This window comes from Trachypithecus francoisi, unplaced genomic scaffold (assembly GCF_009764315.1).
Source record: "Trachypithecus francoisi isolate TF-2019V2 unplaced genomic scaffold, Tfra_2.0 Lachesis_group20, whole genome shotgun sequence".
Taxonomy (NCBI): Eukaryota; Metazoa; Chordata; class Mammalia; order Primates; family Cercopithecidae; genus Trachypithecus; species Trachypithecus francoisi.
Genome location: NW_022681466.1, coordinates 59,594,367 through 59,729,625, shown reverse-complemented (window position 1 = coordinate 59,729,625; position 135,259 = coordinate 59,594,367). Strand labels below are relative to the sequence as shown.

At 42.8% G+C, this 135,259-nt stretch overlaps 1 protein-coding gene across 2 annotated transcripts; it reads left to right on the top strand.

Moving 5' to 3' along the window:
- Positions 1-27,069: 27,069 nt before the first annotated feature.
- On the top strand, positions 27,070-128,098 carry MYOCD (myocardin). Of its 2 annotated transcripts, XM_033184514.1 has the most exons (14): positions 27,070-27,418; positions 66,321-66,386; positions 77,103-77,158; positions 79,220-79,295; positions 83,151-83,312; positions 96,593-96,768; positions 99,668-99,793; positions 104,690-104,958; positions 106,103-106,256; positions 112,868-113,797; positions 116,863-117,006; positions 118,523-118,649; positions 121,405-121,462; positions 123,847-123,919. In XM_033184514.1, exons 1-12 carry the CDS (start codon positions 27,364-27,366, stop codon positions 118,586-118,588), a joined length of 2,280 nt encoding a protein of 759 aa, XP_033040405.1. In that variant the 5' UTR covers positions 27,070-27,363; the 3' UTR covers positions 118,589-118,649; positions 121,405-121,462; positions 123,847-123,919. The 2 variants fall into 2 exon arrangements, with proteins under 2 accessions (XP_033040405.1, XP_033040404.1); XM_033184513.1 differs by lacking the exon at positions 118,523-118,649 and having other exon boundaries at positions 123,847-128,098.
- The last annotated feature ends 7,161 nt before the right edge of the window (positions 128,099-135,259 follow it).

Genomic DNA, 135,259 nt, shown 5'->3' with positions numbered 1-135,259 from the left:
TCTCCAAGTGTACACAGCATGTAATGGTAGAGCTGTTAGAACCTGCTTTACTGTAAGGAACCATTCATATGCCTTGTAACTGCTTTAGGACAGAAGCTGTATCTCATTCATCTGTGCATCCTTAGTGTCTAGCAGACAACAGGGCTTTGATAAGCAGTTGCTGGAGGTATTAATCTCTTATGTATTGTGCTACCATGCATGTATTTGAGTAAGTCCAGTGTTATAAGTCATCTTTTTATCTCACAGAGCATATTACCTCAGAAAATCTCTATGATCACAAACCAAGCCAAGTATAAGTTAGTGAGACAAATATTTATTTACCATATTAAAGACATTCTTTCCATACAAATGTTCTTACATAATCACAACTTTATCAACCATTGAAAAATCAGTTGTAAGCCTGGTCTCAAACATAATCAAGAGGTCTGCCTGAATTATAATTCTTCATGAAAAATTGAAGTTGCTTCATCCAGTGGCCTTTTTTGCAGAGTGAGATGCATTTGACATATTTAGGTGGGAACCTGATAAGGAGTTGAATCAACTGGGGATGTTTTTGGAATTAAAGATGCCAATTTCAGAATTTCATCTGTGAACAGCCCTCAGTCTATGATGTCATAGTTTTCTAAGATGGTATATTTTGGACAAAGGCAGTTCTTTGTGGCCAAAAAAGTTATTTTGTTCCTTTATTTTTTTTTGAGACAGAGTCTCGCTCTGTCTCCCAGGCTGGAGTGCAGTGGCATGATCTCAGCTCACTGCAAGCTCCGCCTCCCAGGTTCCCGCCATTCTCCCGCCTCAGCCTCGGAGTAGCTGGGACTACAGGCGCCCGCCACCGCGCCCTGCTAGTTTTTTGTATTTTTAGTAGAGATGGGGTTTCACCGTATTAGTCAGGAGGGTCTCGATCTCCTGACCTCGTGATCCGCCCGCCTCGGCCTCCCAAAGTGCTGGGATTACAGGCTTGAGCCACCGCGCCCGGCTTGTTCCTTATATGAATTTAACTCTGTCTGTCCGTCATCTTTGAGCCCTTCACCCTTGACTTGCATTTGCACCTATGTGTGATTCTTCACACTGCTCCATTCTCTCACCTGCCTCACTCTCTATGAACACAAGACTCTGGGAGCAAGTGAGGGAAGACGACAGGGAGAAAGGGATCAGCAGTTTTGCAGCATGAAACAGCTGACCTGGCCCTTGAGCATGGGATCTTTTTTTTTTTTTTTTAGACAGAGTCTCCCTCAGTCGCCTAGGCTGGAGTACAGTGGCGCGATCTCGGCTCACTGCAAGCTCTGCCTCCCGGGTTCACACCATTCTCCTGCTTCAGCTTCCCGAGTAGCTGGGACTACAGGTGCCCGCCACTACACCCGGCTAATTTTTTTGTATTTTTAATAGAGACGGGGTTTCACCGTGTTCGCCAGGATGGTCTCGATCTCCTGACCTTGTGATCTGCCCGTCTAGGCTTCCCAAAGTGCTGGGATTACAGGCGTGAGCCCCCGCGCCCGGCTGAGCATGGGATCTTTAACCCCATCACTAACCATGTAAGTTGATAAATAGGATGTAGTTTCATTTCCTGATTCTATGCCATTCTGTAAAGAATTAGAAAAGTCCCTGATTGACATTCTAGTGGGAAAAGGGGGAGGGTGGAAAATGAGAAGATACCAAATCATCAGAATCATTAGAGGGGTATATTAGTTTGCTAGGTTGCCATAATAAAGTATCGCAGACTGGGTGACAAAAAACAAATTTGTTTTCTCATGGTTCTGGAGGCTTCAAATGCAAAATCGAGGCATCACAGGATTGGTATCTCCTGAGGCCTCTCTCCTTGGCTTGCAGATGGTCACCTTTTCACTGTGTCCTCACATGGTCTTTCCTCTGTGTATGTGCAACCCTGGTGACTCTGTATGTCCAAATTCCCTCTTCTTATAAGGACACCAGTCAGGTTGGAGTAGGGACTTAATACAATGACCTTAACAGTTTCATTTAACTTCATTACCTCTTTAAACGCCCTGTCTCCAAATACAGTCATATTCTGATGTACCAGGGGTTAAGATTTCAACATATGAATTTGGAGAGGGGGCACAATGCAGCCCAGAACAGGAAGGAAGCATCAAAAATACCAAAATCAAGCTTCAACTTCAGCACAAATTTTTCTCAAGACATATTTAGACATTGGACACAGGAAAATGGAAAGCTAAGTATGTTTTCTATGAGCAGTCATATGCTGGTAAATGTTTAACAAACATCAGTCAGTGGCGGAGGGGGGAGCCATGATTTGTAGTGTTTGCCAATTTCAGTGGTGTAAATACTCCCACCACCATCTATTTTCAGTTAGCAATGTGGTGTCACTGAACACAGACTTGAGAACACAGATTCACAGAGACTGAAGTAGTTGAATCTCACAAACCAGTGGGAGCTGGCTCCAGCATACCTGCTGATAATTAAAATGCGGAGTGATGTCATGGTGCCCTGGCCTGGCTCCCCCTTCCCACAGATGCCTCTAGTGTAAAGTCTCCACCTATTCTCTACAAGATACTGGATCTCTAATCTGGCAAACTAAAGATCTGTAAATCTAAACATTTCCCATTTCCCTTCATTTGGACCTGAAATATTTGAGTACCAATACTCAAAATCCTTGACAGAGACCATCTCATCTCTGAATACCGGACAAATCATCTGTTCAAATGATCATGAAGCAAAGCAGCAGGATGTGAAAATATCCATCAACCCTCAAAAAGGGAACTGATCTGATAAATCAAAGAAAATTACCCCATTTTAATAATAGTTATTAAAATAATCATGGGTAACTTTATTTCTAATACATATTTTCAAAACTCATCAGGAAGAGTTTACATTTATAAAAATGGTCCCATAGGCCGGGCGCGGTGGCTCAAGCCTGTAATCCCAGCACTTTGGGAGGCCGAGACGGGCGGATCACGAGGTCAGGAGATCGAGACCATCCTGGCTAACACTGTGAAACCCCGTCTCTACTAAAAAAATACAAAAAATTAGCCGGGCGAGATGGCGGGCGCCTGTAGTCCCAGCTACTCGGGAGGCTGAGGCGAGAGAATGGCGTAAACCCGGGAGGCGGAGCTTTCAGTGAGCTGAGATCCGGCCACTGCACTCCAGCCTGGGTGACAGAGCGAGACTCCGTCTCAAAAAAAAAAAAAAAAAAAAAAATGGTCCCATAAAGAAAGCAATCTGACATCAGAAAGTATTTATTAGCAATTTAAAAATGACAGATACCTTTTAAAATGCAGTATATAGCAAATGGATTCTGTCTAAAGCGGAATAATGTAATTACAGTGCAAGTTCAAAAAGTTTCCCTATAACTTGGCATATGAGATAAACACAATCAAGTATTAAGAAGACGAGGAACCCAAGGAGAATGATCCAGAAGATCTAGTAGTTATGTGTAACAAGAATTCCTGAACAATCAAGAGTATTCAAAAGATTAACAGTCAAAGAAATAGAAGAAAATTATTCCTGAACTAATAAACATATGAATCTTCAGTGTAAAGGATTCACCGAGTATTACACAATGAATGAACTGAAACACACATCCAGACATCTTTTGTTTCCCCCTTTTTTTTTTAAATTCAAGTTTTAGGGAGAAAAGGAAATCCCACAAGCATGCAAATATGTTTAATATTTACCCACAAAAGAAAAAAGTCAATTCCACATCAAACTTCTTCTTCACAATACAAACACCGGAAGTCAACTCTACAAATTTTAGGTAAGGAAAAACCATGGCAGAGGGAGATGCTCTCAGACATGCAGAGACTTTCAATCTTCACCAGTACATTAGTCCCTGCAAAATAGACCAGAGAAGGTGCCTGCCCCAAAATAAACAGGTAAGCAAAATCTAAAATGATAATGCAAGGTTGAAGAAGGCAAAGTGTAAATAAGAACAGTAATATTTAGACTAGAGTAAAGCTTCATGGTTTTTGTTAAAATGCTTTTGAAACGAAATGCAAATGTAAGGATAATTCTTGCCAAAAATACTCTATAATGGAAAAATAAATTTTTCAAGCCTAATTATTTTCATCTGGATTTAATATTTTTGGTCATTTCAACACACTTAAGAGACATCATTAACCAATTCCTTCAAAATTTCACTCATCTCTCACCTCTGTTCCCCATTCTTATTTCTAACACCCCAGTACAGTCCCTCATTACATTTCAGCTAAATTACAAAGATAATTTCCTGACTTCTCTCCCAGTCTCCAGTTTTACACACTTCAATCCACCCTGCACAGATTAATCTTCTTAGAACACTATTTTTAGTATGTCATTTGCTGGCTCAAAATGTATATACAAGATGAAATTCAAACTTGCCAGCTTGTTATTCAAAGCCCTCTTAGATCTGTCATGATCCTACCTTTATTTACAGGCTTATGCTGTACTACTTCTCAAAATGAACTCTCCATTCCAATACTGTCTACCTTTCCAATAGCCCTGAAACATTTTTTTTTTTTTTTAGAGACTGAGTGTCACTCTGTCACCAGGCTGGAGTGCAGTGGCACAATCTCAGGTCACTGCAACCCCTGCCTCCCAGGTTCCAGCGATTCTCCTGCCTCAGCCTCCCAAGTAGCTGGGATTACAGGCACGCGCCACCACACCCAGCTAATTTTTGTATTTTTCATAGAGACAGGGTTTCACCATGTTGGCCAGGATGGTCTCAATCTCTTGACCTTGGCCTCCCAAAGTGCTGGGAATACAGGCGTGAGACATATTTTAACCATTTCTCCCTCTGTATCTTTCTGTGTACACATTTGAAGCCTCATTTCACCTCCTTCCACTTCTACCTTCCCTGCTTCAACCTCCAGTTTCAACAAGTCATTCCTCTACTCTCTTTAAATGTGGTCTAGCCCAGTCCACAAAGAAATTTTCCCCTTCAGAATATCCAAGGAATTAGGTGTTATATTCTAATACCTAATCAATAAATCCTACCTTGTATCATTATTTGCCATATATCATCAAATTTAACACTACTGATTGTGAGATAACCCATTACTTTATGTAAGACTAAAAAAGAAAAAAACAAAAAAACCTTTGCAAAGTACAGTGTGACATTCCATTGGTTTTAAGAGGCTTTAGTTTTTTAGCGATAGTAAAAGATGAAAGTATGTGCATCTTCAGTTCCATAAGACACAGTAGGTTTTACATCATTCCTCTGTTCACTCACTAAATATCTCTTTGTTGCCTACCGTGTGCTCAGCACTGTTCACATTGTATTAGCAAACAATGCTGACAAGGCCTCTGCACTCAAGCTCATATTCTGCTGAAGAAAATGACTTTTACCAGCCCCTTCCCATGGATTATAAGATCTTCAGAGACAAAGTACAAATAACGTACTTTATCACCCATAGAATGCAACATTTCTCTGTTTTGCACATAGTAAACACCCTAAAGATTTAGCGAAACAATGAATAAGAAAAAGGGGCACAGGAGATATATATATATACACACACACACACACACACACTCTATTCTAAACTCAGGCACAGGAGAAAACACAATTTGTTAAAAGTAGTTAGACTGTAGGCCTTTCAATATGAATGCCTTTACACTACTTCATAAAATAGGAAGGAAGAAAAAGTTTCCACACGAGTGGGTTGAAGCAATCCTGTTACATAGATGTGACTGTGGGAGGCCTCACAGTCTCTGAGTGAATCGAATGAATCGAGAGAATTATAATTAGTGCATTATTCACACTGATTTATGAAATTACTTTCTTCTCAGTGAATTAAAATAGCAAACCAACAGGTCCTTGTCACTGGCTGTCTTAAGATTTCTGGTTTTTTACTGTCGATGAGCCTAGAGTCCATGATGTCTAGAAATTAGCCTTTTTCTTGGGAATTCAATCAGTGGGGTGGTTAGTGGACACACAGAAGTGAGCTGCCTAGGTAGGAGTGGGTGCAGACTGTCACCCCGCAGTCACATCTCAATGCAGTTTTGTCTCCCCTTCAACATTATTCAGAATTTGGGGCTTCTTAAGGTTGCAGGATGTATCCCTTGAAAACAGCGAGGGGGTCGGCCGGGCGCGGTGGCTCAAGCCTGTAATCCCAGCACTTTGGGAGGCCGAGGCGGGCGGATCACGAGGTCAGGAGATCGAGACTATCCTGGCTAATACGGTGAAACCCGTCTCTACTAAAAAAAAATACAAAAAAGTAGCCGGGCGAGGTGGCGGGCGCCTGTAGTCCCAGCTACTCGGGAGGCTGAGGTGGGAGAATGGCGTGAACCCGGGAGGCGGAGCTTGCAGTGAGCTGAGATCTGGCCACTGCACTCCAGCCTGGGCGGCAGAGCGAGACTCCGTCTCAAAAAAAAAAAAAAAAAAAGAAAACAGCGAGGGCACATTGTGAGTCTTGATTAGCTGGGGTTCCTCATTCTGGAAGTTCATCCTCTTTGAGCACACTCCTTGGAGAACTGGGTGAAAGGAGAATCTCTTAGGCTGCTGTTGGTGCTCATTCCTTAAAGGGCTAATATCCAGAATCTACAAAGAACTTAAACAAATTTATGAGAAAAAAATCAAACAACCCCATCAAAAAGTGGGCGAAGGACATGAACAGACACTTCTCAAAAGAAGACATTTATGCAGCCAACAGACACGTGAGAAAATGCTCATCACCACTGGCCATCAGAGAAATGCAAATCAAAACCACAATGAGATACCATCTCACACCAGTTAGAATGGCGATCATTAAAAAGTCAGGAAACAACAGGTGCTGGAGAGGATGTGGAGAAATAGAAACACTTTTACACTGTTGGTGAGACTGTAAACTAGTTCAACCATTGTGGAAGACAGTGTGGCGATTCCTCAAGGATCTAGAACTAGAAATACCATTTGACCCAGCCATCCCATTACTGGGTGTATACCCAAAGGATTATAAATCATGCTGCTATAAAGACACATGCACACGTATGTTTATTGTGGCACTATTCACAATAGCAAAGACTTGGAACAAACCCAAATGTCCGTCAGTGATAGACTGGATTAAGAAAATGTGGCACATATACACCATGGAATACTATGTAGCCATAAAAAAGGATGAGTTCATGTCCTTTGTAGCGACATGGATAAAGCGGGAAACCATCATTTTGAGCAAACTAGTACAAGGATAGAAAATCAAACAACACATGTTCTCACTCATAGGTGGGAATCGAACAATGAGAACACTTGGACACAGAGTGGGGAAAATCACACACTGGGGCCTGTCCTGGGGTTGGAGGAAGGGGGAGGGATAGCATTAGGAGATATACCTAATGTAAATGACGAGGTAATGGGTGCAGCACACCAACATGGCACATATATACATATGTAACAAACCTGCACATTGTGCACATGTACCCTAGAACTTAAAGTATAATAATAAAGAAAAGGAAGAAAGAGATTTGCAATGTGCTAGACTCAGTGTTAAATACAGAGTACATACAAAGAGAAGCAAACTCTTCAATACTCTCTTAAATTAGGACTTTTATGCTTTTTTTTTTTTTTTTTTGAGGCGGAGTCTCGCTCTGTCGCCCGGACTGGAGTGCAGTGGCCGGATCTCAGCTCACTGCAAGCTCTGCCTCCTGGGTTTACGCCATTCTCCTGCCTCAGCCTCCCTAGTAGCTGGGACTACAGGCGCCCGCCACCTCGCCCGGCTAGTTTTTGTATTTTTAGTAGAGACGGGGTTTCACTGTGTTAGCCAGGATGGTCTCGATCTCCTGACCTCGTGATCCGCCCGTCTCGGCCTCCCAAAGTGCTGGGATTACAGGCTTGAGCCACCGCGCCCGGCCGACTTTTATGCTTTTAATTGTTCTATCTGGTTTTTGGTTTTGATAGTCACAATCATCCAGTGTAATAGCTAGGGGATGTCTTTGTGTGTGTGTGTGTGTGTGTATAAATATTTTTATTTTGTCATTTGTTAAAGTTCACCAGAATTTACAGATTATTTCTATGTTATACATCTTTTTAATGGACTTTTAATTCCATGCAATAAGGAAATAAATATTGCACTTGCCTCATGTCTTCCCACAATTTAAAATGAGTCTTGTGATGTGAGCCCGAAGTGTTAAAACCATCTTCCTCATAGTGCCTTGTGGACTGATTTGTAGATTGCTGGATGTGGCTAAATCGAAAACCGCCCTAATGGGTCAGGGACTGTGTTAACTATGTTACAATGTCTTTACCGTTAATCCTCACCAGAGTCAACTCTAGAGGCTGGGAAGTCCAAGATCAAGGTGCCAGCAGATTCAGGGTCTGGTGAGGGCTTGTTCCTCATAGATGGCACGTTATATGTATCCTCACACGGAGAAAGGGTAGGGTACATCTTACTAGTCTCATTTAACAGATGATAAAAGTGAGGCCCGAAGAGATGAGGCGAATTACCAGAATTCAAATAGCAAAACAGATCTCTCAAACTCAGGCCTCTTAACTGCAAATCCAACACTCTTTGGCAGACAACGCATGTGAAGAGACAGGGATATGGTGAGCTGGAGGGAATTTTAAAGTGAATCCACAGAAATCATGCATATTATTCCAGAAACATCATTCATACCTTTCATCCCAAACACAAAAATGAAAGAATCATTTCAAAGAGTACCAAAAGAATGGGGTATCAAAAGGATCAAACATAAATGATATGTACAGATTTCTGTGCAAACCCAATTAGCCAGAGAAAGTGACAGGAAAATTTTAAATGTTCCCAAAGTGTGCTATTTAATCCTCTGCCCTGGTCTATGGCTTGATCCGCACCAAAGAGCTCCAGATGGAATGGATAGAGAGTCTGGGGTCGGCGTGGTGTTGTATTATGACTGCAAGTTGGCATCTTGCCAGGCTGGGCCTTCACTCTGTCCTCCTGCATGACCTTAGCCCACTTTGGCTTGCTGAATTATTTAAATGTTGTACATTACTAGTTAATAGACACAACATATTGAAAGTTTTACAATCAAATATTTATGCGGCTAGAAAACATTTTACGTTATCTTTAAACAGCCATGTCATCTATTTATTTTCATTCTCTGATCTTTCTGTTTTGTATCAGAATCAGAGAATTTAGCCTATTTACCCAGAAGTAAATATTATGATGAAAACACAGGGCGGCTCAAAAGTAGACTTAGTAAAATGCAGAAGTATTTTTTGCCAGTATCAATTGCACAACAGCCCCTGCATGTAATAAATTAAGAAATTTCTATGGGATGCCTGAAGTATGGTGGTTAAATACTTCATGGCTAGACACTGTCTCTGCCTGCCTGATCCCCTGATGGCAGGATGTACCTAGATACATCTAGCATCTAGCAATTCTTTCTGGCCATTCATTCTTTTCTACAATAGAGAGAAACTCTCCTCGGACAGTGAGGCAGTATTTGCAGGTGACTCCAATCGGGGAAATATATTTAATACTGAATCTTGGGTCGAAAGTAAGAGTTGACAAGCCTATGGTCTGAAGTGTCCTGTTGGTAGTTAATGGTCACTAAGTTTTCAGCTTGGTCTCCTCCTTTCTTGCCAGATATTTCTAACTTCTGAGTGCTTCCCCCTAATTCTGTCCTGTATGGTTGCTTTACTAGATTTCAAGAGCTGGTCCCATGCACTTATCTCTTCCCCAGAGAGAGTATCTCCTCTTATCACTGAGTATCTCCAACCAGTATCTCCTCTTATCACTGAGTTAGAGAGAAAGACCCTCATTCTTCCCTTTTTTTTTTTTTTTTTTTTTGTTTTGAGACGAAGTCTCACTCTGTCGCCCAGGCTGGTTGCAGTGGTGCAATCTCGGCTCACTGCAACCTCCGCCTCCTGGGTTCAAGTGATTCTCCTGCCTCAGCTGCCCGAGTAGCTAGGACTACAGGTGCCCACCATACCTGGCTAATTTTTTGTATTTTTAGTAGAGACAGGGTTTCACTGTGTTGGCCAGGATTGTCTTGATCTCCTGACCTCACGATCTGCCCGCTTCGGCCTCCCAAAGTGCTGGGATTACAGGCGTGAGCCACCGCAACAGCCCCTCCTTCTTCTTTTACATACCACTTCCAAAGAACATTCACATAAGGAAGGGATCAGAAGTTCAGAGGGCCAGAAAGCACCACCCTCCGACGGGCCTTGGTCCCCAGCCTCTGACCTGAGGTGCTGAAGACCTAATTTCTGCCCCTTACCCTTCACCTGGTTCTTCTGGGCTGTTTCTTGGGCATTCTTGCTTCACCCAATTTCCTAACCTTTAACTCGACTCCCAGTCAGTCTTACATCTGTTTCACCCTAAGGGTGAAGGCTGATAACCTTCTGCCCCTGGGGTTTTCTTCCTTACCAGAAGCTTCCTTAGACAGGTGGAAGGTGGTGTATGGATTTAGGGCAAGTAACACCTGTGTCAGAATGGATGCTTCTGTCAGTAGCCTCAGGCAACCTCCTAACCTCCCTGAACATCAGCTTTTTCCCGTACTATAGAAGAATGAAGCGCGAATAGTAGGATTGATATAAGGAATAAATGTAGTTTATGTGTAAAGAACCTCATACTATGTTTGGTCCAGAGTGAAGACTCATCAGCCAAGTAGTGGTAACTATTACTCCTACTATTTGTGGTACAAATGCCCTGATTTCCTTAAAGCTTCCCCCAGGCTTGATTTCCTCAATTTCTTCCTGATACTGACATGGTTTCTCTAAGTCATTACCTAAACGTTAACTCTTAATCAGTGATTCATAACTACAAGATGATGTGGAAGATAGATGGGTGAAAGAAAATAAAAGAAAGTGAGAAAGAATGAGAAAAGATTGGCGGAAAATGCAGGTTAGAAAATCCATGCTTTAGAATAAAGTATTCATATATATATATATATATATATTTTATTTTTTTTTTTTTTTTTTTTTTTTTTTGAGACAGAGTTTTGGTCTTTTTGCCCAGGCTGGAGTGCACTGGTGCTACCTCCGCCTCCCTGGTTCATGCAATTTTCCTGCGTCAGCCTCCTGAGTAGGTGAGATTACAGGCATGCGCCACCACGCCCGGCTAATTTTGTATTTTTAGTAGAGACAGGGTTTCACCATGTTGGTCAGGCTGGTCTCGAACTTCTGACCTCAGATGATCCACCTGCCACAGCCTTCCAAAGTGCTGGGATTACAGGCATGAGCCACCGCACCCAGCCAAGTATTTATAATTTTAAGAATACAAATTCAGTAAAGCACAAATTTTTACTGAATATAAACTCAGAAAGTAAAGAATAAAGGTCCCTTTCTACAAGAGAAATGAGACATAAATGAGATAGGAACCCAAAAACAGGGAAGAGCTCCTGGGTCACAGAAACCCTGGTTCGAGTCCCCGTGTGAGTACCTGAGCAAATGGGTCCAGGGTCCATTTGCACGGGCCTCAGCTTCCTTATCTCTGAAATGAGACAATATAACCAGATTAATTGGACAAACGCTTAGCAACTACTCACTGATCGCCTACTCTGGACAAGTTCTAGTCACTGAGGTTTCCAAGGAGCACAAGAGAATTAAGCTTCCTGCCCATATTCCAGTAGTAGAGACAGAAAAAGGTAGATAACTAAATGGAATAATTTGAATAATCAGGAACTTATAGAAAATGAATTGGATTGTAATTATTTGGGAGGAGTGGACTGCTTAAGATAGGAAGGTCAGAAAACTCGTTTCTTGAGGCTTCTGTGAATGGAGTCCAGGCATGCAAAGATCTGGCAGCTGGACGTTCCAGGCAGCGTGGACTGCAAATGGCCATGGGGTGTGTGCAGAAGGAGAGGGGGCTAGTGTGGCCAGAGACCAGCAAAGAAGGAGAGCCTGGAGTGAGGTTAGCAGGGCAGGCAGGTGCCAGGCTTGCGGGGATTCTAAGTCAGCAAGGAACAGAGGGCATGTAAAAATCGGGCAAATGGAGGTGATTCTGACGAAAAGGGATATTCACAAAGTTGCGGGTGGGATAGGAAAACCACCAAACATAGTAGGTAGGACAGCAGACCCCTGACCACTCTTAGCACCGAACAAATAGACAGTGGTCACTGGGACCACAGGGAGGGAGTCAAATAGAGAGAAATTCTTGGCTGGAGTGCTGGCAGGGACCCTGGGAAATAAATGCCCTGACCTCACCCTTTGTCTCCCTCCAATGGGAGGTCGAGTTCAGTAGAACTCCCCATTAGCTGAACACACCCAGAAGCCAAAGGGCAAAGGAGTCTACTAATGCAGGTCCTATTGACCAGCTTCCCTGGGGACCCCCCAGGGTGAAGGGTGGGACCAGAGGAGAAGGAGGAAGATGCAGAGGAGCAAAGCGAAGCTATCAGGAGATACAGCAGCTGTGATAAGGTGTTCGCTTTATGCTAATGGCACTGGGAAGGCTGCAGGAGAGTTTTAAGTAAGGGAATACTTGGAAACGATTTATGTTAAAAGATCTTTCTGGCTGCTGTGTGGAGCCAGACTTAGAGAGGCTAGATCAGAAGTTGGGAGAATATTTAGGAGGTGATTACACCATCTACGTAAGAAATGCATGCTAATATGCTTCAGCATGATGGCTGAACATAAAGAGAAAGAAATGGATTTATAACACACATTGGTATAAAAATTAAAAAAAAAAAAAAACCCAAGTTCTACCATGGCCGTGAGCTAAAGTGAAGCTTTCGTGCAGCCCTAATGGAAAATAAGAACATATGTGCACCGTGCCTGCTGCAAACCCTGGAACTTCTGGCCAATACCAACTCATGTTGCTTTTACGGTGCAAAGAGCATTGAGATAAATTTATCAGCTCTATGCCATTTTTATTTATAATAAGGAGAAAGCAAATAAAAGAATTTTCCAAGCCCGGCATGTAGAAAAATGATTTGTTCAGTTGACCCGACAAATAACAAATAGTAAAGTCTTCCAGTTTTATTGTTGGCATTATCATAAAGAACAGGCTGTGCTTATTATCTGGTTCAAGGGGGTTCTGTCTGTGTGATGTTGAAGTGAGTTATAATCTTTAATAAACAAATAACATCGATTTTTTTTTGAATTTCACAGTCATGGATGTTTGTGGAATTGTCTTTTCTCTCTCTCTCTCTGGTGATGCTTTTGTCAGACATCAGAAATGCTTTTGCTGTGTCCTCAGACATGGGGTGTCATTTCCAACTATAGAGTCGTGATGTTTCTAAATTTCATCAATGCTTCTTCAAGGACCAGGCTATACCAATGATGGCAGCTTAATGGCTCCTGTCCCAATCCCAAGACATTAATTCACTCCTGGGAAGTTCCAATGTCCCATGATAAACCTGTGTAGACTATTAAAGTTATATTCTTAGGTGAGGTAAGCCTAGCATAGAACGAGGTCACAGAGCAAAGGGAACCGTGGAAAGGTGGTTTAGTTACTCTGCACATAAAAGATGTAATAAATATTGTTTAGAGAACTGATCGGTTTTTGCAAAATTTACGTATAAGGATCAAAACTCCTAGTATTTCTAAAAACAAAGAACAAATATGTGAGTACTTCAGACACATCTGAGGTCAAATGTCAGCGCCTGTGCTCACCAAATTGCTTCACCTCTGTAAGCAGGGCTACCCCAGAAGATGCAAGCGCTTTTCATATATATATATATGTGTGTGTGTGTGTGTGTATATATATAGTGTGTGTGTGTGTATATATGTATAAATGTATATAGCAGGGATCCCATCTGCATAAATAATTTGAGTCACAGAAAATCAGCATGTCAGCTCCATTCTTGAGGCCCAATCTTGTGCCAATTCCACAGAAGAAATAATGCACAAGCCAAAGGAAGTTATCAGCTCACTAGGCTACCCTCCCGAAACCAAGTGTGATCATGGGGACCCAGGACAGTTCATGAGGCTCAAGTTTCAGAGCTCGTTCAGGCATCTGGTTGATCCCACCACAGGACAGAGGGTTGGAGAGTACCCTGAGGGAAAGCAGCAGGAACTAGGGAGAGGGTCCTACCCTATGTGACATGGGGTCAGAACACCTAGCTGAGATGCTGCCTCTCGCCTCCACAGTTCCCAGGTACCACAGGAAGACGTAAAAGATTTCAAGAGAGGCACTCCAAAGTACAGGAGGATCCCTGAGATGTGGCAGCTGGGATGGAGGCCCTACTTGCATTGATCTAAGGATGGTACTCTCTCTGAACCTCAGTTTCCCTATCCGTAGGATGGGAATAAAAATTGTAACTACTTGCTAAGGTCATTAAGTATTAAGTGAGATAATACCACCATTCAGATTCCTAGCACATAGTAAGCATTCACTCAATATTGGCTAATGTTGTACTCATGTGTATATATAAATACATACACGTAAATAAGGGTGTTGTAGCCCAATTTCAGAAAACGGATGTGTTCATCAGCATTTAACATTGGACTCTATTCCCCAGCAGGTGTGGTGACATGCCTGTCTTCAAAAACCACTGGGGAGCAAGCTCAAATACAGCCAAAGGAAAGAAAGAGAGGACACAAAAATCTTTAGAACGATTAGCTTTAGTTTCACAGAGTTCTGCCCAAGCAGATATTCGTCTGCAGGGTTTATTTTTTTTTCTTTTCAAATAGGGCAAAAAGAACACTTCCAAAATGAAATGCCTCAAAACTGAATATAATTGTTTCCATTGTTATAATTAACTTAAGCGTGAAGCATTCCTCATTTATATTTTGAGTGAAGCCTTCAGAAAACTCAGTAGTCAGCCGGGCGCGGTGGCTCAAGCCTGTAATCCCAGCACTTTGGGAGGCCGAGACGGGCGGATCACGAGGTCAGGAGTTCGAGACCATCCTGGCTAACACGGTGAAACCCCGTCTCTACTAAAAAATACAAAAAAAGGCTAGCTGGGCGAGGTGGCGGGCGCCTGTAGTCCCAGCTACTCGGGAGGCTGAGGCAGGAGAATGGCGTAAACCTGGGAGGCGGAGCTTGCCGTGAGCTGAGATCCGGCCACTGCACTCCAGCCTGGGTGACAGAGTGAGACTCCGTCTCAAAAAATAAATAAATAAATAAAAGAAAAAGAAAACTCAGTAGTCCACCAACCCAGGCCGGCATCTCAGGGGGTCTGACAGCAGCATCCCTGGAGATGGCCCCACCCCCCTCGCAGGGGCACCACGGCAGCCACGAGGCACTGATTTCATGCAATGCCAGCCTGGTCTGATGGAACTGGATGCCGTTTAAATGATATTGAACTTTCCCCTGGTTTGTAATTGGTCTGGCTGTTTTACCGCAAAAAAAATAGTTATTTCCCAAAGGATCACCATTACAGAGTCTGAATATGTGGCATTTGTAGAGGACTTTAGAATAGATGAGGTGTTTCTTTTTTCTTTAGTTTTGCTTGTAAATGGATTGGTTGATGTCTAGGGATTCTAGCATTATCATCATCATTGCCTTCACCACCACCATCATCACCATCATCGTCAACATCATCATCATGGCTATCATTTGTAGGAAACCTATCATGTAGCAGGCTCTGTCCTGAGTGTTTTCTTTGTATCTGTTTACCCACTGAATTCTCTCCATAACCTATGAGCTAGATATCCTTGCTAACAGATGAAGAAACTAAGGCACAAAGAACAGAGAGGTTAAGTTAGTTGCCCAAGGTCACACAGGTAACAAAAGGTGGAGTTACAGAATTGCATTCTGGTGCCAGGCTCCAGAACCCGTATCCTTTGCCTTCACTAGCCTCTGTGCTGCTATAGCCAAAGATGAAGACATACAAAGCTACCAATGACTAGGTGTTTCATTAATCTTCTCTCCAAACCGAAACCATCTACAGCCACATAAATTTTATCGGATCTTCTAGGATTCTTATTTGGTCATGTTTAACAAATTTTCTGTCAAACACACTGGAGGATATCCTAGACGCGTGTCTTGAAAGCCGTAGACACAGATACTGTTCTTTAGTTTTAAATGATAATGTAACAAAATCCTGGTTTTATTAATGGAATGGGTCAGTACCAAGGTCAGTTCGTAATAAAGAATTTTCCAGAAAAAAAAAAAAAAGAAAAAAAGAAATTGGCAACGTACTGTAAGAAAAGACTGCATGAGCCAGGAAGCAACTTAGAGATGTTTAAATCTTCCCTGACACGAATGCTGGCCACCCAGGGGAATAAAAAAAAACACCTGTCCCAGCCAGGCAGAGATTCAGGCAGGGTATGTAGATACCCAGAGAGGGAAACCTGAGCAGGCTTCTCGACAGTCATCTGTCACATTAGAGGCCCCATGTGTCCATGAGTCACACAGAAGCCTTGCGACCAAGACCTGGTCTTAGGTCTGTCTCCAACTAGAGAGGCCACTGTTGGTGAATCAGTGACTCTTTGTCCTGTGTCCATTTTTTCAATGGTACAAAAGTTTCTTAAATCTCTCAAAGGATTGTGATGAAAAATCACAAAGGAAAATACACACAAACGGGCTTTAAAAAGTTAAAATTACATATGACATTGGAGAAAAGAAGCATAAAAACAGTGCAATTGTGAAACAGGAAGGTCCTTGTCAAGACAGGCGTATGACAGCTAAGGGCTGTGAACTGCTGCTGGGATATTGGGCAGGTTAAAGTCTGAGGACCGCTTGAGTCAGCTTCTATAAAACTGCATATCTGCTCAAATCTTAGGCGCAAAAAGGAATTTTGCTCCAAAACCCTTCAGTGGATCTGAATGTCCCTTGGCCATTTGCTGGATTGAATGATTAAGTTTTCTTTGAGTGAACACCGGGTTCCTGAGACCGGCTTCCTGAGAGGATCGCTGGTGGACAAGCCTCCCACTGTGAATTTTCTTTACTGTTATTATAGCTGGTTTTAATAGCATCTGGAATTTTTCCTTTTCAGACATTCTCACTTGGAATGTACTAATTTTCATAGTCAGATGTTGGTTTTAGCTAATTTGTTGTAACTCTTTGAATGGGCCATGCTATTACCAGAGAGAGAAAAATATCTTTCCCAGTGTCCCCTAACATGAAAAGCCCCACTTCCTGACTCATAGCCCTGGAGATGTTGGGGGAGGTGAAGAGACTTAGAAAGCTCTTGAGAAGGGCTGGGCACAGTGGCTTATGCCTGTAATCCCAGCACTTTGGGAGGCCGAGATGAGTGGATCATGAGGTCAGGAGTTCAAGACCAACCTGGCCAAGATGGTGAAACCCCGTGTCTACTAAAAATACAAAAATTAGCCAGACGTGGTGGCGGGCACCTGTAATCCCAGCTACTCGGGAGGCTGAGGCAGAGAATTGCCTGAACCCAGGAGGCAGAGGCTGCAGTGAGCTGAGATCATGCCACTGCACTCCAGCCTGGGTGACAGAGCAAGACTCCATCTACAAAAAAAAAAAAAAAAAGACATGCCTTAGGGATGGGGGGAGGGATAGCATTAGGAGATATACCTAATGTAAATGACGAGTTAATTGGTATAGCACACCAACATGGCACATGTATACATAGGTAACAAACCTGCACGTTGTGCACATGTACCATTGAACTTAAAGTATAATTAAAAAGAAAAAAAAAAAGCTCTTCAGGGATTTCTATCCACTAAATAGTACTGCCGGCCTTCCTCCGCCCCCTCCTCACTCCCGTTACCTATATGGTGGTGCTTCACCGTTCCTTAGCCGTAATAGGCATCCTGAGTTAATGAGATGAGGCATGCATGATTTGTAAGGTCACCTGAAGCAGCTCAGGGATTTATGGGCCTCCATTCTGTTTTCTGCAAAGCGGGGGAGATAGGAAGCAAACTGAGAGAAGGGGGGAGTTAGGAAACAGAATGCAACCAGTTGCAAAAAAGAAAGAAAGAAAAGAGGCCGGGCGCGGTGGCTCAAGCCTATAATCCCAGCACTTTGGGAGGCCGAGACGGGCGGATCACGAAGTCAGGAGATCGAGACCATCCTGGCGAACACAGTGAAACCCCGTCTCTACTAAAAAATACAAAAAACTAGCCGGGCGAGGTGGCGGGCGCCTGTAGTCCCAGCTACTCGGGAGGCCGAGGCAGGAGAATGGCGTAAACCCAGGAGGCGGAGCTTGCAGTGAGCTGAAATCCGGCCACTGCACTCCAGCCTGGGCGACAGAGCGAGACTCCGTCTCAAAAAAAAAAAAAAAGAAAGAAAGAAAGAAAAGAAAAACATTTAGAAGAGAAAGCAAACTCCCAGATCACACTTTACGAACCAGAAGAGGTTTAAGTGTATAGTGTAGGCCCTGAATAGAGTGAATCAGAACAAAACAGTTGCTACACCCAAGCATCACACAACAAACCCCTGTTGGGCAGCTGCTTTTTGAAAGCCTCAATATATCATGCCTTGGTAGAATCAAAGGATACAGGACCAGCCAAAGCTCTCAAGAAGTATGTAATCTATTCACAGAAGAAAAGACAAAAGACAATAAACACTATTCTGTATATAATAATTCAAATACAAATTATGTCAAAGGGCAGTTTATTATGGAAAGAATAATAGAAAATTAGCAAAATAGTAATAAAAGGAAAAATAGATACTGGATTATAAACATAAATGAAAACTATATTCCTATGCTCCAGGAGCCTTCAAACTAGTGGAGGAATTTTTATGCTAAAAAAATAAGATGTCCCAGGCACGTGGCTCATGACTACAATCCCAACACTTTGGGAAGCCAAGGCACTCAGATTGCTTGAGCCCAGGAGTTTGAGACCAGCTTGGGCAACATGGCAAAATCCCTTCTCTACAAAAAATACAAAAATTAGCAGAGTATGGGGATGAGGTGGGAGGATCCCTTGAGCCTAGGAGGCGGAAGCTATAGTGAGCCAAGATCACAGCATTGCACTCCAACCTAGGCAACAGAGTAAGACCCTGTCTCAAATAAAATAAAATAATAAAATAAAATAAAAAGTAAAGTTAAAAATAAAAATAATTGATGATACTTTGAAAATGCAATAACAGGCCGGGCACGGTGGCTCACACCTGTAATCCCAGCACTTTGGGAGGCCAAGGTAGGTGGAGTTCAGGAGCTCACTTGAGTTCAGGAGTTCGAGACCAGCCTGGCCAACATGGTGAAAGCCCATCTCTACTAAAAATTTAAAAAAAATTAGCCGGCATGCTGGCAGGTGCCTGTAATCCCAGCTACTCAGGAGGCTAAGGCAAGAGAATCGCTTGAACCTGGGAGATGTGGTCATTACTCACATTGACACTGTTTAAATGAGCCGAGATCGTACCACTGCACTGCAGCCTGGGTGACAAGAGCAAAACTTCATAGAACGAAGGAAAGAAAGAAGGGAGGGAGGGAGGGAGGGAGGAAGGAAGGAAGGAAGGAAGGAAGGAAGGAAGGAAGAAACGAATTAACGAACGAACAAGGTTGGGAAGAAAGGGGAGGAAATAAAGTAGGATAAATTGACAAGGGCCATAGTATGTGGAGCTTTCTATGTCACACTTAGGAGCATGGACATAATTATTTGGCACAAGAGAGCCAAAAAGGAGTTTAGGAAGGAAGCAACATGATCCGCCTTATGACTTAGGATTATCCCTTTGGTGACAATGTGGAAGATGGACTGAAGCAGGGAAAGCCTAAGAGGAAGAAGACCACTCAAGAGACACATGTAATAAACCACGAGAAAAAATCAACAAGAGCTTGAAATAAGGAAGAGGCATTAGCGATAAATAAAGGAGGTACATTCCGTAGATATTTTGGGAGGAGAATGGATATGGCATGGTGATCGATTGAGGATAGAGAGAATGCAGAAACACAGATTGTGGCCATTGTCCCCAAACTAGTAATTATGTGGACAGTTTTTCTGATTCATTGGAATGAGCTGGAAAATTCAAGAAGTAAAGTGTGGGAAAAGGATTAGGTCTGAAGGGAAGCTTGATGAGAGGAAGTAGTTAAACTTGGTTTTGCACCTGTTATTGTCAAAGAGCTTTTGCGAAATCAAGTGGAGAAAGCATTTGGATATATGAGTCTAGAGCAAAAGAGAAGAATTTCAGAAAGATATACAGCTTCGGAAGGAGTTCTAGGAGGAAGAAAAGAAGCAGCAATGATCAATTTCAAGAGAACCTGGAAAAACAAAGATGGATAAGTGTCTACTGGAAGACTGGGTGATCATTACTCACATTGACACTGTTAAAATAGAGGGGAAAGAAAACAAGTAAAGTTGAAGAATTTGCACCCTGAAAATTGCATCTACCCAGTAATGAATGATAACTATGAGTTCATCTCCATGCAACACACTTCTCCATTGTCCCTATTCTCTATGGCAAACAAGTCACAGCAGCGAGACAGTCCTCTCAGATATAACTTGGACCCCAAGGACACTATCATTACATGGGTCCAGTGCAAACAAGCTTGGGCAATATCTCTGTGTCATATAACCTAAAGGCAAGAACGGAGCTGGAATCACGAATGGTTTGCGTTTACACACTGCCAGAACGCTCATCGTTTCTATTCTACACTCCTCTTCACCCCTCTTAAAGTGAGAGTAGCAAGGAACCAGGAAGACGAAGAAGAGGCCACACAGGGGTGCATGACTTTCAGCATGGTGACGCTGCTACCTAGTAAATGCGGCCCAACCCGGCGGCTCCAAATCGGGATGAGCAAATTGTATTCCCTTTTCTTGGGCAGGAACTAGGATGGAAAAGTGCAAAGAGAGAGAGGAAGGGTGAAAAGCATTGCTGGCTCTCAGGCAGACTCAGAAGGGGCTATGACCGATCCTGCAACTGAGACTACTTTCTTTATGTTGTTTAAATCTTTGTTTAAATTAGGCAAAAATCCTTTTACATTCACTTTTATGAAAGAAAGCAGGTTATGTTAATACTGTGGCTGACACGAGTTCCATCTGTGCTTTCATGACATTAACTCATAGAATAATGACACCGGATTTCTAGTTTGTTGAGAGTTTGTGGATGACCCCTACCACGATATTCTTAGACCCTAGAGGTTCTGGACCCTATCTGCTTTATCTTTATATTCCTTAGAGTGCTAGAACACAGTCTGTGCTTAATAAATATTTCTGGAATGGAAAGAAATTGAGAGGCTGAGGTTGCATTTCTTAAATAGGTAATTCTTCAAGTAGGTAACTTGATGGTACATACTTCATCCTTGCCACTGCAGTCAAGTTCTTGGAAAGCAGAGGATAAATTTCAGAACAGAGTTCACCAAGAAGGTTCATAGGGGTCTGACTCAGTGTGCAGACCTGCCCTATTGGCTCCAGAGCTGGACTCACCCTTCCTCCCCACCCCCCGCTCCACACACACACACACATACAGACACACACACTCTTGCATGGGCCTAGTGGGTGCTGGGAGTAACTGGGGGTTTTAGAGAGTTCAAGGTGGAAAGGAGAGAAGGCAGGATGCAATTAGAAAGCATCTCTACATTACCATTTCTGGTCAAATTGACTAAAGAATCTTAGAAATAAAAAAATACTAAATCTTCCATGCTACTGTTAGGCTGTGATTTCATTTCTCATTCTGTGTAAAAAGTCAACCTTGCACTTAAAATCATATTTATAATTTTGCATTCATTTTTAAAAGAACCCTCAAATTTTATGAGACTCAGATCATACAATTTGGATCTGCTCCTGGCTGACCTATAGTGTTTTAATACATTTTTTAAAATTACAGATAGTTCTTTTTTTTTTTTTTTAGAGACAGAGTCTGGCTTTGTCATCCAGGCTGGAGCGCAGTGGCGTGATCTCGGCTCACTGCAACATTTACCTCCCAGGTTCAAGCAATTCTCCTGCCTCAGCCTCCCAAGTGATTTTTGTATTTTTAGTAGAGACGGGGTTTCACCATATTGGTCAGGCTGGTCTCGAACTCCTGACCTTGTGATCCACCCGCCTCAGCCTCCCAAAGTGCTGGGATTACAAGCATTAGCCACTGCACCCGGCCTAGTTGTTCATATTTTTAAAAGCCAATACCTTTAACATTACAACCTGGATTTCCAGTGTCTTTGAACAGTAAAGGAGTACAGCAATGGGGGCCTGTGTTCCTTCCCTCATGGCTACAGTCACCTAGAGCTAGATCATGGCTGCCCTCCTTGGATGAGCCATCTGCTGTCCAGTTGGTTTCAGGAAATCCCCTTCTGCCTACATTTTCTCTTACCTCTGGGTCACTCAACTCATTTGAGTTTGCAAACCTGTCTCTCTATGCATGCCTGCCAGGCACTTGCCACAGTGACTTGCTGACAACCCTAAATGCATTTCCTTTTTCTTTTTTTGAGACAAGGTCTCACTCTGTCACCCAGGCTGGAGTGCAGTGACACAATCATGGCTCACTGCAGCCTCAACTTCGTGGGCTCAGGTGATGAGGTGATTCTCCCACCTCAGCTTCCCATGTAGCTGGGACTACAGGCATGTGCCACCAAGCCTGACGTGTGTGTGTGTGTGTGTGTGTGTGTGTGTGTGCTTAGTAGAGATAGGGTTTCATCTTGTTTCCCAGGCTGCTCTCAAACTCCTGGGCTCAAGTGATCCACCTGCCTTGATCTCCCAAAGTGCTGGGATTACAGGTGGGAGCCACCATGCATCTTAAATCAACTAATGAAAGATGAAGAAATGCTTCCCTGAAGTTACTTATTCACCGATGTGTGAGAGAAAAAAAGAGAAAACAGCCAAGAGGTGATACTGGAGAGAGGTCCTGAAGAACTGTTCATGAGATCCATTCACACAATAATGACCTTGGTGGGGGAAGGGGATTTGCTAAGAGAGGACCACAGGGAGAATTCGAGGTCCTGAGGTTAACATAGGTGAGCTGTCCCTCGCTCACCACACTGTCCCCTGTCTGTGACCCAGCCGCTGACCTCATGGTGCTCCTAGGAAAGGAGATGTGTAAGGGGTCAAGATTTAAGCTAGTGACTCTGCACTGTACTTTGGACTCACACCAATGGATATAATCACTTCCATTGTGGCTGAAGGCTAAGGACCACAGCTGCAGAAGGCAGAATTGAAAGGTGACCTCTCAATGAACTATCCCCTTGGATAATCTTCTCCTCTTCAATATGGGAGAGACCAGTGACTGTGATGGAGGCACTGTTATGATTAGTTACATTATTTAGCAAAGATGAAGAGGTTTTTCAGACATAATTAAAGTTCCTAATTACTATGACTTGGAATTAAAAGAAAGATTATTCTGGGTGAGCCTGACCTAATCAGGTGAACCCTTTAAAAGAGGACATTCTCAGCCAGGTGTGGTGGCTAACACGTGTAATCCCAACACTCTGGGAGGCCAAAGAGGGCAGATCACCTGAGGTCGGGAGTTCGAGACCAGCCTGACCAACATGGAGAAACCCCTTCTCTACTAAAAATGCAAAAATTAACCAGGGGTGGTGGCGCATGCCTGTAATCTCAGCTACTCAGGAGGCTGAGGCAGGAGAATCGCTTGAACTAGGGTAGCAGAGGTTGCGGTGAGCCAAGATTGCACCATTACACTCCAGCCTGGGCAACAAGAGTGAAACTCTGGCTCAGAAAAGAAAAAAAAAAAAAAAAGACAGTCTCCTGCTGGCCTTGGAAAAAAAGCCAGCCATTGTGAGTTCTAACACTGAAAAGACCTGAATTCTATCAACAACCAGTAAGCTTGGAAGGGGACACGGAGCTTCTCATGGGACCACCACCCCAGCCAGCGCCTTGAGTGCAGCATTGTTAGACCCTAAGCAGAGGTCCCAGATAATCCATGCCTGGACTCCGGACCATGAAAACTGTGAGACAGTAAATATGTACATTGTTTTAAGCTGCTGAATGTCTAGCAACTTATTACACCGGTAACTAACAGCAAAGTAGAGAAAGATAAAATGAAGGGGAAGGAGACAGAATTGCTTGGAATCTTCATGAGTGATTGGAGGTGGTTGGGGCAAGGGAAGTAAAAAGAAGGGTCCAAAACACACCAGGTCCGGGCACGGTGCCTTATACCTGTAATCCCAGTGCTTTGGGAGGCCAAGGCAGGCGGATCACCTGAGCTCAGGAGTTCAAGACCAGCTTGGTTGGTCCTGATGGAGTGAAGCCCCATCTCTACTAAATATACAAAATTACCTGGGCTCAGTGGCACACATCTATAATCCCAGCTACTCAGGAGGCTGAGGCAGGGAGAATCTCTTGAACCCGGGAGGCGGAGGTTGCAGTGAGCCCAGATCACGCCACTGTACTCCAGCCTGGGTAACAGAGCAAGACTCTGTCTCAAAATAATAAAAAATAAAATAAAACCCACCAAGAAGAATTGTTCTGGGCACCCCACATGTAAATTGTTTCATTTAAACATCCCAACTCTTCCCGGAAGTAAGTATTTCTAACTCCATTTTACAGATAAGACATTGAGCATCCCGGAGAACCCCAATACTTCCCTCCGAAGTACAAGGTTATCCTGATTCAAAGATCTTTCTCACACTGGAGGCTCATGTCTTGCCTCTGTGTCACACCACGGGCTTACTCCAGGCCCCGGGAAAGAAGGCCGTGGAGTAGCCTGGCAAGAGAAACACACTCCAAGATGGTGACATTGCAGGACAGAGCCTGCCGGCACGCCGCTGCTGCATTAGCCCTGCTGCTTCTGAGCATAGCAGCCTAGGAGTTTTGTTTTCCTTGGGAACATCTTCTCCAAATTCCATCCCTCTCCATTTTTTTTTTTTTTTAAACCAAAAGTGCTTGGCTAGAGAGGAGAAATGATGAACTTCTATATGAGCATATTTATAACCATAGATATTCCAAGCCATAGGGGGTATAAATTTCAGGACATATGTCAGTAACTCCACACTGTGGTGGGAAAATTGAGGGGGTCTGTGGTTACTGGTATTTCCCAAACTTACTGAAAAAAAGAAACTATGCTTCCCTACACACACACATGCACGTGCACCCACACACACTCCACACATACACACACACTCCCAGGCCTGCAGAGAGAAAAAAACAACCTACTCCTGGCCAACTCATCTAGGTCATGCAGACCCTACATTCAATGCTGGCTTCAGCTAATTTCACCCCAACTTGCACTGAAAAAAATAATTCTCTGCCAAGTTGCCATGTATCTCTTCTCAGCCCCAGAGCCTTCGGGATAAAAATCTGTTTGGCGTTTTCTTTTTTCTTTTTTTAATGTTGCTCAAAATAGTTTTCCCTGCTCAGATAATTTTGCAATATTCCTTATCCCACCAATCTCTTCCCTGCAGAGTACCTCCCTGCCACACACATCTCAAAGCCGGTCGGAGCCCTTCCAGACTCCTGTGTGCACCCGTTCCCAAACCTCCCTCCACTTTTCTTCTTCTCATTGAAGACCAGGGGGCTGGGGGTTGACTAAAGACCAGGAGAGGTAGAAGAGAAAGAAAGAGCTCAGGCGGAATCATGCCCTCTCCCCCCATGTTCATGTCCTAATCCCAGGAATCTGTGAATAGGTTACATTATACGGCAAAGGGAATCCAGGCAGTAGATGACATTAGGGAGGATAATAAACTGACTTTATGATAGGGTTTATTTTTGCAGTAAGGTAAATGTAGAAGAGGGAAGCAGAAGGTGGGGAAGGGAGCGTTAAAGCGATAAGATGCACTAAGAACTTGATCCATGATTACTGGCTTCAAAAATGGAGGAAGGGGCCACAAGCCAAGAACTGGGGCAGCCTCTAAAAGCTGGAAAAAGTGAGAAAATTGATTTTCCCCTAGAGCCTCCAGAAACGGACACAGCCCTGCCGACACCTTGATTTTGACCCACTGAGACCCACTTTGGACTTCTGACCTCCATAACGGCAAGATAATAAATGTGTGTTGTTTTAAGCCACTAAATTCGTGGTAATTTGTTATAGCAGGAATGGGAAAATGACGTTACATAACCGCTGAGATGCTCCCGCACCCCAAATCAGCCTAGAGTCAGGCGCCCAGGCCAGGACTACATCCCCAAAGAGAACATGGACGGATTGTTCTTCCTCCTCTCTGACACATCAGCAAGAACGTGTCTATCCCTGAAGACCTTATTTACAAAAGCGACCCACTCAGATCCAGAGAGTAAGCTCAAGGGTTAACCCCTCTAATGTGTTTTCAGCAACAGGGCATGGGGCAGAGGCCGGAACTCGGGACATTAGAGGTTGTCCCCATGAGCTATTGTCACCTCGGGTCTCCATCTGTCACCGACTGATTTTTTTAAGGACTCAGAGACATAGGCAGGCTTGTGTGTAATAGATGACACCCGGGGCCCACGTGCATATGAAGGTGCAAATAAACCCCAATTATATACGTATATAGAGTGGGTTTTATGTTCTGAGCCACCAACTATTAAACCAGCTTCTTGAGAGATGGGTCTTGGTTTTATTTCATTGATCCGTGTGCCTATAACACCTCGGCCAGATGCACAAATAACTCTGGGTCGTTACGGAATGGATTTTCCCCTAAGGACAGACTCTTTCGTAGGCAGAGTTTTTGAGCCGTCCCCAAGCTAAGCCTAACCCGAGGTCTGACTTGCCCCCTGCTCCAGAGCCCCTCCCTGTTTAGAGCCCGGTAAGTTTTTCGCTCCGACTCAGGTATCTTTTCCCATTCCCTCGGGGTTGTGAGGTGTGAGCGCTGTGTCGCAGCTGGATCTCCAGATGCACCGAGTCACATTTGTCTCCCAAAAAAGCATATCCTAGAAAAATGAAAGTCTTTCCATTTTCCCCGTGGAAATGCATCTCAGTCCCGTATTGGAGCTGCGAGATACAGAATCGTCTCTGCCAGTACCCTGAGCCCCCTGCAACCCAGGAGAATGCGTGGGCTCCGGTCCGTCGGAAGCTTTTCTTCTCAGCGGTCCAGCTTATTTCCAAATTGCCAGGCGCGAGCCGTCCCGCGGGCGCGCACGCCCTTTCGCGCAGCCTTTGAAGCCGGCTGGCGGGAGATCCCGGCCGCTTCCCTTTCGCAGGCAGAAGCCCGGCCGGGAAAGCCCCGGCTGCGCACGCCCATCCCCAGGCCCTCGGAGCTCCCAGCGGCCGCCGCAGCCCCGCGCACCACCTGCAAGCCCCGCGGCGTCGCAGCCCTTCCGTCTTTTCTCTGGGCATCGCTCCTTAGCTCGCGCCCTTCTCCCAGATTCCCGACCCCCGGCCTTGCTCCCGCCCTGTGCGCCTCGGCGGCTGCTGGGCCCGCTGCAAAGAGTTAAGAGCCGGCTCCCGAGACGGCTCCGGCGGCTCCAGGTCCCCAGGCCCCGCTCGCCGCTCCTGATTGGCTGAGCGCCTGTCAGTAGTAAAGAGTATCAGATGGCAAAGTTGGGACCTTCATAAAGGCGTGGTGGCGATTCTCCGCAATCGCCGGCAGCCTATGACATCAGCCAGGAACGCCTGGGATGCCGCTGCTCCTGGCCAACCTCCGAGGAGGAGGAGGGTCCCGCCGGCTAAGAGTTAATTAGCCCCGCACTGCGAGGGGGGAGGCGCCAGTTTTCTGGGGACACTGGCTGCCACTGTACTCCTACCCAGGGGAGCTCACGGAGAGTTGGATGAATTCTGGGTTGTTAGCTGCGGTCAGCTGGGCTCCCGGGAGCCTGTTGCTGGTGGAGAACAGGGGGCGCCTGGCCAAGGGACCAGCGGCTTGCTGAGACTCAACATGACACTCCTGGGGTCTGAGCATTCCTTGCTGATTAGGAGCAAGTTCAGATCAGGTAGGGCGAAGGCATTTAGCATTCCTTCTTAAACTTTCCTCTTCTGCAATTCTCAACTCTAGAACTGCTTTCCAATAAATGTTTCAAAGCCTGCCAGGTCTCCCGCAACTTTGTTCCCCAAAAGCACATTGTGGAAGCGAAGAATTTTATTTGACTTTGGGGGCCTTTCGTGTCTTCCGTTGTAAGTGCTTTGGGTGGTTGAGTGTGGTTGTTCATCTGTGAAAAGGCCAATCCTTTTATTTTATTTTATCTTATTTTCTCTGCATCTATGACTAGAAATTTTGAAGGGGTACATTTGGAGGGAGCAACTTTGGAAATGAACAAATAAGGGATTTCAAGTTTGGAAGTTGCGTAGTATCAGTTATAGTCGCTGAGAAGATGAACCTGATGTTGTGTTAGGTACAGGGATCACTTAAAATGTAGCTAATCCAAACAAATGTATTTCCCAAAAAAAGTCACTTGGGGGAAGTAAAAATAGCAAATTTGGAGCACACCAAGTATTTAAAATGACATCACTGTAGAAAAAAAAAAAGAAAGCCCAGTGCCACAAATATTTTTTCCCAAACCATCTGATATTTATAAATAGAGAATTTCCCCCAAAATTTCTGTGTTAGTGGCACATGGAGAAACTTCTCAAAGGACGCTGAGTGGAGGTGAGTGGAAGGGAGAGACGGGAGCTCTGACCGCTTCTCCAAAAGAGCTTGTACACGCGCCCATGGAAGGTGTCTGTGTGGGTCTCCGTGTTTGGACAAAGCAACACTTGACTTCTGAAGTTATTTTTCAGTAGCTCTGTGTATAATGTTGATTTTAGAAAACTGGTTAACAACACATTCAATACTGTAGGACTTCTACTTAGATTGATTACTTTTATGAGAACTCCGATGTGAGCATTAGACATAACAGGTGTCAGAAAGAAGCTGGCATCGTTTGCTAAGCTAAGTTTTCCTTAGCCCTTCTACATGGGGCGAACTCAATTATTTCACTTGGGATGGATGGTTCAAAAAGGAAAAATGTAGATGCTGGGAGGTAAGGTTCATCTCTGACTTTCTTAGATGCCCTCGGATTTTAGATGCCTGTGGGGTCAGCTGGAGATTTTCTTAGGATCTTCACTGTTGACGCAAGTTGAAATTTCAAGAGCTTAGGCGGTCAGGAGCCTCACTGTCCCTGAAGCTCTGGGATGAGTCTGCCAGCCACCGGGGTCGGCAGTGGATTCAGTCCTTCCTTTCCTTTTCATGGTGAGGTGAGGCAGTTGATTTGTTAATTAGCTAGAGACCTCACCACGGCTTTGTATTTGGTCAAAACCGTAAGGCAACACTGCCACCTTTCTGAAGAAGAGAGGATGTAGATTTGTTTTGTATGAAGCTGCATTCATATCAAATGCTTCCTGGCCAGTTTAAATGTGGAGGGTCTGGTGGTGCTGGTTTGTCTCTAACAGGATTTGGTGATATACTGGATAGTAGACTTGCAAAATGCTCATCAATCCCTCCTTCAGCTAAAGGGCAGTGGAGAGGGAAGACAATTTTTGCAGTGCTCCCAACTTCCATCTCAGTGGATTTGTGGAGTCCTGGTGTCTCCTAAGTAGACCCCGAAGACCCTGATCCTGGAGCTTCAGAGAATTGCAGCCTCACTTTTTTTTAAAGTTGTGCAGGCCTTTGTGTCATAAGGAAAGGTAGCTTCAGGAAAACATGATATCAAAGCGGAAGCGGGCATCCTTAATCCTCCCGTGGTTGATAAACAGGGAATCTGGAATCTGAGATGCAAGCATTGATAGTCTCTTGACAGACAGGAGAAAAAAAAAAAAAAACAAGTGGAATGTAAAACTTAGAAAATGTCATGTTTGAATGGTGGTTATTCTTTCCGGAGGTAATTACTCCTACTGCTGTGCCAGCACTGAGGTGGAGGCAGGCTAACGAGAAGGTCTTTCCTTAAGACAACGCCTTTTATTTTGTCACCAGCAATGAAAAAGGGCCTTGACTCTATTTTGATTTCTCTCTCTCTTTTGCTGTTTTCCCTTCTCCTTCATCATCTTCTTCTCCTCCTCCTCTTTCAAAAACAATTCAAACTGTAAACTCATAAAACCGTTTCTATCTCACTGTGAATATTTGCTCTGATAGTAGATCGTGGTATTATGTATTCCGTTAGACATATTTCAAAAAAATAAATGCAACAGAATTGTTCTGTGATTACAGCAAGAGACTCGCTGTGACAGGGTTTGTTTATAAGTGAGGAGATAACTGCTTTTACTCTCAAATCATCATCCATGTCAACCGTGGCCGACCAACTTTCTATAAGCTGTATTTGAGTGACCCCGTGATTAAGGACGAAATTATGCTACAGCAGCAGTAAGCTCTGAAAGTTTACATGTATGAACATGTTTAGTGACATAAACTCATTCGAGAAGCCAAAGGGTGTCCTGGTTGAGTGGGTGGGTCTCGGGGGCCAGACTAGCTGGGTTTTTAATAGTCGTCTCTACTTATTAGCCACATGATCCTGAACGTTAGGTAAATTACATAATTCTCTGTGACTCAACTTGCCTCCCCTGAATAATGAGGATGACTATAGGGTCATTGTGAGAATTAAATGTGAAGTAGAGAACTTCAAAAATGCCCAGCCCTCAGAAGGCTCCCACAAAACATTTTTCTATTATTAATATTGAAGTGCAGTTGGACCCCCAGTTGGTCACTTTCTCTGAGTCTCAGTTATTTAATCGGTAAATGCTGAGGTTAGATTACGCGATGCCTTAGACCCCTTGGGTAACATTTTATCGTTCTCTGAAAACATGTAAAAATTGGCTGGGAACAAGTATAACTGTGACTGCGCTGTGTGGCAATTGTGCATGAAGGAGAGGCAGTTTACATGAATGGAGTCATTTGTGCTGATTTTAAACTAACTGCATTTTTCCAGTTTTTAATCTTCTCATGTTGTTTATTCAATATCTAATCAGTGTCACTATCAGCAGTTCTCCTCCATATCAATCTTCGTGTCCTACAAAACACACAGGGAGGTACGTATGTGTGCCACACACAGACACACACAGCCCTCAGACACAAAGGATTGAAAGTGGAGAGAGAGGTCTGTGAATGGACGTTGCTTCTAAAGAATCGTTGCATTTCTTTTGCTTCTCTCTCCCTCTCTTTCCCACTTCCCCATCTTAAACCGCCCAAACAGAGGCAAAGTCTGGCAACTGCCATGACCTTGACCCCACTCCCACAAATATAAACTTGTTCAGTTTAGCAAATAAAAATACAGAATGCCCAGTTCAGTGTGAATTTCCAAGCAATAATGATTAATTTTTACTATATAGCAGTACTTGGGACATACTTTTCTCTGAAATCCAAATTTCACTGGGCCCTCTGTATTCTTTTTGGCAACCCTACCTACAGTCTGAGTGGTCTTTGATAAACACTTTCTGCTACCCCATCCAATATCCTATCAAGCTCTTGAGATTCTCTGGATTCCCAGGACTCCTCAAAATGCGAAACTTGTGTTTTAGGCATGAAAGGAGAAAACTCCAGGTGGGGAGGGGGTACCACGAGAAGGAACCCTAGGTCCTCCGGAGTACAGCCAGCTTATGGGTGAGGAAGAACGTGGGAGCTTCACCTCTCTCTGGTGGTCTGGGAAGGAGGAAGATAAGCTCAGCAAGCAGGCCAGTGCTCAGGCAGCAGAGTATCCAGGGGTTGTAACTGTAGTTAAAAGAAGGCAAGGAACATGCAAAGCAGGCACTCAGGAGGCTGTGGCTGAACTCAGGTAGTGCGACCCACTCCACTATGTTCTTCTACTCCAACAGACCCAGGATCAGGCCTCCGGTGCCTGTGTTGGTAGCTCATCCTTTCAGAGAGGGCAAGGGACATCTTAGCAGGACCCTGCAGTCATCTCTCTCTGTCATTTCTCTGTTCTCCATCCTTCAGACAACCTAAAATGATGACAGATTCCTACTTTAAGCTAAATCCTCAATACCTCTGGCACTGAATTTTCTCTCTCAGGACTTGAGGTTAGCCTAAGAGGTCGGCCCCCGAGATTTTTAGCATTATGGACACTATTGAAGACATTTTCACCATGAACTTGAGAGAAGCCCAGACTATCTACCTTCATCAGCAATTAGTTTTCTCGTTTAGAACAAATAATTTAACCTACAAGAGTGCCTTTCCCATGATCTGTAATATTTCTGTACGTATATATAATTTAATTCACCTTTTTAGATCTCATTTTTACCTTCTACAAAATGGAGGGTTTTGACTGGTTCATATTTCAAGTTGCTTTTAGCCGTAAGACTCAAGACTTTTCCAAGGGAATGGCCCTAAATATTTTTGTAAATGCTTGATCAAAGCATTACGTATGAGAATACAATTTAATGCACCTTTAAAAATGAACATATTTTAATTTCTACATGGAATTTAAAAGTTAAAGGAACATTTGGGGTCTGGCTCAAGCCACCTGCTTGAGACCACTCCTGTCTCCTCAAGTCCAGCTGTATTCAATTCACTCACAGCCCTCATGCCCTTCCCTCACCATCTTAATCACTATAGCAAGAACCACAACCCCCCACCTTCACTGCCCTAGTTTTATTCATAGCTCTTATCACCATTGGACAGACTAAACTGTTTACTTGCTTATGTTCTTATTATTTTAATAATAAGGCAGAAATTATTGTCCATAACGGCAGAAATTATTACTTGTTTGTGTTTGTTTTTTATTTTTTATTCTCTAGCACCTAACACTGCTGGGCACAGAGAAGGTACCCACTAAATATACGTTGAATAAATATCTTTTATTCTTCCTCCAAAGTCTATTCAAAAACATTAAAAGCAAACAATATAGGTTTACTGTTAGGCGTGTGTTTGTGTGTACTGAAACTAGAACAAAAAGGAGAGGAGTGAATATAAATACAACAGTCAAAAGTCATAGCACAGTGGAAGATGCCAAATGAGGAGGTAGGGGTGTAGCCCAAAGGTAAGAACCAGGTTATCCCTATTGTTCTTAGGTTAGTCAGTAGTTGTGTCCCTGTGTTGTTAAGCAAATTAATTAAACAAAGGCTCAAAGACGATGGTGTGACAGTGTGTCATGAACCAAGGATTGTGATTAGTTCAATTCTGTGTACTCAAGGTACTTTTTTAAAAAACATATAAATTATTTAAGACCAGGAAGAGTGGCATTTGTCTTTTATCTGCTACAGCATACGACAGAAACAGTTAGCAAGATTGTGTCAAGTTGACTTGAACCAGATTGAATGTGCTCTACTCTAATTGGATTAAATTGAAGAATAACAGAAGTGCAGGGCAGAAGCAAAATGCTCCACCCAGGGTTAGAATTTTACATGCTTCAAAAAAGCCAAACCTGAATAGGAGATGTTGGAACAGACTGTTTTTCGTTTCCTTTATTTTCATCTAATTAGCAAGGCTTCCAGAGCATCTAACGAATGGTGAACGGGTATCCCACATCTCTGTCCAGATCAAGGGGGAGGAGCTAGCAGGTGCATTTCACAGGTCTCTGCTTTCCTGGTTCCATTCCTTCTATCCTGTGGGCCGAGTCACAGTGGGAGCTCATCTGGGACTCTGTGATCTTGGGAACATGTTTATATTCCCAGAGCTCTCTGGGCCTCTGTTTCCATATTGGTAAGATGACTCATGGTCTTCATGTCCTCATACCTCTATGAGGGAAAGATCTTTGTAGAATTATTAAGAGTTTCTTTCTGAAAAGAAAGAAATTAGTGAACCTTTATTCACTATGTGGAAATGGATTACTACTGGATCTGGTGGCATGTGAGTTGCATGAGAGTTCTCACTTGTGTGTGGAGTAGTTAAAAGTTTTCGATAAACACAAATAAGATTAATAACAACAACCACCATTAGCCCAATAACAGTTTTGCAGCCTTATGATTTTAGCACTTTGAATTTCTATTTTATTAGGCAGATAATGCTGATATGTTTCAGAATAACTAGTAAGTCAAGCTTTACTTAATGAGTTTTGGATCATTATTCTTAGATAAAACAGAAAGAGGTGTCCAATTTTTGTTAAAATAAAATGTATCATTTATCCCCAGAAATTTAGAATAAATAAAACTGTTTTGTGACTTTTATTTTTCCAGAGCATAGCAAAAGGTTCTCTGGAACTAATGAAGGGAGAATAATGTCTTTCTTTTCTCCTGCTGGTGAGGGAAGATCTGTTCTTTCGTTTCACTGGTGGAGTACTTCTCTTATGAGTACAATTCCTCTGACTGATTGATGTTTGCTGTGTTCAGCTACCTTAGATCACTAGAGAAGAAGTTGAATTCAAAGTGAATTAAGCCACTGTAATATTGTAAAATGTATGTATTGGGTTCTCCTAGCTCTCACTTAGTTTGTGCAGCAATGATTAATGGATACACAGACCCTCAAATACTTAGTATATCTCTTTATCAGCAATCCTTCTGACACCTCAGTTTGAACTACTGCATTGAGTATCCTCAACCTGTATCTCCTTCCCCTTGGCCTCTTAAGTGGTACAAAAGCATCAATCAATCAGTTCATTCTCATAAAATATGGTCAAGTAACCCCAGGCAATATCCCCATTTCACAGATGATGTGAAATGACTGGAAAAATACCCCATAAACTATTCTGCCTTTTGTATTTCTGGAAACACCCTCTTTAGGAAGCCAATCTTGTTTCCTCCTGCCTGGTTGGGCTGGTTTTTCAGTCCTAGGTAAAGTTCCACAAGGAACTTTTTGTTATTTATTTGAGACTTATTGCTCTGTCTGGAGCTTCTAAAAAATGATTCCGAAAAAGTTAAATCCAGAAAATGCTGTTCAACATTCATTGAATGATAGTTCAGTTGTTCTCCTCAATACATTTATTTTTATCATTTGTGTTCTCTTTCCATCCTTGTCCAGGTACATAAAGATTTTTACAACATGATAATCAGAGTATACACATAAGTTTATACTCAGCCTTTTTATCAGTTAGTGTAATAGCATAAATATTTTTCAAGCGGCTACATAGCAGCATAATTTTTGCTTTAAAGACTGTATAATATTCCCCCAAGTGAGTATATAGTAATTTACTATACTATATAGTATAGTAATATAAACCTTCTCCACTTGTATTGGAAAATTAAGCCAGTTATAATCTTTATATTATAAATAACATGACTATGAAAATCTGTATGCATAACACTACTGTGAAATCCTTCATCTAAAGAAAGAAAATATTTTCCTTCCTTTGGATTGTTTTGGAGGCTACTCATTATTTAGAGTAAATGCCTAAGTGTGGGAATAATGGATCTGAATATTTATAAGCTGTAATGATGGCTAGTGTTTTTGGAGCACTTACAATGTAACAAACTTGACTTTAGGCCTATTTCTATTTGGCGATGAATGCTTGTCCCTACTGTACAACTAACTCAGAGTAACCTTGGGTACTTACCCACTGTTGGCTGGTATCTGATGAGCCTTTCGTACCTTTCTAGTAGAGATTGAAAAGGAAAATGAGTAACAGTTGCCTAATGGCTTTGGAAACTTCCATGTGGTCTGCTATTTAGGGACCACCTGTTACCAAATATGACTCACGCCTCATCAAAAGGGAAGAGAAGAGGACTAGGAGTTACTGAACCTATTATCTGTGGACGTGTTTATCATCTCATTTAATCCTTACAAAAATGTGATTATTCCTATCTTAGAGATGAAGAAGCTGAGGCTCAAAGATGTTAGACAACCTGGAGGCCAGGTATAAACATGTTTGTTCCACTGTCCCATGAAGATTATCTTTATTATAACCTACAGCTCCTTTCTTTCTTTCCCCGCCCCACCCCATAACCATACACACGTACTCGACCCAGTAGATTTCATATGCCTCTTTCTGGGCTACAACTCCAGGCATATACCCAATTACTGCTATCGTCCTTGATTTCCTAAATAGTGATTTATCAAGCTAGTTGTTTCTAGTACTTAACCTATAAATTACACATGCCATTCCTACAAAGTCCCAGGGGTTTTAATAAAACTTGACTTTTTAAACCTCAGTTTATTTGAGAAAAAAAAATAAGAAATTTTTGAAAGGCAACAGCAAGAAGAGATTTGCTCTAAGACATCAAACATAGTTATAAAAGAAATATCTAACAGTTAATACCAGAAGTAAAACAATTATTATCAGTGGATCAGAATTATGTGTATGATACATTTATGGATATATGCATAAATTTAACCTCTGATAACAGTGACTGTTCAAATCTACAACAAAGTATGTAATGGATTTGTTGAGAAAATTGACTATTTCTTTGGAAATAAATACTTTGAGATATTTTATAATATACCTTAAAATAAACTCCGTATAGGATTAAAAAGCTAAGGAAACCTGTAAAATATTTGAAGAAAAGAGAGGAGAATAATCTTATCATCTCAGAGCAGGACAAGCCTTCCCAAACTTGTGGCCACGGCCAGGTTAGAAATAAAAATGGACATATTTGGTCACTTAAACATTTTAAAACTCCACAGTAAAATATCAAAATAAATTTTAAGTCAAACTGTAAATTGAAAAAAAATACTTGAAAATATACATGAGACAAAGTTATTGAAAGGACTTACATGAACAATAAGATTTAAAGCAAACAACTTAAGGCAACGACAATTCAAGGGGAAAAATAATCAGTCAGCACATGAAATATACTCAACTCACTAGCATTCAAGAAAATGCAAAGTGAAAGATCAAGATACTATTTTTTTTTTTTTTTTTTTTTTGAGATGGAGTCTCACTCTATTGCCCAGGTTGGAGTGCAGTGGTGCGATCTGGGCTCACTGCAAGCTCTGCTTCCCAGGTTCACACCATTCTCCTGCCTCAACCTCCCAAGTAGCTGGGACTACCGGCGCCCGCCACCATGCCCGGCTAATTTTTTGTGTTTTTAGTAGAGACAGAGTCACCGTGTTAGCCAGATGGTCTCGATCTCCTGACCTCATGATCTGCTGGCCTCAGCCTCCCAAAGTGCTGGGATTACAGGCATCAGTCACCGCGCCTGGACTACTATTTTTTAGAAACTTCAAATTAACAAAATTTTAAAATGTTTATAATATTGAGCATTGAATAAGCATGAAGACATAGATACACCTATCATGTTGGTGAGCGATCTATACTGTAAAGTCTTAACAGATACAATTTTATTACAGTTTATAATGCCTAACCCAAAAAAGACGGAAACAGCATAAACATCATCTGTAAGGGAATGATTCATTAAATTACAATATATTCACAGCATAGAATACAATAAAACACAATGCAAAGCAAAAATAAATGATAAAATTCTTTATGAACTGATGTGAAAAGATCTCCAAAACATATACTTAATTTTTTAAAATTCAGTTTATCAAACAATCTGGCAACATATTTTCGTTTATGTTTTTTAAAAAGTATTGGCTGGGCGTGATGGCTCACACCTGTAATCCCAACACTTTGGGAGGCCAAGGCAGGCGGATCACGAGGTCAGGGGATTGAGACCATCCTGGCTAACACGGTGAAACCCCGTCTCTACTAAAAATACAAAAAATTAGCCCGGCATTGGTGGTGCCAGCCTGTAGTCCCAGCTACTCGGAAGGCTGAGGCAGGAGAATTACTTGAACCCAGGAGGTGGAGGTTGCAGTGAGCCGAGATCACACCACTGCACTCCAGCCTGGGTGACAGAGCAAGTCGCCGTCTCAAAAAAATAAATAAATAAATAGTATTTATATATAAGTACACAGAAAAGAAAAGTTTCAAAGATATAAGTAGAACTGTTGATTATGGTATCCACAGATACAGACAGCAAGACCTTATCTTTCCTTTGCCATTTGCATCTTTTAAAATAAAACGGTATTTGTGTCTACGTAATTTTTAAATATGCCTAAAACATAAGAAGAACTTGACATCCTAATAGCGGTGGGGGGAAAAAAGCATATCTGTAAGTCTTTAATAAAGTAGGCAAAGATTTAAGTGAAGATTTAGAGGATGTGAACACTAAATAATATTTGATTACATATTTTAATCCTCTTACTTGATATAGAATACAATTTTAGACTTAGCACCCACCCCCTGCACATACACACATGCACACACAGAAAGAAGACCATAAGACAGTAAAAAAAGAAATTTCTTTTAAAAGTTAAAAAACTTTAATCCCAACAAGTTGCGAATTAAAATATACCAAAGGTGCTAAAGCACACTCATGGAAAAAAAGCCTGGAAGGACCCGTTCCCAAAATGATTAGCTCTGGGTGGTGAGATTAGGAGTAATTTTTAAATTTTCTTATGTTCTTTCTTATATTCTTGATTATGATTATCCAGTATCTCCTATACCGAGTATTATTTGTTTTTTAAGATATGGAGTGATGGGGAGTGGGTTAAGGATACCACATTTGCGTAGCAGCTCAATCAGGAGTTGGCTGAGTCCCTGAGAGGTTTAAGTTGTTCTCAAATTCTCATTAATCCTGGATCATGCTCACAACTCAAACGGCAACAAACTACAACAAATTAAACTTGCTTCTCAACTAAGGGACTGAAAACCCACAACTCTGCTATTAATTTTTGTTGGAAAATCTTAACGTATATATGTCGTATAGGTATGCCATCTGGCTGACTTGGTTTCAAATCCTGGCCTCCATCCTTATTGGTCGTATGATATGAACTCGAGTGCATGCCTTCAAGCTCTCAACCTTCTACTTTTCTATGTGTAAATGTGGAAACAAGAATGCCTCCTTCATTGGAAATTTTGGAGGTTTTAGTGGAAAAGTATATAAAAAGTGCTTAACATAGTGCAGGGATGTGCTGATGTACTCGATAAATGGTAGCTATTTTATCCACACATGAATATTAATTATATTTTAATTCACACTATGCAGCCCTAAAAAAGAACGCGATCATGTTCTTTGCAGGGACATGAATGGAGCTGGAGGCCATTATCTTTAGCAAACTAATGCGAGAACAGAAAACCAGATACCACATGTTCTCACTTACAAGTGGGAGCTCAGTCATGAGAACACACGGACCCACAGGCGGGAAGGATACATACTGGAGCCTGTTGGAGGGTGGAGGGTGGGAGGAGGGAGAGGATTAATGGGTACTAGGCTTAATACCTCGGTGATGAAATAATCTGTACAATGAACCCCCATGACACACGTTTACCTATGTAACAAACCTGCACATCCTGCACATGTGCCCCTAAACTTAAAAGTTAAAAAAAGTATATATTATATCAATGTTTATATCAATATGCTATGATATGTTAATTTACAATGTTTTAAAATGATTTGTTATAATAAGATATCATATTGATTCTAAATCAACAATGACCAGCCTCTCATGAATTTCTCTTAAGATTCGCTGCCCAGTTATTATCATTTCTCTTTCTTTTTTCTTTTTTTTTTTTTTGAGATGGAGTCTCACTCTGTCCCCAGGCTGGAGTGCAGTGGCACTATCTCGGCTCACTGCAACCTCTGCCTCCCAGGTTCCAGCGATTCTCCTGCCTCAGCCTCCCGAGTAGCTGGGACTACAGGCGCGCACCACCATGTCCGGCTAATTTTTGTATTTTTAGTAGAGATGGGGTTTCACCGTGTTGGCCAGGATGGTCTCGATCTCCTGACCTCATGATTTGCCTGCCTCAGCCTCCCAAAGTGCTGATATTATAGGCGTGTGCCACCGTGCCCAGCCTATCATTTCTTTTTACCCCAGATTGTGCTTGAGAGTTATGAAGGTAATTTTTGTCGTTATATAACTTATATTGTATTTTGCAAAGTGTTTTATATATCTATCATCACTTATTTTTTTCCTTGCAAAAAAAAACTGAAAAGGCATAATAATTATACTTATTCTCCCGTGAGGTGTGGTTTTTATTCTGGATCTGGTCCTTTCATGCCTCTGAAGATAGTGCCAAGCCTTGTCTGGGTCTCAGCAAGATCACTACATGCTATGAGGACCAGCAAAGGCTCATGGCTGAGCCCAGATCCTCTTCTCTGATAATTGAGAATGCTGTTCTGTCTAAATATAAAACCAAAGAGAGAGAGCTGGAGAGAGCTCTAGAGAACAAAGTTTTGAGGATAGACAGCTGGGGGCAGGCTTCCAAATTATAGCACCTCATATTTCTTTGATGTATTCAACTCTCTCCCCCACCAAAAAAGATCATATTCATTAATATTTTTATTTATTGTTATTATTATTATTATTATTATTATTATTTGAGACTGAGTCTCACTCTGTCACCCAGGCTGGAGTGCATTGGCGCGATCTCGGCGCACTGCAAGCTCTGCCCCCCGAATTCATGCCATTCTCCTGCCTCAGCCTCCCGAGTAGCTGGGACTACAGGCACGCGTCGCCATGCCTAGCTAATGTTTGGTTTGTTGTTGTTGTTGTTGTTGTTTGAGATGGAGTCTCTCTCTGTTGCCCAGACTGGAGTGCAGTGGCGCCATCTCGGCTCACTGCAAGCTCCGCCTCCCGGGTTCCCGCCATTCTCCTGCCTCAGCCTCCCAAGTAGCTGGGACTACAGGTACCCACCACCACGCCCCGCTAATTTTTTGTATTTTTTTAGTAGAGACGGGGTTTCACCGTGTTAGCCAGGATGGTCTCGATCTCCTGACCTCGTGATATTTTTCTACCAATTCTGTAAGATTACAAGTTTGATTGTACACATGAGGTTACTGAGTTTCCAGAGACATTAAGAAATTGGCCCAAGGTCACCCGGTAGATTCAGACCTAGAACTCTCATCTCAGGGCTTACAAAATCAAATTTACCACATGGTCCCCCAGAGAAATAGGCAGCCCAGGGGAATGTGGTCTTTTCAGATAGGCAGATGCCTGGCATTTAACCCATTTCCTCTCTCAACCTAACAGTCCGTCTGCTTAAAGCTTTTTATTTTTTATTTTTTTTAAACATGGTAGCCATCTGCACTGGCTTCAAGATTGAAAGAATGAGATGAGAAGGAGAGATGGAAAATTCAGCAAGTGTAACTCAGGGTTGGCTGGGAGAGGAGGACAGAATGAGGCATAGGGGATAGCGAAGGAATCCTTGGCTTAGTAGAAATGCAGCCTTCACAAAGGATTGTGTTCTTAACACATAGATTAGAACCTGGCAGTAGAGAACGTCCCAGAGACAGAAAGTATTCTCAAGCATCATGTTTTGCTGTTTCAAAACCTTGTGTCTAACAGTAGAGCCAGGATTATTTTCTAACATTTAAAGAATGGTTAATAGACCTATATTTAGATATATGTATAAGCATATGTTTGTATATGATATATAACATATATATAATATGAGAGAGTTAAAGATTTATCTTGGAGGATGCTCTTTGCAATGATATATATGCTACAGTAAAACTGAGGGAAAACTGGAGATGCTTAACAAAAAGAAAATATTTAAATACATCAAAAATGGGATTTACCATGCGCATTAAATATGGTGTTTTCAAAGGATCATGAGATGCAAAACTGTTTACAATGCAAGAAGGAGGTTTCAGAGTTGCATGTGATACAATCCCAATTCTTGAGAACTTGTAGGGTAGGTGCCTTTTTATATCCATGTTCAGGCATATGAATCAGAAGAAAAAGGGCAAAGTATTAGCAGGCGCTGCTTATCGCTGCAGACTTGAATTCCTATTAATTTTGCCTTTCATCCTGAAACTTTTATACATTTTTCAAATTTTCTATAATGAACATGCACTTGTTTTATAGTCAGAAAAGGTAATATATGCTTTAAACGCTATAATAGAATAGTATATATCACAAGCTTAACTTAGGCTCTCAAAAGAACTTAAACCTATATTCAAGAACCACAGCCCCACGGAATGAAGACTCTTCTTTTAATTTTAGAAGAACTGCTTTGCCTCATAAAATACACCCTTTCTTCCAAACTCTAATTCCCCTAACTCTTATTCAGCTACTTAGTGGATACCCACCGTTAACCTCATTCATCTTCATAAGGTAATTTACTAGGGCTAAAGGGCTCTTAATTTGACCACTATAATTACCCTAGTGGTGAGTATAATGATATCCCTCTTACAGGGATGGGAAACTAAGGTACAGAAAGGGGAATGACCTGCCCAAATTTACACATACAGTACGGTGAAGCAGCACTTGAACTCAGATCTCCTGGCACTAAATCTTGTGGCCTCTCTCGATGAACAAGCGAACACAGGAAGGCGTAAATCTGAGTCCCTTTGTCTCAGGCATCTCTGCAGCAATAGCTTTCAAGGAACGCGGGTCAAATGGCAGGTCCTTTTCCCGGAGGCCCCTCCCACCGGCCCCGGGCTTGTGTGCACGCTGTCTGCTTAATTCGCTCATGGCTGTGTGCCACAGAATACATAAACAAGTGGGGAAAGCCTCAGAGAGGAATCTTGGTGCCCAAATGGAGCAATTTGTCTTCTGCAATTATTGTTTGAAATTGTTTATGTCAGTTGCCGAGTTTCTGTTCTGTACCTCAGGGACCTGTTTGTGATGGAAGGAAAATTTCCCTGCCGCGGAACAGCCATGCTAGTTGGACACTTGCAGTGACAGTGTTGTCAGCTGCTTCCCAGTCCTCCCTGACTTCGAGAGGGGTTTGATAAGGTTCCCTACACCCCAATAGAGCACCCCAGGAACTCTCTGATGCTCACATGCCTGCTGCATGGGTTAATTTAATCCTTACAACAATCCTGTAAGGAGGGACCGTTGTTACAGTCCTCCATCCATAGAAGAAGAAACCAAGCCCCCAGCACTGAAGGAACTGCCACAAAATCCCATGCCTTGTAAATGGAAAAGCTGGGGCTTGGTCTCACGCACCTTTGGTTTGTAAGTCCATGCTTGTGACTGCTACCCTGTACTGCTTCTCACAAGCACCCGAACCAGTCAGAGCTGGCTTGAGCCATCTGACTTTGCCATCCCATCCTCCTGGTGGGCATGTGAACTGTGAATTCTGCCCTCTAACTGACATCGTAAGTCCCAAGGCATTTCCACTTGAGGTTTTTGTTCCCTATTCCTTTAGTGTCTTGAGTTATTTTAACATGAAAGCCTCAAGCTCACAAACCTGGCAGCTTTGTGAGTGAGAGAGAATTCCTTTTGAGGCATGAATTAGTCTTCTTCAAATGTTTTGACAAGCTGAGAGTGTGGTGCTTAGGGAGAGAATAGCTTCGCAGTGTTCGTGTGAACAGACACCTTTCTAAAACAACTTGAGCCCAAGCATGAGGCTCAGTCATTGAAATCACAAATCACTGCATGGTAATTCTGAGACCAAGCGTTTTGGCTTTCAGTATTCTCTTGGTTTTGACTCGCCAAATGCCCAGCACTAGATGCTGGCCTGAATTCACGTCTCTTAATCTCCCTAAAGGAAGCAGAGCCAGGACATCCCTTAGGATGAAGAAAGAACAGTGTGTGCCTGGTCTCAGCACCCCCTGCTTGAGTGCTCTCCTGTAAGGGTCACTGAGGCCAGCCCAGCACCCGCAAGAGCACACCTTGTTCCTTGAGACCATCAAGGGCTACCTCAGTGACCTGATCATCATTTTCACCTCCTCCTCTCTGAGTACTCCCTGCAGTAGATGAGCAGACAGTCAGGCCTATGTTATTCTTGGTCAGTGAATACAACAAACAACAGCACGCAGGGCAACATTTGGCTAAGGAACAGTTACCATCGGTACCTGGAATCAGAAGGCAAGGAGCAGAGTGTGCTCAGGCATTAGCACTCCACACAAAAATAATCCCTGGCTCTCAGCCTTGTTTGGGAAATGTGGCCAGAATTGGGGCAAGACCGATGCGGATAACCGGGTCTTTCATTTCACCTTCTCCCAGCATTCTGTCAACCACCCTCTTCTTTTTACCGGGAAATTCGATGCTTCTGTATGCCAAGGAGGAACATGTCAGACCCACAGGTGACACGGGCCACTGGTGGGGAAGAGTGGCTTTGTCCTAGAGTCAGATAACGCCAGGCAAAGAAAAGAATTTGGTGGTGAACCACACATAGGAAGAGAAGAGGAGAGTTGTATCTATGATATGTGCCACACAGTATCAGCTTCCAGTTCTGGAGGAGACCAGAAGCCTCCGATGGTGGTCCTGCTTGTTACTTTCCAGGAAGTCATCCATTCACCAGCCAACAGCTTTCCCAAAGACCTATGCCTGGTAGTGTCCTTGAACACAATAATGTCAAGGTCAAAGATTACATATGAAGATGCGTCCAACTAAACCTGGGGTAGGATTCAACAGAAAAGGGAAGGTAAAAGACTAAATTATAAACAGGTACCACTGCCCTTTTCATGGAGAGAGTTTTCAGCAGGCTCATGCTCTGTTGTATCCAGGGTTTGTGATCTTGACCTGGCATCTTATGGAGAGGATGCAACATAAATAGCCATTCAGGGTGCTCTTCACCACCTGCTTAACCGAGATCCTAAGTATGATAACTGCCATGTGCATTCTGTCAGAAGTGTACATTCTGCTCACTTTTACAAACACCTGCATCCATATACCCAGAAGTCTTTGATTGGTAGAACAGGATTTATTTATTTTTTATTTTTTTTGAGACGGAGTCTCGCTCTGTCGCCCAGGCTGGAGTGCAGTGGCCGGATCTCAGCTCACTGCAAGCTCCGCCTCCCGGGTTCACACCATTCTCTTGCCTCAGCCTCCTGAATAGCTGGGACTACAGGCGCCCACCACCTTGCCCGGCTAGTTTTTTTGTATTTGTTAGTAGAGACAGGGTTTCACCGTGTTAGCCAGTATGGTCTCGATCTCCTGACCTCGTGATCCGCCCGTCTCGGCCTCCCAAAGTGCTGGGATTACAGGCTTGAGCCCCCGCGCCCGGCCTGTAGAACAGGATTTAGAAGTAGATCTCAAAGCTTTACCTGGTTGTGCTGACAGCTTTCTGCCACCACAGGATGCCCCTCTTCAACAATTATCATATGGAACCTCTTTGTTTGCAAATAATAGAGAATCAAACACTAGAAACCCTGAACAAGCTTAAGCAAAAAGGAACACTTATTATAAACAAACCAGGATGTCTCATCAAACTGAACGACAGAAATGTGTTTGCGACTTGGGTGGAAATAAGCTGCAATTGGGGATTTGAACACTTTCAGGCCACTTTCTTGGCTATCTTCCGTCTTCTCCTGCAATATAGGCTGGTTTTGTTCCTCAATTCACATGGGTGAAAATGGCCGCCTCCGACTGCTATTGAATTTTCTCTTTCAGTCCCATTTCCAAAATTCCTAGGGAGAAGCTCTGTCTGGCTGGGGGGATGCCCATCCTCAGAACAAAAACTGGGACTAGGAAGACAGACAAAAACTGTGTGGATGGCAGAGGAGAAAAGCATTTCCTATTAAACCCAATGGAAAACCATTTCAGACGAGAATAAAAGAGAGGCACTGGCTTCCCCTCCTTTCTTTCTTTTGTCACTACCACCAACAACTTTACTGTCGGTACCTGTCTCTCCTTGTCTTCCTGTGTCACTTTCTCTCTCTCTCTCCCTCTCTCACTCCCCCACCCCGCCCTGCTCCTTCTCTCTCTCTCTCTCTCTCTCTGTCTCTCTCTCTCATTCTTTCTCTCTTTCTTATCAGGCCTGTCAAGTCTTTCGGGAATGAAAATTACTCACACATACACAGACACACACACGTACACACACAAGCTGTTGTTAGGTAGAACTGGAAGGAGGCAAATTAAATGCTATGGGCCTGACAACTCCATTTATTTATTTGTTTAAGTTTCCTGAGAGAAAAGGCCAGAAAAGCCTTCCCTAATTCCCAAACTACGCGAAGCTCCTGGTGTGACACTCCCCAAATTGTAATTATTTAATATCTTTCTACCTCCCTAGGCTGTAATCTCTCCATAGGCAAAACTTGTGACAGTTTTATTCACAGCTGGATCCCTCATGTCTAAGACAGTGTTTGGACATAGAGTACGTGATCAGTAAATATTGAATGCATGAAATGAATGAATGGAGAAATGAATGATGTTAGCATGTTCACTTACTGGCAAATTCGCAGATGAAGACATTACTTCAGAGGCTCCTGGCAGCCCTACCAATTTGGCTACCAATAATCATAGTAACAGTGCTTTTGTTTTTTTCAAAAGTCTGATCAAAGAGTGTGTCATATAAGTAAGTTTAATTCGCATCTCTCTCTTTCTCTCATCCTCTATCTCCATTTTTCATTAATTTATTATTAAGACACAGCAATTCTTTTTTCTCACTTGTTTCTCAAATTTGCCCTCTGTTTTATTCCTAAGTGGACTTTCTTGCCTTATCCATGGATCATAATGAGAGTCTCTAAACCAATCCTGTCTCTTCCCATCATCCTTACATCAGATGAGTCCTCTTAAAATGTCAACCTTACTGAATTACTCTGCTGGTCAAAAAAAAAAAATGCCAGTGTAGCCCTCTTTCTACAGGATAAAGTACGAAGTAGCATCCATGGCTCTCTGTTTCTGAATTCTTAACTCCTGTTACAGTGTTATCTCTTAGCACTCCCGAATAGAAACATGTTCCCTGAATCAGGCAATGTCCAGAGGAACACTACATATTTTATGGAGCCCTGTGCAAAATGACAGTGCAGGATCCCTTGTTCGAAAATGATTAAGAATTTCACAATGGTGACTGGGCATGGTGGCTCACGCCTGTAATCCCAGCACTTTGGGAGGCCAAGATGGGTGGATCACGAGGTCAGGAATTCAAGACTAGCCTGGCCAACATAGTGAAACCCCGTCTCTACTAAAACATACAAAAATTATCCGGGCATGGTGGCAGGTGCCTGTAGTCCCAGCTACTCAGGAGGCTGAGGCAGGAGAATCGCTTGAACTGGGGAGGTGGAGGTTGCAGTGAGCCTAGATGGCGCCACTGCACTCCAGCTGGGGAAACAGTGTGAGAATTAGTCTCAAAAAAAAAAAAAAAAAAAAAGAATTTCACAATGGTGATAGCACCTCATCAAACCAAGCACAGGGTCTTTCTAAAAATATGACTCAGTCACAGCACAAGTTATATGCTTATGAAGCCAGCCCTGGGTAGGAAGTGCCATGTTTATTTCAGATTTAAGATTTTATTCATTTTGGGCCAGGCATAGTGGCTCATGCCTGTAATTCTGGCACTTTGGGAGGCCAAGTCAGGTGGATAACTTGAGGTCAGGAGTTCGAGACTAGCCTGGCCAACATGGTGAAACCCCATCTGTACTAAAAATAGACAAAATATCAGCCAGACATGGTGGCACATGTCTGTAATCCCAGCTACTTGGGAGGCCAAGGCACAAGAAATGCTTAAACCCAAGAGGCAGAGGTTGGCAGTGAGCCAAGATCACACTACTGCACTACAGTCTGGGTGACAGGGTAAGACCCCGTCTCAACAACAAAAAAAGCAGGGGGTCTGGGCGCGGTGGCTGATGCCTGTAATCCCAGCAATCTGGGAGGCTGAGGTCGGTGGATCACTTGAGGTCAGGAGTTCAAGACCAGCCTGGGCAACAGGGTGAAACCCCGTCTGTACTAAAAGTACAAAAGATTAGCCAGGTGTGGTGGTGCATGCCTGTAATACTAGCTACTCGGGAGGCTGAGGCAGGAGAATCACTTGAACCCAGGAGGCGGAGGTTGCGGTGAGCCAAGATCATGCCACTGCACTCCATCCTGGGAGACAGATTGAGACTGGCTTAAAAAAAAAAAAAAAGAAGTTTTATTTATTTTATTTTGCTGGTCAAGAATACTCTTTTTGCATCTTACCCATAAATTTCTCACTTGAAAAGTTAAAGGTTCAGTTCTTCTGCCCTTGGTAGCTTTCTACATATATGGATTATTTAAGAACATGTTGCCTAACACTTGGTTTAGTTAACTCAAGCGTGTGCATCTTTTTCTTCATCAGAGTATTTATGACTTAAATTGCTTCGTATAATTCCTGGTGCTTAGAGGTACCTCAACAGATAGAAAGGAATTGTTCAATACTATTTGAGAACTTGAATTGGAAGATACACACAAGAATGCATGAGCACCAGGCTGGCCTGGTAAATCCCAAAGGCTTCTGGAGTCACCATAGAAGTAATAGCTGTTCTAGTTGACATTTCCCTCTAAAGCATCACTTTGAGACCCTGCATTTCACCCTTAACCTCTTAGACCCGGTGGTGAGATACGCTTTACAATCTTGCAGGCTTTTCCTGTCCTTTGAACATAACACTAAGAACATATTGTAATCTCATGGGAAAAACTTGAAATTAAGAGGAATCTCAGAACCCTGAATTTGGAGACTTACAAAAACAGACCTTGGTCAAAAATGAAGCCAAATGTCATGAAATGTTAGCCCTCCAAGGAGCCTTTGACATCATCAACTCATCTCTCTTGCTTTACAGAGGAGGAAACTGAAGCTGCAGAGGTGTCTCGTCCAAAGTCATAAGGCTATTTAGTGGGAGGAACACGGGCTCTTCTCCCAAGTTCTTGTGTGACTTGCAAGACAGCCTGCCGATATATCAGGGCAGACAGAACTTTGGGTCAATTTCTAGTCCACGCTTGTAGGTATTTCACCTCTGTGCAAGGCAGAAATTGAATGTAGGCCCAGTTTTCTTTTTAAGACACTTTAATTTTTCACAAAATTCTGGAATTTGGCATCTAACTGTACAACGCTCAAATTATAAAGAAGGTTTCCATTTAGACACAGGGCTTATCGTATCTGCAGAACATGGACACAGTCTAGAGGCATGGGAGTACAAGCAGCATCATGGGTCTGATGAAATGATAGCTTTTGTAGGTGCCAAGGGCACTGGTTGCTAGGCAGGGTACAGAAGAGTCTAACAGTAGGCAAGAGTCCACTGTAAGAAAAGGTGCTGCAGAAGTGGCAAAAGCCCACCACCATCTGCTGATGGAAAAGAAAGGTTTCCCTCTCTGCTGTTGCCAAGGGAGCTGGCTCTCTCCTGGATTTGAGAGCTTTCCAGTACTCTGGAGCCTTCAGTATCCTGCAAGCAAGCTTCGAAGGACCCAGATGGGTTGGGAGAAACAGCCATGTTGGTGTAATGGCACTGTAATCTACACCCGCTCTTTGCTCCTGAATAAAATCGTTCATCTATTCCTAAGTAATATCTCATAGGAGGTTTGAGATTTTTAGAACCAAATCGTAAAAATAACATACCGAAGTTGGAAGGCGTTTAGGGGACCATGCAAACCCATGATTTTAAAACTCTGCTTCATAGAGTTTTAACATTTTGTGAGAGGTTTTGCTTTTGTTGTTCACCTCCATGCTATTTTTTTTTTCTTTCCATGTAAGATTTTTAGTTAAAAAACACTACACTTTCAGTAATACGTTTTTAAAAATGTGAAGCCATCTAATTCTAACCAAGTCCTTCCCTTCATGAGTAAAGAGTCTGGAGCCCAGAGAGATGAATTTCTTGCATTATTATTACTTTGATGTGTTGCTAGAAAAAGACATGTGGGTCTACTCAGTAAATTCTGGGGGGTTATTTTCACCTTCCCACATAGTCAAGGCAAAGCCATTCCTAAAGGGGCTAGAATTCGTGGAATATTTAGAAGAAATAGAGGAAGATGACTTTGTGGGTGAGAGATGCATGGCTGGAACAGTGAGTCCTCATCTTTTAATTTTTTTATTGGTCACGCTTTTGAAATACATTTTTTCTTTCCCCAAAGGATAACTTATTAAGTATACAATAAACAGAAACCATTTTATCATTTCGTTAAAAGTTTAAATATAAATTAACGTATGTTCAAAAAAATATCTGGTCAAATCATGTATTCTGGTGTTCTTTTAGAAAACACAACCATTCTTTGGGGCTGAAGAGGTTGCGGCAAGTAGGGGGCACAAGTAGGTCAAGCAACACTAGGGGGAATTTACTTAAGATAAATGGAGTAGTTGGGTAGGCAAAAACCAAATAGTCAGTGGAGAGGAGGTAGAAAGAAAATCAATCACATTTGAATAATATGATGGTGTTAAGGAAGCAGTGTATCCATGGCAACATGGGAGAAGAAATGGGTAAGGATGATGCTCTTAGCAAGGATGATTTATTTGGGTGGATGAAACAGAAGATTAACACACAGATTCCAGTAACTTCTCTGTGATTCTTTGGATAATAAAACTTCATGGGCCCATATTGTATACTGAATGGAAAATGGACAAGAACTAACAATTCCCAAAGAGTTGAGATGCACTAAGATCCCTGGTGTTATTGGTTTGGGACAACAGTGTTGCTGAAAGCATTGGAAAGTCTCCTACACCCAATGGAGAAAAGGCAGCTGTTCTCCACCTCGAATGTCAACAGGAGGCTTCTGGGTTTCAGTTGACCCCCCAGCTTTGTCAGTACAACCTGAACTGAAGCATGGATGGGCAATTACCCTGCTTATTAGAGCAGAACAGATCACTTATAGGAATGATCCTGGGCCCCGCTTTGCTGCTTCCAAATTATCTAAACAGTTGAGCAGATAGCCAGATTAATTCTGAAACTCTTACAGCAAATCATTTATGTAAAAAATGTTTAGTTTCTTCCTTCCTTTCCTTCCTTCCATCTTCTTCCTTCCTTCCATCTTCTTCCTTCCTTCTTTCCTTCCATCTTCTTCTTTACTTCCTTCCACCTCCTTCCTTCCTTTCATCTCCTTCCTTCCTTCCATCTCCTTCCTTCCTCCCATCTCCTTCCTTCCTCCCATCTCCTTCCTTCCATCTCCTTCCTTCCTTCCATCTCCTTCCTTCCTTCCATCTCCTTCCTTCCATCTCCTTCCTTCCTTCCTTCCCTCGTCCCTTCCTTATTTTCTTCCATCTCCTTCCTTTCTTTCTCTCCTTCCTTCCCTGCCTCCCCCCTCCCTCTTTCTTTCTTTTTTTCCTTCTTTCCTTCCTTCCTTCCTTCCTTCCTTCCTTCCTTCAAGATCATTTCCGTCTTGGGTCCTGGGTGGCAGCCCACGATGTGGGCAAAAGTATTGCCTTACAAATCAGAGTTCTGCTAGGACACTTGGCCTATTTCTTGTTTCCCTTCTGGAGCAAGGCCTAGTGTATCCCTGGTTTAACACATCTTTCATTTTCTATTAAATACATGTGAGTTAATTAGTTGTCAGTGGAATAGATATTCACACCCATGTACGCACACACATGCATACCTTGTTCTTAAAATTACAAAATAAACTTGGTTTTCCTATTCCCATTTTTTAAAATTTCTTCTTCTTTCTACCCTTTCCCTTATCCTTGCTTAGTCTTTTGTCTGCTCCTTTCTTCGCTAAAATCCTCAGTACATTTAGAATTGACTCACACTCAGATTTAATCAGATGAAACTTTTCCTACCTGCTGCATATAAACACAGGAATACATAGCACTACTATCATAATCACATATATTACTTCTATTACTGGTGTAGATATAATTTTTGGTCTCTTGAAATCTTATAACTTCTTGGAAGTAATCCTGAAGCCTTGATTTTGGAACTTAGACTCCCACACCCTATAAAGTATATATTTTGTCAGATATAAACCTAGTCTGACACCAAACAAAACAAAATATTTAGGTCAGGATATAAAGAAAAAGTAGAGACAGATTTGATGTTATATAAGCATATATTATATGACAAACAATATATCTAAAATCCATTGGATATAGAAATGAATGATATTAGAACAACTAATTAACAATGTGAGGCCAGGCACCGTGGGTCACACCTGTAATCCCAGCACTTTGGGAGTTCGAGGCAGGAGGATCACTTGAGGTCAGGAGGTCAAGACCAGCCTGGCCAACATGGTGAAACCCCATCTCTACTAAAATACAAAAATTAGCTGGGCATGGTGGCAGGCAACAGTAATCCCAGCTACTCAGGAGGCTGAGGCAGGAGAATCGCTTGAACCCAGGAGGCAAATGTTGCAGTGGGCCGAGATCACACCACTGCACTCCAGCCTGAGTGAGACTCAGTCTCAAAAAAAATTTTGAAAAAATAATTAGAGCCTTTTGTAACACTATACACTAAAATTAATTCCAGATGCACTGAAAAGTTAAATGAAAATGTAAAAACCAAAATATAAATATATAAGAACATTTCAGTGATACCTAATCTGGAGATGGAGAAGGTCTAAGTACACATCAAAGATAGAACTCATAAAAGAATATTCTAAGGGATTGCATATAGAGATGTTAAATGCCAAAAATCATCACAAGATTGAAAGGCAAACTAAAAAAAACCAGTGGAAATTTACAACATCGATGACTGACTATGTTTAATGTACTTCAGATATAAATAGATATCCCAAGTCTATAAGGAAAAAAAAATCCCAGTGGAAAATCTGTCAAAGAATGTTATCAGACCAGACAGTTTGCAAAAGAAAAGATACTAATAGTAGAAAAATCTAAGAAAACATGTTTGACTCATTAAAAAGTATGATGAGATACCATTGTTACTTATCAGATTAGCAAAGCTTTTTTTCTTCTTCTTCAGTAGCATCAACCACTGTTAACAAGGTTGTAGTGAAGTTAAGGCACTCCCATAGTCCCGATAAGAGTACAAAATGACTCATCTTTACTGAAGGAAAGAAAATTAAGTTTACAGTCAAAAGGGATTAACTGAATATTGAAGCATAATGAAATACTATGTGGCCATAAAAAATGAGAGTTCATGTATACATAACACACAAAAAGTAAGAATATATTGAATAAAATGGAAAAGCAAGGCACAAAATAGTATAAAAACATGGTCTCATTTTTGCATGTAGCGTATTTGCTTATTTCTATTTCTCAAACATACTTTTTTCTCAGAATTTCCTGGAATGTTTGTGAAAATGTATTCCCAGTCTACCCCAGATGTACTAGGCAATAGTCTCCAGGAAGGGGACTAGGGGAATTTGTGTTTATCAAGTCTCCCCAGGTCGTTCTTATATCAGGTAAATTGGGGAAATCCTGATCAAATCTAATGTAAACTCTTTATTCAATTCATATTGAGACTGAGCTCCAGCAAGGCTCTGGGAGCTGTCAAAAGCAATAGCTATTTAGCTGCGGAATGGGATCTAGAATCACATGTGTCCAATCCCAGATGAACAATCCCTTTTTAAAGCCCCAAGCATATCCACTAATATTCTTAAATTTAACTCCCAACAACTTCCTAATCCCTTTGTAGACAGGTGGCAGGATTCTTAGCTCTATTGTTGCACATTCGGTAATGACCTTTCTTTGTTGATAGCAAATGGAAAGTTTTCCATTTTCACCGTTCCCTAGCAATGTGACATTTTCAAACAGTAGCTCAAAACTCTTTAAATAGAAAAGATCCATTTCTACTCTATCGTGACTCAGTAACAGCCACAGGATTCTTCTCAAACTTTCCTAAAAATGTCATCTTTGGGCTGGACTCAAGAGGAACATTTCAGCCAAGGAGACACATTTTCCACTCTGTCAAGAATGAGCGAGCATGGGGTTGGAACATAAAGTGTTTTGCAATCCTCAGAAAAGCAATACTTCTCACCAAAACCATGGCAACGACTCCACGTGATGCCATCAGAGTCTGGGATCGTTCAGGAGCCTCATTCTAATTGAAGACTTGGTCGGGGCCATCACCTGTGTTGGTCAGAACAGTCACCCAGCTGCCTGTTGGCTTCAGAAAGAAAACGGTACCCTACCTGACTGTTGTCATGGAGACACTATGGGCAGTGATTCTGAGCTGAGCATCCCTTATGTTGAGTTACTTAGGGGGCAGGTAGCATGAAACGTCCCTCATGTTCTAATGGCTTCTGATTCTTCATTTAAAAAGATAGGCCCTTCACCCTCGCACCAAATGGAAGAAATATGTTAAAACACAAGGTATAACATGACTAAAGTTACTGTTTTCTCATCCAAATATTAATAGTTCCATTTGGAACTTACACTCGTGAGATAAAAGTTTAGAGTCCAAAATCATGGTTGGAAATTTGCCTGCCTAAGTTTATAACTTTCTGGCCTTGGATGAGCTTTTATATCTTAGGAGCTATGACCGGGAATAATAATACACACTCCTCAAGAATTATTGGGATATTTCAATAGATGATTTATGTAAAACACTTCTTTCCCTAAGACTGGCACTTTCCAATTCTGTTAGTAATGAGTCCCTTTCAACTTTCTTACTAGGAATTATCAACACGAGAGAGACAGGGAAAAGGAATAAAAGAAAGGAATAGGAAAGAGCTGATCTGTAGTGAATTAATGACTCAATTTCTTCTATTCACCTCATTTTCTGCCTTTTCCATCTCACTCGATGTGATGTGTTACTCCTGTGCGGTCAGTTTTCCCTTCATGTACATGGCATAACTTCTTCTAAGGGACCATCACTCCTGGGCACAGCCAATGTTTAAGGCAGTAATGACTTTTTAAAAGGCATACGCTTGCATTCCCATCGCTCCCTTTTCTTCTTTAGATTTGGTATCCAGAAAATAGGTGGGCTTTCTTGTGAAGCAGCCACTATCAGTACAAAGCATAAAGGTCTTTGATAACCTTGCAGAATTTAGAAAGTGGTAAACTCATGAATGCTGTCCCAATAATCCTGAAATTGTTAACTATTATTTGTTGTTAATATTGAGATTACAGGCCGGGCGCGGTGGCTCAAGCCTGTAATCCCAGCACTTTGGGAGGCCGAGACGGGCGATCACGAGGTCAGGAGATCAAGACCATCCTGGCTAACATGGTGAAACCCCGTCTCTACTAAAAATACAAAAACTAGCCGGCGAGGTGGCGGGCGCCTGTAGTCCCAGCTACTCGGGAGGCTGAGGCAGGAGAATGGCGTGAACCCGGAGGCGGAGCTTGCAGTGAGCCGAGATTGCGCCACTGCACTCCAGTCTGGGCGACAGAGCGAGACTCTGCCTCAAAAAAAAAAAAAAAAAAAAATATTGAGATTACAGCTATATACAGATGCTATCTATACAGAAGGCTAGAGCTCTTGGACACTGAGGATTATGAAGCTCGGCAGACTCAAAGTTAAATCTATGTTTTCCGTTCCCAATGTCCTTGCCCCATCCTGTTGCCTCTCTTTGGCATCAAGAAAGGCCTGCCTACCACCAGCAGGCATGTGGCAAAGGTGACTGTCTAAGTTATAAGCAAAATGTCACCATGTCCTTCAATCCTATTTCCCTCCTCTTCAACCTGAAACTCTAAGGAGACCTGTGCAGCTGCACCTGGTTCTCCCTCTTCTGAGTGCCTCTGCTTTCTCTCCCAGGCACAGGTGAGTGAACTCTGCCAAGCTTCCTAACCCTCAGTGTCCAAGAGCCCTGGCCCACCTATCTGTACATAGCAATAATCTCAATATTAACAACAAATAATAGTTAACAACTTCACAGGATTATTGGGAAGGCATTAGTGAGTTTATCACTTTCTAAACTCTACACTCTCTGGTTGCAGTCCCCATGTTGTGCAGGATAGTTTAGCTCCCATTCTTGAGCTGGAACCCAGTCCCAGCCCCGAGCTGCAAGCGTGGAATCTAGTCCTGGTTCTCCAGTATACTCGACCAACAAGTTTCTATGCATTTTTAAATAATTATTAAACAGTGGGCTGCTTCTCTGACTCAATAGGCTTCACACCTATTCTATGATTATAGAATATTAAGGAAACAAATTTTCCCTTCTTTGGTAAGGTACGTGCTTAGGGTGGTGGTAGAACTTGCTGCTTGTTCCTGAAGTTCATTTTGGAGAAAAATCACAGGGTGGAGCTGTCATGGAACATTTATGTTTTTTAAAAAAATAAAAATAAAAAATAGGCCAGGCGCAGTGGCTCATACCTGTAATCCCAGCACTTTGGGAGGCCGAGGTGGGCGGATCACCTGAGGTCAGGAGTTCCAGACCAGTCTGGCCAACATGGTGAAACCCTGTCTCTACTAAAAATACAAAAATTAGCTGGGCATGATGGTGGGCGCCTGTAATCCCAGCTACTCAGGAGGCTGAGGCAGAAGATTCGCTTGAACCTGGGAGGAAGAGGTGGCAGTGAGCCAAGATTGCGCCACTGCACTCCAGCCTGGGAGTCGCAGAGAGACTCTGTCTCAAAAATAAATAAATAAATAAATAAAATAAGGTGCTCCCTACCTACCAGACATGAAAATATATATCATTATATATCATTAGTCTAGAATAAAATAAATGGTGTAGCACTGGAACAAGAATATTCAAATGCGGAGATCAGAATCCAAAGCCAGACCTCTGAGTAAAGAGGCGACTTAAACACAAACATATGACTCCCAATTCTGATGACAATGGCCGAAAGAATGCAAGAATAGAAAAAATACTGCTTTGATTCTGGAAGCCTAGAAAGACTGACACCCAAATGTCAGAATCATAAGAGAGATTTCTGCTGTTGATAAAACATATTGGGATGACGTAGAGAAGACACCAAGAACTCACTTCCCGCGACCTTCCAAAGATAAGAATGAGGTCCCTAAAAAGATGAATGAAGAGAAACCTCTGGGAATACCTGTCACTTAGAGGTGGGTAGAACTGGGAGTGGAAAGAAGGCATGGGCCAAAAAGTCACCTTCTGTTCAAACAGTATTTTTAGCTCTGATGGATCAATGGAGGTTTGCCAAGAGCTCTGGGACACAAATGGGTGCAGCAAGCTGAAAGCAGGGAAGGGAAGGGAGGCTCTGCTCAGCAAAGCACAAAAAGGCATCCAGGAAGGGGCCAAGCAAAAGCTGCAGGTGGCTGTGCTCAGATAGCAAAGCAACTTCACCAAGCATAAGGCCACTGGAGCAAGGTTTCTCTCTGAAGTGTCAGGACTGTCCTATCTGCAGTGGGAAGCAGCAGAGAGGGATGGGTTCGAGCTCAACCTCTCGTATCAAAGCTCAGCCGAACCTGGAGAAGAAGACACCCCAGGAACGAATTCCACTGCTACGATCATCCGGGACTTGGCTCTCTGCCCGCTCCCTTTAGAGTTAGACCCTGACCAGGCAGCCAGGCCTCCAGCTTCAGAGGAGAGAAAGATTCCAGTAGCTTCCATGTGATTGGAGCAACAAGGCTAAGGGAAATGGGCAACCTGGTCATACTTTGTGGGAAGATCAGAACAACCTTTTAGGAGAGCTATTGTCATACGTACCAAACGCCTTGAAATTTGACATTTCCTGTGACCAAGTCATTCTACTTCTAGGAGTGTTTCTTAATGTCATATCAAAGACGTGGCCAAAAATCCACTGGAAAGAATGTCCACTGTGATTTTTAATGTTAAAACTTTAAAAAATCTAAACATTCAGTAATAGCCAATGGTTTCAATGACTTATGGAATAACCAAAAAAAAAAAAAAAAAAAAAAGGAAAAAGAAAAAGAAAGGAAAGAAATACTCTACAGCTACTAAAATAGCATCATTTGATGGGTATTAAATGGCATATGAATGTATCTTTGATATATTACTAATAAAAATCAGCTAATGAAGGAACCCTTATAATGTGATCCCACACAAACATATAGGATAAAGGACCTCAACTTCATGAATGAAATATTAGCAAGAAGTATCCCTAGTTTAGAGATTATCTTAGTCTGTTCAGACTGCCATAACAAAATGCCATAAACTGGGTAATTTATAAGCCACAATAATTTATTTCTCACCGTTCCAGAGGCTGGAAAGTTAAAGGTACCGGCAGGTTTGGTGTCTGATGAGGGCCCCTTTCCTAGTTCATAGAAGTCCCTCTCTCACTGCCTCCTCCCATAGTGGAAGGGGCCAGACAGCTCTCTGCGGCCTCCTTTACAAGGGCACCAATCCCAAAGATGAGGACTCTGCCCGCATGACCTAGTGACCTCTCAAACTTCTTAACACCATCATCTTGAGGATTAAGATTGCAACGTGTAACTTTTGGAGAGACACAAACATTAAGACCAGAGCAGATAAGTATGTTTTCTCCTAGAAGCTTTTCTATATTTTGCAATGTTTCTGCATTAAGCGCATATTGTTTTTGCTTCTTATCCCTTTATCCCTTTGTGCTACATTCTAAGAGGACAGTTTAGCTCAATCTTCTAGTTCACAAATTCATTTTTAGTTGAGTTTATTGTGATGAATGAATTTTTACTTTGCGATTAGTGTTAATAGGAAAGATACTATTTTTTGAATTTTAATTTTTTAAATTGTAGTACAATACACATAAAATGCACCCTATTAACCATTTTAACTGTACAATTCAGTGGCATTAAGTACACTCACACTGTTGTATAATCATCACTAAGATCTTGCAAAGCTGAAATTCTGGTTCCATTAAACTATAACTCCCCATTCTGTCTTCTCCCAGTCCCTGGAATCCCCCTTCTACTTTCTGTCTCTATGAGATTGACTACTCTAGGTACCTTATATAAGTGGATTTATACAGTGTTTCTACTTTTGTAATTGGCTTATCTCACTCAGCATAATGTCTTCAAGTTTCATCCATGTCGTAGCATGTCAGAATTTCCTTCCTTTTAAGGCTGAATAATATTCCTTTTTTTTTTTTTTATGACAGAGTCTCGCCCTGTCACCAGGCTGGAGTGCAGTGGTGCAATCTCGGCTCACTGCACTGCAACCTCCACCTCCCGGATTCAAGCGATTCTCCTGCCTCAGCCTCCAGAGTAGCTGAGACTACAGGTGCATGCCACCATGCCCAGCTAATTTTTGTAATTTTTTTTTAGTAGAGACGGGGTTTCACCATTTTGGCCAGGATACTCTCGATCTCTTGACCTCACAATCTGCCCGCCTCAGCCTCCCAAAGTGCTGGGATTACAAGTGTGAGCCACCGCACCCAGCCCCATTTTCTAAATATACTACATTGTGTTTATCCTTCGTTCATTGATGGATACTTACGTCACTTCCCCTTTTGGCTATTAAGAATAATGCTGCTATGAGGGTAGACGTACAAGTATCTCTTCATGTCTCTGCCTTCAATTCTTTTGAGTATATACCCACAGGTGGAATTGACGGATCATACAGTAATACTGTGTTTAATATTTTGAGGAGCTGCCATACTCTTTTCCACAGTAGTTGCCCATTTTGTATTCCCATCAACAGCACACAAGGGTTTTTATCTCTCCATATCCATGTCAACACTTGTTTTCTGTTTTACGGATGGTAGCCATTCCTATGGGTGTGAAGTGATTAATGTATTATTTTTCTGTTGATGAATTCTCTTGCCTGTTTCTGAGAAAGGCCTGTTCCCTTTGTTCATATTGTTCCCTTAAGGGCATGTTCTTTCCTTTGGTTAAGTTTGGAGTCTGTGTTAGCCAGGATGGTCTCGATCTCCTGACCTCGTGATCTGCCTGCCTTGGCCTCCCAAAGTGCTGGGATTACAGGCGTGAGCCACCGCGTCCGGCCTAGGTATACATTTTTAAAACTGTCATTTCTGTTATTTATAGGAATCAGGTGTTTGCTGAGTTTGCCGTCTTGAAACAGAAAATATTTGGTATTTTTGCTACTAAAAAAATAGAATAGGAAGTATAAATTACTACAAATTAGCACCTAGAACCAGATTGTGGCTTACGTTAGAATTTAAGTAAATGAAGAAGTTGACATTATACATCAGTAAGCAAAAGAAATTTTTTAATAAGTGGCAGTTATATATAGTTTCCCAACTATTTGGAATAAATTAGAGTTACAGCCTAGCCTCAAACCATATACCAAATTCCATATGCAGAGATATCATAATCAAAGGCAAAGAACGTGCACACATAGGTTAGCCTCAGGAGGGGCAGGATGAACTGGAAAAGAGAGTTTGTGTGGGGAATAATGGGTACATAGGAAAAGACCTCAAAGGCTAGAATAAGGAGTCACCACAAGATGCTATACCAAGTAATCTTATAAAAAAGGAGTTTGGGGAAATTGATCTGATAATGCTGTGTAATGTGTATTGCGAGGAGAGCCCACTAATAAAAATAAGAAAAGAAAGATGTGAGATGGTTTAATCCAGATCTGAACTGACGATTCTTCACTTTTGTTAAGTCTCAGAGACTTCCGCAAATCAGATAAAAGTCATAAGCCAGTCCATAGAAATATGCATTTACACACATGCAAGCAACATTTTTGCATACAGAGTCAGAGATTTAACAGGGTCCCTGAAGACCAAGTTCTTGAGGTGGGAGGGAGAGGAATTTATTTTGTATTCGGGGAAAATGGAGTTTATCTCCCCAGCTAGCATGTCACGGTCGTGAGGATAGTCACTGTCCTGTTCACCACTGTATGCCAACAGCAAGCAATGCTTTCACTTAGCAGGCAGTCTACTATGTAATGAATGATTGAATGAATGTAATGAATTCATGCCTTCAATCTTTAGAACTGAAAAATCCACACACAATTAAACAAAAAAAAAAGAATTATGCGAATGGGTGATGTCAAGTAGTCCAGTTATTTCTCCATATCGAAGCAAAGAAATTTTGTCTCCTACCAGACCCTCTTTAGTGTCATTGTTATGGAATTTTTCTCTCTGTTTTCTTATCTTCCCCTCTCCTCTGATAATTTTTTTTTTTTTTTTTTTTTGAGACAGGGTCTTGCTTGTTACCCAGGCTGGAGTGCAGTGGCTCAATCTTGGCTCACTGCAACCTCCGCCTCCCAGGTTCAAGCGATTCTCATGCCTCAGCCTCCCGAGTGGCTGGGATTACAGATGTGCGCCACCATGCCCAGCTAAGTTTTGTATTTTTAGAAGATATGGGATTTTGCCATGTTAGCCAGGCTGTTCTCAAGCTCTGACCTCAGGTGATCCCCCCTGGCCTCTCCAAGTGCTGGGATTACAGGCATGAGCCACCATGCCTACCCTCCTTTGATAATATCTCTCTCTTCCTTTAGAAATTCTGTTAAAAGGTTTTGTGGCCACTTGCTTAAAGATGATGCCCGAAATCAGTGTTCCAGCCCTGACCTCTCAGCCTTTCTCCAGCCCTACATCTTAATTGTTTATCAGGCACCTTGTTTCTTATTGACCAGGACACCAAAAATTCAGATTGTCTAAAACTAAGCTCATCATTTTTTCAGAGTTCTCTGTCAACTTGATTATAGCATAACTCTAACACATGTTTTCAGAACCCTAGTCTTTAAGCTTTAAACTAAAGGAGCTTAAATTTGGAAGCCGTGGCTTTCTTTGGGAATCTAATGTGTGCTATGGACCCATACCCAAGCAAAAAAATGCATATATGCAGATATAGTCGCATTAAGTAGCTGTATTTCTTGCAACATATCCAAAGATCCCAGACTAACAACCCCTTGAAAGATAGTAGTATGTATTTGTTTGTTTGTTTCTTTTTTTTTTTTTTTTTTTTGAGATGGAGTCTTGCTCTTGTCACCCGGGCTGGAGTGCAATGGCACAATCTCGGCTCACTGCAACCACTGCCTCCCAGGTTCAAGCAATTCCCCTGCCGCAGCCTCCCGACTAGCTGGGACTACAGGCACACGCCACCACACCCCGCTAATTTTTTGTATTTTTAGTAGAGATGGGATTTCACCATGTTGGCCAGGCTGGTCTTGGACTCCTGACCTCGTGATCCACCCACCTCGGCCTCCCAAAGTGCTGGGATTACAAACGTGAGCCACTGCAACCAGCCAGTAAGCATATAATTCTGTCCTCCTTCACGTCACCAAAATCTTCTAATTCTTTTTGTTCAAAGTGTTTTTAATGTTTTCCCCTTTTGTTTCCATTTCCACTGCCTTTGTCCAGTTCAATCTAAGTCAGAATGACTTCATAGCTAGAGAACTGAAAGAGTCTTCTAATTGGCTAACTCTAACGATGGGAGATCTTTATAAACTTTTGTCTTCATTTGATTAAGATCTATGATATTGAAAGACAATTGAGAATTCTTATTTATAATGGTTATAATGTATAAAATGTGTTGTTTAATGGAAAACTTGGAAAACAACTTGTTCCTATCACATTTGGATAAAAATTCACCAGTAAAACTGCCTGGGCCTGAATATTTTTGTATGTGTGTGGGGGGGGGAGGGGTTATAATAATCAATAATGATTTAATAAACATATTGCTATTCAGACTTTCTGGGGTTTTTTTGGTATCAATTTTGGCAAGTTTTAGTTTTCAATAAATGTATCCACTTTAAGTGTTTAATTTATTAGCACATATTTGTTAATGATATTTTCTCATCTTTAATGTCTAGAATATATGGTTATAACACATTTTTTAGTCCTGTTATTGATAGATTTTATTCTCTACTTTTATAATCAGGTACTTCGGGAGGCTGAGGCAGGCGGATCACTTGAGGTTAGGAGTTCTAGACCAAACTCACCAACATGGCAAAACCCGTCTTTACTAAAAATACAAAAATTAGCCTGGCATGGTGGCACACGCTTGTAATCCCAGCTACTCAGGAGGCGGAGGCAGGAGAATTGCTTGAAACTGGGAGACAAAGGTTGCAGTGAGCCAAGATCGTGCCACTACACTCCAGCCTGGGTGACAGAGTAAGACTCTGTCTCAAAATAAATAAATAAAATAAAATAAAGTCAGTCTAGTTAGGAGTTTTCCAGTTTTGTTGATCTTTGCAAATAACTAGCTTTTGGCATTGTTAATTTTCTCTACTACTTGTCTGTTTTCTATTATAAAGATTTCTGCTTTAATCTTTATTATTTCTTATTTCTACTTACTATGAGCATACTTCTTTTTTATCTTCTTATGGTAGAATCTTAGGTCATTGATTTCAAACCTTTCTCTTTTTCTAATATAAGTATTTAAAACTCTAAGTTTCCCTCTAATCACTGCTTTAGCTGTATCTCGTAAGTTGTAATATGGGTTATGGGAAATTGTGACATGAAATAGTTATAATATGTTGTACATTTTTTATTATTCAGTTTAAAATATTTTTTATTGGCCGGGCGCGGTGGCTCAAGCCTGTAATCCCAGCACTTTGGGAGGCCGAGACGGGCGGATCACGAGGTCAGGAGATCGAGACCCTCCTGGCTAACACGGTGAAACCCCATCTCTACTAAAAAAAATACAAAAAAAAATTAGCCGGGCGAGATGGTGGGCGCCTGTAGTCCCAGCTACTTGGGAGGCTGAGGCGAGAGAATGGCGTAAACCCGGGAGGCGGAGCTTGCAGTGAGCTGAGATCCGGCCACTGCACTCCAGCCTGGGCGACAGAGCGAGACTCCGTCTCAAAAAAAAAATATATATATATATATTTTTTTATTACTCTTGTGATTCTGTTTTGACTATGAATTATCTAGAAATGTATTGCCAAATATTTTTGTTAATAGCATATTGCTTTTGAGTAATAATTCCAGTGTGGTCAGAAAATGTATTCTACATGATATCAATTATTTCAAATTTATTAAAACATATTCTATGGCCTAGTATACATTGGTAAATGTACCATGTACACTTGAAAAGAATGTTTATTCTGCAGTTGTTGGCTGTAGTGCTAAACAAGTATTAATTATATCAAAATGTTTGATATTATCGCTCAAATCCTCTATGTCATTAGTATTTTTTAAAATCTAATTATGTCAGATGTTGAGAGAGGAGTCTTAAAATCTCCTACAGCCATTTTGAAATTGTCTATCTAGTCCTTTAATTCTGTCCATTTTTTTCATGTATTTTGAGGTTCTGTTCTTAAATGCATATCCATTTATAATTGCTATGTCTTCCTGATGAATTCTCCCTCTTATAATTATAAAATTTCCATTATTTATCTCTAACAATACTCTGTGACTTGATGTCTATTTTATGTGACATTAATATAGTTATTCCAGCTTTCTTATGCTTGCTGTCTGTATGGTATATCTTTTTTCCATCTACTTACTTTCAACCGATCTGACAGTTTATATATAAAGTGTGTCTCCTGCAGACAACATATAATTGAATATGGCTTTTATAAATTCTTTCTGATAAACTCCGTTTTATTTGAGCATTTCAACTATTAAAATTTGACGTAATTATTGACATGGTTGGATTTGGATCTACCATTATATTACTTGTTTTTTGTTTGTCCCTATGCTTTCTGTTCCTATATTCCCCCTCTCTTTCCTTCTTTGGATTACTTGATACTTTTAGTATTCCATTTCAATTTATAGGGTGGTTTTAGTTATATCCTTTGTGTTCTTATTATTGGTTACAGTATAATCATTAATTACGACTGTCTACCTATAATTAGTATTATACCACTGCATGTAAACTATAGAAATTTGGCAGTCATAAGAAGTCCTGGGCCGGGCGCGGTGGCTCAAGCCTGTAATCCTAGCACTTTGGGAGGCCGAGACGGGTGGATCACGAGGTCAGGAGATCGAGACCATCCTGGCTAACACGGTGAAACCCCGTCTCTACTAAAAAATACAAAAAAACTAGCCGGGCGAGGTGGCGGGCGCCTGTAGTCCCAGCTACCCCGGAGCCTGAGGCAGGAGAATAGCGTGAATCCGGGAGGCGGAGCTTGCAGTGAGCTGAGATCCGGCCACTGCACTCCAGCCTGGGCGACAGAGCGAGACTCCGTCTCAAAAAAAAAAAAAAAAGAAGTCCTTTACGTTATCACTGTAATCTGTATTACATCTATGTTCCTTAAGAGCATCGCAAGACAAAGTTATAGTTTTTCCTTATAAAGTTATATATGTTTAATTAAGAAGAAATATAAATATCTTTAATATTTATTAATACAGTTACCATTTCTGACATTCTTTATTCATTCCTGAATATCTGTGTTATCTTCTGGTATCATTACCCTTGAGCCTGAAGAATTTACTTAAGCATTTCTTGTAAGAAATCATATTATTTTTTCTTTACCTGAAAATGTCTTTATTTCGCCTTCATTCCTAGAGGACATTTTCTATTCTGAGTTCGTAGACTGGGGGATGCGGTGTTTGTTTGTTTCTCTTTTAGTTTTTTATTTTCTAGCTTTCATCGTTTCTGAAGAGAAGTCTGTGGCTATTTAAATCAACACTTTTTTTTGGCCCGGCGCGGTGGCTCAAGCCTGTAATCCCAGCACTTTGGGAGGCCGAGACGGGCGGATCACGAGGTCAGGAGATCAAGACCATCCTGGCTAACACGGTGAAACCCCGTCTCTACTAAAAAATACAAAAAACTAGCCGGGCGAGGTGGCGGGCGCCTGTAGTCCCAGCTACTCGGGAGGCTGAGGCAGGAGAATGGCGTAAACCCGGAGGCGGAGCTTGCAGTGAGCTGAGATCCGGCCACTGCACTCCAGCCCGGGCGACAGAGCGAGACTCCGTCTCAAAAAAAAAAAAAAAAAAAATCAACACTTTTCTTTATACAATGTGTTGTTTCTCCCCCACCTGTTTTTAAGATTTTTCTCTTTATCTTTGGCTTCAGTCATTGGATTATTATGTATCCAAGTGTGGTTTTCTGTGTATACATTTGGTGTAGGGTTTATTGAGCCTTTTGAATCTGTACATTTTTTTCACCAATTTCAGGAAGCTTTTGTGATTTTGAAATTGTCTATTTATTCTTTTAATTCTGTCCATTTTTGCTTCATGTATTTTGAGGTTCTGTTCTTAAATGCCTATCCACTTATAATTGCTATGTCTTCCCTCTTATAATTATGAAATTTTCATTCTTGATCTCTGACGATACTCTGTGACTTGATGTCTGTTTTATGTGATGTTAATCTGCTCTACTTCAATTAAATTAAAACCTGCTCTATGGCTCTGCTATACTTCTGAGACCCTAATTACCTAACATTAAACTTTTAGATATTGTCTCACTGGTCCCTAAGGCTAACGTTAGACTTTTAGATATTGTCACACTAGCCCCTGAAGCTCAGCTCATTTTTTTTCATCTTTTTTCTGTCTCTTCTCCAGTTTGATCTATCTTCAAGTTCACTGAGTCACTCCTTTGATATTCTTCTATTAAGTCCATTCAACAATTTTTATTCCAGATACTGTATTAAGTTTGAATGTTTCTACTTTGTTTCTTTATGTGTTCTATTTTGCTGCTGAGATTTCTTATTTTTTGTCCATTTCTTTTACTTCATTGAACCTAGTTGGAAATAACTATTTTTTAAAGTATTTGTCTGATAATTTCAACATCTGACTCATCTCAAGGTTTGCATGTGTTCATTGTCTTTTCCATTTAGAATTGGTCACATTTTCCCAGTTTTTTGTGTTAGAGTATTTTAGATTGTATTCTGGACATTGTGAGCCTTACGTTATACAGACTCTGAGTTCTGTTGCAGTGCTCTGGAAAACACAGTTTTTGTTTTAGCTGATGATTAATCCAAGTGGATTCAGACTTTAAGATCTCTCGTCAATGTATACAGAGAAAATGGAATATCCATGAGGAGGAGTCTGAATTTCCAAAGATAGAATGTGTTTGGAGGAGTGGGGCAATGGGAAGGAGAACATTGTAAATACTGCCCTCAGAAGTTAATAATTCAATATTATTTAATTTTTACCGTTACATGTATATGATATATATAATTTGTTTGTGCTATAGATACATAATATTGGGAACATACTTATATTTATTTATAATATATAATTTTGACAGTTTTACAGTGTTTTAATTTTTCTAAGAAAAAGCACAACCCCAATAGGCCTTTGAATTCCCAGGAGAATTCCAGATTCTCATAATACTACCACTTATCAAAATGTCTTTACATGTGCCACACATTCTGCTAAGCAATGTGCATACACTGTTTTATCAAACTTTATAGCAAGAGCGCCAGGTAGGCATTATTTTTATTTACAAATGAGGAAACTGAGGGTCAGAGAGGTTAAGCAACTTGCTCAGGGATACATAGCTATTAAGAGGGTAGAGATGAGATTTGAACCTAGGTGGAACTCTGTCTCCCCTTTTGATATCATTGGTTGCCACCCAAGTGGCATTAGATGATATTTATCTTACAAATGACAGAGTGTGGAGAGAGAGAATGTAGCACTGCAAAAATAACATGCGCTTCAAAGAAGAGACAAGTATTCTAATTCTAGTTTGGGACAGACTTACTGCAAAACCTTGTAACTTTCTCAACTTCTCTCCTTCTTCTTCCACTGTGTCTACAACAGAAATTAAAATGTACTTCATAATAATTTTCAGAACTCTTTTAGAAATAAAATGAGATGAGCTATGAATGTATAATGAAAATATAATGATTGTAATGATATTTAGCCCAACTCACAAACTAACACTTCCTTTTCTAAGTTTTACAGTTAAGACTTCAACAAAGAAGGACTCAGGAACAACTGGCTAACCAAGGCTTAATACCACGTGAGTACCTGCATCTCTTAATTACTGATGTACATAGGGCCACACCATTTGGGAGCTGGAAAGTGCCTCAGAGGTCATTTAGTTTAAGCCAATGCAGTGGTCTCCCAAGATCTTCAAAGCATTGGTATCAGCAGAAATCCCAGACCTTGGATGCTTTGCCCCAACTGCCACCTACTCACCTGCAAGGGGCTCCTTTTAATGATACTGGTTATGCCTAAAATTCCAATGTAGTGGATTTGTTCTCAGGATAAACACAATTCATTATGGGCACCCCTGACTCATCTACTTTTAAAATTGGATATAATTAATATTCATTCCAGAAGCATCAATTACATCATCTTTTTCTCACCTCCTCAGTTTCAGTTCTGTTTGGAGTATTTGAGTCCACAAGTAATTGAACATTGGTCAAGTATTTCCTCTCTAGAAGGTGGAGTGGCAATACCATTTTAGCATAAATGATATAATGTTGAATTACTGGCCACGATCTGGGTAAAAGAAGAAGGATTATTGTGTATTTTAGAAGATCTATTTTAAATTGTCTACCAATTCAACAATGAAAGCTAATTCCTGGTTATCTGTGGAAACAGAGAAAAGGGTACTCTGGATGAATAAGTCATGGGTGAAGTTGCTCCAGGCCATAGATTCTAACTTCCTCGCCAATAAAATTTAAAAATCAAGATCTGGCCGGGCACGGTGGCTCAAGCCTGTAATCCCAGCACTTTGGGAGGCCAAGACGGGTGGATCACGAGGTCAGGAGATCTAGACCAACCTAGCTAACACGGCGAAACCCCGTCTCTACTAAAAAATACAAAAAACTAGCCGGGCGAGGTGGCGGGCACCTGTAGTCCCAGCTACTCGGGAGGCTGAGGCAGGAGAATGGCGTAAACCCGGGAGGCGGAGCTTGCAGTGAGCTGAGATCCGGCCACTGCACTCCAGCCTGGGCGACAGAGCGAGACTCCGTCTCAAAAAAAAAAAAAAAATCAAGATCTATAATGACTTGTGCAGAAATTCAGGTGTCTGTAAAATGCTGTTGTGACTGTTACTTCAGAGTTCAGTACACAACAAGCAAAAGTTTGCCCTTGAAAAACTGTAGTGTAGTTAGTTATATGGAAGCCCTATGTGTCGGTCTGTATAGTGTAGTTAGTTATATTGGTTAGAAAAAATGTTGCGTAGTTAGTTATGTGGAAGCACTATGCCCCATAGCTAAACATTGAAAGTTTAGTCTTTGTCTCAGAAACAGAACAAAACTAAGAATTTTTCAAGCCTCTTGTTTTGTAATTCAAAAGTAATCCTTTGTTCATGGCTGAGCTCTACAAATAGTAAACAGTATGTGACCTTAAACTGGGACAACTCTGTTAGAGGTTTGTGAAGTACAAAAGAAACAGCTCAGCCTGCTATTTCAAGGCTGTTTAAGCAACGTTGACAACGATGCTGAGAAAGCAAAGGAGCAAGTCAATGTGTGGCCTGTTTCATCTTAGCCTTTCCTTGGAGGTGCTAAAGACAGGGAGAAACCAAAGGTCTGCAGATGTCAGATCAGGTCAAGACAATTTCGCTCAAAGCTAATAATCTGTCCCTTCACTGATGTTTCTCTCTCTTTAATTCTGGAAAGGCAAATGGAGCAGATGGACCCAGGACCTTTCCGTAAGCCCAAGTTGTACACACCTGATTTAAAGTTTGACTCATGTGCTTAAATACTCTGGGCCTGGGTCTTGCAGCTGGCATTAGGCTGAGAATAAATATTTTTTGAAGGATATGGGGTTAAATCTGAAAATTAGTGGAAACACCCAATGAAGATGGTAATTAACGCTATCATACATTTTAAAATAACACCTATCATGTAAGTTATATAAGTCAAATGTTCATTTGTATATTAGAGTCCTATGAAGATACAATATTTTGTTCTGCAGGAATTCCAGAATCAAATAATATGCATATTAACAAAATACCGCTCTTAACTCAAATTTTGCATCTTTAGTCCATTGCATCATTAAGATAATTTCTAGAAAAAAGAATCCTACAAATCATGAAATAATAAAGCATTTTAAAATCACACACTATGACGAAGGCTTTCCCCAATCTTCAGCTACCTCCTCTCAACCAGGCTTTCCAAGAGTGTAGATTCTGCTACGGAAAAGTGTCCAAGTCATGACAGGTGCACACCGCAGGCCCCGCCTGTACAGATCTTTTCTACTCAGCTCTTCTCAGGAAGCTAGAGACAGGATGCATCTCTTCACCTGCTGATGATTAGCGTCTTCAGCCCAGTGAGAGATGAAACATGCAATCCACATGCATTTCAGCAGGGCAGTGTGTTTCCTCTGGCACCTAAGGAAACATGTCTAAATGCAAACGACGGGGAGAAGGAAAGAGGAACCAAGGGCCTCAGGATGTTTTCACTTCAATATAATTCAACAAATTTTATTATAAACCAGGCTATATACAGGGGACTGTGCCAGGCACTTTAGGGATAACGATAATAAGCAAGATGGCCCCTCAGAGAGAGTCAAGATATTAGGGAGAAAGTTGATAAGAAGCACACAGAAGCAGGCCGGGCACGGTGGCTCAAGCCTGTAATCCCAGCACTTTGGGAGGCTGAGGTGGGCGGATCGCGAGGTCAGGAGATCGAGACCATCCTGGCTAACATGGTGAAACCCCGCCTCTACTAAAAATACAAAAAAAAAAATCAGCCAGGCCTGGTGGCGGGCGCCTGTAGTCCCAGCTGTTCGGGAGGCTGAGGCAGGAGAATTGCGTGAACCCAGGAGGCGGAGTTTGCAGTGAACCGAGATCGCGCCACTGCACTCCAGCCTGGGCGACAGCACGAGACTGCGTCCAAAGCCAAAACAAAACAAAAAACCATAATCCAGTGTGCAACTCATTACCTTACACAAAAAGACTTTATTTTTTCATTCTATTATTTACATTTTTTGAAACAGAAAGTGAAAGAAAAGGAGAAAGGAAAGGAGGAAGGAAAAAAAGTTAATATTCCTTAGAGCCTACCTAATTCTGTGATTTTCTAATTTTTTAATTGTTAAATCTTATGCACTATATATATGTGTGTGTGTGTGTACATATATACATATATATATGCACTGGCTTAGGCAGTGTCAAGGGTGTCTGCCCCATTTGCTGGGCCCCTCCTCATCCCTTCCAGAAGCCCCCTGATAATTCTCTCTGCAGTGCTGGTTCTCCTCAGAATAGAGTTTGAAAACCCCTGACCAATCCCAATCCCTGTTTGTCTTTCTTGTTCATGAAACTGAGGTTGAAGAGGCCTAAGAGATTTTTCCGATGTCCCAAAGCCTAGATCTCATGTGGTTCCATTTTCTACAGTTTCATTTATGAGAATGTAAAACCATGCCAGATAAAATTATTCATAAAATCTTGCTTTATTCATAAAATTTGAAATAGTTGCAGTCTTTTTAAACATGCCATAAATTGTCAAAACTCAAAGCTGATGGCTAAGTGAACTGTTAATTGTCTTGTCCTTATCAAATAGCAATATTATTATTATTTTTTTTTTTTTTTTGAGACAGAGTCTCACTCTGTCGCCCAGGCTGGAGTACAATAGTGTGATTTCAGCTCACTGCAACCTCTGCCTCCTGGGTTCACACCATTCTCCTGCCTCAGCCTCCCGAGTAGCTGGGACTACAGGTGCACGCCACCATGCCTGGCTAATTTTTTTGTATTTTTAGTAGAGACGGGGTTTCACCATGTTAGCCAGGATGGTCTCGATCTCCTGACCTCGTGATCCACCTGCCTCGGCCTCCCAAAGTGCTGGGATTACAGGCGTGAGCCACCGCACCTGGCCAGACTTACTATTCTTAACTCATCAACAGAAGCACCTGCCGAGAATTAGTTGTGAGTTTTACATTAGGTTAAATCTTCAGGGCTTATCCACTGGATAACATGCAACTCCCTCCTACTGGGGAGGAGCTGAGGCCAGAACCTGTGTCTCCTGATCCCTGCCTAGGCTCCTTTTCTCAAACGTTCAAAATGGATCGCTTGGCCTTTAAAAACACTTACTTATATTGCTATCATAAGGCATTTTACGGCCAAAAATTTCAGTTAGAACTTGGAAAATTTTAAAAGTGTATCATGTGAAAATGCCAAAGATAAACCGATGATTTAGATGCAATGGCTTCAAGTTCTACATCATCATCTATGCTTTGCCATGATGAGCATCGAATGAAAGATTTCACTGACTTACCTGTATGGCAGGTCTCCCTTCAATGGCATTTCCAAATTGATAATTAAATTATGAGGCTCCTCCCCCATTGACTCTAATGAGGTGAGTCATGCGTAATTCTAGTGAAACTAATCCAAATGGATTGAAATTTTTTTCCTTCCCTTTTCCTGGGCATGCATCCTGCAAGTTTGGAGCTTGCTGCAGAGTAATAAACAGTCGTTAGCAACCAGCAACAAATTCTTTTTTATAATCCTCGTGAATCACTTCTCTTAAACATTCGCTTTGTTCTTATGTGTGGGCATTATGAGTTTAGGCTAATTTCCCTCTTTACGTGCTTTGAATGAATTTAAAGGCACCATCACTTGATTTTTAATCAAGACGGGCAGGGTTCTGAGGCCAGGATAGAATCACAGGAACAACTTTAAATAGCGGGTAAAGGGTTCTCAGTCCAGGTGCATTTACAATGGCAGTTGTGAAATTCACATTTTCAAAATCGGCATGAAACCTTAATGAAATATCCTCTCAAAGTTAACTTAGAAATAGTACTTACAGGACTTATTGTTTAGATTTATCTCCAAAATCTCACCTCTAAATCTCAATATGGAGATTTCAGATTGCCTACTTCGCCATCATCAACCAGGATTCATAGGAAATGGTTTCACTATCCTTCCCTTTTGGGCTCAAGGTTGCAAGAGGACATCAAGGTTCTCTACATTCTTGTGGCATTAGGACAGAGGCCACCTCCTTCCCTAGACCTATTGGGCCTGTTCATTATTTCTTATGCAAATTTTCTCTCCTGCAACTCTTCTCCCTGGGTATCACTCTCCTGGGTAAAATTTTAAATAACACCATTTTATTCCAACCACTTCAGAAGACTTGATGTGGAAAGATGACCAGCCATGTAAATCAGACTCAATAAACTGGTCATAGAGCATTTCAATAAATATTTATTAATCCTTTGCTGTGAGAAAGGCTCGGGGGAACACACACAGAGAAGTCGGACTCAACTTCTGTTTCAAAGTGCTTCCAGTCTAGGAGGGGTCCCAAACCACCCCCATTTAATCATCTCATTTAATAATTTTGGACAACTTCGCACCACTACATAAGAATGGGTAGCCAGGAAGATTGAAGGAAAAGTCACTTTTTCCTCTCCCTCTGCTACTAAAGTCAATCTATGGTGTTTCACCCAGGGGAGAGATGTAAGAAGGTTTAATTTATTCTCCTGGAATACAGAAGATGAGATTAGAGAGCTAAAGTGGATTTGAGAGGACCCGGGGCCCACAGAGGCTGCTACGTGTCCACAGAGTCTCAGAGAAAGCCGCTGCTGGCCAGAATGAAATGGCTGGGCAGCCTGGTTCCATGATCTGATCAATGTAAATGAATTTAAAGATACAATGAGCTGTCTATGAATGGTGCTGCCTTTATTTTTTTTGCAGACTAATCCAAGCTACAGCAGCCACATACTTACTGCAAAACCTTGGTAAATCCCTGAATTTTGTGGTACTTCTGAATAGCAAGAATGACCGGGGCAATTCCCGCACCCCTATCACATGCAGCTTCACGATAGTTTTGAGAAGTTGACCGGACAAAGTCTCTCTTCCTTTTCTCAGTGCATTCATTTGACTTGGCTTTTCCCTACAGCACCCTACCACACACTGTCGGCTGTTTGAGCAGTACACGGCGCAAGGGAATTAATCTGTCTGCCTCTTCCCTTCTTTCTAACATCTCAAATTCAGAGATAGAGAAAGGTGCCCTGGATTTTCATGTCAATCCCATTTGGGTCAAAAATCTTACCTTCCTTCTTTTCACCCCATCTCTCCTTCAATTTTCCCATTTCCCTGCTCCTTAGAAACTAGAAAACCAGTAATTACAGGCACACTTTGAATTTGTCCTTGTACCCTCCTTCTGAGAAATTCCAAAGTGTTCGCAGATGTTGCATCAGATTCTCCAACTGCGCTAGCCAGGTCTTGAACATTACAAAGCTACACTGGGAAAGGCACTGTTTTCAGACCATTAAGACTATCATTTGGGGTAACAGACCCTTAAGACTATCATTGAAGTACTGAACTAGCAATTTTTTTCCAAGCGTAAAAGAAAATATAATCTCCAAAGCATTATCATTATACGTAGTATGTATCCTGTTTGAAAAAAAAAAAAAAGTTCTTGTGACCCAATTTGTCTTTAAAAGCAAGATGGAGAGAAGACAAGCATGAATAAGCCCATTTTTACAAGTGGGAAAGTGAGAGCACAGGAAAACTCTCAGGCTTACTCCAAGTTATACCACAAGTAGATGGCAAAGCAAGAGCAGAGCTCAAATGGATGGTTCCCAAAATTTTAAGCCACCCAGGACTTCTTCAGTTCTACCCAACACCGCCATAGGTCTTACGTTTAAAATAGCGTTGTCTTCCCTGTCCCCCTAAAGAATAATAATTAATTATTAATCCACGCATTTTTAAATAGTTAATTTTTTGTTTTTAAGTTAATTTTCTAATTCATGGTATATAAATTTACCAGCTAGTGCTTGTTGATGAGAACTACCGGAACTAAACCAAGTCTCTATGATTCCGGGCAGGAGCAATGAAAAGTGACAGCTTTGTTAGTCTAAGCAGCCTTTCTCTGGGCAGACATACTCTTTCTCTTCAGCTTTTTGAAATGCTGAAAATCAGTCCTGGTCATTCATTGCTCCCGTTTGGAAGTCCTAGGTTCCCAGCACTCCTAGATCAAGATCCACTGGACTTATAAATCCCATCACAGCAGTTCTGAAGCTTTTGCATCAGAATCACCCAGAAGGCTTGTTAAAACACAGATTCCTGGGCCGTACTGGCAGAGTTCCTGATTCTGTGCAGCTGGGTTGGGGCCCAAGAATTGGGATTTCTTTTTTTCTTTCTTTCTTTCTTTTTCTTTTTTTTTTTTTTTTTGAGACAGAGTCTGACTCTGTCACCCAGGTTGAAGTGCAGTGGTGCGATCTTGGCTCCCTGCAACCTCTGCCTCCTGGGTTCAAGCGATTCTCCTGCCTCACCCTCCTGGATAGCTGGAATTACAGGCTCCACCTAATTTTTGTATTTTTAGTAGAGACAGGGTTTTACCATCTTGGCCGGGCTGGTCTTGGACTCCTGACCTCGTGATCCACCTGCTTCGGCCTCCCAAAGGGCTGGGATTACAGGGGTGAATCACCACACCCAGCCAAGAATTGGGATTTCTAACACGTTCCCAGTTGCTGAAGATGCTGGTCCGGTGGCTGCACTTTGAGAACGCTGCACTCATTGCTGCCCTCAAGTCTCTAGCTCTTTAATTCTGCCTCTTGGTCCTGTTAGTAGCAATGGATCTGGGATTGCTCCAAGCCTGCGGCTGAATGGTCCCATTAAGAGAAGTCAGGGCCTGCACCAGGCACAGCCCAACACCAGGTACAGCCCTGCTTCTGCTGGCAGAGCTGTCCAACTCCAGGGACCCTACGCTGTGCTGAGGAGTGAGGCCCCTGCCTTCACTGAGTTCTCTGTGGCCCCACGGCCTGTTTTCTCCTCTTTCTGGGATCCTGCTGGAGGCATGAGGTTACAGTGGAGAGCAGAGGACTGCAAGAAGACCGTTCTTATCTCGGAATCTTTTTTCTAAGTAAGCAAATGTTTATATGCTCAGTTGACCCAAATTAGCGATAGCTTTGGGGACAGAAATAGGAATAGCCTGCAACAAAACTCTGAGGCAAGAACACAAATTCCCTTGTGAGGAGTCATTAATCTTCCTCTGGGGGGAACGAGTTATATGTGTGGCTGATTGAATTTACAACAGTATTTTAATTCAAAATCACATGGAGTTTTTTTAAAATGTAGAATCCAAATTCCTTTTCAATCTTAAATGTCAAAGTTCTTTAAATACAGAATGTTGCCATTTGATACTCCCCAGGCTGGCAGCAGAAGTGGTTTTTTATGTATTTTCCAAAAAGCCAACTGAGAGGTGGGGAGCGCCATTGCTTTTGTTGGCCTTCATGGGAGGTGGCTAAAACCCACGGTCTCTGCGGTCACTGAGAAGGCAAACCTCAACCCCAGGTCCATGGCAGGATAGTTTTCCATGGTGTGACCTCAAGCCAGTGCCCCATATAACACCCCTTAACCTCTGAGGAGAAGAGCATGTGGTAAAATACAGCATGTGGACCTCTCTGGCTTTCCTCCCAAGTCCTTGCTAAATGGAGATAGTTTCTTCCACCCTGTGGCAGAAGATTCCAGAAGACCTTTGTGCTCCTGGCATCAGGGAACTGGACCGTGTGAATCATCTCACAGGGGAGTTATTAACACCAAGAAGTGATGAATTGTAGCTCTATGAAGCTGAGATACAGGAAATACAGTGTTTCTTAGAACAATTAATACGCTTTGCTAATAAGAATTGAACAGCCTCAGAGACATGAGAACCCGTTAAATTCCTCCTAAACCCCAAGCCCAGTTAAAACCAATTGTGTTTGGAATGTCAGAGATATCCCAAGATCTATTCATGCTATTCCCTTCAGGGAGTTTCTAGATGAAAAGGGTATGCTATTCTTTTTAACCACCTAATAAGACTACACGAAGATCGATTCCTTTTCTGGGTTATGTAAGTAATTAAACTACACCAATATGCAATACCTAACTAAATGATTACCAAGAGATAGGACAGAGGAAAGACCTATTGATAAAGATTGTATAGATCCACAATGGCCCACTGGACTTCAAGCAGACTTTGTATCATAATCTGGTTGCTTAAGGGGAAAGGGAGTTGCTTTGCAGAACTCCCTCGATATAAATTCCACCTGCGATCAAATGCAGGAAAAGGCAAGCCTTATTAAGGATGATGACCAGACCCAACTCAAAGAAAATGCATGAGCAACACAGGACAGCTGCATATAAATTTCTCAGAATCACTGAGTTGGGAGAAATGGGAGAAAAGGGTCATCTAAAAAGGGAGGTTTTGCAGAGAAGCTCATTTTAAGAGTAAAAAGCAGAAAGCAAAGACAACTGTAAAACAGTTTCCAGATCAATGGTATTCAAGAAGCGTGTTCATTTTTTTTTCTATAAGAAGGGAAGTCTCTTAATCTTTGGTCACAGTGAGAAGGATGCCTGTCAACTATTTTTGGCACAAGGAAGCCAGATGGGGCAGTTCTGCAACATTGTTAATGTTGGGGTGAACAGGGAGATTTATAGAGAGTGTGACTTATTAACTCCCCAAGCAGCATCCTTAAAGAGGATACTATGGCCAACTACCATTATGGTAGCCACCGTGACTACAACTATGTCTGCTTGATCTCCAGCAAACCCTGCTGAAAACTGTGTCCAGATTCAGCATGGTCTTAAGGGTTGAATGAGGCATGTGTGCACACACACACGCACATACACACACTCACACACACACACACCCTGATCTGGTCAGAAACCTAATTTTTGTGCTGGCCAACATTTGGAAGAATATTGCATTGCCTGCAGCTTACGGTAAACCACTGTTCGAGTAATATTGGAACTCTGGATCATGTAATTCCTCAAGTTGTCCAGACATACAATTCAGAGGGACAAAAATCAATGCAAGTCTGTAACTGCTAATCCACCTTATCACTTATCATGAAAAGTGATTATTTGTGGCTCCTGATTGAGATTGTTCTAGATTAGGAAAATCAAGGCAAAATATAGAATTTTGCAAAATGATGTTCTATTTCTTTGCTCAAAAGAGTTTAATAAACCCCCATAAGAGGTGCTATGAAGTTGTGATGAGGAGGAGGTCATGGGAAGAGAGTGAAGGCTGGCATTCTGTCCAGGTTGTTCACAGCTGCCGTGTGTTCTGTACGACTGACCAGTGCCTGTGTCTACTGGTTGTTAATATTTTACATACCACACCTTGAAAGAGGTTAGAGTTGTCACAGGACCTATGTTCCCAGCCCTAATTGATCCTGAGCAAGTCAATCAATTTCTGTGGACCTCAGTTTCCCCATTCTGTTCACTGTTGGAGTTAACTTCCCTGTCTCCAAGGTTCCTTCCAGCCCTCAAAGTTTCATTCTCTGCTTCTCACTCAACACCCTCGGTTGCATGTTCCTGACCTACCAGCCACACACTTTATCCAGAGTACAGTCCCTTCCTCCAAAGCACCACCCCACCCCACAGACACAGACCACAGTCATCCCCTGAGCCTTTTGCACTGTAGGACAGAGCAAAGTCAAAGAGGGTGTTAGTTACCCAAGTCTACACCTCTCCCTCAAACCAGAGCATTCTTTCTGTTTTCAGCTTTCCACCACCCCTTCTATTTCCTCCAGAACTTGGAATGCCCTGCTTCCATCACTTCTCTTCTTGTTGCACATCCTGCCTCTGCTACTCCCCCTGTTTGAGGCTTCGATTCCACTTCCTCTGTCTCCTATGGCTTCAGGGCCGCTGGTGTCCTCCAGGCCTGTCCTCTCTCATTGCTTGTGGCCTAATAAAGGCAATCACCTCCCTACTGTGCATAACTCAGCAAGCACACCGGCAAACTCTGCGATACTGACCGATGCCCTTAACCCAGTCTCCACTCATGGTTTTGTGTGTCTGTTTCAGCACTGAAACGTCCAGCTGAATTCCATGAGCAAAGAAAACATTTGGAGAGCGACAAGGTAATTTTTGCACGTCTTTACCCAAGCTTAGGCTACAGGTTATGAAGCTCTGAATGCTAACCCTTGGCGGATGCGTGTAGAATTCCTACAACAAACTCAGTCAATTTGTCAGTCCCCTGCCCTCATATCATATGGAATCTGATTCCTATTAACCAGTAACTATAAAAATGGGATCAACTATGTTAGCTTTGAAACTCCTATTTTGTAGCTTTTTTTTAAAAAGTCCCCCATTTTTCTGATGTTGGAAGAAATTACAGTAAGGATGCACTAGAGTCAAAAACACTTTAGAGAGGGAAGTGGAGTCAGCTTTCAAGCTGCCTTACCTTTTATTCCCGTCATTTTTTTTAACAACAATCAGATTTTTAAAAATCCAATTCGGCCGGGCGCGGTGGCTCAAGCCTGTAATCCCAGCACTTTGGGAGGCCGAGACGGGCGGATCACGAGGTCAGGAGATCGAGACCATCCTGGCTAACAGGGTGAAACCCCGTCTCTACTTAAAAAATACAAAAAAAAACTAGCCGGGCGAGGTGGCGGGCGCCTGTAGTCCCAGCTACTCCGGAGGCTGAGGCAGGAGAATGGCGTAAACCCGGGAGGCGGAGCTTGCAGTGAGCTGAGATCCGGCCACTGCACTCCAGCCTGGGCGACAGAGCGAGACTCCGTCTCCAAAAAAAAAAAAAAATCCAGTTCAATGCTAAGGCATGGTTTATGCATACAGAACTTATTTGTAGCTACTTAAAGGCAAAAGGTTATTTTGCTTTTTCCCTTCTTTTTTGTAGCATTCGAGGGTGAGATTTGGCATATATTCTGTACCTTCATAACAAATCTCTGCAACCTGAATTTGTCAATGACATATTAATGAATACTATTTAGCAAGTATCAACACTTTGAGTGAGAAGGAAAGGCAAAGAGAGTATCTGCCTGCCGGTGTTTCCTTGCCTGAGAGTGCTAGCTTTGCAACTTGTCTGTGGGTAGAGAGGAAGAGGAGGGATCTGCTACTCTTCAAAGTAGCTCACAAGTGGCTGTGATTCCTACTACCTGGAGAATAACAAAGAACAGCAGACTCTTATCAGAACTGGAGTGATTCCCAGACCCCTCTCAGGGGGCCACTGGGAGATCTACTACAGTGAGATTAAAAACCCAGAACTAGACATCAGAAACCTGGGGTCCAGTGTTGGCCCTCCCACAGCCTGCAGCAGCCCTACCAACAGTCCCATCAAGAAGATAATGAGACTGGGTAAATAACCTATCTCTTCATGCCTGTCCAACTCCTGGTGGGCCTGAATCTGTAGGCTTTACATTTTCACATGTCCTAAAAGGGAAGTCAGGTGAATAATGGGAAAGAGGCATACGTTGTCCTGTTATTTTAGATTTAGGCAATGTTTTAGCTCTGATCTTGGTTAATTTTGTGACTGTTTTCAGAGGAAAAGGAGGCTGGGTGCTGTGGCTCACAGCTGTCCCAGCACTTTGGGAGGCTGAGGTGGGCAGATTGCTTGAGTCCAGGAGTTCAAGACCAGCCTAGGAAACATGGTGAAACCCTGTCTCTACCAAAAATTAAAAATTAAAAAAAAAAAAATTAGCTGGGTTTGGGGATGCACGCCTGTAGTCCCAGCTACCTGTGGGACTAAGGCAGGAGGATCACTTGTGTCCAGGAGGTCAAGGCTGCAGTGAACTATGATTGTGCCACTGCATTCCAGCCTGGATGACAGAGACCCTGGCTCAAAGAAAAAGAAAAAAAAAAGGCAATGGAATAAGATTGGTTATAATACAAGCAGCCTAGTATCCTGTTATAGTAACATTTTATTAACCTGTACCAACCTGCCTGCCCCTGAAAGAGCTCTAGGTTTGTAGCCCTGACGCGGACCCAAGCTCTTTACCTTCTTATTTTTCCCATCTAAAAATTACTGGAGGGGTCTTTGTAAATGTTCCTTCATCAAAATGTGGGACACCAAGAATATTTTCATGTTTCATTTATTATTTTAAAAGGTTATTTTCTCCTGTGAGATAAATTGAGTTTTTTTTTAAAGGTAAAACTAGGTGATTCTCTTTGTTTGGGTTCTACAGGCTAAAAATTCCCTGAAGCGCAAAGCCAGAAACAGGTGCAACAGTGCCAACTTGGTTAATATGCACATACTCCAAGGTAAGGGTGCAAGAAATCAGACACCAAGAGATGCTGTAGAATGGCGGGCCATTTTCCCACAGTTACTTGTCTCTGTACAGTTGCTGAGGCCTCTTAAAAATCTCCATTGTAATCCCAGCACTTTGGGAGGCCGAGATGGGTGGATCACGAGGTCAGGAGATCAAGACCATCCTGGCTAACACGGTGAAACCCCGTCTCTACTAAAAATACAAAAAACTAGCCGGGCGAGGTGGCGGGCGCCTGTAGTCCCAGCTACTCCGGAGGCTGAGGCAGGAGAATGGCGTGAACCCAGGAGGCGGAGCTTGCAGCGAGCTGAGATCCGGCCACTGCACTCCAGCCTGGGCGACAGAGCGAGACTCCGTCTCAAAAAAAAAAAAAAAAAAATCTCCATTGTCATTACAAAGTGGTAGTTTCAAGCAATCATCTAAGCCTTCTAGGCCACGTAGATAACCAAGTTGGGAAGCCATAAAATGGTTAAGCGGGTTAGAGACTCCGGCTCTGATCTCAGCTGTGCCATGTCCTCCCTAACTCTAAGGCCTCGGCAAATCACGTAACTTCTAGGAGTGCAAGGAACACGTCCAACATGTGCTGACAATTATTACTAATCTGGATCATCACTCGCTTTGGCAGGGGATCACGGTTCCCTCGCTGCCTTTGTATCCTCCAGGTAATTGATTGCGCTTTGCTGACGCCTTTACCTTCTGGTGTGCAGAGAATACAATCTGAGGAAATTAGTACTGATCAAAGCAGGCCTAGTGCTGCTTTAGGGTGCCGCCTCTGTGCTGGGGTGCGTGAGACAAGGCAAACAAACAACTAATTGGTCCCCATATTCTGACATCTGGATGCAGGAGGAGAGGCTTCTACTCCTGCCTCGTAAGTTGCCTTAACTGAGACAGAATCCCCGAGACCATTGGTGCCCACCCTAAAAGAGGTCCAACCCCTAATTTGACAGTTACCTATGAGATATTTGTTCCTTGAACACACATTGTATTGGGTGTCTGCTAGGAGTTGGCTGGTCTGCCAGGCCAGTGGGTTCAACGATGAAAAGGCCACAGGTTTGTGCCCTCAGATGGTCTCACGGTCTAACAGAGGACATGAGAATCACATTTACAATCCAGCATGGAAAGAAAGGAAATGCCTGGTGTGGTGGGTGTATGGAAGAGGATCAGAGAAAAGAGCCATCAGAATCAGAATGGACAGGGAGGAGTGACGAAATGGGCTGGAATGTGAGGACTGAGCCAGGTAGAAAAAGATGGAAGGGTGTCGCAGTCTGAGGGAACAGCCTGCACAAGGCCTGAACGCTATTTCTCTAGAATGTGGATTTCCTTCCAAGACTGAACACTAGCTTTAAAGCACACGAAAGGCTCTGAAATATCCTGGAAATTGTGAACCTTGGTTCTTTGATTGGCATCATTTGTTATTTTTTCTGGCTTTCCAAGACTGACCTTTATTCAACCTTAAAGTAGGTAGGATATTTTAAGATGGAGAACTGTTCTCAGGGTAGGGAAGAGAAAGAGGCCAACGCTGAAGTCAGGGGAAGGCTGTGTGGGATGGGAGGCTTTGATCTGCATGAGGCAGCCAAAGGATGCCAGGTGTCTCAAAAACAGGGAAAAAAAGACCCTCAAAGGGAGGTGACAGAATTCTTACCTCCTTTGCAGTGGTGCCTACAAGCCTAGAGGCAGCGGCTGTGTCAGCACAAAAATCACAGTTGCACAAAAATCCAAGCGATGTCATTTTAAATGACATACAGACTTTTTAGGCCTGGTGCAGTGGCTCACGCCTATAATCCCAGCACTTTGGGAGGCCAGGGCGGGTGGATCGTGAGGTCAGGAGATCGAGACCATCCTGGCTAACACGGTGAAACCCTGTCTCTACTAAAAATACAAACAATTAGCTGGGCGCGATGGCGGGCGCCTGTAGTCCTGGTTACTCAGGAGGCTGAGGCAGGAGAATGGCGTGAACCCAGGAGGCAAAGCTGGCAGTGAGCCAAGATGGCGCCACTGCACTGCAGCGGGCAACTGAGCGAGACTCTGACTCAAAAAAAAAAAAAAAATCCCCACACTAAGTGGGGATTTTCTTGAAACCTTCAATTTTTTTGCACACTTTTTTAGCATTTTTCACATTTATGACAATGAGTACACAGTACTGCTATAATCAAAAAAAATATGAAATGTTATTTCTTCCATCAATATGGTCTTGAATTAAAATATCAGGGTGTGAACTGCACTAACCCCCAGTTCAATTGCATATCTCTGGTGCCTGCCATGGGGTCCTCTTTTGTCAACAGAAATTGGGAATTAGCTTCTTGGAACATAAAAGATCTGCTAGATACAAAATGACTCCTGCTGCCCAGGAGTTTATTGTCCAGTTTCAGAAGCAGCAAGAGGAAGGGTTTGTGCTTGTAACTGCTAGAGGCAGTCAAAGCAAAAGGGATCTGTAAGAACAGGAAGAGTTAGGAAAGCCTTATGCTGGGACCCAAAAGTACGATGTTGGTAGTGGGGGGTGGGGAAGAAGTTCAAGGTGGGGAAAGGAAATAAGCCAAGGTGCAAAGGTGAATGCAGCAAGACATAGAAGACAGAAGGATAAGGATCAGGCTCTCTGGAATGGTAGATTTGGGCTGGAGAGCCACAGGTCATGACAGGAGGTAGATTAAATTTGTAGCAGTCTTGAAAAACTGGATCGAGAGACGTGGATGGTAGGAAGCATCTTGTACGGAGGCACCAGAAGAAAGGAGGGCTTTCTGAACATCAGTCTTGAGTTGGTACAAAGGATGAGTCAGAAAGATGGCTGAGGCGGAGAGCCAGCAAGCTGCCCTTGCAAGGAACTGGAAGGGGTCCTTTGGAGAGGATGTGGGCATTGGTATGACCTTTCTTTGGTTTGGAGTATCCACATTCCCTCCATTGAATGTGAAATGCTTTGAACAGGCAGCTTCCACAGCCAAGCCTGTGGCAACGGATGAGACATCCCTAGACCTCTTCTGTATGGAGAGTTCTAGATCCATGCCAGACACAGGGTCTTGGGTTAGCAGGTGGTTAATAATAAAATAATGGGGCTAAGGGACTTGTCTGTAAATATCTCACTTTCTAGATTTATGAAGTTGAGAGTGAAGTTGCAAAGTCTTATAGAATCTTAACTTACAGTTCTCCATGAGAACAAAGCTGGATTCTCCTCTGAGTTCTTCCACAGAAATAAGTCAGGGCCCAACCTAAAAAGGAAGTTTGGTGTCAGCTGTATCGAAGTGGATTTAAGGCTCTGTGCGTGACCTTTCACACCCTCCAAATGATGAGAAACTGCCTGTGGATGAATTCAACTTTTAAAAATCCCTCAGTTTAATTAGATAACTGTTTCAATGGAATTTTTTTTCTTTCGCAACTGACCTGGACGTTTGACTCAGTCGGTCACAGCCTTGACTAGTCCAAAATCCTTTCAAAGTCATACTAGTACTACTAATAATAACAACAGATAACATTTACTGCAGGCCTAGCCTATGCCGGTCACTATGCAGACGAAATGTGTGTCCAAGTGCCATAGCTTAGGGTCAGGCAAGCAATACAGACCCTGCAGACTGCTTGCTTACAAAATCTCTGAATTGCACATTTTTTTCAGAAATCCTCGCAAAGCAAGCGTCTCTGACTTTTCCATGTGCCTCTCGATTTGCCTTTATTTGGAAGTGTCTAGGCTTTGGTGATAATCCCTGTAAAGTGATGATGATTGCATCAAAAAATTATTAGGATGGTGGAGCACAATGTGACACAATCTTTTGTAACCACAAGCCAAAAAACAAAAGAGACGGAGAGAGGAGAGAGAGAGAGACATCAAATTCTAGAACTGATCCTTTTCATTTCAACCCTTTAGCTTCCACTGCAGAGAGGTCCATTCCAACTGCTCAGATGAAGCTGAAAAGAGCCCGACTCGCCGATGATCTCAATGAAAAAATTGCTCTACGACCAGGGCCACTGGAGCTGGTGGAAAAAAACATTCTTCCTGTGGATTCTGCTGTGAAAGAGGCCATAAAAGGTAGTTAGAACACATGGCATGTCTCTCCTTGGTGCTCTTGAGATCTGAGGGCAGCCTGGAGCTCTGACATGCTAGGACCTTTGGGAATGAGGGCCTCTCACCTGACAAAAGCCATACCATGGGTTGTTAGTCCAGTTAATTCTCCATAACCAGGGATCCTGGGCATTGGTTGCAACTCCCATTCTTGTACTCCCCAACGCCAAGTCAACACAGGATAATTTTGCTCTAGTCAGGCAAGTTGAGAACCTGACCAGGTATAATCCTCAAAACATCTCCCCTATAAGACGTCCTTTACTTAGGAGTCACAATCACGGTCCTCTTTAGCCTTCCTTGTTTAAAGAGAGGTAGACTATATCAGCAGAAAGAGCACTGGCCCCAGACTAGAAAACCCGGACCTCAGGCCCAGTTGCCCCAGTCACTTCACCTCGAGATGGAGGTGACAATACCCACCCTACCCAGCTCACAGGCTCCTGGGAGTGAAGTTCATGGTAAACAATGCATGGAAAAACTCTGACAGCTCTCACTGGCTCCACAAAGTCAAAGGACAGATACTCAAAAAGGAGACACAAATATTGATTCTGTTATAAACTGTATAAAATCATTTTGTAGACTTTTTGAACAAGTGATACTAGGGGAACCCAAACGTCCTGCCAGTACTGAATTCACTCATAGAGGCTTTGGGGTGGAAACCAGGAAAACTATGGTAACAGGGAGAAAGGGGAGCTTCATTCTCCTACAGACACACTTAACTTTCTCCAGCTATGCCCGCAATCCGCTCTGAAAACTATTGGTAGATGTTACTAAGCAGTGTACATTTAAATGTTTTGACACATTGTCAAAAAGTATGTATAAGCGCATTTTATCCAAAACTAAGTTTATTATAAAACTTGTCGTCCAGTTTATTCACATTCTAAAATCTTGCTCTCACCCAGCGATTCAGAGGCCACATGAATTTTGCCTTTGGAACTGGTAAATATGAAAATATCAACTCCAGGAGAGGCAATATACTCGTCTGTCAGTACCCACTTACATATCCCACTGTGATTTTCTCTCTCCTCTCCTCTCTCCCTCCCCACTAAATATCTGGGGCCTTTGAACTTGGCCTTGAGTATTCAGGAGTGCACTGCCCCCATCTTTACTCTGATAAGCTCTCAGGCAGGTAAAAATCTCCATTGGGCATCTCTTATTGTTTCTTGAAGCATTCTGTTCTCTGCCTGTACATGTATTTATTTATTTTTCTTTTATTGGGTGCATGTACATTTAAGACTTATTTTTACGCGACAGGCAAAAGGTTTCCTTCTAATTTGCATTCTTTGGTTTCTAGCAGACTATATTTTTCCTTGTGGTTATGTATCTGGCAATACTTGGCTTTTTATCTTCTTTCGTGCTGAGCGTGTTCTCGCTTTACTGCTCTGTGTATGCTATTTATATAGGGAAAAAAATGCTAATCCTCCATCTGTCACAGGTATTTCCCATCTTTTTGCCAGTTTGTCCTTCACTTTTGATTTTTTTATATAGTTAATTTTACCTATAGCAGTTCCTAATTAATGTATAGTCAAATCCCCTCATCTTTTTCATTATGTTTTCTGAATTCGTGTTTATGGAAAGTATTTCCTAAGTCAAAAAATATAGAGTTTATGCACCTAGATTGCCTTGTAATATCTATATACTTTTATTTTTACATTTAAATCCTTAGTGTGTCTGAAATTATTTAAGTGGTTGGTTTACGAGAGAGGTCTAATTTTTTTTGTTTATCACAATTTTATGATCTGTTTTACATTTTGTGTTAATATCTGTCTTCACAAGTTTCTTTACATTTGTCTGATTTTCCTAATGCTTCCTGGCTACTCTTGCAAGTGTATTTTAAGTGAAAATTAGAATCCATTTTTTGTGTCATCTTCAATTCTATTGTCATTTTGTTTAGGATTGCACTGAATTTATGTGTTAATTTATAGTGAATTCATATGTTTAAAATACATAATTTTATAAATTCTTCCATAGTATCTATCTCCCACTTATTCAAGTCTTTTTTTATTTCCCTTTGCAAAGCTTGTTGTTTGTAAGTAAAGTCATGTTGATTATTGCTCATATATGGGAAACCTATTAATTTCACACATTTATTTTATAACTGGGCAGTGTCAAAGATCTTAATAGTTGCAATAGTTTCTCAGTTTATCTTAAGTTGTCCAGGTCTAAGGGAATGGAATTTGTTTTCTGCTTCATTTTTATTTTCTGCCTCGGTTCACTGGCTGCCTCGGTTTTTCACAACAAAATGATTAGCATATTATAGAATTAATATAATTTCTAAAAGTCTATGTAGTACATTAGTAAAATAAATTACATACAATGTTTATTTTATTTATGAATATATTATTTATACATTATATACATTCTAGACAAATTATATATATAATATACTATATTATACAAACCAAATAATATATATCTTATATAAAATATCTATATCATATAGATATTTATCTTATATATAAAACTATATGTATGAATTACATAAAGCACATGTTTATATTATACAATCAATAATGTGGTAATATATAATTTAATAGTTATTGTTATATTACATAGCAGAATACTATTATTATTGGTACCTTGCCAGTGTCTCAAAAGTAATATTATATTCTATTTATTATATTATATTAGTGTTGCCTTATGTTTTATTTTATGTTGTAATGTGTTCTATGGATGATTACATACATTTTTGTTGTGCTTCTCTCTTAAATGGGGATTTTTCTAGTCACTCACATCTGTATATGATGTAACCTTTGGTATAGGATAGATATTCTAAGGAAGTATTTCTCTATTCCTGTTGCAATAAGAGTATTTTGCAAGACAGATACTGAGTTTTTTTAAATGCTTTCAAAGCATTTCAAAAGATGATGACATGGCTTTTCTTCTTTGACCAAGTAACGTAGTATTGCTACCTTTCCTAATCTTCCTTGAATTTCTAGGGGAAAACAATCTCTCATAAATTTGGTTTTAGAAACTGCTAGTATTTTATTTGGGATTTTGCATCTATTTCGTTATTAGTTGGGATAATGCTGGCTGGGGAACAAACCACAAAACTTCAACAGTTTAACAAGAAAGATGTATTTCTTGCTTGGAAAGAGTTCAGAGAGGCATTTCCTCCATGAAAAGCCTCCTTCAGTCTTGTTTCGCCACCATTCCCTACAGCGAGGGTGGCACTTTTTCTTAAGGGAGCAGATAATAAATACTTGAGACTGTCCCTGTCACTACTCAACTCTGATGCTGTAGCAGGAAGGTTGCCATGGGCAGTAAGTAAACAAATAGGCATGACTATGTTCCAATAAAACTTTATTTACAAAAACAGGCAGCAGGCACACAGGACTTAGTTTGCCAATCTCTGCCCTGGAGCTTTGTCATTCTCTGAATGTATCCAGCAAAGGGGGAAGAAAAGATGAGAAGGTTCATCCACTTATTAAAAAAATCTCAACCTGGAAATGAGCACATCATCTGCACTCACATTCCATTGCTAGAACAGTACATATGGCTGAGAAAGGTATTCTCTGGCTGAGCAGCCATTTCCGGCAGTGCCTTTATATTATGGAAGAGGGATCCTGGCTTTTGATAAGTAGCTAGTCCTGTCTGCCACAATATTCATAAATGATGCCGGTCTATGTTGTTGTTTTATATTTTTCAGATTTAAATTCAAACCTACACATACTTCACAAAATAGTTTATAATTACCTTTTCATATTTTTTCATGTTCTGGAAGCATTTAAATATGATCACAATGATTGGTTGTTTTAAAACATTGCTTACTAAAATCGTAGGAAACCAAGGAAATTAAGAAACCAGTACCTTTTTCAAGAGTAGTTCTTTGAATTTTTTTTGATTTTGTCCATAATTATTTGTGCACTCAAATTTTCTCTTTAATTTGTACAACTTACCTACTACTAAATGTCTCACTCCCCTCCTGAATTTTAAAGTTATTGGCCTCAAGAAGTAGACAGTATTGGCCCCCAATTGTTCTAAGTTTCTCTGAAGAATCATGAGCGCCCAGTGGAGGAAAGTAGTTGCGGGAAATGAGGATGTATAAAAAGAGAAGAGGGCTAAAATGAGGCTCCCATGCAGTAGTATTTAAGAAGGAAGCAGGGAATCTGTGACTAATAAACAGAAGGAATGGCTAGAGAAAGAGGCAGAGGATACAGGGTGACTTAACCCAAGAAAAATCCAAAAGTGGACAGCAGTAATGGGCAACTGAACACCTGTTACTCATCTATGCATCAGCCTCTTTAGCAATGACCCTTTGAATGTGCCTAAGAGTTTTTATGGGCAAGGTGAACAGGAATATCATAAAGACAGAGGGAGTTGCTTAGAGACAGCTAGAGAGAGCGTACTTAGAGACAGCTATAGAGACAGCTATAGTCCTTCCAATGGCAAAGGCGACCCAGCTCTCTCTTCTGTGTGTCACATCTTGTGATCGTATCTTCTCCCTTGGTTGTGGTTGCACTGTATATCATTCTTCCAGCCTCTGTGTATTTTCCCTCCCCTGTCCACGTGCCTTTCCAGATGTGTTTACATTTTCCGGCTCTCTCTGCAGCTGTGTTTCTGAGTTTCTGCCAAGCTCTGAGAGGATCATTCCATCATTGCCTCCCTCCCTCCAAACTTCATTAAGGACCAACAAGTCTCTAACCCTCCAATAGAAACTCTAGAATCTAGAACCTCTCCCAACACAGGGAAGGACATTGTTGACAGAGGACTGTCCCTACCCTGGGATTTTCCCTCTTACTCCCAGACATCATCTCTCTTGCAGTCAGCAGGATGAAAGCACCATGTCTCTTCCCCTCCCCTCTTGAGTACCAGTTTCTGATCAATCTCCCAGCCTGCAAGTTGACTTTCTGAATTCATAGAGTCTTATAGTTTCCAGGTGGAGGGAAAAAAAACAGGCTCATCACCCTAAAATGACATTCTGTGGGGGAATAGGGGACTTGGGGCCGTATCTGAGAGCATGCGCCTCATGGCCTATTTCTACCTTGTAGAAAACCGCTGATCAGGCCAGAACACTGAATACAAAAAGCACTATGTTACATGGAAGCAATGATTCATGAGAACAGATATTATATCCTGGAGTTTAGCATGACCTTGCTCAGTTTATGAGTGGTCATTATTACTGAAATATCCCTCTGTGTTGAGACCCCTACAGGCCTACTTCTAGCTTGTTAATTCTCTCGCTGGTCATTAGAGCATTTTTTTTCACTTTCTTCACTTAACGTGAACATCCCTTAGCTCCCGCGAAAGTCATATGTTGTCCAGACGTCTGACTCCTAGCTTGAGTAAAACAGAACCCAGGCTGACCTTCCCAGCCTTCCCACAGTAGAAGGGCCCAGGTTTTCAGCTCCAAATGACAAGCATTTCCTCCTAAAGTGTTCTCACCTTTTATGGGACTGGGCCAGTCTTTTCACCTGAGTCAGGTTTTTTTTTTGTTGTTTTTTTTGAGACAGAGTTTCTCTCTTGTTGCCCAGGCTGAAGTGCAGCGGCATGATCTCAGCTCACCGCAACCTCCGCCTCCCGGGCTCAAGTGATTCTCCTGCCTCAGCCTCCCAAGTAGCTGGGATTACAGGCATGCACCACCACGCCCGGCTAATTTTATAATTTTAGTAGAGGCAGGGTTTCTCCACGTGGGTCAGGCTTGTCTTGAACTCCCCACCTCAGATGATCCGCCCACCTAAGCCTCCCAGTGCTGGGATTACAGGCGTGAACCACCATGCCCAGCCAGGCTTTTTAAAAAAAGAACCTGTGATTTAGAATATATAGACCCATTGTCAAAGCTAAATTTGTTCTTTTTACCACGATGACCCTTATATGTAGACAGCAATAATTCTGATCCTCCAGGGCTGGTCCAGAAGCTACCCATTTCTATCACTTACATTTATAAAAGATCCAACGATAGTCACTGCTCACCAATGTGCCCCATGCTTAGACTTCATAACAAAACCTTCCTATTCACTAAGAATCTAGTCATTCTTCAGGGAAGCCAGAAGTCTTCACCTTCTCTGATCATTCATTTTGAAGGCAGCTAGATGATAACCGTGGCCCTGAGTGAGATGGTAGGGCTGTTTGCTTTGGCATAGAAAAGGAAACTTTGCTTTGGCATAACTTTCTCATGAACAAAATCTGTCACTCCATCATGAGAAATAATCTCCAAAGAGCTAACGACCCTTGGGGTAAAGAAACACACTAAGGCATACATGACAAATACTTTGCTGAGGATGGTTCTGGGAAAGAGGAGGGCAAGAGAATTGGGGAGCTGGGAGCACTGGAGCGTGTGGGAGTGGCGGGAGGAAAGGATGAGCGTGGAGAGGGAAAAGCAGTGCCTGGAGTCTGCCTCTGCCGCCCAGTGAAGTAAGGGCTTTGCCTCCATGGAAGTCATCTCAGGCATCACTGAGAGGTGGGCAGGGCATGCCCAAGGGGGAGTTGAAGTTGAGGAGACACCTCTAGAAATCTGAGGGCAGCTTGAGGCTCTGGGAGGGGCTGAGGAGGATCCTATAAAAGAGAAAAGGAAGACAGGATAAAGCACTTTTTTTCTGAGATGGAGTTTCGCTGTTGTCGCCCAGGCTGGGGTGCAATGGCGCCACCTCCTCTCACTGCAACCTCCGCCTCCCGGGTTCAAACGATTCTCCTGTCTCAGCCTCCCAAGTAGCTGGGATTACAGGTGCGAGGCGCCACACACAGCTAATTTTTGTATTTTTAGTAGAGATGGGGTTTCACCATATTGGCCACGCTGGTCTTGAACTCCTGACCTCGTGATCTGCCCGCCTTGCCTGATGCTATTTTTTTGTCCCTAGAGGATTCATCTCAAGAAAAATGCAGGACAAGTATTTACACAGGTTAACTGCTTTTCCTGACCTGTGTGGCCCTAGGATCAGGTGTATCAAAAGACATGAAGATCATCCTGGGCAGCATAGTGAGACTTCATCTTTACCAAAACTTTAAAAATTAGCCAGGCGTGATGGTGCATGCCTGTAGTCCTAGTTACTTGGGAGGCTGAGGCAGGAGGATCACTTGAACCCAGGAATTTGAGGCTGCAGTAAGCTATGATCAAACCACTGCACTCCAGCCTGAGTGACAGAGTGAGACCCTATCTGTCAAAAAAAGAAAAAATAAAGGCCAGGTGTGGTGGCTCATGCCTGCAATCCCAGCACTTTGGGAAGCCGAGGGCCGGGGGTGGGGGTGATCACCTGGGGTCAGGAGTTCGAGACCAACCTGACCAACATGGAGAAACCCCGTCTCTACTTAAAATACAAAATTAGCTGGGCGTGGTGACAGGCATCTGTAAGCCTAGCTACTCGGGAGGCTGAGGCAAGAGAGTCACTTGAACCTGGGAGGTGGAGGGTGCAGTGAGCCAAGATCACGCCATTGCACTCCAGTTTGGGCGACAAGAGCGAAACTCCATCTCAAAAAAAAGTACCTAAGGCTAATTTCTAAAGTACCAGGGATCTGAGTAAAAAAAATTATTCATTCAAACATCTACCTATTATGCCATTTCCATAATAAAGGCATCTGCTCCCCTTCAAGAGCGGTGAGTTCTGACTTTGGTTAGATAGTCCAATAGATCTGTAGACTATGACATGCTAAATCTATACAAATATCTTTAGACAACAGCTAACACTGAGACAATAGCTACGTTTCTGTGCACGACTTTCTCCCTGGGGAAGCAAATTTTGCTTCAGTCTCTTCCAGGATGTTAGGAGATAGTCTGTCCACGAGTTAAAATAGCTCCCATTGCAGTGGAGTGAACCAGCTCACAGGTTGATAAGGAAGGACGTGCATTTTCACGTTTCACTTCATGATTTCCTGCCCTTGGTGTGGGTCCTCACAGAAAGGTAACTAGGACTCCAATTATCTTGCTTTAATCTTGACATTTTAAATGTTTATGCAAAGAAAGTACAACTGACTCATTCATCTGATCACTTCCAAGAGGGAGAGGGAAGGCTCCGAGTCACCGGCCCAAGATCCCCAAGGGGCCAGTGCCCAGAGCCAGCCCTGCGAGCATAGCCAGAGGATGATGTCAGCGCTTCCCAAAGCAGGTCCTTGTCATCACACCCCTGATGCGTCTGCAGGGACAATAGCCAGCACACCGCTCTCCGTCAGCTCCCAGCCAGTCTCATGCTGGGGGAGATTGGAGCGGAGGCCCAGGGTCACACCACGGAGCCAGTAGACTTGGTCGTTCCAGAGGCAGTCAGATAAGGTGACCTTTGTCCCTCTCTGCATGGGCTTGGCCTGAACAGGAAGGAGAGGGAGTGGCATGCCAACCTTTCCACCCACACTCCTCCTACTCTGAGGAAGGTCCGCCTTTGCTTTCCCAGCGTGAACCTCTCAGGACCAACCAGTTTTTCTGGTTCTGGAGTTGTGCTGACCTTTGCCAAGCTGACCAGAGGATAAACTGCCTCCCGGGTGGTCTGTTTATTTCTTGACGATGTTACACTTGAGACAAACAGATACTGCTACCAAAAACAATAGCAACAATAACCGCAAGAAATTATTCATCACTTACACGTCAGGAACCGGGCCCAGTGCTTTCCATATGTTGTTACCTAATCCTCGAAACCCTGAGAGCTAGCTATGATGATGATGATTTCCATTTTATAGATGGGGAAACTGAGGCTCAGAGAGGTCGAATAACTTGCCAACAGTCACGCTATCCCTGAAATGGTAGGACCAAAAAGCAAATTCAAATGCGTCTGACTCCAGAACCCAGGGCCTTGTGGACCACACCGAACACCATAGGTGGCGTTCATGCCCAAAGGAAGCCACTGCTGTGTGCTTACAGGAACCCCTCCGCTGTTAAGGTTTTTCCCATTGACAGCGACTGAGTCAAGTCTATAGCTGTGTGTGGGCTCCCTGCCCTTGCCCTCGTCTTCTGCCCTGGCAGTGGCAAATCTAAACCAGCCACTAGTAACCCTGAAGGAGTGGTGATGGACAGGGGCCCCCATGGTGGGGTCTTGTGGCCTGGACAGCGACCAGTGGTCCTCAGTGCAGCTGTCAGAGTGTTCTAACCTGGCACATCGTGCTTTTTAGATACCGGAGAGGAGTCATATTTGGGGCCGTGGCACTCCTCCTGGTTGTTTACGCAGGTGTAGAGCTGTCCTTGGGATGTAGTTCCATGCACTCATGGTTTCCTCATTTCATTGACTTAAGCATGGGAATGTCTCTCCTGTGCTACCCCTGCCCTACGTACCCCCAACTGTCTCCTACAAGCAATGTCTCTCCAGGGGTTGGCTCCTAAAATAGCCCTCTCCCCCAGCTGAAAGCACTTCTTTGTCATCCTCCCCAACCCAACTCTGCTAAGGGCCACTCTATCATTTCTCATCCACACGCCCCGTCCTTTCATTGTCAGACACGCCCCTCTCCCTTTCTGCTGTCCTGTCCACCGCTGACAGTCACTTCAGGCTCCATTCAATCCCACCTCCTCCAGGAGGCTTCTTGGACAACTTCGCATCGCTCTCTCCTCCCTGTAACCACCACTAGCACTCACCAGGCAGTCTGGCCCATGACAGATTCTCTGATTGTGTCCCATCGAGATACAAGGATCTCCTTTCTCATGGTTTTCTGTCTCTTCTCTTAGCCATATCTTATCTGATCACACCTCAGCTTGTCTCTACTCCTCTTAAAATGGGAAGGCTGGAGTTAAACGCAATAGCTTAGGAATGCTCTGTCCAGCCCTGGGGAAGGGGGGATTGATGACCTGCACCTTTATCCCAGATACTCAACTTCTAGGCTTTTGCACATCATTCTAGTGCTTCGACCTGAGGTCACCAAATGCCAGGTGTCAGAGTGGAAAGGGCTGATTCACTGGTGGTAACTTCAGGGCTCCAACAGTCTTTCTACCCCTTTACTAAGGCAAGTCCAAATAAAATTCATTGGGACTCTCCCTTCCCAGAATCTTCTGCCTTCTTCGTTTCGGAAAAGCAAGATGTCACAGTCAGTGCCTCAGATCTCAAAAATTCAGCTATTTTGTGGAATTCCAGAGACACCCTTAGTCTCCGGAATCCTCTTCCAGGATGTTAGGAGATAGTCTGTCCATGAGTTAAAATAGCTCCCATTGCAGTGGAGTGAACCAGCTCACAGGTTGATAAGGTTCAACTTATCATGTATACAGAGTAGGCCAGGCGCAGTGGCTCAACCTGTAATCCCAGCACTTTGGGAGGCTGCGGCAGGTGGATCACAAGGTCAGGAGATCAAAACCATCCTGGCTAACACGGTGAAATGCTATCTCTACTTAAAATATAAAAAATTTGCTGGATGTGGTGGCACGTGCCTGTAGTCCCAGCTACTTGAGAGGTTGAGACAGGAGAATCGCTTGAACCCAGGAGGAGGAGGTTGCAGTGAGTCGAGATTGTGCCACTGCACTCCAACCTGGGCAACAGAGCCAGACTGCATCTCAAAAAAAAAAAAAAAAAAAGTAGAGATGTTGGTCATTTTCTATGCTACCCCTGCCCTACCTACTGCCCCCAATCAACCGGGCAGGCTGATGTTCCGTAAACCACACAATGGCTTCACCTGCTGACTTCCAGGAAGGATGACTAATTCTGCCACCCCCTCTGCCAGGTGAGTCTGAGACTCCAAAGACTGGCACTGCTGTCCTAGTTCAGTCCCAAAATAACTGGGTGGACCAGACCTTACAATGTGTTCATTTATTAAAAAGAAACGAGAAGTCTGGGTGCAGTGGCTCACACCTGTAATCCCAGCACTTTAGGAGGCCGATGTGGGTGGGTCACTTGAGGTCAGGAGTTCAAGACCAGCCCGGCCAACATGGTGAAACCCTGTCTCCACTAAAAATACACAAATGAGCTGGGTGTGGTGGCACATGCCTGTAGTCCCAGCTACTTAGGAGGCTGAGGCCAGAGAATCACTTAAACCTGGAAGGTGGAGGTTTCAGTGAGTTGAGATCACGCCATTGCACTCCAGCCTGGGTGACAGAGCAAGACTCTGTCTCAAAAAAAAAAAAGAAAGAAAGAAAAAGAAATGAGAAAACGTGCCCCCTTCCTGAACTATTAGGAAGTCTAACAAAGTTGGCTGTTTTTGCTATTGCTGCCACTGCTAGGTGAACTACTCATCCAGCTGCTATTGTTATTATTTGCTCTCTCTCCACTCAAAACAATGAAAGCTGGGTTTGGGGAGGATAAGAGGAGAAACCCCTCTCTCTCCCTTCTCTTAACATTTCTACCCACATGTTAGAATATGTAGAAAATGTTGCAATTTGGTTAATTTCCTCTAATTTGTACACACCTGGGATATGATACCCTGTGTGGAGACAAGAGGGGTCTTTGTCACGAGAAGTATCAGATCAGAGAAGATCCACATGGATTTAGACTGAAGGAAGTGGGCAGAGGAGGTAAGATGACGAAGCTCTCAGACAGAGGGTCCCGCTGGGCAGAGAAGACTGGCTGCCCTGAGAGTCTAACGAAGTCACATGCAGGGTCTCTGACAATGTGAATGGCACTGGTCCAGGGCACGTGCCATGTGAATCCTAAGAAAATACAGTGACTTCTGGAATGTGGACCGTTTAACCCCCTAACCCCCACCTACCCACTGCCTGCCTACCTGGCCCTCAGTAATACACATCATCCCCTGCTTTTTTTTTTTTTTTTTTTTTTGAGACAGGGTCTTGCTCTGTCACCCAGGCTGGAGTGCAGTGGCGTGATCTCAGCTCACTGCAAACTCTGCCTCCAGGGTTCAAGCGATTCTCCTGCCTCAGCCTCCCGAGTAGCTAGGATTACAGGTGCCTGTCACCATGCCTGGCTAATTTTTTTATTTTTAGTACAGACAGGGTTTCACTACGTTGGCCAGGCTGGTCTCAAATTCCTGACCTCAGGATCCACCTGCCTTGGCCTCCCAAAGTGCTGGGATTACAGGCTTGAGCCACTGTGCCCAGCCACATTCGGCATTTTTCTAAGGTATGAATTTCTATGATGAACATGTATGACTTTTATATTCATGGAAAAGCAATAATGACTTTTATAAATAACCCATGGAGCAGAAATGCTCAGCCCCAAACCCCTCCCAGTTAGTGGGCCGCCCCGGGCCTGTGACTGGAGTTTCCCCCTGCCCTGTCCTTGCACGGCCTCCTTCCTGATGTGACACTTGAATGCCTGTGAGAGGGCCTGTGACAGATGCCAGCAGTGGTGGCGATGACAAGCCCAAAGCCACATTTGTTCCATTACTTCCAGCTCCTCGTTGCCTTTCCAATCCCTGCAGTAAGAGCTCCTTTCTCTTATCTGCACAAGACAAGAGTCAAAAGTTCTTGTCGGTGTGATTGCAGAATATCGGGCTGGAAAACTTCCTGATAATACCTAAATTCCTTTAGCAGAGCAGTCCCTGGAATCGGGTCAGGAGAGCTATGCGGCTTCAGCACATTGTGTACTGTGCAGCTGGATAATAAACCAGATGAAATGTGGCAAATAAAAATGTAAGGGACATATAAGGATGTCATTCTAGTCCCATCTGGTGCGATAACCCCTCTCTCACACCAATTTTTCTGTTCCCTTAGCAAAACCATGCAGGCTGCCTGAGGAAGAGTCTCTGCTTGCGTGAGCCATTGAGGAGTTCCAAAATAGACACAAAGATATGAGGAATACAAAGAAATTCCAAATAATGAAAAATAAGGATCAAGCTGAAGTTTCTGAGACACATTTATGGCTTTTGTAAACAGTCATGCACTCGTTGAATGGCTCTTCGGGACACAGTGGTGACATTAGCTAATTCTGACATTTAGGAATTTAAACTCAGTAGCTGTCCTAGCTTATCCTTATGAACAAAGTTTGCTAAACATTGTGTGCTGTGTGCCCAGCTTTATGTTTGAAGATGATGCAAACGGCAGGCTGTCATCTCGATTCCGTTTCTCATCGTAAAACCCACGGGACACGGGCGCATGCTCCTACCGCATTTTCCTCTGGCCTCATTCTGCACCCAGCATTCCCTGTTCTTTCCTTCACCTTCCCCAGTTTCAAAAACATATGGGTTCCCATAGAAAACGGGAAGAAATGCAGATACCTGAAAATAAAGTTTAACAAATGATGACAGACCTCTGATAGAGCAACTCTTTCCTACACGCCAAACAAACCACTTTTTTATAAACACAATAATTTAAAGCATAGCTTCACTCTTACCTAAACTTAAAACCAACTGGAGAGAGAGAGAGGTGTATTTTTAATAGAAGTGAGACATCGAAGCATTTCTAAAAAAGCTCTTTGACTCTCCTAAGCCACTAACTGAGTTCCTGGATTTCACCCCCTCAGGTAACCAGGTGAGTTTCTCCAAATCCACGGATGCTTTTGCTTTTGAAGAGGACAGCAGCAGTGATGGGCTTTCTCCGGATCAGACTCGAAGTGAAGACCCCCAAAACGCAGCAGGATCCCCGCCAGATGATAAAGCCTCAGAGACCCCTTCGACAGGTTCTCTGGGGACAAACCAGGTAAGAAAAAAAAAAAAAAAGAAGAAGAAAGTAAAACAGCATCTCAATGTATTATCGTTTCACAGTCTTAAAATCGGTTACAGCTGGTTTTGCTTCAAGAACCCGGAGATGTCCCTGGCTGCCACAGCATTTTGATGCCTCTTTTTACTCTGTTCAGCACAGGCCTCTGTGTGGGGTAACAAAAGCTCCAGAAAACACTGAAAGAGAACCTCCAGTACTACATCCTTTAACTTATCCATTAAAGCATCTGCTCCGCCAAGCAGATACCTTTTATCTCCATTTTTATGGACAAAGTAGCTAAGGCTCAGTGATATTGGATGACTGGCCAACAATCTCCCAGCTAGAAAGTGCCAGGGCAGGACTGATTCAAAGTTCACCATCTCTCTGTGCCCTGAGGACTCGCTACAGGGCTCTGGGGAGTGCAGAGAAGGAAACGTTGGCTCTCTCCAAGGCAGGGAGGCCCACGTCGCTTCTACTCTTAGCAGGTTTCTACCTAGCAAGCTGCTGCAAAATTCAGCCCCAACCCAACCATAACATTCACCTCTTTCTGGACAAAGCTACAAAGCCTTGAGCATGAGGAACGTGTATTCAGAATACTCTTAAAGCACATTTATAAAGAATAATGATGATTATGGGCTGGGCACAGTGGCTCACGCCTGTAATCTCAGCACTTTGGGAGGCCGAGGTGAGCGGATCACCTGAGGTCGGGAGATCGAGACCAGCCTGGCCAACATGGTGAAACCCCGTCTCTACTAAAAATACAAAAATTAGCCAGGTGTGGTGGCACATGCCTGTAATCTCAGCTACTCAGGAGGCTGAGGCAGGAGAATCATTTGAACCCGGGAGACGGAGGTTGCAGTGAGCCAAGATCATGCCACGGCACTCCAGCCTGGACCACGAGAGAGAAACTCCGTCTCAAAGGCAAAAAAAAAAAGAATAATGATGATTATGAACAACAGCTCCAGCCACATATTAAATGCTCATTCTGGGCCAGGGGCAGTGCCAAATGCTTCGCAAAATTTCCTTATTGGAAATCAGAGACCTCTCCAAGTAGGTATCATCGAGGTGGATTTGACAGAGGAGGAACTAAAACTCTATGAGGCCGAGCAACTGGGTGGGCTCTAGAAATACAGCAGAGTGCCAGCCACGCTGGGGAAATCCAGCCAGAGGGTATTCATGGAGCCCCTAAGAGAAATGCCTGCCGGCGTCCACATGTGAGGGGAAGGAGATGCGTAAGTGTGGAAGCCAGATGTGAACTCTTCCAATTCTGCCTCTATCCGGAGAGTCCTTCAGACCCTCAGTCCCTTCTCTTTAGGAAGCATTTACCCCTCCTGGCCTCATATAAATTGTGCAATGAACTGAAATTAGATCTATTTGAAAGCTGTTTTTTTTTTTTTTTTCCGCACTGAAAAGTACCATACAGATATTAGGGACAGTTAAAATAATTATCATTCAGTGCCTCGTTTCCCAAAACCATGCCAGTTACTGTTTATCGTCATGCCTATCTTCACCCCATCAGAGCAAACCTAATGCTGCCAAGGAGAAAAAGTGAAATGGGAGGAAAAAAGGGAGGCATGGAAAGCTGAGCTGAGTTATTCGTGTGTTGATTGCGCAAGAGTTTATAATCAAAGCCTTTTTCCTTCCCCTGCATGCCACAGTTGGTCTTTGCAGCCAGATTTCTTTGATAACATCAAACGGTGTATCAGATCATTTGTACACATTATTCTGACAGTAAATTCCTCAGCTTCTGATTTAAGAATGGTTTGAGGAAAAGGCAAGTTCTTTTCTGCTTCACCTTAGGAGAGGGAAAGCAGAGAACAAGCACCGAACAATGCCAGGCAAGATGCGAAAGTCATTGTATGTCATTTCTCCTGGCATTCATGTTTGACAGATGAGGACACTGAGGCTCCAAAAGAAAAGAATCCTTCAGGCCTTTGACAGGTGCCAGGCAGGGCTCGGGGAAGAACTGCAAAGCTCATTCCTAACCCCTGCATGGAGAGATCATGGGCAGCCCTGGCTCCTTTTTGTCAGAGTTGAAACAGAAGAATGTAGGAGAGAAAGAGAAAATAACTTTTCCCTTTACAGACTCTGCCTCTGATAAAGGTTTCTTATGTCTTTATACACATGCATACGTACACACACACACACTCACATATGTATACACACAAAACCACATGTACATATACATGCCTTGTGCACGCATGTATTCACATATGTGCACACACACGAGACACACATGTGCACATATATACACACGTGTATATACCTAACATGCACACATGTATGCACACACATGCACATGCACACATGCATGCACACATACACACTCAGACACACACTTGGACATAAACACACACACACATTTGTACACACTTGCACACACACACTTTCCCTTTTTCTGCTAACATTCTTTTCCTCTACCTTGTTCGTTGTCCTACTTTCCCTCCACATTCCTACACCCACTCTTCCCTGCTGCTTTCTTTTTCAATTGCATTATAAAGACAGGTGGACCTTGTCACAGACAGGTGGGATGCTCACACAGCAAGACCAGATGTCCCAGTTTGCCTAGAACAGACCAGTTTTATACCTGTCTTTGGAATCATTACTTAGAATGATTCCCTTTCTCTCTCAAAAGTGTTCTCAGCTGGATGACAAGCATATATATACACACACACACATATATATACACACACACATATGTATATATACACACACACACATATACATATATACACACATGTATGTATGTGACTCCTCCCCCTGGGAAAGTAGGCTGATGTTTACTCAGGTAAGAAGCTAGGATGAAAGCAGCAGAGGTGTATGTACATGGACTCTGACATTTCTGTGTCACACAACTTACTCCTGTATCATCCTAATATCGGTAACATTTGGATTTCAGGATCTTGCTTCTGGCTCAGAAAATGACAGAAATGACTCAGCCTCACAGCCCAGCCACCAGTCAGATGCGGGGAAGCAGGGGCTTGGCCCCCCCAGCACCCCCATAGCCGTGCATGCTGCTGTAAAGGTATGGTCGCACCAGCCTCGGAGCCCCGCCTGAACGCTCGGCTCACGGAGCCAACTTGGAGCAGAGCTTTCTGAGTTAGGTCTGACAACGCGAGGAGAGTTACACGGAGGACCCATGCAGAGGTTCGGCTCACTGGGAGGGTCACCAAACAGGAGATGGGAAATGGGTCACTAGTGTATATGGACCAAGATTTCATTATCCAGGCAGCACAGCAGAGGCCACCTCTGCCGTGGAGAAGGCTGTGGGTTTGCATTTTCTTTGGGATCACAGCTCAGCCAGCGTGTCTCCGACGTAAAAGGTTTCATAAGCTCACCCTTGAGGTAGACACAACTGATTGTAAAGCAGGATTTGGAAGTTTCATAAAATAGGTATACAGCAGTTGAATTTTATGCAAGGGAAGTATCCCTGAAAAGCTTGCATAAAGTAACATTGACATCATTCAGGCCAGTCTTCCGATGGAAATAAACACGGGGTTTCATTCACAGTAGGCAGGTAGCTACACTCATTATAGCAAATGTTTCGTTTTCTCAGCATTATCTTTTTGTTAATTTTTATTTTTATTTCAATAGTTTTAGGGGTGCAGGTGGTTTTCGGTTACATGGATAAGTTCTTTAGTAGTGATTTCTCTTTTTTTTCTTTTCTTTTCTTTTTCTTTTTTTTTTTTTTTTTTGAGACAGAGTTTCTCTCTGTCGCCCAGGCTGGAATACAGTGGCCAATCTTAGCTCACTGCAACCTCTGCCTCCTGGGTTCAAGTGATTCTCCTGCCTCGGTCTCCCGAGTATCTGGGACTACAGATGCCAGCCACCACACCCAGCTAATTTTTTGTATTTTTAGTAGAGATGGGGTTTCACCATGTTAGCCAGGATGGTCTCCAACTCCTGACCTCGTGATCCACCCGCCGCAGCCTCCCAAAGTGTGGGGATTACAGGTGTGAGCTATCACGCCCAGCCCTTTAGTGGTGATTTTTGAGATTTTAGTGCACCCATCACCTGAGCGGTGTACACTGTAGGCAATATGTAATCTTTAATCTCTCACCCCACTCCCAATCTTCTCCCAATCCCCAGATTCCATTACATAATCTTATGCCTCTGCATCCTCATAGCTTAGCTCCCGCTTATAAGTGAGAACACATGATATTTGGTTTTCCATTCCTGAGTTACTTCACTTAGAATAATGGCCTGCGGCTCCATCCAAATTGTTGCAAAAGACATTATTTCATTCCTTCTTATGGCTGAGTAGCATTACATGTTGTATATGTACTACATTTTCTTTATCCACTTGTTAGTTGATGGGCACTTAAGTTGGGTCCATATCTTTGTACTTGCGAATTGTGCTTCTATAAACACCAGCGTCGTATCTCACAGTACACAGGCTGCTCTCTCTTCAGTTAACTGGATGCCTGGTAATCATGTGGCCTTCTTCATAATGTTTTATCCCAAATAACTTTTTTTTTTTTTCTTTTGAGACGGAGTTTCACTCTTGTTGCCCAGGCTGGAGTGCAATGGTGCAATCTCGGCTCATTGCAACCTCTACCTCCCGGGTTCAAGTGATTCTCCTGCCTCAGCCTCCCCAGTAGCTGGGATTACAGGTGTGCACCACCATGCCTGGCTAATTTTGTATTTTTAGTAAAGACAGGGTTTCTCCATGTTGGTCAGGCTGGTCTTGAACTCCTGGCCTTAGGTGATCGGCCTGCCTCGGCCTCCCAAAGTGCTGGGATTACAGGCATAAGCCACCGTGCCTGGCCTCTCCCAAATAACTTCTAACTGATTTGGGAACACGTTTTCTCAGCTCGAGTGCCACCACTTAATGAATGTTAAAATGACTCTTATGAGATTTAAAAAAGATTGTAAATTGAAGTAAAAAGCAATGATATGGTAATCGTTTTATGGTCTAATGGATAATAGACACTTCAGTTTCTCAGTAAGTCTCCCCCACTGAACCACAAGAGCTTAAACCCATCTGAAAATCCACTCAGCTCAACAGATTTGAAATTATGTGACTATCAATGCATTTTGTTCATTGCAGGGGAAGGAGGAGGAGATGAGTCCCATTATTTCTAAAGCTGAGTATAAAGAGAAATGTTATTCACATTTCTATCACAGTATTTAAATTTTGCATAATTCAAATTAGCAGCGCGGCACGGTGGCTCACGCCTGTAATCCCAGCACTTTGGGAGGCCGAGGTGGGCGGATCACCTGAGGTCATGAGTTCGAGACCAGCCTGGCCAACATGGTGAAACCTCGTCTCTACCAAAAAAGCAAAAATTAGCCAGACGTGGTGGTGCGTGCCTGTAGTCCCAGCTATTCGGGAGGCTGAGGCAGGAGAGTCGAATGGCTTGAACCCGGGAGGCGGTAGTGGCAGTGACCCGAGATCGTAATCACTGCACTCTAACCTGGTCGACAGAGCGAGACTCTGTCTCAAAACAAAACAAAACAAAACAATTAGCAAAGCCTTCAACCTCACTGTAGTAGAAAGTGTGATAGAAGCCCAGGAGATGAACAGATCACTTTCAATGAAAAGGGCGATTCTTACAGACACCCAGCTGGTCCCGGCAGGCTGGTTGTAGAAGAGCCATCATTTTTTTCTGCTTGGTCAACAAACACACACAACCTTAGTATCCCCTGGGCTCAAAAAGAGCATAGTAGTAGTAGCCTTTACCCCACACTATCCAGGGTAGATGATCCGATTTCAGTACCTTCTGGAATGTGCTAAGGCAACACGGAGAAAAAAAGCTCCCGGACCCCCCCGTCTTAGCTGCGGGACCCTGCCAGGGCTGCAGCTCCCATCCTCCCCAGACAAGGCAAGCCCCAGAATGAGGCGACAACAGCAGCTGATCTGGAGCAAGCCAGGGCAGAGCTGGTTTCGGGAGCCCTGCAGAAACTCTCCAAGGACAGAAGACTGATTAATTAACTAGAATGCTAATCGATTAGTAAGCAGGGAGAAACGGAGCCACCAAACACACAGAAATACTTGTGCCCACTATTCATTAGTCACCAGGAAGAAGTCTCTTTGGAAAACAAAAGAGCCTTTGGGGGTGCACTGCGCTGAGTCCAAGCGAGTTGTAAGCTCCTTTGGGTAAGGTCACATTCAGATGTGTAGTTTGTGGTTAAAGTGGAGAAGCTGCCAAGTCAGAATATGCCTGCCAGCTGTTCAGGAGCCCCCTCTTCTGGACACCGGTGGTAACACACTTTTCTTCCAATGTTCCCCCAAATCCTTGATCACTTGCGGTCATGACATCCATGTTCTTCATTTCAACCTTCTGTAATAAAGTCAGGGTTTGAAAATTCCCTTTTTTTTTTTTTTTGAGGGGGAGTCTCGCTCTGTCGCCCAGCCTGGAGCGTAGTGGCGCAATCTCGGCTTACTGCAACCTCCACCTCCTGGGTTCAAGCTATTCTCCTGCCTCAGCCTCCCAAGTAGCTGAGACTACAGGCATCCACCACCACGCCCAGCTAATTTTTTCTGTTTTTACCAGAGATAGGGTTTCACCATGTTGACCAGGCTAGTCTTGAACTCATGACCTCAAGTGATCCGCTCACCTCCACCTCCCAAAGTGCTGGGATTACAGGCGTGAGCCACTGCGCCCAGGTTTAAAAAAAATTACTTTTTTTAAACCTGATAACAGGATGGACCCATTCTTTCCTAAATACAAAAGTCTTTTATTTCAGGAGCAGGTTATAGACACAATTACCTGTTCATTGACTACCTGTTATTATTTCAATATTATCTTTTATAGTCTTTATACTGATTAGTGAGAGAAAAAGTAAAGAATATTTTCTCCAACTTGCAGATGAGGAAACTGAGATGTATTAAAGTTAAGTGATTGTACCACTTTCAAACATTTGTCTTATCTTCCAAGACTATACCCTTAACTTCCTGATTCAGTGTGTCCGAATCATGCAATACATGCTTTGGGTTCCAACTCTGGGAAGTGTTCCAGTAGGTGGATAACCCTTCCCATAATAAGTAAAGTATCCTTATTTCAAAAGGTGTTACTTCCTGATCTTTCATCGGTATTTGGCAGGCAGGCGAGAGGGTGTTAAGCAGGCAGATAGGCAGGGTTTATCTTACTTTCAGTCCAAAGCAACAAATAACCACATTCTAGACTTTCAAAGAAAATCTTAGTTTCATCTAAGTTTATGTACTTAATAAGTCAACTTATTAAGTGTTTAACTAAAGGTGACTGCCCATATGCATAAGAACGTTCTTTTGTTGTTGTTGTTGTTTTGTTTTGAGATGGAGTTTCGCTCTTGTTGCCCAGGCTGGGGTGTAGTGGCGCGATCTCATCTCACTGCAACCTCTGCCTCCCGGGTTCAAGCAATTCTCCTGCCTCAGTTTCCCGAGTAGCTGGGATTACAGGCATCCGCCACCGCGCCCGACTAATTTTTGTATTTTTAGTAGAGATGGGGTTTCACCATGTTGGTCAGCTGGTCTTTAACTCATGACCTCAAGTGATCCACCCACCTCATCCTCCCAAAGTGTTGGCATTACCGGTGTGAGCCATCGCGCCCAGCCACGAAAGAACTTTCTACAAAGAGTCTCAAGATCAGAAGGCAGCCTTTGTTAGGCCATCAGTTGGTTTTAGGTTAGGAGAATGCACTCATTGAAAGACAGGATTACATTTTGCTGTACTCCAGAAAGGAAGAATTCTGGAGCTGCTTCTAAGATTCAACTTTCCCTGTCTAAGGAGTGTCCTTCCAGTGTGATACATTTGCAGTGAATTTGTTCATTCGCAACGTTAGTGTTCTAGGAGCTCTTTGTACATCATGCCTTTGCTATATTGTATTTCTGAGATTCAAGAATGGCCATCAGACAAAACTGCCTCACAATGTGTCCGTGATGCAAAGTCATTCTCAGTCATGGCCTAAAGCACTTGCCATTTCCTCATCCTCTTTGCAGTCCAAATCCTTGGGTGACAGTAAGAACCGCCACAAAAAGCCCAAGGACCCCAAGCCAAAGGTGAAGAAGCTGAAATATCACCAGTACATTCCCCCAGACCAGAAGGCAGAGAAGTCCCCTCCACCGATGGACTCAGCCTACGCTCGGCTGCTACAGCAACAGCAGCTGTTCCTGCAACTCCAAATCCTCAGCCAGCAGCAGCAGCAGCAGCAGCAGCAGCAGCAGCAGCACCGATTCAGCTACCCAGGGATGCACCAAGCTCAGCTTAAGTAAGTCCGGCAAGCCTGGGAGGGTGGCTGTAGGCAGAGGTTGAGAATGGCGTCTGTTAATATCTATGTGATGTACACGGGGCCAGCACCATGGGGCCTAGCAAGTCCTGTATTGCACCATTTCCTCATCCAGTATGTTTGGAAGGTGATTCAATTTAGAAACTGTGCACACCTTTTCAGAGCCATAAGACTGGGAGGAAGTGAATCCAGGGCCCTCTTTATCTGCAGATGGATTCCAGACCCTCAGTGGATACCTAAAACCTCAGATAGTACTGAACTCTACGTATACTATATTTTTCTCAGGCATACATATCTATGATAAGGTTTCATTTATAAATTAGGCACAGTGAGAGATTAACAATAATAGCAACAATATAGAACAATTATAGCAAGATACTACAATAAAAAGTATGTGGATGTGGTGGTTTCTCAAAATCACTTATTGTACTGTACACGTCTATTTTTGAACCACAATTGACCTCAGGTAACTGAAATCTTATAAAGTGAAACCGCCAATAACGGGTGAACTACTATAAATCAGTGCCCTTGGTAAGAGGCCCCTTTGGGAAAAAGGAAAGGATTAGCACTTTCAAATTGGACTGTGGAATGTCTAAGAATGTGATATTGGAATTATGAGCAATTCCGATGCACTTCTGCTTTTGGAAAGAACATTGCTGGGCATCAGAGAGACACCCTCAAAGACTGACTCTTGAGCCCAGGTTGTGTGACCACATTGCTGCGTCACCCTTTAAATCGTCAATATCCCCACATGTCAAGTTGAGATATGGATTCCTCCTGTCATCCTCAGACTATGCTAGCAATTACACCAAGCACTAAACACAACCAAGCTTCACCAGGTGTGTTTGGCCTCCCCAGGACAGAGCATCGGCTGAATCAAAGGTGGATGTGTCCTCTCTCGTGTGCCACAGTCCCCACCACTCCCTCTTATCTCCCTAAACAAAGTTCAGATGTCACACACCACTTGCCATCTAGCCGACCCTGTTGTTTTTTCTCACCCTGCTCTCTTCTGCTGGTTTATTACGTGCCTGACTCTTGCAGGCAATCACTTTGGGATCCGATCTAAACGCAAGTTATACCACCAATATTTGATTGTACCTGAAGTGCCTCTTTGTTTGTCTTTTAGAGAACCAAATGAACAGATGGTCAGAAATCCAAACTCTTCTTCAACGCCACTGAGCAATACCCCCTTGTCTCCTGTCAAGAACAGTTTTTCTGGACAAACTGGTGTCTCTTCTTTCAAACCCGGCCCGCTCCCGCCTAACCTGGATGATCTGAAGGTATAGGATTTGACATGAGTTTCTTTCTTTTTTTAAACAAATACAACAGTATGTTGTTAACAGCACCATGACCAACTGGTATCTGGAGTAAGAGAGTGGGAGGGAAAAAGGACTACAGGAAACGCTGAAGGAGGTGACAGAATTTATCCTGCTGTGGTTGAACACCCCAGTTGACTAGCCCATTTTACGCAGCCGTAACAGGATATCGGAAACTGGGAAATTTGTGAAGAAAAGGAATTTATTTCTCACAGTTCTAGGGCTGAGAAGTCCAAGGACATGGCACCAGTATCTGGCGAATGCCACCCCATGGTAAAAGGGCAGATGGTGGAAGGGCAAGAGCATTTGAGATAGAGGGAAAAGACAAATGTTATGTTTATTTTACCCTAGTAAAAAAAATAATTTTTAAGTAGGCTGTTTCTAGATAAGAGTAAGACAGGAGACCAGTAAGACAGGAGATGCCTTAGTCACAGAGAAACATGATCCAGATATGATAGTGCCATCTGTCAGACCCCTCAAAACCCACTTTTGGGAGGCTGAGGCAGGTGGATCCCTCTAGATACACATGCTCAGAATCATTGGCTGGTGAGAGTTATGATAATTAGTATAGGTATAAAGAGATGATGATCATGATGACGATGGTGCCTATCAATTTTTTCTTTCTTTTTTTTTTTTTTGAGATGGAGTCTCGCTCTGTCATCCAAGCTGGAGTGCAGTGGCACAATCTCGGCTCACTGCAAGCTCTGCCTCTCAGGTTCAAGCAATTCTTCTGCCTCGGCTTCCCTAGTAGCTGGGACTACAGGCGCCTACCACCACACCTGGCTAATTTATGTGTTTTTAGTAGAGATGGGGTTTCACCAAGTTGGCCAGGCTGGTCTCGAACTCCTGACCTCAGGTGATCCACCGGCCTTGGCCTCACAAAGTCCTGGGATTACAGGCAGGAGCCACCCTGCTCAGCCCCTACCAATTTGTATTTTTTAATATAAGCCATCCGTCATTTATTCTGTGTAGATTTGCTTTAATTTTCACCCCGCAAGATAAGTTTTGTCTCCCCAATTTAAAAAGTGAAAATAAAACCAGAATCATAGAGCCGGGCGCAGTGGCTCATGCCTGTAATCCCAGCACTTTGGGAGGCCGAGGCGGGCGGATCACGAAGTCAGGAGATCAAGACCATCCTGGCTAACAAGGAGAAACCCCATCTCTACCAAAAATACAAAAAAAAAATTAGCTGGGCATGGTGGCGGGCGCCTGTGGTCCCAGCTACTCGGGAGGCTGAGGCAGGAGAATGGCGTGAACCTGGGAGGTGGAGCTTGCAGTGAGCGGAGATCACACCACTGCACTCCAGCCTGGGTGAGAGCGAGACTCCATCTAAAAAAAAAAAAAAACCAGAATCATAAAGAGGTCAAATGATAGACAGTTTAACCAGCTTATGAATGACAGAACTGAGGATTGAAGCTAAGTAACTTATTTCAAGGGCTTTGCTATTGTATGAGAGACGAGTGGAAAGAGAGGGATGGGCAGAAGAGAACGTGGCTGGACTTGACCACTCACTGTGTGTATGGGGAGAGGCGCCATCTGAGTCCTGGGAGAGTGACATCAATGACAGAAAGAGGGAGAGTAGAATGAGGAGTTGATATGAAGGGACAGTGGCAAGTTCATTCAGTTTGAGAAAGTCAAGTCTCAGGTACCAGCAGGACAACCGAGAGAAAAGGCATCCATTTCCATCAGTAAGAATTAGCCAGGCTGTGTTGTCAGGGGTGGGAAAAGAAATTTCAGAATCATGTGTAATGTTTGGAGCATTGAACCTAGAAGGGTGAATGTGACTGACAAAGAACAAAATGGAAAGAGTGAGATGGAAGGGGAGAAGAGGAATGAACGAGACATATGATGCAACCACAATTGGGGAAAGGAAGAAATAAGAGGAATGGATGAAGGTGACCCCCCCCAAATAGTAATCAGAAAAGTCATATAATGAGGTGACATTTGCAAGCAATTTTCACGTTTTGCTACATAAAAGGAAAAGAACACTGAGAGAAAAGTCTTTGATTTCTTTTTGAAAAGTTCATGGTTATATATGACAGTATGTGGACAATTTTTTGCATCCTATTAAAAAAATAAAAATTGGCCAGGCGCGGTGACTCATGCCTTATAATCCCAGCACTTTGGGAGGCCAAGGTAGGCAGATCATGAAGTCAAGAGATCAAGACCAGCCTGACCAACATGTTGAAACCCCATCTCTACTAAAAATACAAAAATTAGCAGGGCGTGGTGGCGGGCACCTGTAGTCCCAGCTACTTGGGAGGCTGAGGCAGGAAAATGGCTTGAACCCGGGAGGCGGAGTTTGCAGTGAGGCCACTACACTCCAACCTGGTGACAGAGCGAGACTCCGTCTCAAAAAAAAAAAAAAAAAAGAAAAGAAAAAACTGGAGAGAGAGAGAGAGCATACCAGAGAGACAGAGAGACAGAGAGAGAGAGAGACTGAAAGTTTAAAAAACTGGGAGAATATCTTATTGATATTAAGAAATAATGATTCATATTTTAAGGTGTGATAATGTTATTGTATCTTTGGTTTTTTTAAGAGTACTTATCTTTTAGAGCTAAAGACCAAATTTACATGATTTGCTTCAAAATAATTCAGGAAAGGTAGGAGAAGTGGGTTGGAGTATAAAATAAACAAGATTGGACGTGAGTGATCATTGTTGAAGTTTGTTGATGAGTTCATAGGGTTCATTAGACTTTTCTATCTACTTTTGTGTATGTTTCAATTTTTCCATAATAGTTTTAAAAGTTATTAATGATTAAAACACCAGTGAATGTAGGAAAAAGGTGTATACAAATCTTTGTCCTGAACAAGCCCATACAGTGTAATATTCTGAAGTTTAAGGTAAATTAAACTCAACCGTATTCATTTTATTTTAGAATATGAGCCGCATTATTTAATAATGTAGTTAAATTATTCAGTGCCAAGACAGATTCTAAAAATAAATGTAGAACTCATCAATTTTAAGTAATTCAAAATTAAAACAATAATGAGATGCCATTTTGTACTTTTCCAAACCAGCAAATCTAAAAGATAATGATAAAACAATTCCAGCAAGACTGTAGGGTGAATAACTAAATAATTGCTAATGTAAGTTAATTCAATCCTTTCTGATAACTTTTAGCTGATTATAAAGTAACATATATTGACTGTCCAAATATGATAGTGTGTAGAAAAGTCAACAGTATTTTAAAAAATAATTAAGGCTGGGGGCGGTGGCTCAAGTCTGTAATCCCAACACTTTGGGAGGCCGAGACGGGCGGATCACAAGGTCAGGAGATCGAGACCATCCTGGCTAACACGGTAAAACCCTGTCTCTACTAAAAAACATACCAAAAAAAAAAAAACTAGCCAGGTGAGGTGGCAGGCGCCTGTAGTCCCAGCTACTCAGGAGGCTGAAACAGGAGAATGGTGTAAACCCGGGAGGCGGAGCTTGCAGTGAGCTGGGATCCGGCCACTGCATTCCAGCCTGGGCGACAGAGCAAGACTCCGTTTCAAAAATAATAATAATAATAATAATTAAGACTCACAGAAAGTAGATTATATTTCCTTCTAGGTTTAAAATGCATATAAACATTTTGTTTTAAAATAATTGTTTTGAAAAAATTACGTGTACATAAATTACTGGCATGCTTCTTAACACATCGTGAACATTTTCATAACTGTTAATATCCAATAAATTTTTTATTTTTAACAGCAGCATATCACTTCACCACCTAGTTAACATTCCACTGCTGGACACTTAACTAGCTACCAGATTTTGGCTATTCAAACTGTGATTTCAGTCCGGGTGCAGTGGCTCACACCTGTAATCCTAGCAGTTTGGGAGGCCAAGGTGGGCAGATCACTTGAGGTCAGGTGTTCAAAACCAGCTTGGCCAACATGGTGAAACCCCATCTCTACTAAAAATACACACAATTAGCCGGGTGTGGTAGTGCGCACCTGTAATCCCAGCTACTCAGGAGGCTGAGGCAGGGGAATTGCTTGAACCCGGGAGGCGGAGGTTGCAGGGAGCTAAGATTGTGCCACTGCACTCCAGCCTGGGTGACAGAGTGAGACTCTGTCTCAAAACCTATATATATATATACGTGAATTAATGTAATAATATTAGTAAAACTTTATATTGCACAACCATTTGCCAGGCACTATTCCAAGTGCTATATATATGTGTGCGTATGTGTATATATATATGATTTCAGTGACCTTTGTGCCTACATTTATTAGTTTCTCTGATTATTTCCTCAGGCTAGAATAAAATTCCTGAATTAAATATATTAATATTGTCTAAAGTTTTTGATATATATTGTAAAATTTCTGCCCTGAACGTTTGTGTCAGTCTGTTCCCAGAAGCAGCCCTTCTCAAGCATTCATGTGTGAACTGAATCACCCAGGCTCTTGGTAGCATGCAGATTCTGATTCAGGTTTGCGGAGGGGCCCAAGATTCTGCATTTCCAACTAGCTCGCAGGCGATGCTGATGCTGTTTGTCTAAGGGCCATACTTTGAATAGCAATGTAGTAAAGAGATTTTCAAAAATGTTGTAATTTGGGGTGGGGCGCTGTGGCTCACGCCTGTAATCCCAGCACTTTGGGAGGCTGAGGTGAGTGGATCGTCTAAGATCAGGAGTTCCAGATTAGCCTGGCCAACATGGTGAAACCCCGTCTCTACTTAAAATATAAAAATTAGCCCGGTGTGGTGGTGCGCGCCTGTAATCCCAGCTACTTGGGAGGCTGAGGCAGAAGAATTGCTTGAACCCGGGAAGTGGAGGTTGGAGTGAGCTGAGATTGTGCCACTGCACTCCAGCCTGACCAAAAGAGCAATACTCTGCCTCAAAAAAAAAAAAATAGTTTTAATTTTTGCTCCTACTTAACTAACACAAAGTCTTCTTATTCCTTTGCCAATTTAATAAATACAAATATATATATATATATTCTTTTGATTTGCATTTCTTGGATTACTAATGATGATATACATACATTACTGTCCGTATTTTAAATTTTATTTTTGTTTCTGAAAAGCTGGATCATATATCCCTTGCCCATTTTTATACTGGGTATCAATCTTCTTTTTAATCAATTAGCACACTTGATACATTGAGCTTTTTAACACTTTATTATTTGTGTTGCCATTAGTTTTTCCCAAGGTAGCTATTTGTATTTGAGCTTTGTAGTTTCTTGACTTACAGAAGTTTTAAATTTTGTTTTCAATATTTTTCTCAAGCAATCTTTTCCTACAGGTATCAGAATTTCCTATAATATCAGAATATTTGCCTATAGTCTTCTGTTTTATGAAATTATTGAAATTTAGGTATTTAATATGTTTCCTGTTTTAATTACAAAAGTAATATATTTATGTGAAATATTTGGAACTTACAGATAAGGAGAACCATTGTTAACATTTTAGCATATTTTTATCTGGATAATTTAATATGCAAATATAGTTTTAAATATATATATGTATATATATCCATACCTTGTTTATATAATTTTTAGAAAAATACAATCAATTCAAACTTTGTTCACTTATTACTATACCACAAGCAATTAATCATCCAATGTCAGCAAATATTTATAGCATCAGCTTTACTGGATCTGTAGTGTCCCATCATTTGCATACACCATCATTTACCTAACCAGTTCTCATACTTGTAGATATTAAGACTTTCCAGTTTAAGAACATTATAAAAAAATACAGGGATAAGATAATTACATGTGAATTAACATAATAATATTAGTAAAACTTTATATTGCACAACCAGTTGCCAGGCACTATTCCAAGTGCTTCATGCATTTTATGCCATTTTAACCCTCACAAAAATGCATAAAGTGTTATTCCCTCCATTTCCCAGAAGGGAAACTGAGGCACGGAGTGATTGATCACTGAGTTAGTAACAGGCAGGGCCAGGATTTGAACCGATGGCCTTATCACCACCTACTCTCAGTAGACGACTATTATCCAGCTGGTCTTTAAAATTAGGGTATAAATGTTCATAACGAGCCGTGGTTCTCAAAGTCAGGTCTGGGCACCGCCTGGGGACTTGTTAGAAATACATTATCAACTGAGCCAGAAACCCCACAGTGGGGCCCTGCAGTCTGCTTTGTAACACACTCTCCAGTGGTTCTGGCGCATGCTCAGGTTTGAGGAAGAGAACGTGGTAGGAAGAGCCCTCACCAAGGAAGCCAGAAAAGCTGCCGACTTCGCTGTACTTCAAGACTATTGTTGGAGGGTTTGTGTCTAAACCCAGGCGGATACGTTTTCTCATCTAGAAAACGGGGACACGGATCGCCATGAGGGATAACAGGCAGTAGATTAGACGACTTCTACCATTCATTCAAGCTCTACATTTCTATGACTCTAAGGCCATGAAAACATCATATATGATAAAGTTAAAAGTAATTGTTAAAATTGTGCAAAACTGGTTTATATCGGGGTAGGAGAGGAAATTGGAAAGAAGTATAAAGAAGAGTGGGTATTGTAGAATTCCATTTGTGATGTTTTGAAGCTAATTTTATAAAGAATACACTTTTTAAAATATTGTCGTTAAACAGCACACTAACCACATTCTGATTTCTTTAGGTCTCTGAATTAAGACAACAGCTTCGAATTCGGGGCTTGCCTGTGTCAGGCACCAAAACGGCCCTCATGGACCGGCTTCGACCCTTCCAGGACTGCTCTGGCAACCCAGGGCCGAACTTTGGGGATATAACGACTGTCACTTTTCCTGTCACACCCAACACGCTGCCCAGTTACCAGACTTCTTCCACCAGTGCCCTCTCCAATGGTTTCTACCACTTTGGCAGCACCAGCTCCAGCCCCCCGATCTCCCCAGCCTCCTCTGACCTGTCGGTCGCCGGGTCCCTGCCAGACACCTTCAATGATGCCTCCCCCTCCTTCGGCCTGCACCCGTCCCCGGTCCACGTGTGCACGGAGGAAAGTCTCATGAGCAGCCTGAATGGGGGCTCTGTTCCTTCTGAGCTGGATGGGCTGGACTCCGAGAAGGACAAGATGTTGGTGGAGAAGCAGAAGGTGATCAATGAACTCACCTGGAAACTCCAGCAAGAGCAGAGGCAGGTGGAGGAGCTGAGGATGCAGCTTCAGAAGCAGAAGAGGAATAACTGTTCAGAGAGGAAGCCGCTGCCTTTCCTGGCTGCCTCCATCAAGCAGGAAGAGGCTGTCTCCAGCTGCCCTTTTGCATCCCAAGTACGTGTGAAAAGACAAAGCAGCAGCTCAGAGTGTCACCTGCCGGCTTGTGAAGCGGCTCAACTCCAGCCTCTTGGAAATGCTCATTGTGTGGAGTCCTCAGATCAAACCAACGTACTTTCTTCCACATTTCTCAGCCCCCAGTGTTCTCCTCAGCATTCACCGCTTGGGGTTGTGAAAAGCCCACAGCACATCAGTTTGCCCCCATCACCCAACAACCCTCACTGTCTGCCCTCATCCTCCGGGGCCCAGGGAGAAGGGCACAGGGTCTCCTCGCCCATCAGCAGCCAGGTGTGCACTGCACAGGTAAGAGCACCTTGCACCATGCCTGGTGCACACCTCTTTCTGGAAGTGGGTTACAAGTTTTCAACTGCTAAAAAGCTAATGTCAGAACTTTCAATGTGAAGAGTTTACCAAAAGCATAGCAGCATCTCCCAGACACTACAATCCTTGAATCTCCATGGTAGACCAAAGTCACTCATCCTCTAAGGCAGGGGTTGGCAAACTTGCTCTGTAAAGGACCAGATGGTAAATATGTTTTGCTTTGCAGGTCACACTGTCTATGTCATCCCTACCCAATTTTGCGTTTGTATCACAAAAGCAGCCACAGATATCATGTAAGCAAATGCACATGGCTATGTCCCAATAAAACTTTATTTAAAAAAAAAGTCAGTGAGCAAGACTTGGCTTGTGGGCTGCAGCTTGCTGACCACTGCTCTCAGGATTCCCAGGATTCCTTGGTATCCAACCTTATCATAGGCCAAACCAATGCCTCAAACGTTTAAAGGGAAAATCATCAGATCTTACTCCTCATGTAATGGTCTGCATAGTGCAAACATTTACTGAGCACCTACTATGTGTCAGGCCCTGTTCTCATCTCTGGGAATTAGTGTTGAGCTAGTCAAACAAAAATTTCTATTCTCGTGGGAACAGAGACAGTTTAAAAGCAAGTGAAACAATTTCAAAGTAAATTATGTACTATATTAGAAGATGATACATCTTATGGAGAAAAAGCAAAAGGGTGTGTGTGTGTGTAATTTGGAAGTTTGCTACTTTTTTCTTGAGATGGAGTCTCATTCTATCACCCAGGCTGGAGTGCAGTGGCATGATCTTGGCTCACTGCAACCTCCGCCTCCTGGGTTCAAGCGATTCTTCTGCCTCGGCCTCTCAAGTAGCTGGGACTACAGGTGCACGCCACCACGCCTGGCTACTTTTTGTATTTTTAGTAGAGACAGAGTTTCACCATGTTGGCCAGGCTGGTCTCAAACTCCTGACCTTGTGATCTGCCCGCCTTGGCCTCCCAAAGTGCTGGGATTACAGGCGTGAGCCACCACGCCCAGCTGGAAATTTGCAACTTTAATTAGAAGGGTCAGGGACATTTAGCAAAACCTTGAAAGCAGTAAAAAGAAAATGTTGTGGATATGTGGGATGAAGGCATTGAAGGCAAAGGAGAAATAGCACATGCAGAGGCCCTGAGGTTGGAGCTTGTAGGGACTATTAAGGATCAGAAAGAGGGCCAGTGGCTGGAGCAGAATGGGAGTGGTCATAGGAGATGGCTTAGGAGACTCACTAATTCAAAGACTAGGCAAAAGTGACTGACAAAGACTTTTATGCTCGTGAGCTGAGGAATTACTAGGAAAGCCTGTATAAGTCAAGTTGAGAAAGGTTACTTTTCAGAAGGTTCTGAAATCAACATTATTAGAAAAGGAATCAGACGAAAACTCACATTAATTGAATACCTGCTAAGTGCCAAGCATTAAGAGAAATGTCTATGAGTAATCTCAGTTATTATCACAAGAAACCTATAAGCTCCAATGTATTCTTTCTTATTTGTCATTGAAGAAAATGAGGCTTAGAGAGCTTAAATTAGTTACCCAGGATCACAGGAACCCAAGATCTGCTAATTCTAAGTGCATGCCTTATTCAAGTGGAATATCTCCACCCCAAGAGTGTGAAGGGTGGCAAAAGGTAATGGGAATTAATTTTTACAAACCTACAGGAACCATGCATTCCAATGAATGATGTCTACCCCTGAGGGGCACTCTGGGAGAAATTAGGACCTAAATAAATTATTGTCATAATTAACAAACATTTATTGAGTGTGTAGTGTCCTGGGAAACAAAGGTAAAAATAGCTCTTGAGACACAGCTCTGGACCAAACTTTTCAGTTTCAATATCAGACGATATTGCTGTTAACATTGTACAGTGATTTATGGTTCACAAAGACTCTTTGAAGACATTAAAAATTTCATGATAAAACGATAAAGAACAGGCCGGGTGCGGTGGCTCACACCTGTAACCCTAGCACTTTGGGAGGCCGAGGTGGGCGGATGACAAGGTCAAGAGTTCAAGACCAGCCTGGCCAACACAGTGACACCTCATCTCTACTAAAAATACAAAAATTAGGCCAGGCACAGTGGCTCATGTCTGTAATCCCAGCACTTTGGGAAGCTGAGCAGGTGGATCACAAGGTCAGGAGTTCAAGACCAGCCTGGCCAATATGGTGAAACCTCATCTCTACTAAAAATACAGAAATTAGGCCAGGCGCGGTGGTTCATGCCTGCAACCCCAGCACTTTGGGAGGCTGAGGCGGGTGGATCATGAGGTCAGGAGATAGAGACCAGCCTGGCCAATATGACCAATATGGTGAAACCCCATCTCTACTAAAAGTACAAAAATTAGCCGGGCGTGGTGGCACGCGCCTGTAGTCCCAGCTACTCAGGAGGCTGAGGCAGGAGAATAGCTTGAACCCCGGAGGCAGAGGTTGCAGTGAACCGAGATTGCACCACTGCACTACAGCCTGGGCAACAGAGCGAGACTCCGTCTCAAAAAAATAAATAAATAAAATGAAAAAAAAAGAACAATATAGGTTAACAATGACTGATCTATGCTTACAACATTAAATGCTTGTGGCAGGGAGGGACAGATTGATTATAGAGGGCTGGAAAGGTCCAGGAAGCTTTTGTGAAGGGGTTGGACTTGACAGGAAGTGTCATGTTAAAAAGTAGAGGGCCAGGAAAGGGACAAGGTAGGGAGATGGAATGTACAGGCCATGCTGCTGGAGGTCCGTGGTGGGAATAGTAGAACTTAAGCTTGCAGAAGTAAATAGCACCAAACTGTAGAGTCTCGAACACCCATCTGGGTTGAAAGTGGAAATCTTATGATGTGGATATCTGGAGCCACTGGAAGTTTTTTAGCAGCAGGTGATGTCTAAAAAGCCAGATTTTAGGCAAGTTCATCTGGTAATGGAATTTAGGAAGGTTTGTAAAAATGACACCAGGGGACACAGGGCAGGAACCAGAATTGTCAGCCAAGGTCACACTCAAGTAAGCTGCTGCTGGTCATGTAATTTGTCACTTCTTCCTTTACAGAACCCAGGAGCTCACCACGACCATCCTCCAAGCTTCTCTCCCTGTACTTCCAGCCTCCACCCACCCTTCTCTGGAGCCCAAGCAGACAGCAGTCATGGTGCTGGGGGCAACCCTTGTCCCAAAAGCCCATGTGTACAGCAAAAGGTAGGCACCTGAAAAAAGGCTTCACTTTTCCTCTTCTCTCTTCTGTAATCTGGGAGGCAGAGGTTGCAATGAGCCGAGATCTCACCACTGCACTCCAGCCTGGGCAACAGAGCGAGACTCTGTCTCAAAAAATAAATAAATAAAATAAATAAATAAAGAACAATATAGGTTAATAATGACTGATCTATGCTTACAACATTAAATGCTGGTGGGAGGGAGGGACAGATTGGTTATAAAGGGCTAGAAAGGTCCTCCAATGTGAGCAATAATGAAGTTCCCTTTAAAGGCAGAAGTAAATTTCGTTTTAGAGAGAAACAAATCCACTCCAAGTGCATGTAAAAGGATGTACAAATATGAGTTAGAAGTGTTCCCAGGGAGTCATTTCCTGGGGTCATCCCAGAAATCGTGATGACTAAAACGGCCATAATCTGTTTGCAAAACAACGTGAACAATTAACCAATTTCTGTGAAGTTAAAGATTGGGATCAGGGTGTGTGGGAAACATGTTGGAGGACGAGAGAGGGACACAGATCCCTGGACAGGACTGGAGAGACATGCAAAGCCAGGGTCACAGTGCAGTATCTTTATGGAAAAGGAAGAGACATCACCCTTCAGCTGGTGGAAGAAGTCAGGGGTATGAAGGATTCAGGGTATGGAGAGTCTCAAGGGGCAAAGAAGAGGTGACAGGAAGGAGACAAACAACATAAGCATGACATAAAAGTGCCACGTACCACAAGTCAGGGAAGGGGCAGAGACCCTGACATGGGCCAGGCACGCCACAGGAGAACACACTCACAATAAACAAAGCTGGTTCATAAAGAGACCTCAGCAATGCCTCCAGCTCTCTGCAAAATAACCCGTTTGGAACAAATGACCTGTGGGATAGATTACTCCGGAAATTCCTGGGTTGATTTTTTTTTTTTTTTTTTTTTTTTTTTTTTGAGACACGGTCTCACTCTGTCACCCAGACTGGAGTGCAGTGGTGCGATCTTGGCTCACTGCAACCTCCACCTCCCAGGTTCAAGTGATTCTCCCGCCTCAGCATCCCGAGTAGCTGGGATTACAGGCGCGCCACCACGCCTGGCTGATTTTTTTATTTTTTATTTTTAGTGAGACGGGGTTTCACCATGTTGGCCAGGCTGGTCTCCAACTCCTGACCTCAGGTGATCTGCCCACCTCGGCCTCCCAAAGTGCTAGGATTACAGCCATGAGCCACCGCACCCGGCCTGATCTTTTTCGTATTGAACTGGACTCTTACTTATTTTCCCCTAAAAGAAGAGGGTGCGCCTTAAGGGAGAAAATAGATCTGCAAGGTTCCCATTCTAAGATGCCACCACCAATAAACCCACAGTAGCATTCACTATTGTTAATATATGGGAGTTATTTCCTAAGCCCTGGACCTTTTCTTTTCCTCTTAGATCAATTTTTCCAAAATTTAGCCTGTTGTTTCTAGAACAAAAACAGTATCATGTCAGACCCATGAATTCAATGTCTTTCTCCGTATTTTACCCATGCAGATGGCTGGTTTACACTCTTCTGATAAGGTGGGGCCAGTTTTCAATTCCATCCCCAACTTTTTCTAAGTCAAGTTCAGCAATTTCAGAGGTAACACAGCCTCCATCCTATGAAGATGCCGTAAAGCAGGTAACCATGTGATTTGTTCTTTATGGAAGAATAAATAGACTGACTCAACGAACAGACATTGTTTTATATGATTTAACTTCACGCAGTTTGTAAATTCTGATACTGAGTGTGTCATGTGCCATGCCACCAAAATAAGCAAATTATGTAGACAGTAATTGGAAAAGAGTGTTGCATGTGTAGCTGTGTGAGGCAGGGACAGAAGAGAGAGGGTCACCTGTCTGGCTTTGGTACCAGCTCTGCCATCTGCCAGCTGCCACTGTCGCTCAGGTGAACACTTCACCTCTCTTACACAAAATAGGGATATTTACTTGATAAGGATTCTAGATAACCTAGCACTTACCACTTTGTTCAGGTACATAATAGCTTCTCAAATAGATGACAGTGATTGTCAGGGTAATACTTCCTAAGGTGCTCCCTGGCTTTAAAATTCAATGACCCTGCCAAAACATTGATGGCTGTTGAAGCTGGATAATAAACGCAAGGAGGTTCACTGTATCCTCTGCTTTCATTTGTATTTGGAAAGTCTCAAAATTAAAAAGTAGGAAACAGAAAAAACAAGGCTGGGTGTGGTGGCTCACACCTGTAATCCCAGTACTTTGGGAGGCCAAGGCGGGTGGATCACCTGAGGCCAGGAGTTTGAGACCAGCCTGACCAACATGGTGAGACCCCGTCTCTACTAAAAATACAAAAATTAGCTGGGTGTGGTGGCGCGTGCCTGTAATCCCAGCTACTCGGGAGGCTGAGGCAGGAGAATTGCTTGAACCTGGGAGGCGGAGGTTGCAATGAGCTGAGTTTGCAGCACTGTACTCCAGCTCGGGTGACAAGAGCAAAACCCTGTCTCAAAAAAAAGAAAAAAAAAACAGAAAACAATTAATGATCCCCTATTTCAAATAGTCTGAGCTTGGATAAGGTATTTGATAGCCCTTCATATGTGCTTAACCCAGAGAAGAACATTTACATCAGTTGCTGTATACGGATATCCCACATATCAAAGTCGGCCTGCAGTTAAGTTTTGTTTGGCTTAAAGAATATTTTAAATAGGCCGGGCGCGGTGGCTCAAGCCTGTAATCCCAGCACTTTGGGAGGCCGAGACGGATGGATCACGAGGTCAGGAGATCGAGACCATCCTGGCTAACACGGTGAAACCCCGTCTCTACTAAAAATACAAAAACTAGCCAGGCGAGATGGCAGGCGCCTGTAGTCCCAGCTACTCAGAAGACTGAGGCAGGAGAATGGCGTAACCCCGGGAGGTGGAGTTTGCAGTGAGCTGAGATCTGGCCACTGCACTCCAGTCCGGGCGACAGAGCGAGACTCCGCCTCAAAAAAAAAAAAAAAAAAAAAAGAATATTTTAAATAACAGGAGATGGTATGCAAAGTGGGCTTTCTCATTTCTAAAAAGTTAGAGGATCTGGCAACCCAGGAGCCACATTGCTGGGGGACAATTGCCTAAAGCAAGGTTCTTCTGCTACTTTGAGCCATAGCTATGCTCTGCTCGCTGTCTCTTTTTCTTATTCTATGTTCAGTTCATTTCAATTACCTGCCAGACACTTAGGCTTCTGGTACCTTCTGAACTGATAAATGACTCATTTTTTGGTCAGTGCTCCCATCCATATTGATTAGTGATACCTGTGTTTATTGAGTCTGGGCTCTCAGAGTAGTGAGATGGATATATGCCTTTGTTCTCCCCATTCCTCTCCCCTGGTTTCTGTAAACATCAGCTGATTCTTCAGTTTCAAAAGAAGAGGGCCAGGCAAAGTGGACATCCAGAAATAAGACTCTACTGAGATGAGCCAGAGAGGAGGGGACATACCCTACAAGTGTCTACAGCTTCCTCAAGCTACTGCAATGAGGAACCAACAAAATATGAGCCAAGTTCTTGGACCACATTGCAGAAACCAAGCAAGAGGTAGATTCAGGTCACTTCAAAGTAAGAACCTAAAAAGACATTTTCTATATACTAAGATGTCCTGCTCCTGGGATGAAAACCTCTCAAACAATAGAACTGACTCTAAAGTACTCTGTGCTAGGAAGCATTCTGCCTCCTTTTTCCTTTCTCCTGTTGTAGTAGACTGTTTCATTCAGCAGTTTATCTGCCTAAAATTAATACTGAAGCTGAATCAAACATGATTAAAAAGCCATTAGCCAATAGACCCATGTTCATAGCAACATGATTCACCGTAGCCCAAAGGTAGACACAACCCAAATGTCCATTGACAAATGAATGGATAAACAACATGTGTTATATCTATACAATGGAATTTTATTCAGTCTTAAAAAAAAGAAATTCTGACACATGTCACAACATAGATCAACCTTGAGGACATTATGCTTAGGGAAATAAGCTAGTTGCAAAAGAACAAATACTGTCTGATTCACTTATATGAGGGACTTAGATAAAATAATCAAATTCGTAAAGGCAGAAAGGAAAATGGTGGTTGCCAGGGGCTAAAGGATGGGGCGTGGGAAATTATGGTTTAATGGGTACACAGTTTTCATCTTGCAGGATGAAAAGAATTCTGATGACAGATGGTGGCGATGGTCACACGACAGTGTGAATGTACTAATGCCCCTTAACTGTACACTTAAAAATGGTTGATAGTAAATTTAAAGTTATGTGTATTTTACCACAATTAGAAAAAAAAAAAAAAACTTTAACCAAACCTAGTTCAAAATCCTGCAGTGCTGCTTCTAATGATTTGCTACGGAGATAACCACCTTCTAAATTGTCTGTCCTCCTTTAGTTAATCTGTAACAGCAAATGACCCGGAGTCAGCAGATGGATGAACTCCTGGACGTGCTTATTGAAAGTGGAGGTAAGACTGCCTGTGTCCTGTCCATGAGGACATTCTGAGCCTGCGTGAACTCTTAAGGAATGAACTCTTGGTAGCAAGATCAGATGCACACTGTGAGTCGGATGTACCAGGCAGTCCTCAGGGAGAGTCATTTCCTTTGAGCTTCTCGCACATTTTTAGAGCTGATAAAAGAAAGCATAGTGGATGATTCCTCACTGCCTTTGTCCTAGGAGCATTTTTCAGGATCATTTTAATAGTTTTCATGTCTCAGCCTAATCCTTGTTTCCCTAAGTGTTTTCTCTTGCTGCACTACTTCTTTCTATGTTCTAATTTCAATGTGCCTGCCTTCTCAGTTATGAGAAAAGAAAAAAGCAGATAATGAACGTTTTGTGCCACCAACTCAAAGTGAAATTCAATTAGTAACCTTCCACTGGATGGTTCATTCAGGCTTAAATGTTATTCATGCTAGCAATAAAACATAATCAACATGTGCTTTTTGTCATCTTTTAATTTGTTCATTTATTTACTTAAAAAATTACAGAGTGTGTACCTAGAATTTCAAACCACACAAATGAATAAAATGACCTGAGGAAGATGTGTAGAATAAAAGAAAAGAACTCAGGGAGGAATCCTTGTGCCAAAAACATTTAAAATTTCAGAGACGGAGGTAGCAAAGGACTCAGAGAAGGGGTAGACAGGCATTGTGCTAGTCTCAGTGCTGCATCAGACAAAGTCCTGATTTCTATGGAGTTTACAGTCTGGTAAGGGAGACAGACAACAAGCAAGTGAACAGACCTTTCCTCCACTGTAACAAGAGGGAAGAAGAAAGAGATGGGTACAAACATATGTGTGTATATGAGTTCTGTGATGGAAAAATGAGAAGAGTTCATATCAGATGCCTGTATTTATATATATATATACACACATACACACACACACATACATATACATACAAACACACACACACATACATATATTTTTTTGAGACAGAGTCTCACTCTGTCACCAGGCTGAAGTGCAGTGGCACAATCTCAGCTCACTGCAACCTCCGCCTCCCGGGATCAAGCAATTCTCCTGCCTCAGCCTCCTGAGTACCTGGGACTACAGGCGTGCACCACCATGCCCAGCTAATTTTTTGTATATTTATTAGAGATGGGGTTTCACCATGTTGGCCAGGATGGTCTCGATCTCCTGACCTCATGATCCGCCCACCTTGGCCTCCCAAAGTGCTGAGATTACAAGCGTGAGCCACCGCACCCGGCCTGCCCTTGTATATCTTTAATGAAATACGTGGCAAGGACAGAAACGCATAAGGGTGCAGAAGGGGAGTGTGGAAGATTCAGGGGAAGAAGAGCAGTTATGACTTAATCATGAATGAATTGAGTTTTCTGGAGAAACACAGCAGGGTTGTTTTGCAGTTTTAAATGCCAGCGGTAGGTCTGACATCAGAAATCTAAAGTGAAACCAAGTCAGCTTAGTTGTTTAATTTTTCTGTTGCAACGTTCTGCTGATCCAGAGCATGCTCAGCGAAGGCAGACGATCAGGTTCTTCAGGTGTGGGGTTCTGCCAAAACTACAGGCTGGACAAGGAAAGAAGTGAAGACCAGAGGGACTGGTGGACAGTGATAACGTAGTAGAGTCTATGGATTGGCGTGACTGTAAATGGTTGGGAAATTATTGTTACCAGGTACTTAATAAGTGGCTTGGAGGGTTGGGAGAGGATGGACAGAGAGTAGAAAATATAGGTTGAAAGTGAGCTTTCAGAGGGATGCAGTATTTGGAGATGACACAATCCAAGGTGTGTCTGACAGGGTGGTAAAGAGGGAATCACTGGACTTGAGGAGCAAGTCGGGAGCTGAGAGGCCACCATGAACGCTATGATTTCCAAGGATGCTCAGATTACAGAATGAGAAGGGCTGAAGTGGGGAAAAGGCAATGAAGTAGGAAGTAGAGTTTTCAGTGAATGAGGAGGAGTGACCAGGAGGCTGGGGTGAGGCATTGGTGTCACCCTCAAAACCCAAAACGGCTGAGTTGTCATCAGAAGGAGGGGGAGTAGCAATCAGAAAGTGGCAATGGCGTGGCACCTGGTCCCTCACCTTCAGGCCCTCACTGAGGGTGTCGGGATGGACTCAGTGTCCTCAAGGGACTACCAGGGGTCAGAGGAGTAGGCACAGGAACCTTCAGGGAAGAGAGTTGAAGAATCACAGAGTGGAATTCCCAAGAGGAAAGGGTTTGGGAAAAACCAGAGGGACAATGAATTGGAGACTCAGCTTAGAGATGAGATTGGGTGGTGAGCGGTGACCAGGAAAGCGTGGCTGTCTTCTGTATCTAAGTGTAACTCGCTCATATTGCATGGCATGCTCAATTTGAAGTGATTTAACAAGTCACATCGTGTATTGCCCACAGAAATGCCAGCAGATGTCAGAGAGGATCACTCATGTCTTCAAAAAGTCCCAAAGATACTCAGATCTTCCCAAAGTCCAACTGCTGTCCTCCCCAAGCCCTCGGCTTCCTTTGAACAAGCCTCTTCAGGCAGCCAGATCCCCTTTGATCCCTATGCCACCGGCAGTGATGAGCATCTTGAAGTCTTAGTAAATTCCCAGAGCCCCCTAGGAAAGGTGAGTGATGTCACCCTTCTAAAAATTGGGAGCGAAGAACCTCATTTTGATGGGATAATGGATGAATTCTCTGGGAAGGCTGAAGAAGACCTCTTCAATGCACATGAGATCTTGCCAGGCCCCCTCTCTCCGATGCAGACACAGTTTTCACCCTCTTCTGTGGATAGCAGTGGGCTGCAGTTAAGCTTCACTGAATCTCCTTGGGAAACCATGGAGTGGCTGGACCTCACTCCATCAAGTTCCACACCAGGCTTTAGCGCCCTCAGCACCAGCAGTCCCAACATCTTCAACATCGATTTCCTGGATGCCACTGATCTCAATTTGAGTTCTTCCATGGACCTTCACTTATAGCAGTGGTAGAATGCCCGATGCACCAGCGCTACGGAAGACCAATAGGAGTTCCGTGGGGGAAAGCACACAGCCATACGTACTTTACTGTCCAAAAATAGAAGAAGAAGAAGAGAATTAAAGAGAAGCAATGGAGACTTCTGTGCCAATCAACAAGAACAAGTAGATGACATTTTTAGAAATAGATATACTGTAATATTTACCAACATTCAGTACCTGTTAATGATTTCAACAATGCATTCAAAAATGTGCTTTATCAGATTAAGGATGCCAAAAAAGATATTTCACTGCCTTTTCAAAGACCAGTATATTTTCTAGCCCATTATTTTTCTCAGGCATTGTTGGGGCATAAGCTCACACTGTAAGCTTTTCTCATTAATTCACTAGAGATAACGTGGAAAGGAAACACAGTCTTTTGGGAGCACAGGGAAGCCAGCCCTCCAAGGTTATGGAAGACATACCTGCGATGGAAGCTGTTGCCCAATGTCTCCATTACTATCTTTCAAAAGAGAAACCAGACCCAGCTTCAAATCAAAAGTTCTTGAGACAGAGGGACGAAACCAATCTTTTTCGAGGAAAGCTAAATCAACTCAATGTCCCTCTACCACAAAACTGCCCCACTGGAGTGGTTCTGAACCTGTACCCAGGACTCTGTGTGGTCACTAATAACAGTTAACCTGAACCGAGTCCACAGAACTCCACCCAGAACTTTCTTCTTTTTTAACCAGTGGCCCAGTCATTCCCACCATATCTCTGCTGATAAGCATGTGTCCTAGATGAGAACCCTGAAGGATGCAGACCTTCTTCCCCCGAAGGAGATGCCACAAGCTCCCCAACACAGCCAGCCCCCTTCAGTTCCAAAGACTAGAGATGACCACATTGGTAGAAACATATCTCGAGGCACAGGAAGGAAGCCGTACCAGGGATAATTCAGACAAGACTAGAGAATAACATCATGTCACATACCCTGGAATAAACACCCTGGGTTCCTATAACAGGACTGTTACTTATGGGAGTCCAACTTCTCCTTTTGTTTTGCTATTATCACTTTATCTTTCTCTCACTCCACTTTTCCCTCAAGGTACCAATCCTTTCCTGTTCCTCATTTGACCATCTTTCTTTTTCTGCCCCAACATTGGGAGGGGAGGACTTCTCAGCTCTAACAAGCTGCCATACTCCTAAGAAAGCCATTTTTGAAAAATGTAATAATCCAGGTTCTTCTGGAGAACTCATTCTCCACATGCACAGTTTGCTGCAAAAGGAAGTCGCAAGGATTTCTTGAGGAAGAAACTGGTGACTTGGTTCATCAGTCACAATGTTCCTTCTATTCTCATTCAGTTTTCAAGAAATTATTGGTTTGTGTTGCTCTGGGGAAATTGGAAATCATTACATTGTAAAGACAAACACGGATGATATTTACAGGAGAGAATTTCAGATCTGGGTTTTTGAAAGAAAACAGAATTGCACATTGAAAACAATGGAAGTAAAAAGACAATGGTCTAATGCGCATTCCTCATTACCTCTCGTGGCTTTGGCTGGGAGGTGGAAAAATAAAATTTCAGGACAGTCTCTGTAAGGCTCACTGTGGCTCCAGTTCACCATTTTATATTGTTGCATGCTGTAGAAAGGAGCTATTGCTGTTGTTTTGTTTTTTTTATTTAAATCACTAAGGCACTGTTTTCATCTTTTGTAAAAAAAAAAAATGTTGTTCACTGTGCACTTATAGAAAAAATAATCAAAAATGTTGTGATTTTAGAAGCTCTCTTTTTGATAAACCAAAGATTTAGAAGTCATTCCATTGTTAACTTGTAAAAAATGTGTGAACACAGAGAGGTTTTGGTGATTGCTACTCTGAAAGCTGCCAGATCTTATTCTGGGAGTGGGATGTGGGCGAATACACATACACACACAAATACACATGTATGTATGATAGATATATACATATGTGTATATTATATCTGTGTGTGTGTGTATCTTCAAAAGCAGCACTACTGAGTTCTACACCAAAAGCCTTTAACCCTTCATCTGATGTGAATCTTACCTGGCCTTTCTCACTATGAATTTCTGATTAATCAACCAGACTACATGTTGCCTCTCTGTGTATGACTAACCGCTCCAACCCGATGACTCACAGCTACTTGCTTATCGTGAACAAGCTCATCTTGGCAGTGAATATGGATGTGAAAAGACAGAACGGCTTCACCATTAGTAGCTGGAAATGGTATCACAGTCTCTTATAGAAGAATATGAAAGGAACATGAAAATCATTTTACATTCCTTTATCTGCATTGTGTTTTAAAAGATCCACATGATAAATTTTTTATTTTGCTTTTATGTCAGTCATCAGAACCAACAAAATCCAGAAGAAAAAATCGCCAGTGTTTCCTTCGAAGATGAAGCTACTGGGGAAGAAAACCTTATTAATATACTCCACACATTTGTTCATTCCTCAGCTGTTGATGTTTTCTTGGGGTCTTGACAAAGCTTGCTGGTCAGTGCACTTTTCAGGTATCACATTTTGCCGTTTGTATGTTCTTTTTCTTCCCCTTACTTCCTTTGGAAAACAAATTCACACAGTGCCCCTACTCTGAGACCTGGGACTGAGTGTTAATTATATTTTTCCTTTGGGTATTTCTATCTGAGAGACTAGACCTAGTTAGGAGGCCTCTGTACTTCTCCAGATTGTGCTTTTTTATGGGGATCTTTTAGGCTATGACCCAGGACTGATAGATACGCCTGACGGTAGACAAAAGATAAAATGGTTCCTATATCCCAATGCAAACCAACACAGTTAAAAGAGCAGATCTCTGGATAACTGCTCTCAACCTCCTTCCACAGTCTCCACAAACCACATTCACCCTCTCTCTTTATAGCTCAGACATGAAATTTGAGGGAGAAAACTGGAGATAATTGGGAGAAAATTGATGACGTTGGCTGCTTCCAGTACATCAGATAATCCATGAATTTGTCTCCCATTGAGAATTTTATTTTAAATTCTTTTCAACTCTTAGTTGTGTCTTGTGTGATGACAAATACAGGCACGACTAAAAGATGTACAGAGACTTACGAAGATGGTCACATGCAAGTTCCTAATGCTCTTAGAACCTGAAGATGACCATGTGCTGTTTTCTTAAGACCTCTGAACCCCCATGGTGATGAGGACTTGAAGACATTTGCAGCTATCTGCTGCAGTCTAGTCGATTCATACCTACCTAAAGAAGTCAAAAAATGTATTCGTGCAAGTGCTTGCAGCAAGCCAGTGCTTATTAGTCGTGACCCTGCTTCTAACAACGTTAATAAGACAACACATATTCTATTGTAAGGGAGAAAGAGGGAGGAAGAGAGGGACGGAGGGAGGAAGGAGAGGGAGGGAGAAAGGAAGGGAAGACAGGAGATGGGAAGGGGGACAAAGAGAGAAGGAAAGAGAAGGGAAGGAAGGAAAGAAGAGAGGAAAGAAGGAAGGGAAGAAAAAAGGGCCTAACTTTCTGATCTATGAACTTCTCAGTTCAGCTAAGATGTAACACTATGAGAAGTAAATCAGAATTTTTTTAGGGACAAGTCATTCTTAGCACTACAATAATTGTACCAGTAATTGAGGAAACCAAGACAGCATTCACCTGAACAATCAAGGAGCTGAGAACTGTCAGCCTTTTGCCATTCAAAAACATTTACATCCAACCTGAAAAAAAAAAAAGAATCAGTAAAACCTATCCAAAGCATTCAAAATAGTCCTTTCCAAATATTATTTATTTTAAAGTCAATCAGCTCTTCTAGAAACAGATTCTGGTCTGGCTGAAAACTTCCACATCAGATTTACTCATCCAGTGGCTAATATTTGATACCCACCATGGGCAAAGCACACAAATCTTTAGATAAACAATACTGAATTGATTCAGCACAGATTGTTCAGATTTGAATGACCAGGGGGTTGTATTTGCTACATGTAGGAACACTGAGAATCTCCCAGTTCTCAAACTAGAAACCTTTTAGCTATGATAAAAAAAAAAGGTGGGGGGGAGATCTTCATTTTTCCAAAAGGGAGGGTAGAGGTGGGGATCACTTTTTAGCTAAAAGCTATCTCTCACTCCAAAATTCTTGCCTTTTTCTTGGTGGACAAACACCAGTAGTCTATCACTTCGAGATCTTTTAATATTTCCCATCATTTAAAACATCCACAAGAGTTTGAAGATTTGTTTTGATTGCCAGATACAGAAGCCCCTTGAAAGTAAGGAAAGGGTGGAGGAAGCTTTTTTTGTGTCCTATCCCTATTTATCATAGCAGCTTTATAGACAAAAGGGACACTTACTGGTGAGCCTCTTGCCCTTAAAAGAAAATCATCTAAGAATACGAAGGCAATTTGATTTCCCCCTACAGCCCTCAGCTGCCTTCCTCACAGAAGGAAGTTCCTAATTGCTGGTACACAGTGTGCTATCAAATATCAGATATGAGAAAACTTGTAGTGAAAAGAGTCTGGGTTCTTGGTTTTCTCATAAATCCAACATAAACTGGTAGATTGGTTCAGGGTTGAAATTGCCAATGGTTTATTAGACAGATGATACTGACAGACACACAAAGCCCAGGTCCTGGAACAAGACAATCCTATAGCGCCAAGATCTGGTCAGTTGCGTTAAGGAGCTGAGTTTGATTCTAGAGTCCAGGTTTATAGAGAAATCATGGTTAGATTGAGATTACCCATGGGGAGACGATTGCAAGACAGGATGAGATCTGGGAAGAGTTTTGTTGTCATCTGCCAGGGAAATTGTCCTAGGACCCATTGAATGCAATAACATGTGAGTAAGTTCCTTTTGATTCTGGGACTCAGGGATTTTCCCTGTGGATTAAAACAAACCAACGCCTGAAGGTCTCCTGTGCTTATTTAACCATCTGCTCCCATCATGAACACTGGAGCATGCATTTCCTAGAAGTGGCTTCATAGCTCCTGTGTGTTAATGGAAAAGGGGAGTATAACGATGGGGATCCTGGAAGTCACTTTAATGTTTTCCAAAGGAAAGGAACCCACACTGCTCCCCAGAGTTCCTCTCCAATGGCCCTGCAGTGGGAACGGAGGATAATGTATTGCTGGGTGCTAAAATCCCCCCTCAGCGAAGCACAAAGAGACACTTTGTAAAGAAAAAAAGAGCAAGCATAGGTTCTCTGCAGGACCTTGGGGAGTGGCGTTTTCACGTTGGTCTCTTTGGCTCCATTATGCATAATCCGAAAGAAATGTGGGTTACTGGGAAGAGACAAAAAGCAGTGGCTAAAATACCAAAGTTGGCATGTGTTCTTTTTTTTTTAAAAGAAAATGCATATATTTTTAAATAAAATGTTTATTTTAAAAAGAAATGTAAAGCTTTTTTTTTTTCTCGTGGCTGTGTGATGTACCCAGGCCTTGTGCTATGTGTTATTTTTATGTGTTATTTCCTTTTATTCCCACAATGGCCCCACGAAGTAGTATCATTATTATCCTCATTTTTGCAAATAAAGACACCAGGCTCAGAGGATACATAAATTGCCTAAAGTTACACGACTGAGAAATGGCAGAACCAAGAGTCAGACTGCAATTTGCCCACCTCCAAAGCCCGGATCTTAAGCACTGCACACACTGCCTGAACGGATACTTATTATGGATCATACTAATACAATCAGAACCTTTACAAAACAGATTCTCAAGCTATGCATATGCCCATTAAGATACACATATACATATACAACTTAGCCAATTCAATGTTTTCATCAGTTTAGTCACTGAGCAAGTTGAATAATAACACAGGATACATTGGGTATCAAGAGGCCTGTATATATAGACACCCTGAATAAGACCTAGTTTTTAATCTACCTTTTCTTCTTAAGTGTATTCCTGCCTATTATTTTGTCATTGGTGAACATATGAACCACACAGGGGAAATGTCAGACTGTGAAAAGACCCCTGGAGCTGGCAAACATCCCAAGCCCTGGTTTAGCTAAGAACTGATCTTTCTCCCTAGCACAGGTCTCTCTGCCCCTGCGTCAGCCTTACTTTCTGGTGAGCTCTCCCATGTAGAATCAACAAGGTCATGGGTTACCAGCAGCCCCACATGTAGTAATTCCAGCAACAAGAGAGTTTCTCAATCCTGGGAGTCCTGGCAGAAATCTCAGAGCTTGCTCTCAGTGGTCCCAGCAGGGAATGGTCACCCCTGAATCCATCTCTATGGCCATGAGAGGCAGATATAAATACATGCACAGGGTCTGGATTCCCTGCTCAGCCCTGAGCTATGGAGTGGGATCATTTGAATCTTATGGACTGGCAGTAGGGAAGGTGAGTTCTTCTAAGAGAAAATTGGGGAGCTAGTACCAAAGGGTGCTGAAAAGGCAGAAATAGTAGATTTCTACAACATAATTCCTACTTTCAGGAAGTTTGCCATCTAGCGAGGAGACAAGAAAACAGGGTATAATGCGTAGTCTGATTAATTGCATGCTATGTGCTACCCAGAAGGGCATTTAATAAAGTCTTGTGGGTGGAGGTGGAGGAAGGATGGATGGCCAGGAAGAACTCTCCAGAGGAGGAAGCCACTAAGCCAAGACATTAAATGACACAGGAGTTAGGCAGGCAAACTACTAAGGAAAGGAGCATTCAGGCTGAGGCAATAGCTCGTGCAAAGGCCTGAAGATTTAAGAGAATTGACCGTCTTCAGGGGATGTAGAGAGTAGAACAAGGGGGCAGGGGTACTGCTGGTAGAAGCGTAGGAAAGAAAAGAGGGCCAGGGCTGTCAGAAGAAAGTACCACAGTGGCCGGGCGCGGCGGCTCCCACCTGTAATCCCAGTACTTTGGGAGGCCGAGGTAGGTGGATCGTGAGGTCAGGAGTTTGAGACCAGCCTGATCAACATGGTGAAACCCTGTCTCTACTAAAAATACAAAAATTAGCCTGGCGTGGTGGTGGGCTCGGAAGGCTGAGGCAGGAGAGTCACTTGAACGCGGGAGGCAGAGGTTGCAGTGAACCAAGATTGCGCCACTGCACTCCAGCGAAACTCCATTTCAAAGAAAAACAAAAAGAAACAACAAACAGGGTGGCTTAGCAACAGAAATGTGTGCCTCACAATTCTGGAGGCCAGATGCTTGGAATCAAGGTGTCAGCAGGTTGGGGTTGGTTCCCTCTGAGGCTGTGAGGAAAGGAGCTGCTCCTGTCCTCTCTCCTTGGCTTACAGATGGCCATGTTCATGTCCACATGGCATTCTCCCTGTATCTCCGCATCATTTTCCTTCTGTATGTGTCTGTCTCTGTGTCCAAATTTCTCATTTTTATAAGGACTCCAGCTGTCTAGGATTAGAGCCCATCCTAATGACTTCATTTTATTTTATTTATTTATTTATTTGAGACAGAGTTTCGCTCTCGTTGCCCAGGCTGGAGTGCAATGGCACAATCTCAGCTCACGCCAACCTCTGTCTCCCAGGTTCAAGCAATTCCCCTGCCGCGGCCTCCGAAGTAGCTGGGATTACAGGCGCCTGCCACCATATTTCCAGCTAATTTTGTATTTTTAGTAGAGATGGAGTTTCTCCATATTGGTCAGGCTGATCTTGAACTCCCAACCTCAGGTGATCCACCCGCCTGGGCCTCCCAAAGTGTTGGGATTACAGGTGTGAGCCACCGTGCCCTGCCTAATGACCTCACTTTAACTTGATTACCTCTGTAAAGGCCCTAGCTCCAAGTAAGCTCACATTCTGAGGTGCTGAGGGTTAGGACTTCAATGTAGGAATTTTAAGGGAACACAATTCAATCCATAACGGGACAAGATGGGGACCAGACCATGAAGGGACTCATAAGACACACTGAGGAGTCTAGACTTGTTTTGAAGACAGCGGGGCGTCACTGAAGAGTTTTAAGCAAGACAGTGCTGCTATGAAAGATTATTCCAGCTACAGGGTGGATTGGAGTATCAAGGACGTGGGAAGGGTAGCACAGTACATTTGTGTGAATTCGTCTGATAAATTGCTGTGCCCTCCTTATTCTACAGACATGAGAAATGACGAGTAACCCAACATAATGAATTTAGGACATAAAGAATGATGGGGTGGCCAAGTGCGGTGGCTCATGCCTGTAATCCCAACACTTTGAGAGGTCGAGGTGGGTGGATCACCTAGGTCAGGAGTTCAAGACCAGCCTGGCTAACATGGCAAACTCCCATCTCTACTAAAAATACAAAAATTAGCCAGGCGTGGTGGCACGCGCCTGTAGTCCCAGATACTTGGGAGGCTGAGGCAGGAGAATCTCTTGAACCTGGGAATCGGAGGTTGCAGTGAGCCGAGATCATGCCCAGCCTGGGTGACAGAGTGAGACTCTGTCTCAAAAAAAAAAAAAAAAAAAAAAAAAAAAAAGAATATGGGGTTTGGAAAGCAGGCAAAAGAAAAGGTAACAACTTAGCTCATGGCCATAACCAGCCAAAGGGCAGATGGGGTGGAAATGGAGAGATGAAGGTAGGTTTGAAACATGTTAATAGAATGCAAATACAGAACGATTATTGGTGTGGATGGGGAAGGAGAGAGAGGTTCTGGATTTGGAGGAGGAAGAGCTTAATTTGGAGCGTATGTTAGTGCCATTCACAGAAGTAAAGACCAGGATGAGGAAGAGTTACTTGATAGGAAAAATAATGAATTTGATTTTTGATCATCTGGTGTCTGAGGGACACTCAAGCCAAAAGTCTTCATTAGAGAGGTCTGGAGCTCAGAGTGCCTTCAGTGGAGATATGGATATGGAAGGGATCAGCATTCAGATGTTAACTGAGATCATGAGAATAGCTATGACCTATACAGTATGTGGAGTGAGAATAAAAGAGGATCCTGAGGAACGCCAACATTGAAGGTATTGGCAAAGGAGAATGAGAGGGAGTGGCTAGAAAAACAGGAGGGGATGGTATTCCCATCACTAAGGCTGGAGAAAATTTCAGGAATGAGGGGGGTCTTTAATTCCTTCTAATGCTACTGTGTTCCACTAAGATAAGGAATGAAAAGTGTTCATTTGATTTAATAATAAGAAGGTGTTTTATAATCAAGGTGAGAGCAATTTGGATGTAGTGGTGAGGCCAGGTGGGTACGAACTGAGGAATTCAAAGGAGGTCAGTAAGTGGAGACAGTGAATCCAGGTGTTTCTCTCAAGAAGTGTGGCAATGTAAGAGGAAGACACACAAGATCATAGCAGACAGTCAGACATTTAAAGGACTGATTTTCAAGAGGAGAGCGATATGAGCTGATTTCAAAGCTAATGAGAATTAGGTAGTATAAGATAGAGAAAAGGAGGCAGAGAATGAGATCCAGGTTAGGTTGCCTTTGGGATGTTGAGGCAGGAGAGAAAGAGGAGGGTGGGTGGAGATGCAGGTCTGTGTGCGGGTCATACAGGTGTGGTGGGAGGGCACTGAGGAAATTTCCAGAGGGTGGGTTCCATTTGGTACTCGAAACAAGATGGAGAGATAACACTCACCTATGCGGCAGAAGATGAATGAAGTTGGAGTTTCACTAACAGTGGATAATGTCTGAATTAAGAGCTGTAGAGAATGGGAGAGAGAACTGATTGGGAGACATAGAAGGATGCCTGGGAAGAGTTGGAAAACTTGACTGGAGATCATGCCCTCTGCACAATGGCAGGACATTTCATCAACAGCATCAACAGCCCAAAAGTGGAAGCAGAGAAGGCAGAGAGGCAAGTTGAGCCAGGTTGAGGGTGCTTTAGAAATGGGTATGAAAGCAAGAAAACAGAACTGGGTGCTCAGCATAGGACTATAGAGGAAGTAAAATAGTGAACCATGGAATACGCAAAGTATTATGCTAAAAGTGAAGATAGGAGTCAGAAAGTGGTAGGATAAAAAAATTAGAAGTGGACTAAGTACTGATGCAATAGTACTAATCATGTAATTATATTGCCATCATCGTGATCATAGAATTGACGCTTCTGCAGAGGAGGAGCTCCCCATGAAGACCACAGGATGCCTTGGGGCTATGTAACTGAAATGAAGCAGATGTGAAAGTTATTGGGATGGACAAGGTAAAAGGGCTGGAAATCTGCAGCCATGTAGACATCAATATAATCCAAAATGACAGCAGGACGGGGAGTGCAGGAGTAGGTCCATCCAAGCTTAAATGTTGTCAATGAGGCTGGGCGTGGTGGCTCACAGCCTGTAATCCCAGCACTTTGGGAGGCTGAGGTGGGCGGATCACTTGAGGCCAGGAGTTCGAGACCAGCCTGACCAATATGGTGAAACTCCATCTCTACTAAACACACACACACACACACACACACACACACAAAATTAGCCAGGTGTGGTGGTATACACCTGTAATCCCAGCTTTTTGGGAGGCTGAGGCAGGAGAATCGCTTGAACCCAGGAGGCGGAGGTTTCAGTGAGCTGAGATAGCGCCACTGCACTTCAGCCTGGGTGACAGAGCACGACTCTGTCTTAAAAAAAAAACAATTGTCAATGAGTGAGGAGAAACAACTGAGAAGTATGAAGATGACAACAGGAAGGAAGGAGAGGGAGGAGTGGTAGAGCCCAGAACCTCACAGCGTATGCTTCTAAAAGCAGGCTCTTGCATGAAGGGGATTAATAAGAGTCTAGAAGCAGGGGTGAGGATGTGGAGGATTTCAACCCGCTGCCAAATCCCAAGGTATATGGGAATGGGGAGAGAGAGAAGCCCCACCTCAGAGTGTTGAGAAGTGATGAGGACCCAGCCACAGATGTTGTAGATGCGGGGACACTGACTTACCATAGGACAGAGAGGAAGTTTGGAGGAAAAGAAGCAGTTTGAGTGTGGACCAGTGGCTAGGGCAGTATGGAGATGAAAGTACAGGGCCAGGCTCGGTGGCTTAGGCTGTAATCTCAGCACTTTGG

What these genes read in the sequence shown, in the direction of transcription:
- MYOCD (XM_033184513.1), top strand. Translation starts at nt 27,364, where the DNA reads ATGACACTCCTGGGGTCTGAGCATTCCTTGCTGATTAGGAGCAAGTTC. An exon ending in TAATATGCACATACTCCAAG is followed by an intron (nt 79,296 to 83,150) that starts GTAAGGGTGCAA and finishes TCAACCCTTTAG; the next exon opens with CTTCCACTGCAGAGAGGTCC. An exon ending in CCGTGCATGCTGCTGTAAAG is followed by an intron (nt 99,794 to 104,689) that starts GTATGGTCGCAC and finishes TCCTCTTTGCAG; the next exon opens with TCCAAATCCTTGGGTGACAG.